This window comes from Physella acuta, unplaced genomic scaffold, assembly GCF_028476545.2.
Source record: "Physella acuta isolate Inbredline_101_S28 unplaced genomic scaffold, ASM2847654v3 ptg000455l, whole genome shotgun sequence".
NCBI lineage: Eukaryota > Metazoa > Mollusca > Gastropoda > Physidae > Physella > Physella acuta.
The window spans coordinates 9,071-153,249 of NW_026731974.1; the positions used below are offsets into that span (position 1 = coordinate 9,071).

At 37.1% G+C, this 144,179-nt stretch overlaps 3 protein-coding genes across 3 annotated transcripts in view; all 3 read left to right on the forward strand.

Annotated features, from left to right (window-relative positions):
• The first annotated feature begins 7,871 nt into the window (after positions 1 to 7,871).
• On the forward strand, positions 7,872 to 107,430 carry LOC131943419 (gliomedin). Its single transcript, XM_059303544.1, has 12 exons — positions 7,872 to 8,042; positions 29,472 to 30,050; positions 90,105 to 90,168; positions 91,024 to 91,068; positions 91,241 to 91,306; positions 92,811 to 92,918; positions 97,372 to 97,398; positions 98,070 to 98,222; positions 98,817 to 98,882; positions 99,334 to 99,363; positions 99,626 to 99,673; positions 106,639 to 107,430. Exons 2-12 carry the CDS (start codon positions 29,481 to 29,483, stop codon positions 107,403 to 107,405), a joined length of 1,944 nt encoding a protein of 647 aa, XP_059159527.1. The 5' UTR covers positions 7,872 to 8,042; positions 29,472 to 29,480; the 3' UTR covers positions 107,406 to 107,430.
• A 12,043-nt stretch (positions 107,431 to 119,473) lies between these two features.
• LOC131943416 (uncharacterized) lies at positions 119,474 to 141,765 on the forward strand. Its single transcript, XM_059303542.1, has 6 exons — positions 119,474 to 120,688; positions 124,116 to 124,552; positions 125,201 to 125,252; positions 126,348 to 126,827; positions 127,021 to 127,197; positions 141,101 to 141,765. The coding sequence occupies exons 1-6, from the start codon at positions 119,785 to 119,787 to the stop codon at positions 141,763 to 141,765; spliced, it is 2,715 nt and encodes a 904-aa protein (XP_059159525.1). The 5' UTR covers positions 119,474 to 119,784.
• Positions 138,172 to 144,179, forward strand: part of LOC131943420 (uncharacterized) — a 14,953-nt gene continuing 8,945 nt past the window's right edge. Inside the window, exons 1-2 of the mRNA XM_059303545.1 lie at positions 138,172 to 138,276; positions 141,073 to 142,352. Of these exons, the coding sequence (XP_059159528.1) occupies positions 141,830 to 142,352 (523 nt within the window). The 5' untranslated portion in view covers positions 138,172 to 138,276; positions 141,073 to 141,829. The remainder of the gene's footprint in view (positions 138,277 to 141,072; positions 142,353 to 144,179) is intronic.

A 144,179-nucleotide genomic window follows, 5' to 3' on the forward strand; every position in this document is an offset into this window, starting at 1 on the left:
GCTTCATTCTGAATGTTTGATCAACGGGGTTTCCCGAAAATGGGGGTGGTGCGCTCTTCGGGAAAACCCGTTCCCTCCTCTCTCTCTCTTTCTTTTCTCCAACCGCCGTCTCATTCTATCGATTTCATTCTGACGAATTTCATTATAGAAAAGGCTTTTAAACGCCCTCTGTGTGACTAGGTTCTTTTGGTGGTTTAAGAACGCAAAGTCCTCCTACTTGAAGTGGGCGATATCGAGTATCAACATTTAGCGGGCGTTAAATCTGTCAGGATGAATACACCAGATGGCTAGGGAATCGGGATGGGGGTGGGGGTGGGGGGGGGGGGAGATAAAGGGGGGAATGGGCGAGACTAAATATAAAAAAAGAATCAAAGTGACTAATTAACTCACTCTCTCGCTCGTGCACAGCGATAAACCGTGCTCACGTTAGCAGATCTGATGTTAAATATTTAAAATTCCTTGCACATAAAAACTGTACCGCTAATGGGTACGTCTGATAGAGTAGCGTTAAGATTACACGTCGCGTTCGTTGCAGGCGAGTTGATTCTAATGTTGTATGTTGCTTATTTTTATATTAAACGTCAAAAGCTTCTAACATAATGGTTAAAATTTTTTTTTATCTTAACTTAAAATAAATGTTTCTGGTTAGTGATCTTTCCCGTTCGTGCCAGAGACCCATATGGTAGATGAAGTAGAGTCCGCGTGTTTGAATGACCTCTACAGAGGGGTAGTGGGGTCAGCGCTATGCAGTGTTTCTTCCAGACTTTTTTCTCCGGGGGGGCACTTGAAATCTTCGGGGGGGCGGTAAACTTTCTTCGGGGGGGCGGACACTGTTAAAAGTATATATTTTCTATATAAATTATATACATTTCATTTCGTTCGGGGGGGCGGTAAAAAATTTTCGGGGGGGCTTCGCCCCCCCGAAGAGATGCCTGGAAGAAACTCTGGCGCTATGCCCAGACGCCTTAGTTTCTCTAACGTGAGCTGGGTGGATCCGAGGACGCCAGACAGACTTATGCCGCGAACCGAACTCGAAACTTCCATGTTAGCAGTCGTCACAGCTCCTGTGTTTCTTCCAAAATTTTATTCTCCGGGGGGGGGGGGGGGGGAGGGGGGGGCACTTGAAATTTTTCGGGGGGGGGTAGACTTTCTTCGAGGGGGGGGGGGCGCACACTGTTAAAAGTATATATTTTCTATATAAATAATATAAATTTCATTTCGTTCGGGGGGGGGGGGGGGGGAGACTTTTTCGGGGGGGGGGGGGGGGGGGGGGCTCCGTCCCTCGAAGAGATGCCTGGAAGAAACTCTGGTCAGCTCTACCATCCGACCACGACGTCCCACGAAGTAGATTAGAGGTCGTTTATAAAGGACGTCAATCGTCGTTCACCGATAAATAATAATCATTAAAAAGTTTTTAAAAACCCACGTTTTCTGATTGAACTAAAAAGTAGAAAATAAATGCTATACATCACAATAATGCAAGCGATCACTCTACTATAAGCGATCAAAAACGTGGGGCGCCGAAGTAAAAGTTATATTACTATTGATTAGATAATACTATTGACTTTTATTAGGAAGCTTGTAGAGAGTCAACAGTATTAGAAACTGTAAGAAAATCACGGCGCCCCACGTTTTTGATCGCTTATAGTAGAGTGATCGCTTGCATTATTGTGATGTATAGCATTTATTTTCTACTTTTTAGTTCAATCAGAAAACGTGGGTTTTTAAAAACTTTTTTAATGATTATTATTTTCTACTTTTTAGTCTTTGTCTGTTTGTTTGCATTAAAATCTTGCTATCGATTTTATCTTTTCACTTTTTTGTTGGGTAAACGAAGACAACTCGTAAAAAGACAACTCGTAAAAAACACGTTGTGTGAATACGTTACTGACTAGAACACATAGATTTGAACCCGTGTCGAGTGGGATAGCAATCGTGTGCCCAACCACTCGACCATATCGTCTCCCCCAACCTGGCCTACCTCCTGTAAGTTTATAGTCGGTTAAAACTAAATTATCCTCCCCTAAGCAGACGTGGGATCGTTCGCTTCACTGCGCGCGGCAAGAGAGAGGCTAGCTACGCGTCGCTGGTTTTTTTTCTAATGGCTCGCAGAGGAGAATTATATATAGATTATATAGCGGTCTAAAATGCTCAATAAAATGTTTCCATTGATCAATTTAGTAATAATAAATTTCAGCGCGCTAGCTAACTGGGAAGTGCCAGAAATTTCGATCGCAAGATTTGATTGGAAAGACAAACACAGAAACACACAGAGAAAGCAAGTTAAAGAAAACGTGGGAAAAAAACAACAACAACAAAACAAACAAAGACCAACCAATGTTACAACGTTCTACACTCACCCCTCATTTCATCGCATATTTACGTTTTAAACCATCTAGCACATAGTCTTTAGTCTTAACCCCCGTCCCCTTTCATCATAGGCATGTGACGTCATCTAAGGACAACCCGCTGTCTATAGAAATAACCCAATGGTGTTAATCGTTGCATTTGAATAATGCATGTAACACGTTTCGACTACCCACAGACGATTACGTTTTAAATATCGCTTTACAGATACTTTCCCAAAACGACTACTAAAATTCGATACTCGGTATCGGCATCAGTTAAAATCTATTTCACCCAACTCTAATCTTGGAGCTATCCTCATTGGTCATTAATAAAAACCATTGTCTTGATAGACTCCCGGTTTAACTAATTAAAGAATTTCTAATTAACTAAAACATCTTAGATATTTAAAAAAACGGAGTTACCGGTGAGTTGTGTTAATTATGATAGATTGACTTAATTAATTAATTACATTGTTAATCAAAGCGACGCTACAACTTCCTTAATTTTTTTCTTCAGTTGTCAGTTTTTTTCAAAAAAATTATCAACATTTGTCACGTGATTTGTGTGTTGAGAATTAAGTTATTACCAACGTCGTAGAAACTGCTAGAAAAGAGAGAACAATGTAGCCAAGTGTTTCACCAAATTTGTTTGGGTACTTTTTAAAGCTAATCAGACTCACTAGAATTATAGATAGTTCATAAATGACAAATATCTATTTTAGACATGTTTACCCCTGCCCCACCCCTATCCTCCCAGCCCCACCCCCACCAGCATAACGTGATAAAATTCCACATCTCCCCCACCCATCTTAAAATGAAAATTAAAATAAATAAATTCCAATGTAATAAATAAATGCTACGTCCTCTTGCCCCCCCCCCCTCCCACCCCAGCCGAGAATTACGAAAGTACGAAAGTGTGAACCCACCCCACCCCCACGGTGCGAGGCGACCTGTATAGACGACCCGTACAGAGCGTTTAGCCATGAAGCTAAATCACCCTTGTGTTACGTTTAGCCTGACGGTCTACTTACCACCATCTAATTAGACGTCCGTAGTGCTTGAAGAGATAATGGACACATGTTAATTAGTGCAAGAACCATTCTCCTCTTATATTTTTTTTATTAATTTTTAATGGTATCATAATGAAGACATGCTCATTAATACTTAATTAAAATCAAAAGTGCAGTTATTGATGTACATAGCGTTATCTAACACTATAAATGTATAGCAGCCTAGCTGGGTGGAGGCGCTTTGTTTTTGTTTTAATGCTGCGGTGATCTGGGGGGGGGGGGGGAAAGGGCCGAAGGCGTCATTCAAAGAAAGCTGCTGTGAGTTGGGGGGGGGGGCGAAGGCGTCATTCAAAGAAAACTGATGTGATCTGGGGGGGGGGGGGAGGGCCGAAGGCGCCATTCAAAGAAAGCTGCTGTGAGTTGGGGGGGGGGGGGGGGGCGAAGGCGTCATTCAAAGAAAACTGATGTGATCTGGGGGGGGGGGGGGTCGAAGGCGCCATTCAAAGAAAACTGATGTGATCGGGGGGGAGGGGGGTCGAAGGCGCCATTCAAAGAAAGCTGCTGTGAGTTGGGGGGGGGGGGGGCGAAGGCGTCATTCAAAGAAAACTGCTGTGTGTTTTGGGGGGGGGGGGCGAGGTCGTCATTCAAAGAAAGCTGCTGTGATCTGGGTGTGTGTGTGGGGGGGGGGGGGGGGCAAGGGCGTCATTTAAAGAAAGCTGCTCTAAGTTTGGGGGGGGGGGGGGTCGAAGGCGTCATTAAAAGAAAGCTGCTGTCAGTTGGCGTGGGGGCGAGGGCGTCATTCAAAGAAAGCTGCTCTGAGTTGGGGGGGGGGGCGAGGGCGTCATTCAAAGAAAGCTGCTGTGAGTTGGGGGTGGGGGGGGGGGGGACGAGGGCGAGGGCGAGGGCGTCATTCAAAGAAAGCTGCTGTGATCTGGGGGGGGGGGAGGGCGTCATTCAAAGCTGCGGTTTCAAAGAAAAAAAATGTATACACAAAGGATGAAGCCATAAACAAGAATTAGCTCAGGGCGTAAGAACATTTTTGTAAAAAAAAAAAAAAAAAAAAAAAAACAACCCTCCCCTGGGAGCCGCCTTATAGATACCCGCTAGCTCTAATTAACAATGCAACAGATATTCCCCCTTTTGTGGCTGGTAGAATCAATATGTTTATAACGACGCGTATTTCCTGATTGATGGTTGATAATGGTTTTATTACCTCCACTGTTTTCTTCCATAACGCTGAAAGGACTCTAGTCGGCGGTATTGACACGCTAACGATTGGGTTTAACCGCGGAGTAGCCGGGGGGAGAAGGGACGCACGAGCCAGGGCGCTCAAATCTGGCAGATGGCTGCGTGACCACGTGATCTAGGCGGCCGGGGAAGACTCTGGGATCCAAGGAATCCCCTCCAGAGTTCCAGCCACTTGCCAGTCCATTACCCCGAAGACTTGGAATTATGGGATATACAAAAGACTTGGGCCGGATCAACGCAAGAGAGTGTAAACTGTACCCTTAGTTCGACTATGACGATGAAATGGACCTATTTTTTTTGTTGACTAGTTTTACCAAAATAAAAAAAGTCCAGATTCAATGATTAAAATCTGCAAAAAAAGTATAGTTAATGTTTAATTTGAAAAAATATTTAGTCTAATAAGTTTTAAAATATGTTCCATCAAATACCCTATCGTCATAATTGCAGGAAGGTCCAAAAAAGAGTCACCGCTACTCCTCATATGATATTTTTTGTTTGTTATTCGAATGGCTGAGATGTCTGAATCTAGTGCTAACCCATAGGTCTCGAATTCGGATCCTTAGAGAAAAGTATCCATGTAAACTATACGGTGTGCACAGGTGTGTCCAAGAGACCTGAGAAATTTTAAAAGGGGGTCCCCAACCCCAGATTAGATTTTTTATTGTGCCTTTTTTTCCTTATCAAAGCCCGAAGATCATCATCATCTTGATGAAAATTCACGCGACAATTTATTATTTTGTTATTATTTTTAAAAAAACTAAAGCACTTATGGGGTTAGTACAAAACCATACTTATGGGCCAAGCAGGACTTTTTTTTTTTTACCTGGGAGCCTACCTGGAGATTTTAACCTGCGGGGCTTACCGGAATTTTTGCCCGGCATACCGGCCGGTCAGTCCACCCCTGAGTGTTTAACAACTGAAGTACGACGGAAAAGTGAAAAATAACTTGTCGAACGTGATATCTTTGTAATACATACAAAATGCAGCATAGACATAGAACAACATGTGCACAATGATAACAAATGATCAGAAGAAGTCTCGTTACTTTTAGTTTGATAGTTTAAGTATATATATATATATATATATATATATATATATATATATATATATATATATATATATATATATATATATATATATATATATATATATATATATATATATATATATATATATTCGCTTTTTTTCGTGCTCATTTAATATTGCATTAGAATATCATCAATCCCAATTTAACAGACAATCCAATTTTAATAATAAAATAATTATATTTCCCCAAATAACGAAATCCGAAAGTCGAGTTTTGCCGGTCATGAATCATCCAACTCTAGCCTAGCGTATCACAGTCCCGCACACATCACGTCATACCACGTGACGCAGGAGATCCTGGCTGAAGCCCGGGCTTTAGGGGGGCTGAGGCTGCTACTGCCACATCCCCCTCCACAGGTTGGCTCCCAGGCACAACCTCAGCTCACCCCAGCCCGGACCACGGTCTTTAGATAATACACAATTTATTATTAAACATGTCTCTTATGTGCCTTTTAGATATTCTTCATGGGGCATTCTTTTTTTCTTGAACCGCGATATTACATGAGTGAGATCATCTTTAAAAACTGGTCATAAATAAATTGTTAGAGTTATTTAGGGAAAAGATCCTTTATACATGTTCACATTATTTGAAATTTTTAATTTTTTAGCCTCAAAATGCGCCAATTTTTAAATTTACAGCGCTTTTTGTATTTTAATTTTTTGTCATAACAATTAAAAAACATTTTAATTTGTATACACAACATGTAAGCCTATACACGTACTCAGGTAAACGTACACGAACACGAACACGTATATATATATATATATATATATATATATATATATATATATATATATATATATATATATATATATATATATATATAATATTTATATATATATAATATTTATATATGGTACTTTGTGTTGTCTTTCCCCATTCAGTATCTAAGTAATGCATTTTAAAAATATATGTGATATTTATCTAACTTAAGATTATAGCTAGCCCAAGCCTCAAAGTATATAGTCATATGTACATGTAGAATTCTACATACATACACATTCATTACAATTTTTATCACAGCGGAGTAGAGTGGTAGACTAGACTCACTCTTCCATCCTTTTTTTAAAGCTCCATCACAACATAACTATGTTTATCATGAGTGAAGGGTAATTTTATTAAATCTATTACATTAATGCTCAGCGGTTAATTAGCCTTCCTTAATTAGCGAAGCCGTCAATGACATAAGTCATCTATCAACAATGACTGATTAAACTAGCGCATTAACACGGAGGCTTGTTTTGTCGTAATTAATCAAAACTATTGGACGATTGTTTAATTTTAAAATGAACACAAATTAAGCTGAACATTGCATGCTGTAGTAATTAAATTTTAAAAAATTAAAAAAAAAATAAAACCAACTCCCAGTCGATTCCCCGTGCCTATCGGTGCTCGCATATCGATTGTTTTTACATGTTTCATAACCTGCTTTAGAGGAACGGAGTTAGCATTTACTTAGATTAGACGAGAATAATTCAACGAGTAGTGGTTGTGTCCCTTGTTTTGTTATTTCTCGCTTGTCGTTCCTGAGAGAGGCGAGTAAAACGTATCCCACGCTTTAAGGAACAACAACCCCCGCGGCCACGTTCCACAACTCCTATTAAATTTCCAACCAACGGTGGCGATTTTTCTAATCGTTTAATGCTTTGCAACAAGGAACCTATTTGCGGGACAAAACTAATTAGTTTATTGGCTGCATTATGATGAGAATTACAATCCTACCCAAGGATGGAATAGTTTCATTATTGATTAACCGATTTCTGTTTATAATTATGGCCTTTTAGAAAATAAATTACTTTTTGTGTAAACGTATGCTAGCATACACTTTAAATTTATTCGTGTAGGTTGTAAAAATATATTAAAGCTTAACTAAACATTTTACTATGCAGGAGTTTCATAGAACACAGTTTATTAATGCGTGGTTACGTTTTATGCAACGTGACTTTTAAAAATTATTAGAAATAATAATTCATCATTTGAATTTGTTTTAAAATTTACTTCAGCATCAAAGTTTTATTTCATGAAAAGGTTTTTTTTTCTCAGACAACGAAAAGAAAAATAATTTTAAAAGCTATTTTGTGAAAACACGAACGAGAGGCGGAGAGGGAGGTAAGCAAGGGAGATAATTTAAAGGGAAGCAACCGCGAAGAATTTATCACACTTTTCTTGTGACGCGAGCGGCACGAGTGACAAGAAGGTGCCAGAGCCGCGGTGATCGGGTTAACACTGAGCGCTAGCGAGGTCGTTAGGAACAAGGGAGACAAGACTCGCCCCTTGTTGGCCATCACTCAGTGCTTGAGGAGCCCCAGATAAGGTGGTCAAGACTTGATGACAGCCCCGCTCTGACAAGTAAGTTTTTTTTCTGGATTGTTTTTCTATTGGCACGGTCGTGTGCTGATGGGGGGGGGGGGGGGGGGGGGTTGTGGTCGTAAGTAAGTCTTGGTGTGGAAGGTAGGTATGTACGTCTTTATCCTTATAAAGTTAGTCTTGGTGACGTAGGTAGGAATTTATGTTATAAAGTAAGTCTTGGTGTGGTAGGTAGGTAGGAATTTATGTTATAAAGTAAGTCTTGGTAGGAGGAAATTTATTGTTATAAAGTAAGTCTTGGTGACGTAGGTAGGTACGGCTTTATCGTTATAAAGTAAGTCTTGGTGACGTAGGTAGGTACGGCTTTATCGTTATAAAGTAAGTCTTGGTGTGGTAGTTAGGTAGGAATTTATTGTTATAAAGTAAGTCTTGGTGACGTAGGTAGCTACGTCTTTATCGTTATAAAGTAAGTCTTGGTGTGGTAGTTAGGTAGGAATTTATAGTTATAAAGTAAGTCGTGGTGTGGTAGGTAGGACTTTATTGTTATAACGTAAGTCTTGATGTAGTAGATGGTAACTTGTTATAAAGTAAGCTTAATGTGGAAGGTAGGAATGTTTTTTATAAAGTAAGCTCAGGTGTGGTAGAAAAAAAAGAAGCTGTTTTAGAGTAAGTTTTTGTGTCGTAGTAGGAAATTGTTATATAGTCTTGGTATGGTAGGTAGAAACATGTTTTAAGTTAGTCTTGGTGTGGTAGATTCAAAAATGTTATAAAGTAAGCCTTGGTGGTGTAGTAGATAGAAACGTATTGTTATAAAGTAAGTCTTGATGTGATAGATGGCAACTTGTTGTTATAAAGTAAGTCTTGGTTTGCTAGATAGGAACTTGTCATAAAGTAAGTCATTAGAGCAGTATTCTGTATTGAAAAGTGTGTGTTGATGTGGTGGTGTGTGAATGTGTTTACTCCCTTGAGAGAAGAGAATATAATGTAAAAAAAAAATCTTAGTCGGTAGAAATATATATGCGGCAATTAAGAAAATATTTCTTTAATAAAGCAAGTTCCAAAACTAGACGGTATATATTGTATTATAAAACAAGGGCTGTTACAATTGAAAAGAATATTTGTTTTACGGCTTGCTAAATACACAAACGAGGTTTTAATAAGTATTTAAATATCTAATTACAAGATAATCGCGTGACTATATTAGATTAAATAGAGTAAGCATTTCATTAAAATCTTGAAGCCTTTGATCATATTTCGTTAGGTAATTACAAGATAATATTAGACGGATCATGTTTATTTTTCAATTTAACTCATAGAGTAAAAATAGTTATTAAAATGATAATCTTTTTATTGGTAACATCTACGTTTATAGCTGGTGAAATTTACTCTGTATCACTAGTGAATAGTACTTTGTGTTACTTGTAAATAGTGCTAAGTTTAAAACAAAGTGAATGGTACTTAGTCTTACTAATAAATAGTACATCGTTTTACTAGTGAATGGTTCTATGTTTCACTGCTGAATAGTGATGTTTAAAAAACTAGTGAATGGTACTTAGTCTTACTGATGAATAGTAAATTGTTTTACTAGTGAAAGGTTCTTTGTTTCACTAAAGAATAATGATAGTTAAAAAAAAATATTAGTGAATGTTACTTTCTCTTAGTGATGAATAGTGCTTTGTTTCACTAGTGAATAATAATTCGTTTTAAAAATTATTGAATGGCACTTTCTCATTCGATGAATACTGCTTTGTTTTCATCACTTGTGGGGGTTTGGTTTTTACTGACCACTGAAAAAAAGTTTATCCGGCTGGTGAAGCGTGCGTTAAGTTCTAATTAAGTTCTAATTAAGTTCTAATTACCTTCATTGTTTGTTTGTTTTACACATGTGCCGGGTAGAGAAAATCAAAAAGTCTTTTAGATTTAGAAGAACAAAATACAAGTTTTTATTACAGTAACATTGAAATCTTAAGTATAGAGAACTAGAAAAAAAACAACAAAGAAGTTTTGACAATGTGCTATCGCCAGGCCGCTCATTTAAAGTGTTTGTAATGCAATACTGAATTAAAACATGCAACATGCTGAATCTTAAACAGGAGATATCCATAATAAAAACACGTAAAACGCAGAGTTTCAAACACGTGAAATGCCGAAACAAGCGCGATGTTGAATTTATAACATGTGAAACGCTGGCTTTTAAAACACGTGAAATGCTGAACAGACCATATATTTAAAAACATGTAATATACAGTTTCTAACATGTGAAATGCTGGATTCAAAACGTGTGAAATGTTAAATTTAAAAAGTGGATAATGCTGAATATAAAACATGTGAAACTCTGAATTCAAAACATGTGAAATGTTACATTTAAAACATGCACAATGCTGAATTTAAACATGTAAAATGTTTTATTTAAAACATGTACAATTCTGAATTTAAAACACGTGAAATGCTGAATTTAAAACTTGCGCTGTACCAGATCGAAGCAACGGATGAGAAACGGGGCCCGCTGTTGAAAGTTAAATGAAGAAAAACTGAATAGAAAAAAAAACCGGTTCTCGTTTACTCGATGATTTCACTTTAGATAGTCCGGCAATCTTGAGACGGTTTTTGTGGGGGGAAAATGCTACAGAAAACTTTATCGAGCCTGTCTCATTATCTCCGTCTGCCCCCCAACAGATATGCGCCGGTGGGCTCATTATCAGCCAACTCGACGGTGGTGTTGTGCAGACTGGTCCCAGAATTATGATATGTTTACGGTACTTCAAGTCGCTTATCCTAAACGTATGACAATAGTGTCTGTCAGTGTTGTAGCAGTTATGGTGTTGTGTTCTTGAGGTTCATTTTGTTGTGATCTTGAAGAATATTTTGTTCTGAACTTGAAGCTCATTTTGTTGTGATCTTGAAGAATAATTTGTTCTGAATCTGAAGTTTATTTTGTAATCTGAAGTTTATTTTGTTCTGAACTTAATTTTAATTTTGTAATGGTCTTAATGAACAATTTTTAAAGACTGACATCCATTATGTTCTGGCTCTATGCTAATTTTGTTCTGATCTTGATGTCCAATTTATTGATCTCCATTGCGTTCTGATTTTTAAGTTGATTTTACAGATAGATATGGCTTTATCAATGTTATTCATACAATTTTTTCTGAATATTATTTTATACTCCGCTTAATTTTTGTTAAGTAATTTTTTGTAGCAGAAGTTAGTGTTTAGATTTCCAGGTCACACACACGCTAGAAAGAGTAAATACAAAAGGGAGCACAGTATATTTATCATTTATTAATATCAGTATATTTTGTCAAAAACGGTTTGTGTATAATGAAATGAACATTGACAATTTCAATGCGGATGAATTCGGGTTTATCTATTTCTGTATTGGTAGACTCCAATTGGTCATTAAAACCTTCCAACCACTTTTAGCAGTGCACTTTTCAACTCTCGAACCCGGGCCTAGAGTGTTTTAGGGACAGGATCAATATTCTATCTATGTAACTAATAAAACGACACGTAAAAAAATCTTGCGTGCACGTAGCAAATTTCGGTGTTAGAAGCGGTCTTAGAAGTTAGCTGGACGTTAGCGTTAACAATGGGTAGGGGAGGTTAGCGTTAACAGTTGGGAGCACGGAAATTATTCCCCCTATCCTTGTAATTAGGTTTTAGGCCCGGTGCCCCCATCACGGGCTGCACACATACATAAATCAGATAATGAATGCTTACACATGAATCATACAATTAATAAAAGCATTGGGGATATTTCCGACAAGAGATATTTTAGAGCATATTTTATTTCCCGATATATATATATATATATATATATATATATATATATATATATATATATATATATATAGAGAGAGAGAGAGAGAGAGAGAGAGAGAGAGAGAGAGAGAGAGAGAAAGAGAGAGAGCAAGAAAAAAATAGAGAGCGAAATACAATATGTATATATATATATATATATATATATATATATATATATATATATATATATATATATATATATATATATATATATATATATATATATATATATATATATATATACATGTATATATACATATAATGTATATATATGTGTATATATGGATATACACTTATGAACCCATATTTTCTTGTCCGCATTTAACTCTATAATATTCTCCATAATTAACTAAGAAGATAAATATTTCATTGTAAAAAATTAAATTTGCGAAAAGTTTTGCATGTGCTCGTGTTAACTATAGGGCTAATAATTATAAATTCGCAATTTATCGTTTGAAAGCCATTCTCTTTGATATTATTTTTTTTTTGGCCGCATTTTCTTTACATATTTTGTGCAAATAAACGGCTGGCTATTAAATTTGTTCCACGATTTAGGATTTCATATTCCCGAGGAGAATTTAGGCGAGAGGTTTGTTTATCGAATGAGATTAGAAACGCGAACATGTTTGATGATACATAGGCCTACTTTACCAATCGAGATGTATTAAAACTGGAAGCTCCTCGGATATATTTGAATGAAAAAAAAGTTCATGTTGGAGTGTTTAGAATATTGTATTCCTAAACAACAATATTCCTTTACCCGCCTAACTTGACTTCTTATGTCTTAAGATGGTTTAATTAATTAACCGTGGATGCGCTAATTGTATTGAGCACAGAGCCATGTTATGAGGTGCAGGTAGATGAGAAAAAATATTAGTTGTAATGCTTGAAGCAACAAAGTTTGTTTTACTTAAGGCCGTAAATGGTCGTGTGGCTCTGGAGTTGGATGTTGTCTACTTAAGGGTTAACTTGTAAAGAAAAGTACGAGATTTAACAGTCGAGTATTTATGTGGCTAGGTTTGAGTAAGTAGGTTCGTGTAGATAGGTTCGTGTTGATAGGTTCGTGTGGCTAGGTTCGTGTTGATAGGTTTGTGTTGATAGGTTTGTGTGGTTAGGTTTGTGTTGATAGGTTCGTGTTGATAGGTTTGTGTGGTTAGGTTCGTGTTGATAGGTTCGTGTTGATAGGTTCGTGTTGATAGGTTCGTGTGGATAGGTTTGTGTGGCTAGGTTCGTGTTGATAGGTTCGTGTGGCTAGGTTCGTGTGGCTTGGTTCGTGTTGATAGGTTCGTGTGGCTAGGTTCGTGTTGATAGGTTCGTGTGGATAGGCTCGTGTGGCTTGGTTCGTGTGGCTAGGTTCGTGTGGCTAGGTTCGTGTTGATAGGTTCGTGTTGATAGGTTCGTGTGGCTAGGTTCGTGTGGCTAGGTTCGTGTGGCTAGGTTCGTGTGGCTAGGTTCGTGTGGATAGGTTCGTGTTGATAGGTTCGTGTGGCTAGGTTCGTGTGGCTAGGTTAGTGTGCCTAATGTGTAGTAATGAATGTGCGTGGCGGTACAACGGCGGTTTTACGGGACGGTATGGTCAAAGGGTAGAGCGTTCGACTGCTAACCCGATAGTCTTGAGGCTCGAGTCCCTGTCCCTGAGTCCACCCAACTCTGATGGGTTCCTGACTCACTTTAGGTAAAGTGAAGGCGGCTGACCATTGTGCTGAACACACTATCCTTTCATATGCTGATTTTACTGAAACAAGTGAACTCTACTTCCCCTGCGCCATTGACCGTAAGGTTCGAAAGGGTGCCTTTAAAAACATTTTTAATAGTATTTTTGCCTGCCGAAAATGACGTACATGATCACAATACATGTACTTAGCATAAGCCCCAAGGTTCTAGTTCAAATAGCCCCACAGACCACAAAAAAAAAAAAAAAAAAAAAAAAAAAAAAAAAAAAAAAAAAAAAAAAACAAGAAAAAATTGTATGTACTCACAACATCTCGTAACAGTGTGGTTGAGGTGTAGAACACACACGTGTTAACCCAAATGTTCCGACTTCCCGGACTTGATTTCACAATTCTGGACACTACTCAAAACACAATTAATTTATGGGTCGATATTAAGAAACAGCTGAACTCTACTTTACCTGACAGAGTGTGGGTGATGGAAATGAGGGTGGGGGAAGGAGGTAGCACACATATAACACTCTTCATCTCGTGATGTGTTCTCTGTGTTACAAAAATTACGTGAACTCGACCATTTACCCGGTGTGTTTCAAGTCTGTGTACTAGACTATTTACTCACAACACTACATTCACACATGGCCTCCCCCCCCCCCCCTTCGCCATCTATTATCATTTTACAAGAACGGCGATTTTTACAACTCTACGTGCTTGTAAGGACTGTCACATGCTACTAAAACAGATAAAGGGCATGTGTCAAAAATACTAGCCTCGAAGGTGTTTGTTTAAAGCGATGATATTGGTTGATAAAGGCGGCATTAAATTTTATATGACGAAATCTGACAAAATTATAGCCCATGAAGTTATCTTCGTTCGCAACTTATCAATTAACTCTTACTGAAAATGTAGTTTTATATTTTCTGGATCTCAAGTACTTACGCAAATGTTGCAATTTGAATTAAATTAAAATCTCGAACGAGTTAATTAAAACCGAAAAGTCTCGAGTTCGAACTTTCGATAGTTGGGGACAGCAACTCTTCTAGGAGAGACAACTCCAAATTCAGCAGTTTGTTCTAGGTTGGACAAAGGCAATGGAAGCAAATCCTACAAGAAAAAAAAGAAAAACATGCTCAAATCGTAGTCTTCGGCCTATATGGCGCATAACACGTTGACACGTAATACTTAATTATATTGAAGGAAATCCCTCCCAAACACTAGAGTTAAGAACGAAGAAGCAAGAATTACAAAGAAATGGGCCATACTCACAAACTAACGTAATATATAATTCAAATATAAATCACCAACTCTATAATTCTAAAAGTCGGATTTTGATTAAGCATGAAGAGCAAAAATATTTTCCCCACACAAAATATACAATTTAGTCTACTTTTTTGTGACATATAAGGACAGTGAGTGTGGCCTAGCGCACACATTTTGTCAGCGATTACACGCGTTTTGGATAAAGGGCTACAACTCCTGATGCTAAAGCCGAGAAAAAAATAGTACCGAGACCCATCTTAAAAATACAAAAGGGAGCGAATTAGACGCGGTTTTGCGTTGTTTCTATCCCCGGGTAAAGTGGCTGAAAATAGATTAGCTTAGACCCTGACGTATTGTTGTTGTTTTTTTTTTACCAGGGAAGGGGCGGGGGGTGAAAGTGGTTGAATCGCGATGAAATGATAAGAGCCAGGTCATCTATTATACTACTAAAAGTCAAGTTTGTTTACATGTTTGAATATTTATTTGTTTGTTTGCCTGATCAAGTATCCTGATATGTTCGGCTCTATCTGGAAAGCTGTAAAATAGTATGTAGGTAGAGAATAATTTTTTAATGCAGACAGACTGTTAATCACACATTTATTTAAAGACGTTAATTAATTTATTGATTTATTCATAGTTAAATTAACCGTATTTTTTTAAAAATGTTAATACTTTGAATAAACTTTGTGGGGATAGTGACGTCCCTTGATAGTGACGTCAGAGTTTTTTGTTGACTCTTTAGTACAATAAAATGGCGGCGCGTCTATCGAAGAAAATTGTGTTCCCATTCCAAAGTTTAACGCGTTCTAAATCTAATTTTCTGTCGGTCATAACTTTAACAATACGTCCGTTTGCTGTATTTATTACGTTCCAACACTTATATCAATTTTCAACTGTCTTTTTCATTTAGTTTTACGATAAATTTCTCTAGATCTAAAGATCAGCTGTCGAGAATCTAGCCTAGGGCCTAGAATCTAGATCTAGGTCACTAGAGTCATAGATCTAGACTTAATGTAAATTCTACATCTAGAATCTATTTCGGGCCTTAATTATTTTATATAAATCTTTGTTTAGCTTCAATGATCATCTAATTCGAGAATACATGGGATTTTTTTGTTATCTAGGTTTTATATCTAGATATAGTAGGATTACTCACTAACTTGGAGGCGTGGTCGGCTGCTAACAACAATATGGCGTACGGACCGGACGAATGACTTCCTAACATTTTTAGGCCATGTTTACCACGAGCAAAATGGCGGGTGTTCACATTATTTAAACATGGTATAGGTGGCCAGGGCTAGATATGCCAGAAAAGCATTTTAAAATTTGCTTTGGAGAATGAAGGCTAAATTTTAAAGCCAGTGTCATAAACATTAATAGAACTTTTTTTTTTTTTTACGTTTTCAATTATTTTTTCTTAAGCCCTATATGTGAATGATAAGGTTGACTATCAGGACCTCGCGGGGCACAGGGCACGTGAAGTAGGGTTCATCTGTTTCTTTGTCCTAAGCAAATGAAGGGATAGTGTGGTCAGAGACATGCTTGGCTGGAATCGTTTTTGTTGTCTGAGACTTGGCGGGACACTGGGCAGGTGAAGTAGAGTTGAGTAGGTCACCTGTGACGTCAATATATGAAGGGATAGTCCGAAATCGTTGTTTTCGGTGTTTTTAAAAGATAAAAAACATATTTTTGAATGTGGGTTCTGTTTTTTGTGACGATAAGTGACACTGCAGTAGCGTAGCGAGGAGGGGGGGGGGGGCGGGAGGGAAGGGGAGGCGGGGGGAGGGGGGGGGGGGTGGGGGGGGACATGTTGGGGCGCCAAAATAATTTGGAAAAATAAATTGAAAGGTTGAGGGGGGTTCAAATGGAAATTTTGAGTGGGGGGGGGGGGGTGCACATCAAAAGTTTGAAGGGGGGGGGGGGGGGGGGTTGAAAATCGAAATCTTGGGGGGGGGGTTCAAATCGAAAAGTTTGTCCCCGGGCGCCGGGAAGGGTCGCTATGCCTCTGAGTGACAGACGTGATGTTTTTTGATGGATGACCCCCGAAACCCACAGTTATCCAACGGATGACGGGTATTCTAGTAAAACTTAATTCTCTCCCCTGTGATTCGATTGGATAATGAAACTAAAAAAAAAGTTTACTTTTTTTTGGAGGGTTAGGGGGTGGGGGTTGGGTTGTGGTGGGAGGGGGTCGGGAGTAGCGTCTGCGTGCCGGCGAGTGGAAGTATAGGTAATTCGATTACTGCCTTCATTTGGCATGGCATTTCCCACACTTGGCCAGAGTTAACCACGGATAATAGAAGCGCCTGGACAGTCTCCCCGCGATGAAAAAGTGCCGGCCGTCCCCAGGAAATGTGCCACGGCGACTCCAGCCCCGCTGACTCTCTGTCCGTGGCTTGACCTCTGTCCGGTGACTCTGTCCACGGCTTGACCTCCCCCCCCCCCCCCCCCACACACACACTGCCCAGTGCTCGTCAGGGCTGTAATTAAAACACGTAATCGCGCTGATATCAGTGGCGACATACCGCTGGGCTCACGGCTGATGTGAGGGTAGAGAGCCGAGGTTTGCTGCTCTATAGAACACACTCAGTGTCTCATTATAACTATAATAAAATTAATACAAGAGAGGTTTTAACAGGAGATCCGGTGACAAAATGTGCAGATGGAGTTCCTCTACATCACAAAATATGTATACTAAAATCAAACAACTCGCGATTTGGTGACCGAATGTGCAGATGGAGTAGAGTCCCTCTTTCAATAACCAAACCAAATACATTTTAGACAAGCACAATAGCCAGCCGAGTTTGAACGTCCCCCATATCATTATACAAGTCATTTAATAGCCACAAAGACACATGTTCTGTGTGTCAATATAATCCAACACCTTGGCATGAACCTGCCTTGTCAAACGTTTAGACCATAAGAAAAAAGACCACCCAATGTACCGTGTACTCAACTAAACCTAAGCTCAACACGATGTCATACGTTGCTTGTATTGTAAAGTGGTATCTTACAAAAAGACAATCCCAGAATTACTATCCCGTATTTATTAGGATCTTAATCTACTTGCATTAACGTTCTGTATGGTTTCAGATAGTAGACAAAGCAGAAAATGAGGCGACTATGCTGTTACCTTTTATAGACGCAACTAAGTCTAAATCTTCTTCTTCTTCTTCGTTCTTAATTATTAGTGTTGAAGGGGATCGAGATTTATCTGCCAGTGCGTTTGAACTCGAGACTTTGTCTAAATAGTTTCACTCATTTTGTATGATTTCAGTCACATGTCTGGAAGTATTCAAATAAAGGTTCAAAACTATCTACATAATTTTCCTTAACAATGCATATTTAAAAAAAAATAGTCTATCTATTGGGATTAGAGATCTTTGTGATCTCAATGTATCTTACAATTCTTTACCTTATCTAGACATTTACCTTTCAAACCTGACGGCATTTGAAATGATAGTGTGTTCAGCGCTATGCCCAGCAGCCTGTACTTTCTTTAACGTGAGTAAAATAACCATAAGAGCTGGGCTGACTCATGGACATTCTACTGACAATAATCCGTGATTCGAACTCGAGATTTTCATGTTAGCTCTTCTATCCGACCACGTCCCTATACTCCATCTGAAAACAATAATCTGTTTTAAAATCCATTTAACGAACTTATTATTTTACGTGTTAATTGTACTCAGTAATAGTTGTAGACAACATAGACTAACATAAACATATAATAGAATGCTGATGGCTTGATTCCGTTAAAACCACCGTATGGTTCAATATCATTTTTTAAAAAATTCGCCATTAACTGACATCAAAATGCAAAATAGTTGATGGTTTAATTTCATGTATTGATATCTCCATAAACTGACATCAAACTACAAAATAGTTGATGATCTGAATCTACTTGACGAAACACTTTCAGAAACACTCTCAACTATCATCAACAAACAGCCGAACGTCGAAATTCTGTTTTGTCTCATGAGAAATGTCTTCCATCAAAATTTGACGAAACTTGATTGAACTGTTCTTGATAAAGATCAGTTTTAATGTAAAGTCTGTCAGCTCTGTCTGCGAGCCTCGCTGTGGCAAAACTTTTTGTCTGTGGGATGAATATTTGAAAGTAAAGCATCCGACCATCCGACAATTTTCTACGTCAACATTTTAGTTAGTTTACTTACAGGTAGTTTACTTGCGCTGATTTTTGCATGTTTATTGTTATAGACATTTTATATGATTTTAAAAGTCAATACGTTATTGATAAATAATAGCAATGGATAAAGGCGTATGTTCATATTTCGTGGGATGGGGTGAGTGGGGAGTAGGTGCGCCTCTGACCACATGTGGTCGACGGGCAGAGTTGATGGCTGGTGAAACCAGTGGCTTGTGTTTGAATCCTTGCTAATTCTTCACTCAGTCATACATTGGCAGGCATCAATGTGAGGAATGGTGTAGGTAACTCATCCCTCTCCTAATTAATTACCATATCTCTGATTACAATGTCTGAGTAGTTGCCATTAATTACATCTTAGGAGTAATTGTTAAATACAACATCTGAGTAGTATTTACAAGGACAGAACATTTACCATCTATTATACTACTAAAAGTCAAGTTTGTTTACATGTTTGAATATTTATTTGTTTGTTTGCCTGATCAAGTATCCTGATATGTTCGGCTCTATCTGGAAAGCTGTAAAATAGTATGTAGGTAGAGAATAATTTTTTAATGCAGACAGACTGTTAATCACACATTTATTTAAAGACGTTAATTAATTTATTGATTTATTCATAGTTAAATTAACCGTATTTTTTTAAAAATGTTAATACTTTGAATAAACTTTGTGGGGATAGTGACGTCCCTTGATAGTGACGTCAGAGTTTTTTGTTGACTCTTTAGTACAATAAAATGGCGGCGCGTCTATCGAAGAAAATTGTGTTCCCATTCCAAAGTTTAACGCGTTCTAAATCTAATTTTCTGTCGGTCATAACTTTAACAATACGTCCGTTTGCTGTATTTATTACGTTCCAACACTTATATCAATTTTCAACTGTCTTTTTCATTTAGTTTTACGATAAATTTCTCTAGATCTAAAGATCAGCTGTCGAGAATCTAGCCTAGGGCCTAGAATCTAGATCTAGGTCACTAGAGTCATAGATCTAGACTTAATGTAAATTCTACATCTAGAATCTATTTCGGGCCTTAATTATTTTATATAAATCTTTGTTTAGCTTCAATGATCATCTAATTCGAGAATACATGGGATTTTTTTGTTATCTAGGTTTTATATCTAGATATAGTAGGATTACTCACTAACTTGGAGGCGTGGTCGGCTGCTAACAACAATATGGCGTACGGACCGGACGAATGACTTCCTAACATTTTTAGGCCATGTTTACCACGAGCAAAATGGCGGGTGTTCACATTATTTAAACATGGTATAGGTGGCCAGGGCTAGATATGCCAGAAAAGCATTTTAAAATTTGCTTTGGAGAATGAAGGCTAAATTTTAAAGCCAGTGTCATAAACATTAATAGAACTTTTTTTTTTTTTACGTTTTCAATTATTTTTTCTTAAGCCCTATATGTGAATGATAAGGTTGACTATCAGGACCTCGCGGGGCACAGGGCACGTGAAGTAGGGTTCATCTGTTTCTTTGTCCTAAGCAAATGAAGGGATAGTGTGGTCAGAGACATGCTTGGCTGGAATCGTTTTTGTTGTCTGAGACTTGGCGGGACACTGGGCAGGTGAAGTAGAGTTGAGTAGGTCACCTGTGACGTCAATATATGAAGGGATAGTCCGAAATCGTTGTTTTCGGTGTTTTTAAAAGATAAAAAACATATTTTTGAATGTGGGTTCTGTTTTTTGTGACGATAAGTGACACTGCAGTAGCGTAGCGAGGAGGGGGGGGGGCGGGAGGGAAGGGGAGGCGGGGGGAGGGGGGGGGGGTGGGGGGGACATGTTGGGGCGCCAAAATAATTTGGAAAAATAAATTGAAAGGTTGAGGGGGGTTCAAATGGAAATTTTGAGTGGGGGGGGGGGGGGTGCACATCAAAAGTTTGAAGGGGGTGGGGGGGGGGTTGAAAATCGAAATCTTGGGGGGGGGGTTCAAATCGAAAAGTTTGTCCCCGGGCGCCGGGAAGGGTCGCTATGCCTCTGAGTGACAGACGTGATGTTTTTTGATGGATGACCCCCGAAACCCACAGTTATCCAACGGATGACGGGTATTCTAGTTAATTACTATATTTTAGTAGTAAACATTTAATTTATTATTCTGACAAATTCTGTGCGTGTATTATTTTAATCAGACAGAACAAAAAAAGATACAAAATTATGTTTAAGCAATTTAAAAAAAAAATTATATACGCTTTAACATAAAATTCTTTCTTTTTTTTTAAATTTTTTCCTATACCGAATTATAATTTTTTTTAAACATATAACAGCCACACTGCTTTCTCTCATTAACATTGCAACAAAGCAGGCCAAAAGCCACACACAACTCAAACTTGCACTAAATAAACCCACCCATTCCTTAATCTTGTCTCTACAAATTACCCCTACGTCACCATCACTAGAATCTATTTTTAATCCAAACGGCAGTGCACCGCCTACTGTACTACTTCGACTATTTTCCGTCCCGTTCTACAGCCACTTCCGTACGTTATTCCGGTGCGTTGAGTCCTGCGATCGGTCTGAAACTGACGTCCGTTATCTGTTTCCAGCAGTTAGTCCGTTGCACGTCACCCTAGCAGGGGGATCTGTTTACCGTAGACGGTCGGTTGGACGTCACCTTCGATATGTTTCGTCATTGGCTCGGTTCTCGAGTGCTCTCCAGTTGTAGTGCAGGCATGTAGTTGATGAGCAGGGGAGGGGGAGGGGGGGGGGGCTGTGTGTGAGGGGGTGGGGAGGCTGTGTGTGTGGGTAGAGGTTGGGTGGGGGGCTGTGTGTGTGGGTAGGGGTTGGGTGGGGGGCTGTGTGTGTGGGTAGGGGTTGGGTGGGGGGCTGTGTGTGTGGGTAGAGGTTGGGTGGGGGGCTGTGTGTGTGGGTAGGGGTTGGGTGGGGGGGCTGTGTGTGTGGGTAGGGGTTGGGTGGGGGGGCTGTGTGTGTGGGTATGGGTTGGGTGGGGGGCTGTGTGTGTGGGTAGGGGTTGGGTGGGGGGCTGTGTGTGTGGGTAAGATTTGGTTGGCGGGGGCTGTGTGTGTGTGGGGTGGGGGGTGGGTGGAGGGAGTAATTATGACGTTGGGGTGATGAAGGGGGAGGGGTGACGGGTTCCTTATTTTACTATTTACTCTGGCATTGTAATGGATGTCTAACTACAATAGTAGCAGTAGCAGTAGTAGTAGAAGTAGTAGAAGTATAGAGCTGGGTCGCTGTATGAAAAGTAAGAGTTACTGTGAGAGGTGGGTCATTGTATAAAAAGTAGCAGTTACGGAACCATAAAAGTTACCTGCAATTCGAAGTGGAAGGGGAGAAACGGTTTGTCAAAACTTAAGTGCATGGACGGGGATGTGTGTGTATGTGGGGGGGGGGGGGTGGACGGGTGGGAGGGGGGAGAAGGAGGAGGAGGATGTCTCATTCTGGAACTTGATGACCCATCCCCTCCCCGCTACTACTGTTTTCACGCGCATTACGTTAACCATTGCACTATATAAAATCACAGTTGAACATTTGGTTGTTAGAGTTTAAATAATCGATTTCCCATAAATTTGTTGATTCCAAATATTTAATGATCGGCTTTAAATTTTTTAAAAGATAAAACAAATTATTGTATGCTCCAAAACAAAATTAACTTCTTTTTTAAACCTTTGAGTTCTACTCCATCCTCTGCCCGTCTTGTTAGAAAGGGCTACTTTACTAAACCTATCATCTCATTGTTGCATGCAAGAATATGCATGAAATCCATATATGACACAGTATGTAACCTGTCAACCCCTGCATCACGTGACCACTGTCTTGGCAGGGCGCCATCTTGAATTGCTGTCCAAACATCTTTAGGTCACAATGGCGGCTTGTGTGCCGTCTTGAAATAGAACGGGCTGGGTTTATTTACCGAGGGGCCGGCGTCTTGAGGGAGATGTGTCTGTAGGTGAGTACCCTCTACACGTGAAGCAGGCATGAGTACTGGGTGCACGTGATTCAGGCATGAGTACTATGTACACGTGATTTAGGCATGAGTACAGTGTACTTCATAATTCAGGCATGAGTAATGTGTACACGTGATTCGGTGCTAGTACTGTGTACACGTGATTCAGTGCTAGTACTGTGTACACGTGATTCAGTGCTAGTACTATGTACACGTGATTCAGTGCTAGTACTGTGTACACGTGATTCAGGCATGAGTAATGTGTACACGTGATTCGGTGCTAGTACTGTGTACACGTGATTCAGTGCTAGTACTGTGTACACGTGATTCAGTGCTAGTACTATGTACACGTGATTCAGTGCTAGTACTGTGTACACGTGATTCAGGCATGAGTAATGTGTACACGTGATTCGGTGCTAGTACTGTGTACACGTGATTCAGTGCTAGTACTGTGTACACGTGATTCAGTGCTAGTACTATGTACACGTGATTCAGTGCTAGTACTGTGTACACGTGATTCAGGCATGAGTAATGTGTACACGTGATTCGGTGCTAGTACTGTGTACACGTGATTCAGTGCTAGTACTGTGTACACGTGATTCAGTGCTAGTACTGTGTACACGTGATTCAGTGCTAGTACTGTGTACACGTGATTCAGGCATGAGTAATGTGTATACGTGTGATTCGGTGCTAGTACTGTGTATACGTGACTTGAGTGTTAATACGTTCTACATTTGATTTTGATGCTAGTATTTGTACACACGATTCACCGTGATTATCTTGTACACGTGATTTTGGGTGTTAACACCTTGTACATGTGATTCAGGTGCTAGTACCGTGTACACGTGATTCAGTGCTAGTACTGTGTACACGTGATTCAGTGCTAGTACTATGTACACGTGATTCAGTGCTAGTACTGTGTACACGTGATTCAGGCATGAGTAATGTGTACACGTGATCGGTGCTAGTACTGTGTACACGTGATTCAGTGCTAGTACTGTGTACACGTGATTCAGTGCTAGTACTATGTACACGTGATTCAGTGCTAGTACTGTGTACACGTGATTCAGGCATGAGTAATGTGTACACGTGATTCGGTGCTAGTACTGTGTACACGTGATTCAGTGCTAGTACTGTGTACACGTGATTCAGTGCTAGTACTATGTACACGTGATTCAGTGCTAGTACTGTGTACACGTGATTCAGGCATGAGTAATGTGTACACGTGATTCGGTGCTAGTACTGTGTACACGTGATTCAGTGCTAGTACTGTGTACACGTGATTCAGTGCTAGTACTGTGTACACGTGATTCAGTGCTAGTACTGTGTACACGTGATTCAGGCATGAGTAATGTGTATACGTGTGATTCGGTGCTAGTACTGTGTATACGTGACTTGAGTGTTAATACGTTGTACATTTGATTTTGATGCTAGTATTTGTACACACGATTCACCGTGATTATCTTGTACACGTGATTTTGGGTGTTAACACCTTGTACATGTGATTCAGGTGCTAGTACCGTGTACACAATAATTCGGAGTGATCATCTTGTACTCGTGTTCTAGGTGTACTAATACCTTGATTCAGGTGCTGGTACCTTGTCTACGTAATGGGCGGTACACATGTATCAGTCATAAGTATCTTGTACATGTGATTCGAGTGTGAGTATTTTGTACACCTGAAGCAGGTGTGAAACTTCTTCATTTTCCTTTTTTCAACGTTACCTCCAGTTGTTTCAGTACACCTAGCGGATAAGAAATAAATACAACATCTTTTTATGACCAGGTTTAAGATAAGAGTTAATCCATGGGTTTGGACATGGGTTAAGTTAAGTGTTGGGGCACCGATTAGGGCCAACGTTGGGGGTTATGATCGAAGTACCAACAAAACAACAGAAGATCGTTTAAATAATACAAACCAAACCCCACGACACTGGTAACATTTGATTTTATTACCTTGACAAGTCAGTTGTTTAAAGGCTTACAACTTGGATTAATTCTAAACACATTTTTTGTTACTAAACAAAGCGCTTAATTAAAGTGGTACTTATAAGTACCGTCAGTAGATAAAGGGTTAAAAGCTTACAACTTGTATTGTTACGAAACATTCACTAACGGGAAAATATACTAGTAATATCTAAAACACTTAAAACGATAGATCGACGCCACACGTAGTGAGTCATGTTTTACTTAACACCAGCTTCAGCCACTCAACGGAAATTTTGTGTCGTTATTTAAAGGCATGTCAGCCGTAGTGTATACGTGCAAAAACGAAAGGGGAGGTAAAAAAAAAAACAAGCGTTAAAAAGTTCCCGGTCCTTAATTTAAATTTTAAAGAAAGAAAAAAAAACCTACGAGCTGGCTAGCACAGATCAATAGCAGGATCTAGGGCCGTTACATCCTTTAACAGTGTCCATATTGTCTTAGGGTGTAATACATTTGTCCACATTGCTTTGTACTGTATTAAATTTGTCTATATTGTCTAAAGCAGTAATGAAGTACATATTGGTTGTTCATTGGAAAAGGAAACTACCCTTCTATATCCGATGGCCCATGGGGCAGATGAAGTAGAGTCCATATAACTGACCACGGCTAATGTAGGGATAGTGTGGTCAGCACAATGCTCAGCTGCCTGTACGTTTCCCGAATCGAGTTGGGTACCAATCAAGGCCGGGTGGACTCATGGATATACTACAGTCAGACGCATCAGAACTGAGTGGACTCAAAGGATGTACTACAGTCAGGTACGCATCGGAGCTGGGTGGACTTAAAGATGTACTACAGTCAGGTACCCATTACAGTTGGATGGCTCATCAAGGTGCTAAGGTCATCTACCTATTAGACAGCGTTTCTTCCAGGCATCTCTTCGGAGCCCCCCCCCCCCCCCACCCTGAAGAAAGTCTACCGCCCCCCCCCCCCCCCGAACAAAATGGAATTTATATAGAAAATAAATACTTTTACCAGTGTCCAGCCCCCCGGTAAATGTTGACCGCACCCCCCTCCCGAAAATATCAAGTGCCCCCCCCCCCCCACCCCGGAGAAAAAAGTCTGGAAGAAACACTGCCATAAGAGCTGGGTGAACTCATGGACCTACTACATATTCGAACCCCCGAAACCAATCACAAGGCTTTGATATTTAGAGAAAAAAAAACTTTACCTAGACGAGCCACTTTAATACACATGTGGTGTATCAGGACAATCAACTTCTCCCATGTCATTCACTTCTTCCCCACTTTTTATTCAGTAAGTTTGAACAAAATATCACGGAGAAAACTTAACATAGCTTTCAAGTGTTTACACATTCTTACATGTAGAATATATAGTTGTTACAAAACTTGCTTAAATTTACCGTAAGGGTACGTATATTCATAATCAGATAAGCATTAACTGACCAAACACAGTAAATTGTATCCCTAGAAAATAAAAATCAAGTGAATCATTTTCTTATCAGATTTTAGGTGCCAATCTATTAAAAAACATCGAGATAAGTTAGAACTTAAATTGTCACCTGCAACTATCTCATAACCAGCCATATAACACGTCTATGAAGAAACCCTTGACAAGCTGGGCGATATGAAATGTATCATGAACCATAATAAGCCAGGGCAATGTGAAAGTTGTAGTTAGCTCTCAAACTGGTGGCTAGCTGTACAATATGAAATAAATATTGAACTCCAGTCCCGGACTGATAGGGCTTGTTAGCTAGGGACACAACCCATCAAAGAAAGAAAACTCCACTCCAAACTCAAACAACTACCATCTTGCAGATAGTTCTTGGGTGGATAAAAGCTTTGGAATCTAATCCAGAAAAAAAAAGCCAGCTATAGGTTAAGTCAACAGACCATATGGCGAATAATATGTTGACAATCTATACTTAGTTGTGTTGGAGAAAATTCCGTTTAATATTACAAATAAGAACGGAAAAAAAAACAGGAAACACACAACTTTCTAGCTAAACCATAGGACAACTACCTCAAACCCTGGCTAGTCATTAGTAAATCTATACGAAACCCTTACCTAGCCATGTAACGGTACAGCACGAACCCTCGGCACGCTTGAACCCTCCCCCCCCCCCCCCCAATCTTCAAAGACGCCGGACGTAATCACAAGTGTTTTAATAACCGGGGAAGGGAAGTCCCCATCAAACCACTATTGATCGGCTTTAATGCAATTACAAGTTCGTCTCCTTAAATTTTTTTTCTTCAATCCTCATTTCAAAAATGGAGATGTCAACCAGATTATCTATAAGATGTTATTTTAATCAACTGTTTATTCGAGGGAGCGTTTGACAATTTTTTTTTTAAACGCTCAAGATGTATTCGTAAACAGCTTTCGGGTGCGTTATAGGGTTATAATGTATTGGCCGAGTTGTTCTAATTTACATCCGTGTGATATTTGATGCTGCGTGTGTGGTAGAGTCTGTAGCGGTGCCGTGGGCATGTGGTTGTGTGTTAGTGTGTATGTGTTTACCTTGTCTGTCCACCGTGTATGTCACACAAAACAATCAAGTCTGTCTTAAATTATTGGAATATTAGTGCCCTATATATATATATATATATATATATATATATATATATATATATATATATATATATATATTTGTCCTATATAGTTGTCCTATATATATTTATATTTATATATTTATATATATGTATATATATATGTATATATATATATATATATAAATATATATATATATATAATTGCACACAGTTCTGATCTTATCATAGTTTTACATTTCATAAATCCAAACAGTTTATCGTCCAAAACGTTGTTCTATGAAATTGTATTATATAGTACTCATCAGCTAGAAGGCTCCCACACTACATTTTAAATACTCTGCTAATTTCTTTAAAGAATAACTTAAGTCTGTGAATGAGCAAGATTGATTTAAATATCAATACCCCATTCGGATCCTTTATTTTTCCAAACTATTTTTTAAAGGAAGTCAGAAAAAAATTTCTTTAAATCCGATCTATGATGGTTAATGCACTGACTCGTGATCGATAATGTACTGACTCCTCATCGATACCGCGCTGATCAGTCATCGCCAGTGCGAGGCTGTATTGTATAATTAAACACAGTCCTAACCGTCGTTAAGTTGTGATTTTAAGTACGCCACCCTATTGGTACATGGCTGGTGATTGATCCATACAAAGACAACAAAAGCACTAGAAGAACCTTGACCCTTGACCTTAACCTCTGCTGTAGTGTCTTCGCCTTTGTGGGAGTATTGATTGCTTGAAATAACATCTTAAATGTTGAAAAAAATACAACGAAGCCAGACATTCTTTGTACCAGGTGAACACTCCAACCGCATTCAATTGTATGTCAAATAAACAGCTGACATATACCTCAAGGTAATACGGTTGGGATCACAACATCCCCCCCCCCCCCCCCCAGCGTCAATAGGGCTGATAAGTAGGTCACCAACCAGTTCTATGGGTCATGCAGGTTTTTATTGAGCCGTATAACTGGTTGGTGACCGACTTACCAGCCGTATTACCATCCCCACGGTCATTTCCTTTAGACACAATACCCCACCCAACAGCTATTTCATACACTCATGCTATACTTACTGTAATAAATACGGTTCCAGCTTACTGTAATGAATACGGTTCTAGTTTACTGTAATGAATACGGTTCTAGTTTACTGTAATAAATACGGTTCCAGCTTACTGTAATGAATACGGTTCTAGTTTACTGTAATGAATACGGTTCTATTACACCCAAACTAAAATGTTACTTCAGCAGATCACTCCTCTTTACACCCTGTCTGTTTTAGCCTACCCAGTCGAATGTGTAGAACGACGAGGTCTGTTGGACGTCCCTGAGTCCACCCAGCATTGATGGGTACCTGGACTCGAGTCTGGGAAAGTAAAACAGTGCGGCCGGAAGTGCTGATCATACTATTTCTTCATTAGCCGAGAAAAGTTAAACAGATAAACTCTACTTCATCTGCCCTCCTGACCTGATTGGTCTGGAGTAATTTGTGTTACAAGCCCAATTTACATATACGTCTAATTACTCTCACTTACCGATGATAGTCCTAGGAACTTACAAAATAATTATTGCAACTCCGATCCGAATTTCTCATACACGCTACCCCTCCCCCCCCCCCCTTACCCCCTTTCTTCAAGATATGTAGACGTAGTGATCAGTTGAGTATAAGAAATCTACTGCTAAATACAAATTTTGCTTTTATAACAACTCTTTAGACCCATGTACAAACTGTATACCGTTAATTTCCGTTTCTAGTATTTTAACACCTGATACAAATTGTATACCGTTAACTTCCTTTTCGAGCTAATTAACCCCCCGTACAAATTGTATACTGCCGCTTCTAACACTACAAATAAAACGGTATCCGATTTATCAAACTTCGCACCTGATATTTTCAATCAGATATTTCTTTGTCTCGAGTTTATTGTTATTTCTGATGATTTTATACAATTCGATTTATTAAAACAACACTAGTTAGATAATGATTGCTTTTGTCCGCGGGTGTTCTCTCAATTGGTCTTTCATGTTTTTGAACAAAGACGACCAAAAAATATCTGTAAATATTTCTCGTACAATATGTTTATAATTTAGATTTTTTTTTGGTTTTGATCTATTTCAATGTGGGTTGTATTTTGATTCCGTTATTTTATTTTTCAATGACAGATTAAAAGAATGGTAGGTGGCGTTAGTATGAACAGAGGACGCATGAAGCCATCTATAGATTCAATGTCCACAAGCCTTTTAGACGACACCCCAGAAAACAACCCGTGCTTAGATACCTACCAGGAAACACGTCTGGACCACACGGCAAAAAATGACCAATCCACATGCCCGGAGAAGGCTCCGGTCTCCTTCCCGGCTAAACCCTGTCCCACAACCAGCTCTCCCAGCGGTTCGCTACAGACCCACATCCGCGCGCTCTACACCGTCGTTTTCTGCCTTAGTGTCGTGCTGATCTCCTCCCTCGTCCTGTGCTACCTGGAGATCACCTCCCTCCACGAGGCCGTCTCAAACCAGATGACCGTGGACGATTTCGTCGACTTCAACTTCCCAGCGGGGGCCACGGACGAGAGCAGCGAGGAGCTGGGGGTGCCTTATTCTAGCGAGCTGGAGGCGGGGCTCGGGGGGTACTTCACCCCGGGCTCGGGCGCTAACCAGAGGAAGAAGAGACACGCCGGCCACGGTGAAGGGTCGGGTTCGGCCCCAGATTGGGTGTGGATGGATTCGTACGCCAGAGTACCGGTAAGCTTTTTATGTACATAAGTCTATTGTTCATGCCATCATTCAATTGTTAGAGATCTGTAGTTTCATCATTCATTCATTCATTGAATTATGAAAATCCTATGTTCATAGTTCACTCGATCTCTTAAAACTTATTTCTCTTTCATTATATATATATATATATATATATATATATATATATATATATATATATATATATATATATATACGTATAAAACATACATACGAATATATATATATATATATATATATATATATATATATATATATAATAGGTAGGGCCTATACGTATACCTATAATGACTTTTGATTAAATTGATTGCTCTGTTTGATCATTGTAAAGACACATTAGACAGCATTGTAATAAAACAACATTTCATATTTTCTATTTATAAACTGATGATGATTTCTGATCCATTATCTTTTTGAACATGATCCTTTTTTTTTCCGAAGGAGAAAATTAACTATTTTTAGTTATCGTTCTTTAAAATAATTTGTTTTTGTGTAAATATCGAACATATTTTATCTCTCAAACAACACACTTACCTACCAACCTTTAAAATAATCTTCCTACAATCATAATGGTCTTCGTAAATTCTCCAACCCACCTCTTCATACTTTAAGATCAGAAACAAATGTCGTAATCTCAAATGTTATAATAAAAAAAATCACGATCCATTCCTACATCCGAATTAAACCTACCACGCTAGCATCCCCTAGTAATTAACTGCAGCAATAATTCTGTTAGTGAATTCTTTACCTCTAGGCGGTCCGCGCGACATATAGTTACCGACGTCACGGAGAATATATTGGTTCAGCTTTCTTTCGTTTCGCATCTTTGTCTTAAGGTTATGTTCAATCATACTTTTTTTTTTCATCGATCCTCATCCCCTCCCCCCAACCGTCAACTCCCCCCCTTCCCCTATACCCAATATCTACCTTAGAAAATGTAACATCTGAGATGCCTTGAAGAAAATCTATAAATCGGAGTTGTGCTGCCACATAATAAGCTTACAGGTAGCTGTGGGTTTATTCCGTCGCTGTCTGCGTGTCCAAGTGTAGAATTGGCTCCACTACCTGTAAACATGGCGTTCACACCTGAACACACACTTCCGGTTTGGGGATTTTGTGTCCTGGGGTGAATGGTTGTGTGTGTGGGATGGGGGGGGGGGGGAGGGATAGGGAAAAGTATGAGGAAATATTGGAGGAGTCTTAAAGATAAAAGGAAGAAATAAAAATTTCACGAGTTTTAGAAGATATGAGTGTTAGGAAGGAAGATTTTTAGTGAAGATTTTAGACAAGAGGAAGATATGAGTGTTAGGGAGGAAGATTTTTAGTGAAGATTTTAGACAAGAGGAAGATATGAGTGTTAGGGAGGAAGATATGAGTGTTAGGGAGGAAGATATTAGTGTACTGTTAGTGTTTCATTTCTTTCATCTCTTTCATTGATTATATTTTATGTCTAATAAAAATTAATTCATGCAATTGACAAAAACAACGTAAGGCTTTGTTTATAGTTTTGCTCTGTTTTCCGACCGGATAAATTATATAATGTTTGTGGAAAATAGTGGTAACTGTATCGAGCTTTTTAAAAAAAAATATCTTTACTCCCCCCCCCCCCCCCACTCCTTTGCCGTAGGCGTCATCTATTAAAACCGTACAAAGTTATTCTCGACCCGCTCAAACATCAGATTTATTTGTAAGAGTTACAACCCCTGCACATGTTACTTCATATTTCTTTAACGCCCTACCCCATCTAGTACGTAGTGTATTGAAGTTCCCCTCCCCCACTCCCAAACCTACCACCACGTAGCATGTCACAACAATCAAACAGCCGCCCCCCCTACCCCACAACCCCTTCCTTCTCATTAGACCGAGCGACGCCCATTATACCTTTATTAAACCACGGTTTTTAAATTTTAGACACAAAATATCCAAACATAGAAAAGATGATGTTTTGCGGGTAGTGGCGTAGCGACGGGGGGGGGTGCATATGTCCCCGAGTGCCGACCCTAGGGGCGGTAATGTTAGCTGCTATTTTGAATTATAAATATAAAAAATATTTGGGGGGGGTGGGCGCCAAATTGAAAGTTTGTCCCCCGGGCGCCGGGAGGGTTCGCTACGCCTCTGGGGTACCGTGTGGGTTTAAACTTTATTAAAATATATGTATTTGTATTGGTGTATTTGTTAGTTTTTTTTTTTCAAAATAAAATAGGGCGCCACCATAGACCATTAAAATTGTGATAGAGTATACAATTTCAGCAATTTCGATGTTCGGCAGTGTGTTGAGAAATGCAGTCAAATGACACTGCATCATTATTTGTGTGCTGATATTTTAAAATTCCGTTGTTCCTTTTTTCTTTAGGAATTTAGCATTCATGATGATTAGGAAATGAGCTTCATTAAGATCTGAAACTGATAAGGAATTTATTTTTTAGACATAAAAATGACAAGACAGACGAAATAGAGAAATAAAGAAAAATTCAGATCAAATTATAAAGTGTGAAAAAAAAGTATGAATTTAAAGTTTCAGCTGATGAAAGCCAAGAAGTATAGACACTGTAAGGATGGGATTCGGCAGGGGAGAACACTCGCATTTACTAGGTTGCTTTGCATAACCTGTGTATAACCAGAGATTCTTCCCCCAAAGAAAGTCTACAGCCCCCCCCCCCCCCCCCCCCCCCACGAACGAGATGGAATTTATATAGTAAACATATACTTTTACTAGTGTCGCCCCCCCCCCCCCCTCCGGAAAATGTAGACCGCCCGCTCGAAAATATCAAGTGCCTCCCCCCGGAGAAAAAAGTCTGGAAGAAACACTGTGTATAACTAACATGCAACTAATTAGTTTTGTAGAACGATCTACCAAAATCGTAGTAAACTGAGTTCAATATAATACAATGCAGGTGTGTCAGTAAGTTTTTAAACCAGAAAGTTATTCCATCCATAACATGTAGTTGAAAAAGGATATGCTGTGTTTTTATTAAGGGTTGTATTTTTTTTTTAAAATTCAGTATTTTATTTCTAGACACGAATAGTTTACTTAAGGAATTCAACGAATTAATAAAAAGAAAAAAAATGTAATTGAATTTCCAGCCAACCTGAAAATTAATTGGACCGGTGGTTGTGGCAGGATCAAAGTTATTTTAGCCGAATTTTAAAAATATGTCACTGGCGGTTCATGTGTTTATAACTGAAATTTTTTCATTCTTTGTTGTATATATATATATATAAAAAAAAAAAAAATATATATATATATATATATATATATATATATATATATATATATATATATATATATATATATATATATATATATATATATATATATATATATATATATAATATATATATATATATATATATATATATATATATATATATATATATATATATATATATATATATATATATATATATATATATATATATATATATATATATATGTAAAATATGTGAGTGTATGTGAGTGTATCCTCCACAACCAATTATTCCAAACCGAGTTTTTAATTTCTACGGAGAAGATAATGTTATATATATATATATATATATATATATATATATATATATATATATATATATATATATATATTCAATGTACCAACTTAGATGACCTAATGTTAAATAGTCTGGAAAACAGACTGTTATAGAATGACCTGGTCTAAGCCTAGACACCAAATAGAGTAGACCTGTATAAATCACGTACATGATGATACAATATCGTATGTAGGTCCACTAATTATTTTTTTCATATCTGGTCACTTATATTGTTACGATAAGGGATATGTTCTCGTATACTTACGGATAGTGACAGGAATAGGATTTGAGTTTGGGATAATGTCAGAGTTAGGATGAAGGTTAGAGTGACTTTAGCAGAATATAAATTCTGCATCGAAAACACCTCGCTGTCTAAATCAAGACACTGGATATAACAATTTTAAAATATGACTTGCCTACACCATTACCTTAAGTCAGTCATACTTTTGTGTTTTGGCCATATGCTGAAAATAACTAAAACAACTTTAAGAAACGTTAAATTTGACGGTTTTTATTGCACCCTAGACTATTAAAAGCAGTGTTTGCTAAACTAGATTAAAAAAATTTCTTAAACGACCGACGCCTCTCTTCACTTCGCCTGTCAAACATTTCTCGCTTGTTATTTTATTGAGTAATTTTTTATTTCAATTTTTTTGGCTAATTTGATATAAAATTGATTAAAAATTAATTAGCATTTCGTGCGCTGATATCGGAAATACACCCATATACAAAATTAAAAAGAAACTGCCCTAATATAAACGGATGAAATAGAGTTACAAAACGTAAACAACAAACACACAGACTTCATGACCTAAAGAAAAGCTCGTCAAAATTCACCTAGTTTGAAGTTATCTCAGTAACATAGACAAACAGTCTGTAAACAGTTTTGTTTTGTTTAGAACCTGGAACTCGCGACCGACCGACGCAGTAGAAAACACACGAAGAACCGATAGTGAAAGCCTACACTAGCTAATCGTGATGGGATTGTTCGCTTGCTTTGTCCTGGTACATTGACTTGGAAATGGGATCACCGCTTATCTCCCTTGCTGTAATGTTCAAACTGACAAGATGACTAAAAAAAATATAGGCGAGCTACAGTATTAGTACTAACTAGGGAAGCAAAAAAATATTAGGCTGAGATTAAAATATATGCATTCTTCTGTAATACCATAATGTGTGTTCTTTCAACAGATGTTTTTTTCTTTCCCAATTACAAAGTCCTAATTCATTATGTGATAAAACCTTAAAGGAGAAGAGAGATTCAGACAGAGGTATAGAAGGAGAAATGAAGAGAAAGAATGAGAGAAAAAGAGAACGAAAGAGGCAACGAGAGAGACACACTGAGAGTGGGAGTGGGTGGATCTATTGCTATTTAAGTGTTTTGATAATACCCCCCCCCCCCCCCCGCCACCGTGATAGATTCCCTATACAGCACGCATTACTAGCATCTTTCTATAAAACGTTAATGATAGTCATTAAATATAATATCACAGGCAAGTAAATCACACAGTATAAAACATCCGCAAGCAATGAAGGCTTGGCACACTTTAACTCGTTTCAAGCGGTTAACTTTGTCTCAGTTCTTTATTTGCTTGTAAATATTAACATAATAAATTAGATTAGCATTTTAAAAATGATTATTAACTCTTTGTGGAAGTTTTGATGTTTGCAGCTAAGTATTAGTCTGACACTGTTGTGCAATGCTTAGCAGTTAATTGTGGTTGTTCCCGTCACGACATAAGTTTGTAATGTGTGTAGCTAAGTGTTTGTATGTCACCATACGTTTGTAATGTTTGTAACTAAGTGTGCGACTGTCACTGTTGGCTTTTAATGTTTGTAGGTAAATGTTTGTATGTCACCATAAGTTTGTAATGTTTATAGCTAAGTATTCGAATGTCACATACTTTTGAACCTAAGTGTTTGTATGTCGCCATACGATTGTAATGTTTGTAGCTAAGTGTTTGTATGTCACCATACGTTTGTAATGTTTGTAGCTAAGTGTTTGTATATCACCATACGTTTGTAATGTTTGTAGCTAAATGTTTGTATATCACCATACGTTTGTAGTGTTTGTATCTAAGTCTTTGTATGTCACCATACGTTTGTAATGTTTGTAGCTTAGTATTTAACTGTCACCATAAGTTTGTAATGTTTGTAGCTAAGTGTTTGTATGTCACCATAAGTTTGTAATGTTTGTAGCTTAATGTTCAACTGCCACCATAAGTTTGTAATGTTTGTATCTAAGTGTTTGTATGTCACCATAAGTTTGTAATGTTTGTATCTAAGTGTTTGTATGTCACCATAAGTTTGTAATGTTTGTAGCTTAATGTTCAACTGCCACCATAAGTTTGTAATGTTTGTATCTAAGTGTTTGTATGTCACCATACGTTTGTAATGTTTGTAGCTAAGTGTTTGTATATCACCATACGTTTGTAATGTTTGTAGCTAAATGTTTGTATATCACCATACGTTTGTAGTGTTTGTATCTAAGTCTTTGTATGTCACCATAAGTTTGTAATGTTTGTAGCTAAGTGTTTGTATGTCACCAGACGTTTGTAATGTTTGTAGCTTAGTATTTAACTGTCACCATAAGTTTGTAATGTTTGTAGCTAAGTGTTTGTATGTCACCATAAGTTTGTAATGTTTGTAGCTTAGTGTTCAACTGCCACCATAAGTTTGTAATGTTTGTAGCTTAATGTTCAACTGCCACCATAAGTTTGTAATGTTTGTATCTAAGTGTTTGTATGTCACCATAAGTTTGTAATGTTTGTATCTAAGTGTTTGTATGTCACCATAAGTTTGTAATGTTTGTAGCTAAGTGTTTGTATGTCACCATAAGTTTGTAATATGTGTATCTAAGTATTCGAATGTCACACACGTTCATAATGTTTGTAGCTAAATGTTTGTATGTCACCATAAGTTTGTAATGATTGTAGCTTAATGTTCAACTGCCACCATAAGTTTGTAATGTTTGTAGCTTAGTGTTTGTATGTCACCGTTTGCTTGTAATGTTTGTAGCTAAATGTTTAACTGTTACCATAAGTTTGTAATGTTTGTAGCTTAGTGTTTGTATGTCACCATACGTTTGTAATGTTGGTGACCTACAGACGTGAATGTTTTATCTGTCTCCGGACCTGACACCAGCTTCGTGTAAAAATCTCCCCCAAAAATAAACTGATGGTGGTTTTTAAGCTGTGTTTATTGATTTTAATAGTCCTTTTAATTCGTTCCTTTAGCTTTCACTTTTTTTTTGGTTTACAAAAACCATTTGTTGCCTAGACGAAGCGGGGGTGGGGTTGTGGGAGTGGGGGGGGGGGGGGGGGGGGGAGGGGTCAAAGTGGTGCTAAAGGGAGAGAAAACGGGGTATCAAAGTATGGCTGTTCAACATCCATTACACGTTGTTTGAATAGAGGTAGACACAGTTTAGACATTAGAATAAAGTAAACGATATCATACGTTTAAAAAAAAAACAATGATGTCATTGGATAAATCCTAACCGGTTCAATAATAAATGTTAGCTTTTGTATTTTAGTATGTCATTGGATGAATTCTAACCGCTTCAATAATAAATGTTAGCTTTTGTATTTTAGTTTAGCATCAAACAATCACCGACTGCATCGGTTTACTACGTACTAAACATGACACTTTACTGTAATCGTTTTCCTACAATAAACCCGTTTATAGTAATATTTCATTACCTTTTCGATCTTTAGTTTGCTACACAATTTGAATATGATCTGATAATTGATACTATAACTTCTTCAGCCGTCCCCTCCTCGATATTATGTCTGTATCTACCCCACCCCGCCTATTTCTCACATCCTTATACTATAGATCACTGATTTTCAAAACCTTTTCGAGTAGCGACCTTTTTATATATATAAAAAAAAACAAGTAACCCGCGACCCCCAATATAAACCTGAGGGTCGCGACGATAGTTTGGGAACCCGTTATGTACAGTGTTTCTTTCAGACTTTTTCTCAGGGGGGGGGGCACTTGATATTTTCGGGGAGAGGGGGGCGAACTAAATTTTCCAAATTTTCCGTTGGGGGGGTGGGTCGACATTCGTAAAAGAATATATTTTTATATAAATTTTATTATGGGGGGGGGGGGGGGGGGTAGGTGGGAGGGGGCCGGTAGACTTTCTTCGGGGGGGGGGGGGGGGGAGAGGGGAGAGGGGCACTTGATTTTTTCCGGGCTAGGGGGCGGACTAAATTTTCGGGGGGAGGGGGGATTGGACATTCGTAAAAGTATATATATTTTTTAATATAAATTCTCTTGGGGGGGGGGGGCGGTAGACTTTATAAGGGGGGGGGGAGGAGGGAAACTCTGGTTCCGTAACACAACCGGTACAATTTTAAAAAGTATTGAGCCACCGCGATCTAGCCGAAATGGACCCTCCCCCCCCCCCCCCCCCCCCAAAAGCAACTCAAATTCGTCAATCGAGAAAGAGACTGTGGCTTTAGACACCGAGCCCGGGCTAAACGCGAACACTCAGCCCCCCAAGCCTTCAGATGTAACAAACGGAACGAGACTCGTTCCCTTTAATTCAATTCTCAAATCCAGAAGGACGGTCTTGCCCGTTCGAACGGTCTGTCAGCGGAAGAGAGGAATAACTCTTCCAGAATAAATCTTGATACAATTCTATTGGAGGTGAACGATGGGGCAAGGGGGAGGGAGGCCCGCTCGGCTCGCGATGTCATGCTAAAAAACACAGCGAAAGCTGTTAATTTTCTGCCCTGGAACAGTTTGATTTGATCAATGTAATATTCTCCATTGCGGTTTGAGCGAGGCTTGCCATCATTTCATCTGAACTTAATGTCTGGTCTTATGTGCTGAGAAAATTGACAAATAAGCTTATTTTCTTCTTTTTTTTCTTTCTCGTCTCAATCAACAGGGTTCTATTTTTTTTTATTCTAGTGCCGTCGGAGTGTTGTTATTATATAAAAAAATGTTTCGTGTTCAACAAGCCTTAGTTAGGTTTATCAAGGCTGTGTTGAAATAATGTACAATTATTTTTGCGTTATTTTAAATACAGCTATACAAACATAAGTAGGCCTACGTCTATAAAAATAATTGTATATTTTAAAGTTTATTATGCTTATATATGTCTCTCTGTGTCTATCATTGCCTTATCGAGATCATCGTTAATTTAACCGAATTGTTCCTCTTGGCTCAGTCGCAAGACCACGAGAGAGTTGGGTCAGCTGCTAGTAGTTGCCTGTCTGATCCTGTTGTGGCTCGCTTAAGTCTCGTGGTTTAGACCACGGATACACCAGTTCCTAGTATCCGTTACCGAGGGGGTGGATATTTTCCGGTGATGTTTTTCAGTTTCCTGGTTCATACCTTCCTAACGTCGAACATTCCATAAGCTTTAACTCATCCACGACTGTACGTATCTGGTGATGATTTAGATAAAGTTTACCTGCAACTTTCAGAGGTTTTTTGTTTGTTAAAGTGGACGTCATCGCCAAATTTAAAGTTAGGTTATGTTTAGCTTTATCTTAATGTTTTGGCCAGATTTTCGTCAATCCAATACTGGCACAGATACCACTTGTACGGGCAAAAATTACTAAAGGACCGAAATTGTAAAGGACAAAAACTGTACAGGACTAAAACAGGACAGGACCAAAAGAGAACAGGACCAAAATAGGCCAGGGCCAAAATAGGACAGGGCCAAAATAGGACAGGGCCAAAATAGGACAGGGCCAAAAAAGGACAGGATGAAAAACTTACCAAGAGAAATATGTTAGCTGATTACATATACGTGGCGTACAAGAAAATTTATCAAACTACGTGCTTCTTTTAATATCAAAATAATTACTTTTACAGTTGAGTAATTTACATGTAAATTTTGGTTTTATAATTTTAGCTTTTTGATTGATTATTCGTATACCTCTATTAAATGAAACAGTAATTCTGGGCGTTAATGCCCTGCGTTGTGTGTTCGGTAACATTGCGGTCTTTCTTCAATCTAAAAAAAAACACTTGGAAATCGAATACAGCACAATTGTGTCAAAGGTTTGTAAAAAGACATCCACATGAGTATACTGCTTTATATTATCATCCATTTCTGCTGTATATCTTCAACTGTATCTGTTATGTATCATCAATCGTGTTTGTTATATATATTCAAATATATTTGTGGTATATCATCAGTTTTATTACCTAAAATCAAAACATATTGTTATATATAATACATATGTGTGTTGTATATCATCAGACTACATGTTTAAACGTCTTGCTTCCTGCTAGAACAATTAATTACTTATCTCATTAGGTTTTTACAAACTTAAACTTAATAGACATTTTAATTTTATTTTCTTTTTTTTTTCAAACGTAAGTTTAATTAGAAATTAAATACGTGCTAACTTGCCGAAATTAATTAATCAAGGTGTTTAGGAAAAAAAAATGTTTAGAATCTCAAGGGAAACAACTTTTTTTTGTTAATTACAGATGGGAGTAATCTCCCGAATCCCTAAACAATCAAGCCGGTGCCTGGCGCACACGTTTTACACGCGCGCTTGAAGGCTGATGGCTGCTCACCTTCAGGTTTAGACGTTAATTGACGTGAGCTAATGTTTCATGTCTGCGCCGGCCCGGTCCCAGGTGTGTGTGCTGCCACTCGACCACGGTACTTGCAGAAGGCAGCATCTGGTTTCTGTACACCCCAGGGGGAGGTTTTCATTTCAACTCAATCATGGGACCAATTACTCACTGACTTTTACTTGTCGTAAAAGAATATATATATATATATATATATATATATATATATATATATATATATATATATATATATATATATATATATGTATATATATATATGTATATATATATATGTATATATATATATATATATATATATATATATATATATATATATATATATATATATATATATATATATATATATATATATATATATATATATATATATATATATATATATATATATATATATATATATATGCACGTTTGCAATTTCAGGCACCACTTCAAGAAACCTCCTCCCTCCTCGAAGGAAATAGAATATTATATATATATATATATATATATTATATACAAATTATATACTATAACCAGTGTCAGCACCCCCACCCCCGGATATTCAAGTGCCCCCCCCCCCCCCCCTTAACCAATGACAAAAACTAAACAGGTTTATGGAAAAAATGTACCCTTAAAATCTTAATTACAATCTGTGTAAAAAAAAACCAAATTATTATAGATTGATAAAGAAAGAGATTTCGGAAATATCGAAATCTTTTTTGATAACATTCACGACTCCAAATGTATATTTCTGCACTCAAACACACACACGCACACACATACACGCGCACACAAAACTAAAAAAAAAAGTCAATGTAAAAAATTCTTGCAAAAGCTTACAAACTTTTTGACATTTACACTTTTAAAGGTATAGCTTTTACACTAATCGTGCCTAAATCGCTTATTAATCATATTATTTTATTTCAAAGAAGATTTACGATTAAAGAAGAAATAACGTATTGCAAATTAAGAAACCATTTTCTCATTAATGTCATTAGGAAACAAGACTACACTTTAAACATCTACCTTCGGCTGATAACGAGACAATGCGTGTTGAAAACCGCCCTCGCGTTTGTCCGATAAAGATCGTTTCTTCTTTTAAAATAAAATAGATTTAATTCTCTTTTAAATGCTTAGCTTTTATCTTCTCACTCCGTCTTAAGAGTTTGTTTTTTCTGTAGTTCAGCTATAAAACACAATTTGCCAGGCTTTCACAACAGACGCTGGTAGATAAAGCTTATTACGTTTGTTCCGTGTTGGTTTACGGGCTATGGGCTGCTGGTAATGATGGCCTCGCTATACGCTTTGTGGTGCAGGCTCTGTCGTAACGTAGGCGGACGGGGAGGGGCCGGCTGTCTTTAAAGTATTGAATATAAGTCTTTTGAACGATGTTTTAATATATATATATACTAGGCATACTGCCTAGCTTCGCTTAGGTTTTCAAAAAAGTTGGGGAATTGAATGATTAATTAATAGGTGATTGGCTGCTATCTTAAATGCTTAGGGCCTAAATTTTTACAGTGGAGTAATTTAATGTCACTCACATAATCAATGGAATACTCGCAAACTTATTACTTGTACGGTTATTAGAACCTCAAGGGTTTTCTTAATATTATCAATCAAATATTATAATAAATTACTTTCGCAATTAATTTATACAATTACAGTTCAATGCAAAACTTAATTCGTAAAAAAATATTTATTTAAAACAATGCTATACTTTATGATTTTTGTTTTTTTCTTAAAAAGAGTATACAAAATATTTAAAAATTATTACATTAAAAAGTTACCTCCCCTGTTCAAAGACCAAATGATCAAATCTTGTATAATGAGAATTTCACTCGCGGTCATTTTTAGCCCTCTAAGAGGGCTATAAGTCTGACCAACAGTTTTCCATACGGCGTAGTCAGCTTTTGAGGTGTATACAAAAAATTAGTCAGATGTAAAGAGGGTAAGTGTCCTAAAATCCGTTTTCAAATTACCCTCTGTTTTTTCCATAAAATACAAAGACAATATAGGGAAATACGACTGGTCAGTATTGACCCATTTAACGAATTTTCCCGGACATGGCGAGTTTTTTGGGACACCCCAAGGCGTTCTCCTACCACCTCACAAAATTTCAAGGGGGGTCGTCGGAGGACATTTTTTTTCGTAATAGAGCTCATATAAAGAGAATTTCACTCGCGGTCACTTTTTAGCCCTCGTCGAAGGCTTTGAGTGAAACCGACAGTTTTACCTAAAGGTCAAGCCATTTACCTAAGATCATGCAAAAAATTAGCCAGATGTATAGACGGTAAATGCCCTAAAATCCGTTTTGAAATCACCCTGTTTTTCCCATAAAATACAAAGATTATATAGTGAAATACGACTGGTCAGTTTTGACCCATTTAACGAATTTTCCCGGACATGGCGAGTTTTTTGGGACACCCCAAGGCGTTCTCCTACCACCTCACAAAATTTCAAGGGGGGTCGTCGGAGGAAATTTTTTTTCGTAATAGAGCTCATATAAAGAGAATTTCACTCGCGGTCACTTTTTAGCCCTCGTCGAGGGCTTTGAGTGAAACCCACAGTTTTCCCTAAAGGTCAAGCCATTTACCTAAAAGCATGCAAAAAATTAGCCAGATGTAAAGACGGTAAGTGCCCTAAAATCCGTTTTGAAATCACCCTCTGTTTTTCCCATAAAATACAAAGATTATATAGGGAAATACGACTGGTCAGTTTTGACCCATTTAACGAATTTTCCCGGACATGGCGAGTTTTTTGGGACACCCCAAGGCGTTCTCCTACCAACTCACAAAATTTCAAGGAGGGTCGTCGGAGGAAATTTTTTTTCGTAATAGAGCTCATATAAAGAGAATTTCACTCGCGGTCACCTTTTAGCCCTCTTCGAGGGCTTTGAGTGAAACCCACAGTTTTCCCGAAAGGTCAAGCCATTTACCTAAGAGCATGCAAAAAATTAGCCAGATGTAAAGACGGTAAGTGCCCTAAAATCCGTTTTGAAATCACCCTCTGTTTTTCGCATAAAATACAAAGATTATATGGTGAAATACGACTGGTCAGTTTTTACCCATTTAACGAATTTTCCCGGACATGGCGAGTTTTTTTGGACATCCCAAGGCGTTCTCCTACCACCTCACAAAATTTCAAGGGGGGTCGTCGGAGGAAAATTTGTTTCGTAATAGAGCTCATATAAAGAGAATTTCACTCGCGGTCACTTTTTAGCCCTCGTCGAGGGCTTTGAGTGAAACCGACAGTTTTCCCTAAAGGTCAAGCCATTTACCTTAGAGCATGCAAAAAATTAGCCAGATGTAAAGACGGTAAGTGCCCTAAAATCCGTTTTGAAATCACCCTCTGTTTTTTCCCATAAAATACAAAGATTATATAGTGAAATACGACTGGTCAGTTTTGACCCATTTAACGAATTTTCCCGGACATGGCGAGTTTTTTGGGACATGCCAAGGCGTTCTCCTACCACCTCACAAAATTTCAAGGGGGGTCGTCGGAGGAAATTTTTTTTCGTAATAGAGCTCATATAAAGAGAATTTCACTCGCGGTCACTTTTTAGCCCTCGTCGAGGGCTTTGAGTGAAACCGACAGTTTTCCCGAAAGGTCAATCCATTTACCTTAGAGCATGCAAAAAATTAGCCAGATGTAAAGACGGTAAGTGCCCTAAAATCCGTTTTGAAATCACCCTCTGTTTTTCCCATAAAATACAAAGATTATATAAGGAAATACGACTGGTCAGTTTTGACCCATTTAGCGAATTTTCCCGGACATGGCGAGTTTTTTGGGACACCCCAAGGCGTTCTCCTACCACCTCACAAAATTTCAAGGGGGGTCGTCGGAGGAAATTTGTTTTCGTAATAGAGCTCATATAAAGAGAATTTCACTCGCGGTCACCTTTTAGCCCTCGTCGAAGGCTTTGAGTGAAACCGACAGTTTTCCCTAAAGGTCAATCCATTTACCTAAGATCATGCAAAAAATTAGCCAGATGTAAAGACGGTAAATGTCCTAAAATCCGTTTTGAAATCACCCTCTGTTTTTCCCATAAAATACAAAGATTATATAAGGAAATACGACTGGTCAGTTTTGACCCGTTTAACGAATTTTCCCGGACATGGCGAGTTTTTTGGGACACCCCAAGGCGTTCTCCTACCACCTCACAAAATTTCAATGGGGGTCGTCGGAGGAAATTTTTTTTCGTAATAGAGCTCATATAGAGAGAATTTCACTCGCGGTCACTTTTTAGCCCTCGTCGAGGGCTTTGAGTGAAACCGACAGTTTTCCCTAAAGGTCAAGCCATTTACCTTAGAGCATGCAAAAAATTAGCCAGATTTAAAGACGGTAAGTGCCCTAAAATCCGTTTTGAAATCACCCTCTGTTTTTCCCATCAAATACAAAGATTATATAGGGAAATACGACTGGTCAGTTTTGACCCATTTAACGAATTTTCCCGGACATGGCGAGTTTTTTGGGACACCCCAAGGCGTTCTCCTACCACCTCACAAAATTTCAAGGGGGGTCGTCGGAGGAAATTTTTTTTCGTAATATAGCCCATATAAGGCGCCGGTCAGTCGAGGTCAGTTTTGACCCCCTCTCCGTAGACTTTTCGGCAAACCGTCACCGGCCCCCGTGTTCTATGGCCCCAAGGCACCACCGTGCCAAATTTGACGCGCCTGCGGCGCCGGGAAGTGCCCTATCGGGCACCTGACCACTTTGCTTTATATATATAGATATATATATACATATATATATATATATATATATATATATATATATATATATATATATATATATATATATATATATATATATATATATATATATATATATATATATATATATATATATATATATATATATACATATATATATATAAATATATATATATATACATATATATAATTCAAGTCTATATATAGACCCCCAATACGCACACGCACGCACACGCGCGCGCACGCACGCACACGCACGCTCATACACACACGCTCACACACACACGCTCACACACACACACACACATATACATATATATATATATATATATATATATATATATATATATATATATATATATATATATATATATATATATATATATATATATATATATATATATATATACTTTTCGAGGTTTACGACCTCCCTGGTCGGACAGGATAGAGTGAAGGCTTGTTAGCTAGGGAGAGCAACCCATCTCGATTATATTGTGTGATATCACTTTCAATATTAAAATTATGTAAAGAAGGCGTTTTAAATCTATTCAGACATTATGGTAAAAAAAACATTCGTGTCTCTTTTTGATTGTTATTAACAACAATAATTTTAAAATTTTTATTTTTGAACATTCATTGTTACAGAAACAAAACATTAAAAACACCTTGTGAACGTTGTTTAAGTCTAGTTTCAATTTATATAAATGAAGATAAGATGCGGCGTGCGTGCTTGTTGATTGAACGTATGTTGTTTGCCTGTACAAACTCGCTTTAATTCGATAATTTGTTGTATGTATGTATGTATTTGAAGAAATTTTCAGCGATAAAACATCCGTTTGATCTCGCTAATGAAATGTAATAGCTATTGATTTTCCGTTTTCTGTTAAAATTTAAGCGCGAACATCAGAAGTTGGGCAGTTTAAGGTTTCCTGGATGAGATGTGTTAAAATGTGAACATAATGAAACCGAATTCTTATTCCCTGCAATTGTTTGTCTGTTATACTAAAACGTGAAAACACTTTTTAGATCGAAATCAACAAATAGTTAAAATGTAAACATAATGAAACCAAATTCTTATTCTCTGTAATCGTTTGTCTGAAGGACTTACACATGAATACACTTTTTAGATCGAAATAAACAAATAGTTCATATGTGAACATAAAAGTTTCCCTTTCAAACCTGACGGTCTATGGGGCAAGTGAAGTAGAGTTCACTTGTTTCTGTGACCTCGGCATATGAAGAGATAGTGTGGTCAGCACTATGCCCAGCCGCCTTTACTTTCCCTAACGTCAGTTAGGTACCCATCAGAGTTGGGTGGACTCAGGGACGGTCTACTGACAAGAACCCGGATTCGAACTCGAGACTAACGGGTTAGCAGTCCAGCTCTCTATCGCTAGACCACTCCGTCCACAAATGTGAACATAATAAAACTGAATTCTTATTCCCTGCAATCGTTTTTCTGAAGGACTGAAACGTGAATACACTTTATAGATCGAAACAAACAGTTCAGCTGCGAACACAATAAAAAGAGCTTCTTATAATTTTCAACCATTCGTATATAACACTGAAACTTGACCACACTCGTGAAATTTAAATGAGCTAATTTGTCGGTAATAACAATGTGGTAGAGAATTTTAATGTATTTATTTAGTTTTTCTGCTTTGTGTGAAGACAAAGATAAAAGCAGTTTGTTAAATAATTGTAGATCTACGTGTGTGTATATATATATATATGTATATATATATATATATATATATATATATATATATATATATATATATATATATATGTATATATATATATATATATATATATATATATATATATATATGTATATGTATATATATGTATATGTATATGTATATGTATATGTATATGTATATATATATATATATATATATATATATATATATATATATATATATATATATATATATATATATATAAAACACACAATATATCTGTTTTTCATGGTTTTTATTTTCTCTTTGATACACCTAGTTACTTGATTAAGTTGAAATTGTTTTAAAAATTGTGTTGTATATCAACAGCAACGTTCGTGTTAAGACACATGTGGCAGATGAAGTAGAGTTGATCTGTTTCAGAGACCTCGGCATATGAAGGGATAGTGTGGTCAGCACGATGTTCAGCCACCTTTTCTTTCAGTAACATGATGTTGGTACCCATTAGAGCTGGGTCGATCTGAACATGGATTCGAACTCGAGACTTTCTAACGCTCTACCTCTAGGCCACACCGCCCCCTTGATGTATATCAACTATGAGATATTTACTTTCGATAGAAGTTTAGAGAAATACAACTTGTGTGTTCAAGACATGGTATTTTTCTTTGAAGTATGTTATGGAAATTTTTTTTAAACATAATCGTCATTTCGTGTGTATTTATTTTACGAGTTGGTTGTAGTTTATACACCTTCCGTTTTTTTTTCGGGTATTTTGAATTGCCAATCAAACCAACAGCTGGAAGCTAGGAAAAGTCAGGTTTTTTTTTCCTTATCTTCTAAACTGCTCTAAGATGCACTCGTTTGAACACAAATTGAACTCGACACACAGTCAAAACACACCACAATTACTCGCCATAAACTCGTTTTTAATTGGCTGTTCCGGATGTGGCTATTTTTAGTTTGATAAACAATCACGTCTTGATTTCCGGTCAGACTGATAAACGGAAACACTTATCAGGTAAAAATTTAAAACTGAGTTCTGTTTGATTCGGGCATGAACTAAGGCAGGTGAGAGAGTAGGCATTGGAGTGGCCTCAGCTGAAACAGGTAGCGAAATCATTCGATACAGTTGTCTGATAGGAAGCGATCGGGTGTTTGCAAACGCGCGTTATGTAAGACGAATTATTGATATGGTAATAGTGGTGAACAAGTATCTTGTTCATCATTCATCTTAATGGTTCCTATCCGACATCATGGCTCCCAGTGAACATTTTGACACCCATCTAACATCATGGCTCTCAGCTAACATGATGGCTTTCAGCCAATATCATGGCTCTCAGCTAACATCATGGCTCTCAGCTAACATCATGGCTCTCAGCTAACATGATGGCTTTCAGCCAATATCATGGCTCTCAGCTAAAATCATGGTTATCATCTAACATCAAGGCTCTCATCTAACATCATGGCTCTCATCTAACATCATGGCTCTCATCTAACATCATGGCTCTCATCTAACATCATGGCTCTCATCTAACACCATGGCTCTCAGCTAACATCATGTCTCCCACCCAACACGATGTAACAAATTTATCGACTCCCATCTAACATATCCGCCACCCAACATCACGACACTTATCTAAACCGACTTGCAGTAGCTCACCTGCACACATATTGATGCCACATCGACACTTTCTAGATGAATGGTCGAGGTTTCGGATCCATTGTACTTGTCTTTTTTACTTTCTCGTATAGAGAAAGTCTTGTAATCGTGCAAAAAAAAAAGAAGAGATTTTCACAAATCTCGACGTTTTACACCTCACTGATATGGAAAAACATAATTTTGCAATCTTATCCGTATGTCTGTGTGTCTGTGTGTCTGTGTGTCTGTCTGTGTGTAAACACGATAACTTGAGTACCGTTACAGCTAGGTTGATGAAATTTCATATATAAGTATTTTATCAAAATCGTAGATCCTGATCAACTTTTGAGCGATTTCCGATAACCGGAAGTGGTACTTTTTCTACTTTGAATTTTTCAAAAGCCTATAACTGGAGTATTGTTTCAGATAGATAAATGAAATTTCACATGTAAGTAAAAGATCTAATTCTCTACCTTCTGTCAAATTTTGAGTAATTTCCGTTTACCGGAAGTACTAATTTACGCTATTTCCGATTTCTCAAAAAACGCATGTAAATTTATAAAGAACTAATAATATTGCGCACTATTATGCACATTCATTTGGCGTTCACTTGGTGTGCAATTCTTTTTTCTACGAGATTTTATTCTATTTTAAAAACTTTAAGTATTTAAAATGGAGTTCCCATCCCCTGTTGTTTTATATAAGAATATTCGAGAAAGTTTAGGGGAGATCACTCCCGGTTTATTTTATACTCACGTCAATATATCTGTCTATAAGAAGTAGTTCTATATCTGGTATCTTCATTACAAAAGTTGTAAGTCGCAGTGATATATAATATTTAACAATCTATGCACGTTTTCGTTGATAAGCTAAAGCTAATATAAGATTGCTGGTAAGTTCCTAGTGGTAAACCGTGTCTATGTCTGTGCTGTGTGTTTGTATCAACGGGATTGTGTGTGTGTGTGTGTGTGTGTTTGTGTGTGTGTGTGTGTGTGTTTGTGTGTGTGAGTGTGAGTAATCTGGTGGATGAATGTTTTTATGTCCATGTAAACAAGAGCCCCTGGGTGGGGATGTGATGTAGTGGACAGCGACGTGTCAAACACTCGACGTTATGGCCGGACAGGCGTGGGGCGGGTCAGTTCGGTTGACTGGTGAACTTAAGACTTGATTCAAGATTCTGTAGCTAAACTTCCGACTTGAATCAAGAATCTTTTGCTAAACTTCCGACTTGAATCAAGATTCTGTAGCTAAACGTCCGGCTTGGATCAAGATTCTGTAGCTAAACTTCCGACTCGAATGAAAATCCTGTAGCTAAATTTCTGACCCCAATAAAGATTATGCAGCTAAATTTCCGCCTCCAATCAAGATTCTTTAACTAACCTACCGACTTGATTCAAGATTCAAGAATCTTTAGCAAAAATCCGACTTGAATCAAGAATTTCTAGCAACATTTCCGACTTAAGTCAAGAATCTTTAGCTAAACTTCCGATTTGAATCAATAATCTCTAACTAAACTTCCGACTTGAATCAAGATTCTTTAACTTAATTTCTTTGACATTTTACCTGCAAAGTTATTCATTTCGGGTATATAATTTTTAGATTGTAGTTTTAATAATAAAATTTAATAAGAAAAAAAAACCGACTTAGTCTACTAAGGCATATTTGTGGCTTAATGCAGTTGGATTGTAACAGTAGCCCGGCATCTATGGTAATATGTGGTTCTACACGCAATTAGAGAAGCCTCATCTATGTCATTGAATACACCTTAGGCGGCCGGAGATGTCCCATTGACTGAAAGTGGCCATAGCCCCATGAAGTAACATGGAACAGGGGCCATAAACAAATGACGTAACATGGAACATAAGGAAATAACAGGCCATAAACACATGACGTAAAATGGAACATGGACCTAGAGCCGATTGGCTATTTCACATCCAACCATTTACAATTTGAATACCCTCTCAACTTTGAAGACAATAACGGAGAGTATAGTCTGTTTAAAAATTCTTAAAACAGACCATTTCCCTCATTTGCGAATGTTAGTTTATATATATATATATATATATATATATATATATATATATATATATATATATATATATATATATATATATATATATATATATATATATATATATATATATTACGTGCCGACCCGCGACGAATCATACGCCGCTATTTAGTTGCTTTATTTTCTACTTTTCTGTCATTCATAATTTGAATGCTGTCACTGAAAATATTTGCTTTAAAACACTAAAACCCTCCTTTCCCCCAACCCCTACCCCCCCTCCCCCGTGAAGGCAGCCTCCTCTTAGTTACCTCCCCTAAGTTTGAAATCGTTTCAAACTAAATTATATGCCCCTAATATCCGTCACTAAACCCGGCTCTACGATTGTAAACATTTAGCGTGAACCACAGCTCACCATGTGGGGGTGGGTGTGGTAGCGATATGCTTAGAGAGGAAGAGAGGGGGCTGCTAGGAGGCGCGCTTACAGCTTGGTGTTTTCTATGGTCTCCAAGAAGAGAAATATATATATATATATAGATATATATATAAATAGGCCTATATATATATATATATATATATATATATATATATATATATATATATATATATATATATATATATATAATCAGCCAGCGTGATCACGAAACAAAAACTTATAGGAACTCATACTTATCGCTAGCTATTAAAGACAATAAGACAATCATCTCGCACATTCGCGATGCATTAATGTGTCATTCCACGCCCTTAACCAGCTCTCTGCGTGCTATTCTGGACCGGCAGCCACTAACTCGAGCCTAATCCCAGCACATTCTCGGCCAACTAAGCAGTATCGTGGCACCATTGACCACCCGGCTAGGTCTTCACGACTGACTTGACATATGACATAGGTCGATGAAAGGGGGAGAACCAACAGTCACTTGCCGGGATTGCTTTCGCATAGATTTGCCAGAGTTATCGGGTGGATCACACAAGCTAATCATGCCGGGTTCTAAATCAAGAAGATAAACGCGGATATGAAGCTGGGTTAAGTGTCGTGGGAAATATCGTAGGCTGAGGAGGGCGGGGCCCTTGGGGGGTGAAGGGGGGAGAAAAATTCTCGTCTGGGGGGAGGACCACAGGTGACCTTTGTAGGGTACGACATGGAAGGGTTCCAGAGAACTGCCTGACAGGGTGGGGGAGGGGGGATATTGGGTACTATAGTCAGGATACCATTGCGTTGGGTGTTGTAAACATAACAGATAAAGAATAGGTGGTCTGAGAAACTGAAAGGAATACAACGTTTAATTGCCGAATTTCCAAGATCTTGTACAGGCCATTTCTTAGTGTCTTATATAAATATGATAAGTGTAATTATAACGGTACTTATGAATTATGCGTAGCCAAAGATAGCAGCAGTCACATAGAACAACTCCTAGATTTATTTATAGACTTGTGCAGTGATTCTTAACCTGATAGATCGAGCCCCAGGGGATCGGTGAGTTAGTCTCGGGAGTTTGGCGGAGGTCAAGATGCACTCCCGATCAGATTTTGTCAGAAGTATTAAGAAGGGTTTGGTGAATGCTCATTTGAAACGGATGGTGTTTGGTGCCTTCACAAAGGTTAAGATAACACTGGGATAGTGCTGGAGATGGCTACGGTTATTTTTACAGCATGTATATAGATATTTATACTACAATGTCTGATTATATATCTACGGCTACTTTTATGGCTCTGATTATTTTTATGGCTATGGCTAATTTTATGGATATGTCTACTTTTATGGCTATGGCTACGTTTATAGCTATGGCTACGTTTATAGCTATGGCTATTTTAATGACTATAGCTACTTTTACGGCTATGGCTACGTTTATGTGTATGGCTAGTTTTATGGCTATGGCTACGTTTATAGCTATGGCTACGTTTATAGCTATGACTACTTTAATGACTATAGCTACTTTTACGGCTATGGCTACGTTTATGTGTATGGCTAGTTTTATGGCTATGGCTACGTTTATAGCTATGGCTACGTTTATAGCTATGGCTACTTTTATGCCCGTGGCTACGTTTATTGCTACATTTCTGATTTCAGCTGTGTTTAAGCTAAAATCCTTCCTGCTCATGTGAACTCAGGTATAATGTTTAGTCCTGATAACAACACGGCATATGGCAAACACGTGTATGATTAAGTAACTAATTAGGCCTCGATGAAAACTTTTCCCCTAATTAAAGCAGTATCACGGTCGTTAATTACAATATGCTATGGAATGAGTTCTAATTGGGTCCAGTCATGCAATCAATTTGTTTAAAATCTTTGGAAAAAAAAGTATATTGTTTTTTCTGACTTCCTGATATCGTTCATCATTTCAATTTTTTAAACCGAATCCTGATAAACGATATAATTCAATCTTTCGGCTGAAACGAGATTTACCGTAAAAACAAACGGAAACGAAACTAAAGTAATTTGTATATCGTTTAAACCATTTAATTTTCTAGTTTTTGGTAATACGATTTAGAGAGCTGGCTTTGCTTACATTACTGTGGTATCAGTCCATTGACGAATGACATAAACATTCTCAAGTAAACAGTACATTTGTTCCACTACCACCTAAAGTACACAGTACATTTGTTCCACTACCACATCAAGTACACAGTACATTTGTTCCACTACCACATCAAGTACACAGTACATTTGTTCCACTACCACCTCAAGTACACAGTACATTTGTTCCACTACCACATCAAGTACACAGTACATTTGTTCCACTACCACCTCAAGTACAAAGTATATTTGTTCCACTACCACCTCAAGTACACAGTACATTTGTTCTACTACCACATCAAGTACACAGTACATTTGTTCCACTACCACATCAAGTACACAGTACATTTGTTCCAATCATCATGTATATTGATGAACTCTACACCTAGGGCAAGGCAAGGTTCTCCCAAAACACACTGTTCATTTATCTCAAAAGACAACGTCTATTTGGCCACAAAATTCCATTAATTTATCACAAAAGATATAGCAATAATTTATTTCACAAGACACTAGACACTTTTTCTTTAAGACTCAAGTTGTCCCGAAAAACACCATTCATTCGTCCCTAAAGACACCATCTAGTGGTCTCAAAAGACACCATCCATTTGTTCCAAAGACACCACCCATTTATCCCAAGACCCAAGACACCATCTATTTATCCCAAGACACCATCCAGTAGTTCCAAAGACACCACTCATTTGTCCCAAAGGACACCATCTAGTAGTCCCAAAAAACACCATCTAGTAGTCCCAAAAAACACCATCTAGTAGTCCCAAAAAACACCATCTAGTAGTCCCAAAAAACACCTTCTAGTTGTCCCCAAAGACACCACCCAGTTGCCCCAAAAACACCACCGTCTTATCCCAAAAACACCATTCGTTTGTCCCAAAAGACACCACCGTCTTATCCCTAAAACACCACCGTCTTATCCCAAAAACACCATTCGTTTGTCCCAAAAGACACCACCGTCTTATCCCAAAAGACTTCAAGGGACGCTACTCAATATAACACAACTCCCCCTGACATCATCATCTATCGGGGAAAAAAAATGTCATTCGCAGCCTCGGAAAAAAAGAATGCTCCGCCAATTAGCAAACGGAAAAATTGCTCACTCTGACATTCCTATAGCTCACAGTCAATAGGGCATCAATCATATGAATAACAGAATAACAGAACATTCTCCTGGAGAAAACAAAAACAGCAGCAAAAGTTATCTGGTACCTCAACGTTTTCATTAAAACAATATAAGTCAAATTAAATGACATCTTAATAATGTCCTGAATACGGTTCTAGGATTGAACAGCCTAGTGCTAAAAGTACTCAAGTCACATTTTTGTGAAAATCAAACCAAGCATTGATCATTATTCTTCTAGTTTAACTTTATCTTATAAACAAATAGTGATACTGAATAATTTATTTTAGTTGCTCCTCCAAACAAACAAATAATATAAAAATGTTATTTATCTCAAAATGTTGTTTTTGTGACTTAAGTACTTTTAGCACTAAGGTCTTCAATTAAGAATGTTTCTTTCACGCTGAGTTAGAGACCTTGACGCCTTTCACAAGACACTAGACACGTCTACTGACTTTACGTAATTAGGCATTCTACGTCCGTTGCATACGCCGTATATGCGAAGCATGTAAACTTCATGTTATTTTTATTCCTACGATATCGTCTTAGAATATGCTCGTGTAGTCTATAGTGCCATCACCGAGTACCACTATTTACAAAACATGTAATTCATGAAGAAACTGTTCAAATAGCCTCCCTTTAACAAATAAACACACCCCATTTTAAGGACAACCCTCTTCTCCATTATAAGGTCATGATGTTGTTCTTTCAATAGCCCATTCTCCGTGCGGTCAATAAAAAGACCGGCCCAGTGTCGTCTGATAACACTGGGGGGGGGGGGGGGGGGGTTTGAACCAAACGGGAAATTATTGTTCAATATTTTCACTTTGAGCCTCCATCGCCGATACATTGATCGGGTTAAGGGGGGGGGGGGGGAAGAAAAATGTTCAATTACTTAATAATATTTTGAATAGCTGTTTAGAAAACACGTTTGATTTATTAAAGAACCGTTTTAATGATTTATTTTGTTTTGATTATAATTGAGACGAGTAAAAATACATTAATGTTAATTGGAAATGTTGTTAGCTTAACAATATTTTGTCACCACACAGCCTTTTACATCTTGATCTAGAGAGATAGCTCTGCTGACGATTATTTGTTAGTTATGGATTGATTGTTAATTTTGCTCAACACACAGGCAAGTTAAATTTAGTTAATTAGTAATTATTTTACAAAATTAATTCGTGTATTACCAAGGAATAATATCCTATTGTGGAGGTAAGATTTAATTACATTGAGAATCATTTCTTGATTAGAATTAGTGTTGACATTAGGGAAGAACAATCTTCACAAACCTGTAAGAGCTAATTGGGAGGTTGAACCCTGTTTATTTCAGAACTATTATGATAAGCGTGTCATCTCCTGTAAACAATAACATTCTGTTGTTGTAATATCAGTGGCGTTAACATTGGTAACTATTCTGAAGTAATATAAGCCATAGTATTCAATGTAACGGTATTCTGACGTAACATAAGCTGTAGCATTCAATGTACCGGGCTTACATGGGCTCAATTAAAGACAGGAGCACCAAACCAACTCCGATGGAGAGGTGTGGCTGCAGCCCTTTGCTCCTCTGTGCCACTAGGAGTAAGTCAAGTAAGTCATGGAATATGCTCTACTGACGTTATTAGTAGTCCCAATGTTTCTAAGTGCTCATCACCGGCACATAACGCCATATTATATCTGCTGATCAGCATGCTGTAACGACGTCACAAGTGAGCGGTCGCTGAGTGTGCGCTAGTTACGTCATAGCCGCCCAGACGTTCAACGTGATCTGGAAAAGCCTGAGGTGTCGATGGTCCTCACATGACGTCATTTTCATCCCCCCCCCCCCAAATCCGCTCGGTGTGCGCTACTGACATCATAGCTGCCCCTGCCGCTCACTGTACTCTAGAAAAGACTGCGAGGTATCGACGCCCGACCAACGACCACCAAGGGGTGTTGTACAATTAAATGAGATAATGACGTGCTGAGCGTTATCCCCGAGCGCCAGGATCCGACGCCCAGCGTTCGCAGCCCTACGTCTCATGGCTCATGTTTGAACTAGCCGGGTACACAAACACAAAATGCCTTCCTGTCTGTTCAAGTGGGAAGAGACAGGGAGGGAGAGAGATAGAAAAAAAGTGGCTTTTTAAAAACCTCCGGATTTTCTTTTTTTTTTTCATCAACTTAGTGATGGCCGCAGGCTCGGCGCCCTCACTCCTTGTTGTAACGGATCTTTTTTTTTTTATCCGGGTGACCTTTTTAATGCATCGATCCGAGTGGGGGGGGGGGGGGGGATCGCCTTCACCAAAGTGGACAAGAGATCAAGGCTTGCACGCGACAGTGTTTTTTATCAATCAAAGAAGCTTGCAGCAAAACGTCGCTATTACCCTCTCGCCTTTTTCTCCCCGCCATCCCTTCTATAAATAGTGCCGGAAGAAAAAAAAATTGTCATTCATTCAATGATTAAGACGTATTCCCTCCAGAAATGACATGCGCATTCATATCCTACACCGACTGACGTATCCCCGTGTGTGATGGTAATTAATTACCCACGAAATGTGTCTGAGCATGCGCAGGTTGTTTTGGTTATGACGTTTTTTTTTAAACATATCCTCGTTCCGTGTGTGCGAATCTTGACTGCCTGCCATACAAACATCGCGCTATTCATTCAAGCATGCACGGGATGTTTTTCTTTTCTAACTCCCTTCCGGGCAAATCATTTCATTTGGCATCGACGCCCGCCGCAGTTGCTTGTTGCTTTATGCGAAATCGTGCCCCCCCCCTCACATACACCCCCCGGGGGTGAAAGTCTGCTGAGCGGAAGACCCAGACGAGAATACAATTACATTAAGGAAACAATAAACACCGCATTCAAGCACTAGGATGAATGGAAAAAAAATCTGATCGCGTCTGAAGAAATTGCTTTTAAAAAAATAATGACGTCAATATTTTTATTAATTTTTTATTCTTTGGGTGTGAATTCATCACTATTAGCGCGAGTCAAACTGAAATTAAAGAGAAAGAAAAAAACGTATCGTGTAAATAGTTTAATAATCGAATAGAAAAAAAAAACAGTTGCAAGGAAAAAATGTATTGATTAGCGATAATTAGATTTTACTCTGAAAAATGCTGGAACAATATCTAATGCATTTTTAGCGCAGCTGAAGTAGAGTTTACGTTGTTTGGCTGAATGGGTTTGATGAGACGCTAAATTCCAAAAATATCTTTCCACTTCCGTGATCTAACTACACAAGCCGATCAGGGTGGTTAGGACTTTTTCCTAGCGACTGATTTAGTTTTTTTTTAGCAAAATAATTGAAAACTAGAAACGTTGAAAAAAAAAAAAAAAAAAAAAAACTTAGATGAAGTAGATTTTAAAAAGTTTGTATGACCACGGCATATAAACTGGCTGTGTGGTCAGCACTAACATACGCTAGATCCAGGTGCCAGCCAAATCTTGACGGACTGTGGGATTAAGCTCAAGGTTCACCAGTTGGCAACGGTTTACTTTACCACTAAACTGGAGTTGCTTTTAGTTATCTCTGAAACGGGGGAGATGTCAACCACCCCCCCAAAGGATTTAAAAAAAATAAAATGTAGATAGAAAATATAAACTTTAACCAATGTCGCTCCCCCTCCCCCTAATAAATTTAAATGCGCCCCCAACCCTGAAATTTTCACGCGATCCGTTTAGAAAAATGTCTGCAACCCGTCTGCTCAAGCAAGCCATAAAACAACAATTAACGTGTGAAATTCTAAATCTAATTCACATGTGAAATTCTAAATCTTTAAATTCAATAACTTTAAAGAATAGTCTTGATTTACAAGTCGAACTGGAGGGGTTACCGATGAATTACGTGTTAAACATACGGGGACGTACGCTAATGGTTGGATTGTACAGACGTAGATCCTACTAAATATAACATGGTTGACTAGTTAGTGGTCTATGAATGATGTCAAACCTGACTAGATAGGGGCCTAATGACACTCTAGATAGGGTCCTAATGATCCCTGACTGGACTAAGTATGGGGTCCACAAATGTTAGCTGGCCTTATCAGATACAAGGGATGGAATGCCCTAGCGGTAGGGAGCTAGACTGGTAATCCGTAAGTGTCGAGTTCGAATCTGGGTTCAAATCAGTAGACCGTCCAAGAGCCATCCAGCTCTGATGGGTACCCAACTCAAGCTAAGGAAAGTAAAGGCGACTGGGCATAGTGCTGTGCTGACCACTCTATCCCTTCATATGCCGAGGTCACAGAAACAGGTGAACTCTACTTCACGTGCCCCATAGACCGTCAGATAGACGGTTAATAGTACATATCCTGACAGTATAGCGGGCCTACCAATGATATCAGACTTGAATAATGAATTAAATAAGCCGACGCTGTGACTCCGATTCCCACCAGTACACACACCCCACACTCTTAGCCTGCATGTGTTAAATCAGTGCGTAATTAATTATTAACCCAGCCCCCTAATTACTGGCCAGAACTATTGCTAACCAATTAGCTTTGATTCCTCAGGTAAATATTGATTCACGTGTTTATTTTTTCTCCTGGTTTCCTGAACTGCATCATTTTTTCCCTAGCATATGACTCCATGAACATTAGGATTATAACGCAGATATAAAGAGTGATGATTTCCTGGTTAAGTAAAGATTACCTGTATGAAATATTAATAGGTAGATAAAAATAGACGTATCTGCATGAAGAAAAAAAGATCAAAGATTTGAATAAACAAAAATATTGGCGCCATTTGGCTTCATGGGAATATCATTTTAAAATAAGAATTAGCAATATATCGTTGTGGTGACATCGTTTACAATCTTTTTTTTACTAATTAATTACTTTCGTTCACTGGGGCCATAGATGAATGTTAAAGCAATATCAAGTTTATTATATCTGGGTTGGTCGTATCATGCCACAGGGCTAATGGTACAATTTTAGTTGTTTGATTAGCGTTAAGGACTGGCGTCAAGTTGTGTGTGAGAAAGATACCACCTTAGGTGTGACATTTTCTTAGGGTTGACACCATCCTAGTGGGTGACACCATCCTAGTGGGTGACACCATCTTATTGGGTGACACCATCCTAATGGGTGACACCATCCTAGTAGGTGACACCATCTTATTGGGTGACACCATCCTAATGGGTGACACAGTCTTAGGGGTGACAACATCCAAAGAGCTGTCATCATTCTATCTGTTTGACACAGTCCTCTGGGGTGACATTGTCCTCTGGGGTGACATTGTCCTCTGGGGTGACATTGTCCTCTGGGGTGACATTGTCCTCTGGGGTGACATTGTCCTCTGGGGTGACATTGTCCTCTGGGGTGACATTGTCCTCTGGGGTGACATTGTCCTCTGGGGTGACACAGTCCTCTGGGGTGACACAGTCCTCTGGGGTGACGCAGTCCTAATGAGGAGACAACATCCAAAGAGCTGACGTCATTCTATCTGTTTGACACAGTCCTTTGGGGTGACACCAGCCTAGTTGGTCACACCCGGTAGTAAAATGCCCATGTAAGTGTTATACATTGTATAGGATGTTACTTTACCTGATCATTGCAGTCAGAGACAACTGCAGAAGGAACAGGTGCTGACCGTTCTAATGAATGATAACACGTTAAAATTGACGATTGACGATAGCTGATCGCCGTTGAAAAAAAAACACACACACACACAAAGAGCTGATGTAAACCCTCTGATGTTGAAATATTTATGCTTGACATAAGATGTTAAAAGGCCATACAGCTCTTGGTTTACATAACGATCGTAGTGGGTGTCGTTAATAATTTTATCAGGTTTTTTTGTTATTGTCTATTTTTGTTGTTGACATTCTACATTTAGAAAACTGAGTATAGCTAAGATTTGTTATCGTCTGCAATTTTTTTTACTTTCTCGTATATACGAAGTATAGAGAAAGTATTGTAATCGTGCAAAAAAAAAAATCGAGATTTTTACAAATCTCGACGTTTTACACCTCACTGATACGGAAAAACATAATTTTGCAATCTTGTCCCTATGTCTCTGTGTGTGTGTGTGTGTGTGTCTGTGTGTAAACACGATTACTTGAGTACCGTTACAGCTAGGTTGATGAAATTTCATATATAAGTATTTTATCAAAATCTTAGATCCGTATCAACTTTTGAGCGATTTCCGATAACCGGAAGTGTTACTTTTTCGTCTTTGATTTTTTTCAAAAGCCTATAATTTGTGTACTATTTCAGATAGATAAATGAAATTTCACATGTAAGTAAAAGATCTAATTCGCTACCTTCTGTCAAATTTTGAGTAATTTCCGTTGACCGGAAGTACTAATTTACGCTATTTCCGATTTCTCATAAACGCACGTAAATTTATAAAGTACTAATTACATCCCGCACTATTATGCACATTTTATTAGGCGTTGACTTAGTGTGCAATTCTTTTTTTTACGAGATTCCATTCTATTATAAAAAGTTTAAGTAATTAAAAATGGATTACAAATATTGTCTATGTCCTGTGTTGACATCCCTCGTAGTTTTATATTAGAATATCCGAGAAAGTTTAGGGGAGATCACTCCCGGTTTATTTAAACAGTAGTATAGCAGTGCAGCGGTCGAACCAACTACCAGACTCTTTACAAACTCCCCCCTCCCCCTCACTTCCCACCAATCCGCCTACCTACATCTTTGGCCATAAAATAGGACTAAAATAATCGCAAGCGACCAGACGTTTATTTCAACGGGAAGATTTTTTTTTTCATTATAAAAATCGAAACAGACTGGGGTTACATAATATATTTCTTCTAAACTAATCTATACAGTCGGACATGAAACAAGCTATACAATAGTGTCAATACGAGTTTTTAAACGCTCAAATGTGTCACGAGTAGACTCGGGTTGATCAAGTCTACAACAGTGGTTCTTAACCAGGTTTCGATCGAACAATTAAGAAGGGTTCGGTGAATGCGCCTATGAAAGTGGCTGGGTTCGGTCCCACCAAAAAGGTTAAGAACCACTGGTCTAGAAGTTTTTAAAGTACAGAAACCTGTCTGCGAGAAGCATAAATAAATCCTCTTACACTAAGTATAAACTCTATTCATATCTAAGGCTCTAGGGCTAACAAGTATTCCATGTTTTAACATTTTTATTTTACTTACAAAATCTGTTTTATAAAGTACTTGATACTTTTTCAACCAAATGTAAATGATTTAAAACGGAGGAAATATGTTTTTTGTCCCCACATACCTGCTACTGTACTGTCTTCCGTGGACTTTAACATGTGTAACACAGAGGCGTAGCGAGGGGGGTACATATGTCCCCGGGCGCTGACCTTAGGGGGCGGAAAAACAAATTAAAATATCATTTTAGCTGCAGTTTTGCATTATAAATATAAAAAATATATCGGGGTAGGGGATGCAAATTGAAAGTTTGAGTGGGAGGGTGTAAATTGAAAGTTTGATGGGGGCGGGTGCAAATCAAAAATTGAAAGGTTGTTCCCGAGGGTGGGGGGAGGGGCGCCAAATTGACAGTTTGTCCCCGGGCGCCGGGAAAGGTCGCTACGCCTCTGGTGTAACAGTGGCAACTAGTTTTATGTTCCTCTAGTTAGAATTGGATGCCGAAGGCGGGCATACAATAAAGTCTACCTTTCAATAAAATGTCTATGGCGTGTTGTTAATTTTCATTGCTATGAAATACGACACGGTATTTACATTGAGTTCTGTTAGGCACAGATCTTTTAATTTCCAGATGTAAGCTATTAATTTACTCACATTAACCACTGCAGTGTTTCTTCCAGACTTTTTTTTCCGGGGGGGGGGGGGGGGAGAGGGGGCCACTTGAAATTTTCGGGGGGGGGGGGGCGGTATGCTTTCTTCGGGGGCGGACACTGTTAAAAGTATATATTTTCTATATAATTTTCATTTCGTACGAGGGGGTGGGGGCGGGCAGTAGACTTTCTTCTGGGGGGGGGGGGGGGGGGGGTCGGCCCCCGAAGAGATGCCTGGAAGAAACTCTGAACCACTGTAGGTTTAACCTTTACTTTATATCCGTCTTTAAATCATACGGCAGACCGGATGATCTATGAACCGAACTGAAGCCCAAGGTAAATCAAAATACATCTTAACACGGCCGTACGTCATTTGTGCTTTAATTTGATCATTTATAGTCGGATATAAATTTGTACATATTTCTTCCCCCTTTTTACCCCCCCCCCCCCCCCTCTTTCCGTTCTATTTCAATTTATCCCCAACAGCTGTTCCTTTAAAAACCTTGTATAAATCTCACAACGTTCAACATGCCTTTTTAATCCCTACCACATGCCTATCTTTAACCCCCACCCCCACCCACCACCCCTCAGTTCGTTCTTGTCTCTTTTATTTCAATTCCACGTTTAAGGCACATCCAGACAACTCTAAAAAAAAAATGGCATCGTAATTTTTGTTCCCCTCCCTCCTTATCTCTCTCTCTCTATCCCTCCCTCCCTCCCTCTCTCTCATCACATGTCCAAGAGAGCGCTCATTTCGTCTAAATCTTGGCAGCCTAACGCGGCGTGATTGTACAAACTTACCCACCTCGGGGACGGGCGACACGGGAGCCGGGGCCTTATATCCCTCTGTAAACAGCGGCACGGTCGGAGCTGCCATCGTCATCTGAGGGCCACCCAATAACCGGGCCACGGGAGGCAATGAGGCGACATATTATATTCTCAGCCTCGTCCTTTTGGCCGGCGCGAGAGGGGGGGGGGGGGGGGGGGGGGAGAACAGGGGCTGCAACTCTTGTGTGGAACATGTGTAGGTCGATTCAAGGGGAGGTAAGATAAATGGAACCGGTGTAAAAAAAAAAGAATTTCAGTTAAAGGGAGTTAATCTCTTTCACACAAAAAAAGAAGTCTGAGAATTTTTGCGTGTTTTTAGTGTTAAGTGATAGGAGGGAGTTGTCGCCCCTTTCATCAAATTTAGCTGTTTGCGTCAAAACACAATTTTTTTTCTCTTGTATGGTTAGGTTACAACTAAGAGAAACAATATTGTGCCAATTAGTGTTTGAATGAAGAAGAATAAAGGAACACATGTCTAAAAGACAAGAAGGAAAGCAGTCAATTAAACTTTCTGTAAAAATGCGATCTGCTAAAGGGAGAGGGGAGGGATGCAATTTACACTCAATGATCGTAAAAACCAGCAGATCGTAAATCAAAATTCTTTAACGATAAATTAACGCTTTTAAAAGCCTACGAATCCTAAAAAAATAGAAAGAGATAAAATACAAATTTAAAAAATTACATTCCGTTGACTTTACATTATTTACATAAACAATCAAAGGAAGATGAATACGTTGTTTTTTTAAATCCCATAATCTAAATATAAGAAATCTGAGTTGAATTAGTGCTCGCAAATTATAGTTAAGATTATGAAACACCTAAAATAAATTTTAAGCTTGAGAAATCCAGACAAACTAAATGTAAAAGGCAGACCAGAGCATCGTACGCCATGTATTCTACTGAACATACTGAACCTTTGGTCCTACACATCACATTAAACATTTGGTCCTACACATCACACTGAACATTTGGTCCTACACATCACATTAAACATTTGGTCCTACACATCACACTGAACATTTGGTCCTACACATCACACTGAACATTTGGTCCTACACATCACACTGAACATTTGGTCCTACACATCACACTGAACATTTGGTCCTACACATCACACTGAACATTTGGTCCTACACATCACACTGAACATTTGTTTATACACATCACACTAAACATTTGGTCCTACACACCACACTGAACATTTGTTTATACACATCACACTAAACATTTGGTCCTACACATCACACTGAAGATTTGGTCCTACACATCACACTGGACATTTGGTCCTACACATCACACTAAACATTTGGTCCTACACATCACGCTGAACATTTGGTCCTACACATCACACTGGACATTTGGTCCTACACATCACACTGGACATTTGGTCCTACACATCACACTGAACATTTGGTCCTACACATCACACTGAACATTTTGGTCCTACACATCACACTGAACATTTTGGTCCTACACATCACACTGACCTACACATCACACTGGACATTTGGTCCTACACATCACACTGGACATTTGGTCCTACACATCACACATTTGGTCCTACACATCACACTGGACATTTGGTCCTACACATCACACTGGACATTTGGTCCTACACATCACACTGGACATTTGGTCCTACACATCACACATTTGGTCCTACACATCACGTACGCCATGTATTATAATTGTACTGAAAATTTGGTCCTACACATCACACTGAACATTTGGTCCACCACATTACTCGTAGAACTCGTCCAATGTGCTCCGTTCACCAAGTAGTTTTATTCATCAAAAAATAGCCGCAACATGGTTAAAATCTTCAGACGCTGGTCGTCTAGTATACAAAATAGTCGCTTTATCGGTAATCAAATTATAACACAAAACAGACCTTTGGCTTAAATAAACTCGTCCAGTCTACGTGTCCCACCCACCTAATGATTGGATACCTCCTCTAATTACGTCACCACCGTATTCTAATTAGAGAATACCACCTGTCTCTTTTCTTCCTGTTTTCTTGTACATGACCCAATCCCTACCCCCTGCCCCCCACTCCATCTCCCCACCACCCTTTCACTTACCCCCACGCCGGTAGACGCAGCTAATTCCTACCTTAACGGTTGATTAGCATCTCAATAAGACAGCGTATTATCATAAACAACCGCCTTAAGTTGTGTTTTTTCTTAAATTTAATTAAACACCAAGGGAGGATAAATAACGTACAGGGAAGTAATCGATGCCATCCTGGAGTCATCCACACCCGCACTGCCTGCCCTGACCTGACGCTGATAGTTGAATAAATGCCTAGGTTTAGCAGTTAAATTGTTAACAATATAATGTTGACCAGTGTCAATTTTTTTACGAGCAATGCCGGACTTTCACAACAATATTTCGGTTTTTCACCTCTCCCTTATACATATATATATATATATATATATATATATATATATATATATATATATATATATAAGCTCAACTTTCCGCAATGCTTTTTTGTCCTGTCCTCTATTTAAAAAAAAAGCCAATGCTGGAACACAAGGAGAAACGCGATCATACATGTCGTTAAAATATTCCACATATTCCACACGGAAGTCGCAATACACATCGTTTTTTTTTTTCATAACAGTTCGTTGTGATTTCCGCTTCTCTTGTCTACGAAAACCCACTCTTAGTTAAATACATGGATCTGTAAATGTATTTACTTTAAACCAAATTATGTTTAACAATGAATAGGGTCGCATGTAAACATCAATGACAAGTGATACGACTTTTATTTTGTAAATAGCTAAGTATGGACTCCCTAAGATATACACATAAAAATTTCGAATGATCGATCGCGCTAACTTAAAATAAATGATTGATTGCGTATCGTTAGTTTAATATGATTAAAACACCCAATACTTTTAAAAACAACCTTACCGCACACTCACTCTAGCTTGTAAATTTTAATGTATTTTATTTCATCAATCAAAATAGTTTTAACAGCTACTTTAGTTTTTATTTCTACATGCTTCCCAAGTCTACACCCCTTTTCCTGAATTCTCTAGAATAAGATTCTATGTTTTCAAAAGAAGCGAATTTTTTTTCGATTTGGTCAAATAAAGAAATAGCTCAATATCTTTAAAAAAAAAAAACAACCTCAAGCTATAGAAACCAGGCACTTTGATATATGCGATGTTATTTATGAAAAGAGGGGGGGGGGGCCTCTTCACTGCCAGTATACGTGTTGGCGCAATATATTTAATTAATTGGGATACGGAGTGGAGAGCCGGGGACAAGGGAAGATAACCCCTGCACGTGATTGTGCATCGCCTCCCTTGACAAACCCTGGACATTGTCTTCGCTGACTCGAGAGCTTTTCCAACCGCCGTTCGGAACCCCGAGTTCTTAATTCAATCGAGTGTAAAGGATAACACGGTGCCAGAACCGAGAGGGGGGGGGGGGAGGGGTAACCCAAATGAGTGGGCCAAGTTTTCGCATAACGGTCTACACCAGCACTTAATACTGTTATGGGTTTGTAGGAAAAACTGAAGAAACGTCTGAGAAAAGGAAAGAAAAAGAGAGGAACTAAAAGGAGTCGATTGGCGACTGGCTATTAGGATTCAAACGTCTACGATCTGTAACTGCTTGTGTTGGGCGGGTGCGGGGTGGAAATGAAGCGGGCAGTCTATGTTATCCCGTCCGGCTTTACGGCGAGGGTAGTTGGCTTTAATCTAATTATATCACCTCGTTACTATGCTAATTAGTGGCGGTGCCGGGTGCCTGGTGAGGGCTGGGATAAAATAACAAAACTTTTTCACAGTCAATTAGCGAGGGTCTGTGTTTTTTTGTGTCTTCCTGGATATACAAGGTCTGTCTGGGGTGGGGAACATCTTGGTCAGTGGGAGACTGTTATTGGTTCATTGATGGGGGGAGGGGGTCATTTAGGTAACGTTTTATGGGAGTGATGGTGGGTGCGTTGACGAGAAGGGGGGGGGGAATCATTGGATAACTGTTATTGTGTGGTGGTGGTGGGGGGGGGGGGGCTATTGTTTTTGGTATGTTAAAGGGGGGTGGGGTTAAGAGTGGCATATTAGCTTGAATACAGTGGTAAGTTCCATCCTAATTTTGACCATCCATTAGATATGACAGTTTCAACCATGAAGCATTTTTATTACCACTCAAACCTGACCTTGTGTTTTGGCCGACACATAACTTATAAGCAAACAAATGAAACTCTACATTCTCTTACTTCCGTTGACATTGAAAAGAAAACAATTTTTCTTTTTTTAATGGAATAAAACAAGTGTGTACCCTTCACCTACATAGAGACATAAAACGACAAATTATTGACAAATTACAAATTACGACCCCGGAAATAGAAATTAAATGATAAACGCTTCCAAAGAGAAAATAAATAAATAATGAAGAACTCGTATTAATATTAACACTGAACCCACCACATGAATTAGTATAAATGTCCTGGTTTGTCAATTAATTACATAGTAACAAATGTAATATGTAAAGGTGGCTGGGCATAGTGCTGACTACACTACCCCATCATATGCCGAGGTCACAGAAACAGATGAGCTCTACTTCCCCCAAGGACAAAGTAAAAATGTGTCAACTGCAATAGTTTCTCACTCCAACAACCAACGACAGAGTAATGCCACATAACAACCAACGACAGAGTAAAGCCACATAACAACCAACGACAGAGTAAAGCCACATAACAACCAACGACAGAGTAAAGCCACATAACAACCAGTACAGAATAAAGCCACATAACAACCAACGACAGAGTAAAGCCACATAACAACCAGTACAGAATAAAGCCACATAACAACCAACGACAGAGTAAAGCCACATAACAACCAGTACAGAATAAAGCCACATAACAACCAACGACAGAGTAAAGCCACATAACAACCAACGAGTAAAGCCACATAACAACCAACGACAGAGTAAAGCCACATAACAACCAACGACAGAGTAAAGCCACATAACAACCAACGACAGAGTAAAGCCACATAACAACCAACGACAGAGTAAAGCCACATAACAACCAACGACAGAGTAAAGCCACATAACAACCAGTACAGAATAAAGCCACATAACAACCAACGACAGAGTAAAGCCACATAACAACCAGTACAGAATAAAGCCACATAACAACCAACGACAGAGTAAAGCCACATAACAACCAGTACAGAATAAAGCCACATAACAACCAACGACAGAGTAAAGCCACATAACAACCAGTACAGAATAAAGCCACATAACAACCAACGACAGAGTAAACCACATAACAACCAACGACAGAGTAAAGCCACATAACAACCAACGAGTAAAGCCACATAACAACCAACGACAGAGTAAAGCCACATAACAACCAACGACAGAGTAAAGCCACATAACAACCAACGAGTAAAGCCACATAACAACCAACGACAGAGTAAAGCTACCAACAACCAACGACAGAGTAAAGCCACATAACAACCAACGACTGAGAAAAGCCACATAATAACCAACGACAGAATAAAGCCACATAACAACCAACGACAGAGTAAAGCCACATAACAACCAACTCTAGAGTAAAACCACATAAGAACCAACGATAGAGTAAAACCACATAACTACCAACTACAGAGTAAAGCCACATAACAACCAACGACAGAGTAAAGCCACATAACAACCAGTACAGAATAAAGCCACATAACAACCAACGACAGAGTAAAGCCACATAACAACCAGTACAGAATAAAGCCACATAACAACCAACGACAGAGTAAACCACATAACAACCAACGACAGAGTAAAGCCACATAACAACCAACGAGTAAAGCCACATAACAACCAACGACAGAGTAAAGCTACCAACAACCAACGACAGAGTAAAGCCACATAACAACCAACGACAGAGTAAAGCCACATAATAACCAACGAGTAAAGCCATATAACAACCAACGACAGAGTAAAGCCACATAACTACCAACGAGTAAAGCCACATAACAACCAACGACAGAGTACAGCTACCAACAACCAACGACAGAGTAAAGCCACATAACAACCAACGACAGAGTAAAGCCACATAATAACCAACGAGTAAAGCCATATAACAACCAACGACAGAGTAAAGCCACATAACAACCAACGAGTAAAGCCACATAACAACCAACGACAGAGTAAAGCTACCAACAACCAACGACAGAGTAAAGCCACATAACAACCAACGAGTAAAGCCACATAACAACCAACGACAGAGTAAAGCCACATAACAACCAACGACTGAGTAAAACCACATAAGAACCAACGATAGAGTAAAACCACATAACTACCAACGACAGAGTAAAGCCACATAACAACCAACGACAGAGTAAAGCCACATAACAAACATGACCGTAGTCTTGCCGTGGGGCGCCTGCTTTAATATACCGCTAGACCGACCAGGGGCGTCAACATCATTTCTAGCCACCCCGTTCTTTCAATATATCTGCTGAGGAAGTGACGCAGATCCTGCATGATTAATTGCCATTAATAACTCATCTCGTTAATGAACAGAGATGTCAAACAAGCTTATTAGACCCAGTGGTAGTAGCTAAATGTGTGGGTGGATTGTGGTGTTTGGCTTTGTGAGTGTGTGTGGCTGAGTGTTAGGATTGTGTGGCTATCTGGGCATGTGGCAGGATGTTTGCTAATTTGTGTGTGTGTGTGTGTATGTGCGTGTGTGTGTGCGTGAGGCTTGGTGTTAGTGGCTGCCTGTGTGGTTTTTATCAGTATTATAGTGTCCGTATTTGCAACTGTATTTGGATATCTGCCTGTTTTTAAAATAAATTACCTATCAGTGTGTGGCTGTACTTGCCTTTCTGTGTACGTATATGTGTTCCTGTGTGTGTGATCAATCCCCCCCCCCCCAGCTTAGTTCTCTAATATTTCTCGAAGTGAACTTTGAACTCTGTTTAAGTCGTAATATGAAATCTATCGACTAGCCTTCAAGAGAGAATCCATCCCCCCATGCACGTGTTAGAAGAGTTCACTTTTTTACCATCGTATTGAAGACGATTCAGGGGTACACAACGAATTCCAGACTGATAGAAAATGTTATCAAGTTATATCCTAAAATAACCTTCAGTCTAACGTCGATACTGTTACAAAATAGCGAATTAATCAGCGGAAAAAAAATTATAACAACGAAGTAGATTTCTATAGAAAAGTAATCAATACTAATGTAATGGTTAACTTATACAGGTTTTACATGAAATCATTGTAAGTGTGTTGAAATTTATATCGATTAGACCCTAAAAGAAATAAAAAAATAAGTAGATCTAGATCTCCAGTTAATACAACATAGCCCTCTCTAATTCAAACTATTAATAAACACGTTACAAACGACACATTTTTTCAAACCAAGAATACAAAAACAATAGCATGGAGCTTCACCCAATTCTAATTACCACTGATTCTGCTATTAAAATATTTCTTGTTTTCAAATATTTTGTTTCGTTGATCCTCATGAAATCATCTTTTGTCTTTTTAAAAATTCATCAGCTACACATAAACATCATATTTGTCATTGTTTAGCTCCGACAACACCTTTTAAAACTAAAGAACAATTTAATTAATCAAATTAACTTTTAAAAAAATTATCTTCTATGTCGAGAGTAACACTTTAAAAGAAGTTAACAACTTGCCGCAGACCACAGAATGCTTGTAGATATCTTAAAACCGATCGACAAATTCCTTTATAAACCGACTTGTTTGGTGAAATAATTAAAATATTGTACTCTTAAAAACAACGAAACAAATACAGTATTAGCCAAGTCAATTTAGGAAATTAAAAACCTCCACCAAAGCTATAAAAACCAGCTTTAACACTTTTATGTTTATTGAATATCCTCACGTAACGAAAAGATTAGCCAATCAATGCTCGTTTAAGAACGAACTGTTTTTTTTTTTTAGAACCTCGATGTATTTTTGGCTTGCTCATTTATCGAGAAAACACGAACAGTGATGTTCCCAATCGCATTGCATTGTAATCTTATTTCAAGCTTATGTCATTTACTTAATTTATTTTTACAAAAAAATTTCCTCGTTTTTTTTTTCCATATAAAAAAGGATAATAGAAAAACGTGAGGTTAAAAATAGGCTATTGTTTTCAAACATCAGAGAAATTTGATTATATCATTCGGCTTGTTAGCGATTTCAATAACCAGATACAAGGGGAGTGTATGGAAGCTGAGGGGGGGGGGGGCTTGTTTGTGGTGAGTGTGTGATTGTGAGTGTGGAAGATGGAGGGGGGGAGGGGGTGGTTGCTTTAATTCGATTACTAATTAGCTATCCTGCTTCACTAATACGATTCATTAAACATATTAACTAAATCGAAACTTCATTACAACTTCGGTTTTCTTCGTGTTTTTGCCTGAAATAATGTTTATGTTTAAACACCATATAGGCATATATATATATATATATATATATATATATATATATATATATATATATATATATATATAAATGTACATATATATATATATATATATATATATATATATATATATATATATGTACATATAGCCTATATATATATATTTATATTTGCGCGTGTGTCTATATGTATATGCATGCGATTTCAACATATATGGGTGGAGAACATATTCTGCAGATTGCTGGTTTAAAGATCATTAATTGGCACGTTGAACCTAAAAGGTCTTGACAAAAGCCTCATTGATATATCGCCTCAGCAGCCCAAATAAAACACCACCCATTAAGAATGTAGCGAACTTGAATGCGAAACTTTACTAGTATACACAACCCGACCGGAACTTATTAAATCAGCTAAAGATACGTCAGTCTAGTGAGTTTACCCGTTGTGGTGCGCTGAAGCAGAAAAAACAGAAAAGTTCACTCTTTTTCTTAAAGCATCTTAGCTTTTCCGGTAAAATTTAAAAAAAAAATGGCGTCCTTAGAAATGTTTACATAGGAGACAACCGTGTTAATATTTTTGAAAAAAAAAAATAACAAACAAGAAAATCAAATTGTTAAACATTTTCTTTTTATAAATGAATTTTTTTTTATTCGCTATTCGCTATGTAACTTTCATTAAGGTCACTGAACCGTGACGAAACAGGAAATCATCTCGTATGTTTTTGCCCGTCTACATATAGCGTTATGTGCATTCAACAGTAAGAGAGATAATCTCGAAACATTAAAAAAAAATTGTATTCCCTGTATATTTATTAAAAACCTTTACGCTAAGCTCAAGTTTTCATTTATTTTTTAAATATTTAAATAAAGTGTCCTAACATATATAAAACTACATGCTTTGATTATGTGTAATTGATAATGTGAGGTGCTTATAAACAAAGATTATTTTAAAATTTAAGAAATTAACTAAAGGCCAGATATTTGGGATATTATATCTCTTTATGATAAATCCATAATTCATTAAAGATAAGTTTGTTTAAAAAAAACAACAAGATAGTTAAAATATGCATACGTTGGGGAGTATGGTAGCTGCCCCAATTAAGGACGTTACTTGTAAAGTGTCGACACTAGTATCTCAGAATATACATAAAACCACATTCTTTGTCAAAACAAAAACCCCAGACTTTTCTCCAATGCTCTATTCACCCTCTACCCACGTAAATTTATATTTTTATTGCATCATAATATCTATTTATTATATCTTGATTATTTGCTGACAGATAATTATTAGTCGTATAACTGCAGATAATTCGCACTAAGAATCGTCTGATTTGATCAGAGGTAGTTTCTGATGTACGATGTATTTTGATATATAGAAAGCAGTTATTTCTTATCGTATTTTCTATAAAAATGTCATTGCTTGGCTTGAAAAAAAATAATCTATAAGCTAAATGTCACGTTGATAAATGTGAAACAACTTTCACAATTATAAATTCTGCTTGGTAATGTGTTTCTTACTTCAACCGTTACATTAATTTAGTTGGATGAGAACAGAGTTACATGTGCAGAGAGAAGTAAAAAGAACACAAACTAGTAGAATATTTAAAAACTTGACGAAACAATAATGACATTCCCATGTTCAAGCGGGAACAATTGTCAAAATATTGAGTTTTGTTCCGTTTAAACATGAGGTTTTTAACTCCATTTTTTGTGTGTCTTGTTTTGAAATACATCAGTCGAAATTGTGACAAGATTCAAGTTTTTAAGTTTTTAATAAAACTAACAAACTTTAAAAGTTGATACTGTTAATATAAGTTGAAATCCGTGACATTGTTTCTGCTAGGGAGGGTTTAGATTCCTGACTATGTATACCCTTGTATTAAATAAGCCAATATATCTATACTATTAAAGTGTGTGTTTGTTTTAGTCACCATTGAACTTAAAGCAAACGTTGATCCCTAGGACTAAGGACAACCGCTACAAAATTTTTTTATAATCACTGACATTGTTGGTAATTCAGTTCAACTGTGTTGTGGACCAAAGCTCTGGTATAAATATGGGGCCAGTGGAGCTTCCCGAACCGTGTGATTTATCACTTGCTCGAATTTGTATAGCGGAGGACGTAATTATTTAACTTTAAGTCGAAGACTAAACAACATGGTTATTTAGCAAGACCAAATGTTTCTACCTTTCCATAAGAGTTGGATCATGAGCTTTTTCTTTCTTCAGTTACAACAATTAATTTTATCTCAATTTATAACAATGTCATTTTGTTTAATTAGGTAAATTACTCAAGAACTCAGAGGAAGAGGTCTCCTGGGTACTTTTGTTAACCCGGCAAATCAGTTGTAATGGTGTACAAGAGAGTCTACCGCCCCCCCCCCCAACGAGATGGAATTTATATAGTAAACATACACTTTTACTAGTGTCTGCTCCCACCCCCCCCCCCCCCCCCCGAAAAATGTAGACCGCCCCCCCCCCCCTCCCAGAAAATATCAAGTGCCCCACCGGAGAAAAAAGTGTGGAAGAAACACTGACCTAAAGTGTACTCTAACATGGATGCATGAATTAACTTCCATCCCATTCAACATTTGTCTAACAAAAGCTCATATAATCTTTAAAAAAATCAACTTCAACATTTTTAGTTATTAAAATCTCAATTAAAACATAAACAATTCCTTTAAATTGAATAAAGTACGTCATATTTTCAATCAACATATTTCCTGACAAAACAGAGTATCGAGAAATCATATCAGTGTGGCAGAATATTCCTTTTTACTCTGAATAAATTATATCTTATCAATACTACGATAAATATTTTGGTTTATTTATTTTTATTGTGTATTCTTGATCGTTCCGCGAATTTATAGCAGACGATATTTGTATTTTTTTCTTTTCCTCCACCGACCGTTAAAAATATTCTCACGCTGAAAGTGAAACTGACCAGCGCATGAGTAGTATAGTAGGTCCCCTTTGGGTATCATTGAGGTGGAGGTGGTGGAGGTGGTGGAGGTGGAGGTGGAGGTGGGACAACTGTTGCATATTGAGGTGGAGGTGGAGTGGACAACTGTTGCATTTTTTGACCGTTATTGATTGATTTTTGCCCATCTGTTGCATATTTTGACCGTTATTGATTTATTTTCGACCACCTGTTGATTTTTCTTCCTGTTTTTTGCCCACCTGTTGATTATTTTTAACCCGTTGTTGATTGTTCATTAACCAACTGTTGATTGTTTTGATTAGTAGGGTATTGTATTGATCGGTATGTTGACCACTTGACCAACTGACCACGTGTTGGTCAGAGGTGGAGGTGGAGGTGGATTCCCCTATTGATTTGTTTGTATTGAGGGTTAGGGTACCTAGTAGTTGACCAATTGACCAGTTCTTTTATTAACGGTTAAAATAAAGTTATACATTTGTTTACCAGTTGACCAACTGACCAGTTGTTGACCAGTTGACCAATTGACCAATTGTCCACTTGTTGACCAGTTATTGGTTGTTTTTATTGACCTGGACGACAGTCCGGCTTTAACAGTATATAGTAAAATAGTATTTCCCCACCCTCCAGTGAGGGTGTGGGTGGGGGTGACGCGGGTGGGGGGAGGTGGTAGCAGGTGGTACCCCTTCCCTTTTGTGTGTTGCAATCTCATTCTCCCTTTGTCTGACGTCTGTGTGAGCATGTCCTTTTGTGTGCCGCTACTCGCGTCATACACAAAGGCAGGTGCCCTACCCCATTGTCTAATCCAACTCACGCGCCTTTACTATCGATTTTTTAAAAGTCATGTTTAAACATGTTGACCGTATAAAAGCTTTGTTGAATAGGCCTGGTGGATGTCGAATTCTACTCGTCTTAATATAAAGAGATACAACACGTGTCAACAGCCGGGGCGGTTATTACCCCCTTCATGGTTTCTACTTGTTTGTTGTGTTTATGGCTGGCGTTTATTTACACACACACACACACACACAACTTACACACAACTTATATCACAACAAAAGACTTCTTATATTTTATGAATTTATTTCAACTTTCTCCAAGTCATCAAACGCTTTTAAGATATCATATCTCAGGGCGAGTAAACGTTCACCTAACCCTAACCCTAACCCTAACCCTAAATACCCTTGATTATGTTTTTGCTTTAGTTTCAAAAGTCGAGTATGTTTCAAAGCTCAAGTTTTGTAAATTTCTTTTGAGACTATGTAGGTAATCACTTCGTTTTCATTGTTTTATTTATTTATTTATTATTATTTTTTTTTTCACCACCTTTTAATTTTAAGGTTCTATAATTCTACCATATTGACTGCCACTGAAAATATATGTTTAAATACATTTTGTTTATATTTTTATAATTTTCTAAAAAATATTAATGTAGAAGCTAAACAAATAAAATTTTGTTTCTGTGACCTCGGCATATGAAGAGATAGTGTGTTCATCACTATACCCACACAAGTTTACTTTCCCTAACGTGAGTTAGGAACCCATCCGTACTCAGAGAACTTATATTGATTTGGATCCGAATTCTACTCTTCCCTGTCTATAGAATTGGACTTCTGTGAGAGTGGGGAGGGAGTGGGGTGGTTCACCCCTAAACTAATCCATGACCACAACGATGCATCTTTCATCTTTTTATAGTTTTTAATTGTCCCCCTTTAAGCATTCTCAAGGACGAGAACGCACTGACATACATTATCATAGCGACAATGGAACGATGTAGCCCCGCGCGTTTATTGTTTACATTTAAAAACGAGTGACGCGTGCGCTGCTCGCGTTTTCCCTAATAGAGCAACGAAGGTAGAATCCGATGTTCTATAATTAGAACAGTCTTGTTTACTTTCAAAAATAGCTTCACATAAATTTAGGATCCCAAGGGTTTAACTGAGGACTGATACGGATTTACAATTGTGATCTTTTTGACTTGAACTTTTTTTTTTAATTTAAGAAGGTTTACTTATACATAATTCAATACGTCTAATTACAATTTTATTTTTTGCAACTTATTTTATTTTGTTTTTCTATATCTTGCATTGTCATCTTAATTTTTTGACCAGCTTAGTAAATTTTTTTGCTTTAGATTATAAATTTAAAGTTTAAAAAACGTTATATTAGTTCGTGTCAAATGAGACACCGTTTAACATGTCTACATTTAAATTTCACCAAAATAACGACGTAAAAACTAAATACGGTATGCCTTTTTATAAATTAAAAGTTTAAAAACGTTATAGTAGTTCGTGTCAAATGAGACAGCGTTTAAAATGCGTACATTTAAATTTTCACCAAAATAACGACGTAAAACCTAAATACGGTATGCCTTTAGCATACATATCCTTCAATCAAATCACTTTTTTTAAGTACAAATCAGTAATTTTGATTGATTAATGATCTTGGCGAGTTATTTTTTATCCGTCATTTACAAACATCAAATAGGGTATTCTCACACAAGACGAGTACTTTGTTGAAATTAATTCAAGGGAGAAAACCCTAAAAATATTTACTAATGTACCGCGGGTGTAATCTTTACAAGCTTGCAAAACATACACGCGTCATTCACTCTAGCATTTTTAAGTCTCACAATCGCGCGCGCCCAAATTCCATTGAATACCGCGAGGACAATACCCATTGTATGGGTAGCTGAGCGCTGGACAATAGGCTTTGAAAAGCCGACCGCGTCTTGGTCCAAAGGGACGACTCGTTTCACTGCGCAAGCGTGAAACAGGTGAAATATAGAAAGTCGCTTTTTGTTTTTTAAGTCTCAATCAGGGTGGTGCGATATTTTTTTCTTTCTCTTTGTATCCGTGTTGTAAACAAAATGAGGAGGAGAAAGGGTAGTGACCTACCCTCCCACCCGTGTGTTCCATGATGGCAAACACAATTTTAAATGTGTATTTGTTAGGTTTTAGTAGCGATACATCTTCTACTTGTTTCTTCCTTGTGACATCATTAGCAGGGGAGACGATTCGTTTCCGCGGAGCGAGTCGTGCGTCATTTAAAGACATCAAATAGGGTAATGTTACTCAAGACAAGCTTTTAGTACTCTGTTGAAATTAATTAAAGGGAGAAATCCCTAAAAATATTTACTAATGTCCCTCTGGTGTAATCTTTACAAGCTTACAAAACATACGCCGTCATTCACTCTACGCCTTTTTTTAAAGTGCTACGAAAGCACGCGGCTACCTTCCATTGTGTACCGTGACCACAATGCCCATTGTATGGGTATCTGCGCATAGGACAATGAATCAAACAGACTGTGTCGGAAAAATACTTCCACACAACACCCTTCTCTCGAAGAAGACAATTTATTTTTAACTTCACGTTGAGTAATTTTTTATTTTTTTTTATTTTTTTAAAAGTGTTTTTGGTACATTTTAGTAGCGAGATATCGTCTACTCGTTTCTTCCTTGCGATCTCATTAGCAGGGGAGATGATTCGTCTTTTACAGTGAGCTAGACCATCTCTTTTCCAAGTGCAACGTACGCGAAATAAAGACACTAGCTTTTGTATTTTATATCGCAAGCAGGTGACGGGATATTTATACATCTGCTTGAGCGTTATCGGCGAAACTTGTTTTAAACATTATTAATACGCTAACATTTTAAAATATTATTGTTTCATACACCGATCTCAAGATAGAGTTTTTAATCAGATCTATTGTTAACAAATATTATCATTTTAACACACTTCGTAACCATCAAGTTGAATCAACCACACCTGATGTTACCACTCGTAAAGTCAAGTCTTCAAGACAAAACACTGATACTAAACAAGACATTAAACTGAATTATATGCCACTATGTGATATAACTAATATTGTCTTTGCAATGTTAAAAGAGGGGGTATAACTTGTATTGAGTATAGATGTATACGTGTTTAATATTTAATGCATAGAACACAGGACAAAAAACAGATTTACATCCCCGCATCATCCGACATAAGGGTTGAGATGGGTACGGGGAGGGCGGAGGAGAAGAAAAAAAAAACACCATAAAATGTTTAACGCTACAAATGTTTGGCTTTATTCAACGACTTAAGAGTAGAAATGTGCTATAATTTTATGTATGTCTTCATTGTAACAGTCACAATATCAAATGATTAAACTTTATGATTTTTTGTGTGTGCGAGAAATGCTACCAGGGTGATTGCACCAAGTCCTGCCACAGACCATTTAATTAATGTTTTAAAAGATGGCCAATCTCTCTGACTTTCAGTGCGGCGTGAATAAAACTCAACCAGACCTTGCTGTAGAAGATAAAAAAGAGAGACTCAATTTCTTAAATTCCCTATCTTGAAGATAGGTAATCAGTACACTTTATAGTCATGTGGAGAGGGGTTAAAACAAGTCAATATACTGATTTAGAATCTTCTTAACAGGTGATATAAATTTGATATTATGATGTATGCATATAGAAACTATTCTTACCCATTTATCATTAGACGTCAACCATTCTTGTAAGTTAGTGTCGATATAGGAGGTAACCCATTCAACAACATTATCCGCCAAATGGCTTTTATTATGTACGAAACAATATACCACAAAGCATCCAGCGAAGCCTAAAAGCGCCACAATCCTGCCCCAGTTAACACCATCAGAGAAGGTTTCATCAACTATTATTTTAAAAGTATCATAAGCGTTGTTATCAGTGATATTAAGCTGTTCAATCAAATCATTGAATCTATTTCTAAATCGTTCCTCAAATTCATCACCAAGACTACGCATTGCCGCTTGGACAACATTTGGAGTAACACTACTTTGTCGCCCATCATTTTCCCACTGATAACCTTCCTTCGCTACTCGATGTTTGATATAATCCACTACTATTGAACGAGTATTAGAAGATTCCATGTTTTCAGACAATTCACTCGAACTTAACACATCTGTTTTAAAAAACCATCTCAAACTTTAAATGAGATTCATTTATATTACACAAAAACAAAAATGCCTAATTCAGCAAAAAAAAAAAAAAAAAAAAAGTGAAGACCTTTTGTTATTCGTACCAACTAAAGCGCCAACCAATCTTACGGCCACCTGCATAATCGATCAAATTATAGAAAGAACGTGGTTTGCATCGCAAATTTAAAAACATGGCGATGTTTACCTATGCTTACAGACCTCAACCAAAAAAGGCAATGAAACTATAAGAAGGAGGAATATATATCTTAGTCATGCAGCAGATTACCTGCCCATGTTTGCTTTAGTATTACAGTTTTCATTTAATTTCTTTTTGACTTGAACTTCTTTAATTTAAGAAGGATTACTTATACATAATACATTACGTCTAATTACAATTTTTTATTTTTACCACTCAATGTATTTTGTTTTTTCTATATCTTGCATTGTCATCTTAATTTTTGATCACCTTAGTAAAAATTTGCTTAAGATTATAAACTTCAAGTTTTAAAAAACATCAACGTTATAGTACGTCTTGTCAAATGACACACCGTTTAAAATATCTACATTTAAAGTTCACCAACATAATGGCGTAAAAACTAAATATGATATGACGTTAGCATACATATCATACAATCTAATCACTCTAAAGTACAAATCAATAATTTTTATTGATTAAGGGGCTGGGTGAGTTATTTTTATCACTATTCGCCCTATCCCTTGGAAAACTTTTGTCCGCAACCCCTTTCCCCTTCTCCCATTCCTAACCTCAATACCAACCGTTAGATACACAGACCGTACCACTACCCATTCTATTCCATTTAAGAGACAAAGGATGTATAACAATCTTACAGACAAATATTTAGTTAACTAATATCACAACTCCTACACACCACTCCAACAGACTGGGATATTTAACTTATAGACACCACTCCTCGTTGAATATCTCTTGCAGCCTAGCCACCTATGTCCGCTGCCCTCGCCCGATCCCTAAACACCCGCTAGATAAACAGACCGTACCTCTACCCACACTATTACTTGGACAGACAAAGGACAAAGTAACAGACAAACTTGTATCTGTATTCAACTAATGTTACAAGTGACATCGTTTCCATCCAACTCCGAAACATTCATGGCCCAATTTCGAAACCAGCCTCGTTTAAAACTCCCCTGACCCTAGTTTAACTTTGCCTCACCGTTTCCAAAACAGTCCTGTACCAAACATCCTTGTACCAACTTTGAAACCTGTCTTGTTGAAAACAAAGACCGTCCCACTCTAGTGTAAACTCTAACCCAACCTATTCCGAAACATGGATGGTCCCAGTTTAAAACCTGTCTAGGTGAAAACAAAATCCATCCCACGGTAGTATAAGCTCTTCCCCGATCACTTCCAAAACATCCATGTACCAAGTTTGAAACACGCCTCTGTGAAACCCAAACTCCCCCGACGCTAGTTTAAACTCTACCCCCATCAATTCCAAATAATACCTGTAACAACTTTGAAACCTACCTAGGTGTTAACAAAACACCTCCGACCTTTGTATAAACTCTGCCCCTCATCTATTCCTAAACATACATGTAACAACTTTGAAACCTACCTCGGTGAAAACTTCACCGACCCTAGTACGGACTCTACACCTACCGATTCCAAAATATGAATGTTCCGAGTTCAAAACCAACCTTCACCGACACTAGTATGAACTCGGCTACCAACAATTCCTAAACATGCATGTACCAACTTTGCAACCTGCCTCGGTGTTAACAAAACTCCCCCGACCCTAGTATGAACTCGACTGACAACAATTCCTAAACATGCCTGTACCAACTTCGAAACCACCCTCGGTGTAACCAAAACACCTCCGTCCGTAGTATAAACTCTACCTCATCCAATTCCAAAACATGGATGTCCCAACATTGAAACACGCTTCAGTGAAACACAAACTCCCACGACTCTCGTATAAACTCTCTACCTATCAATTCTAAAACATGGATGTACCAACCTGCCTAGGTGAAAACTCCCCCGACCCTACTATAAACTCGAACCCTAACAATTCCAAAACATGCATGGTCTAGCTTCGAACCCTGCCTCGGTGAAAACGTCACCGCCTCGTGTATAAAATCTGTCCCAACCAACCCCAAACCTTCCCTGGGCACCCGAATAAAAAAATAACTCACCCAGCCCCTTAATCAATAAAAATTATTGATTTGTACTTTAGAGTGATTAGATTGTATGATATGTATGCTAACGTCATAACATATTTAGTTTTTACACCATTATGTTGGTGAACTTTAAATGTAGATATTTTAAACGGTGTGTCATTTGACAAGACGTACTATAACGTTGATGTTTTTTAAAACTTGAAGTTTATAATCTTAAGCAAATTTTTACTAAGGTGATCAAAAATTAAGATGACAATGCAAGATATAGAAAAAACAAAATACATTGAGTGGTAAAAATAAAAAATTGTAATTAGACGTAATGTATTATGTATAAGTAATCCTTCTTAAATTAAAGAAGTTCAAGTCAAAAAGAAATTAAATGAAAACTGTAATACTAAAGCAAACATGGGCAGGTAATCTGCTGCATGACTAAGATATATATTCCTCCTTCTTATAGTTTCATTGCCTTTTTTGGTTGAGGTCTGTAAGCATAGGTAAACATCGCCATGTTTTTAAATTTGCGATGCAAACCACGTTCTTTCTATAATTTGATCGATTATGCAGGTGGCCGTAAGATTGGTTGGCGCTTTAGTTGGTACGAATAACAAAAGGTCTTCACTTTTTTTTTTTTTTTTTTTTGCTGAATTAGGCATTTTTGTTTTTGTGTAATATAAATGAATCTCATTTAAAGTTTGAGATGGTTTTTTAAAACAGATGTGTTAAGTTCGAGTGAATTGTCTGAAAACATGGAATCTTCTAATACTCGTTCAATAGTAGTGGATTATATCAAACATCGAGTAGCGAAGGAAGGTTATCAGTGGGAAAATGATGGGCGACAAAGTAGTGTTACTCCAAATGTTGTCCAAGCGGCAATGCGTAGTCTTGGTGATGAATTTGAGGAACGATTTAGAAATAGATTCAATGATTTGATTGAACAGCTTAATATCACTGATAACAACGCTTATGATACTTTTAAAATAATAGTTGATGAAACCTTCTCTGATGGTGTTAACTGGGGCAGGATTGTGGCGCTTTTAGGCTTCGCTGGATGCTTTGTGGTATATTGTTTCGTACATAATAAAAGCCATTTGGCGGATAATGTTGTTGAATGGGTTACCTCCTATATCGACACTAACTTACAAGAATGGTTGACGTCTAATGATAAATGGGTAAGAATAGTTTCTATATGCATACATCATAATATCAAATTTATATCACCTGTTAAGAAGATTCTAAATCAGTATATTGACTTGTTTTAACCCCTCTCCACATGACTATAAAGTGTACTGATTACCTATCTTCAAGATAGGGAATTTAAGAAATTGAGTCTCTCTTTTTTATCTTCTACAGCAAGGTCTGGTTGAGTTTTATTCACGCCGCACTGAAAGTCAGAGAGATTGGCCATCTTTTAAAACATTAATTAAATGGTCTGTGGCAGGACTTGGTGCAATCACCCTGGTAGCATTTCTCGCACACACAAAAAATCATAAAGTTTAATCATTTGATATTGTGACTGTTACAATGAAGACATACATAAAATTATAGCACATTTCTACTCTTAAGTCGTTGAATAAAGCCAAACATTTGTAGCGTTAAACATTTTATGGTGTTTTTTTTTTTCTTCTCCTCCGCCCTCCCCGTACCCATCTCAACCCTTATGTCGGATGATGCGGGGATGTAAATCTGTTTTTTGTCCTGTGTTCTATGCATTAAATATTAAACACGTATACATCTATACTCAATACAAGTTATACCCCCTCTTTTAACATTGCAAAGACAATATTAGTTATATCACATAGTGGCATATAATTCAGTTTAATGTCTTGTTTAGTATCAGTGTTTTGTCTTGAAGACTTGACTTTACGAGTGGTAACATCAGGTGTGGTTGATTCAACTTGATGGTTACGAAGTGTGTTAAAATGATAATATTTGTTAACAATAGATCTGATTAAAAACTCTATCTTGAGATCGGTGTATGAAACAATAATATTTTAAAATGTTAGCGTATTAATAATGTTTAAAACAAGTTTCGCCGATAACGCTCAAGCAGATGTATAAATATCCCGTCACCTGCTTGCGATATAAAATACAAAAGCTAGTGTCTTTATTTCGCGTACGTTGCACTTGGAAAAGAGATGGTCTAGCTCACTGTAAAAGACGAATCATCTCCCCTGCTAATGAGATCGCAAGGAAGAAACGAGTAGACGATATCTCGCTACTAAAATGTACCAAAAACACTTTTAAAAAAATAAAAAAAAATAAAAAATTACTCAACGTGAAGTTAAAAATAAATTGTCTTCTTCGAGAGAAGGGTGTTGTGTGGAAGTATTTTTCCGACACAGTCTGTTTGATTCATTGTCCTATGCGCAGATACCCATACAATGGGCATTGTGGTCACGGTACACAATGGAAGGTAGCCGCGTGCTTTCGTAGCACTTTAAAAAAAGGCGTAGAGTGAATGACGGCGTATGTTTTGTAAGCTTGTAAAGATTACACCAGAGGGACATTAGTAAATATTTTTAGGGATTTCTCCCTTTAATTAATTTCAACAGAGTACTAAAAGCTTGTCTTGAGTAACATTACCCTATTTGATGTCTTTAAATGACGCACGACTCGCTCCGCGGAAACGAATCGTCTCCCCTGCTAATGATGTCACAAGGAAGAAACAAGTAGAAGATGTATCGCTACTAAAACCTAACAAATACACATTTAAAATTGTGTTTGCCATCATGGAACACACGGGTGGGAGGGTAGGTCACTACCCTTTCTCCTCCTCATTTTGTTTACAACACGGATACAAAGAGAAAGAAAAAAATATCGCACCACCCTGATTGAGACTTAAAAAACAAAAAGCGACTTTCTATATTTCACCTGTTTCACGCTTGCGCAGTGAAACGAGTCGTCCCTTTGGACCAAGACGCGGTCGGCTTTTCAAAGCCTATTGTCCAGCGCTCAGCTACCCATACAATGGGTATTGTCCTCGCGGTATTCAATGGAATTTGGGCGCGCGCGATTGTGAGACTTAAAAATGCTAGAGTGAATGACGCGTGTATGTTTTGCAAGCTTGTAAAGATTACACCCGCGGTACATTAGTAAATATTTTTAGGGTTTTCTCCCTTGAATTAATTTCAACAAAGTACTCGTCTTGTGTGAGAATACCCTATTTGATGTTTGTAAATGACGGATAAAAAATAACTCGCCAAGATCATTAATCAATCAAAATTACTGATTTGTACTTAAAAAAAGTGATTTGATTGAAGGATATGTATGCTAAAGGCATACCGTATTTAGGTTTTACGTCGTTATTTTGGTGAAAATTTAAATGTACGCATTTTAAACGCTGTCTCATTTGACACGAACTACTATAACGTTTTTAAACTTTTAATTTATAAAAAGGCATACCGTATTTAGTTTTTACGTCGTTATTTTGGTGAAATTTAAATGTAGACATGTTAAACGGTGTCTCATTTGACACGAACTAATATAACGTTTTTTAAACTTTAAATTTATAATCTAAAGCAAAAAAATTTACTAAGCTGGTCAAAAAATTAAGATGACAATGCAAGATATAGAAAAACAAAATAAAATAAGTTGCAAAAAATAAAATTGTAATTAGACGTATTGAATTATGTATAAGTAAACCTTCTTAAATTAAAAAAAAAAGTTCAAGTCAAAAAGATCACAATTGTAAATCCGTATCAGTCCTCAGTTAAACCCTTGGGATCCTAAATTTATGTGAAGCTATTTTTGAAAGTAAACAAGACTGTTCTAATTATAGAACATCGGATTCTACCTTCGTTGCTCTATTAGGGAAAACGCGAGCAGCGCACGCGTCACTCGTTTTTAAATGTAAACAATAAACGCGCGGGGCTACATCGTTCCATTGTCGCTATGATAATGTATGTCAGTGCGTTCTCGTCCTTGAGAATGCTTAAAGGGGGACAATTAAAAACTATAAAAAGATGAAAGATGCATCGTTGTGGTCATGGATTAGTTTAGGGGTGAACCACCCCACTCCCTCCCCACTCTCACAGAAGTCCAATTCTATAGACAGGGAAGAGTAGAATTCGGATCCAAATCAATATAAGTTCTCTGAGTACGGATGGGTTCCTAACTCACGTTAGGGAAAGTAAACTTGTGTGGGTATAGTGATGAACACACTATCTCTTCATATGCCGAGGTCACAGAAACAAAATTTTATTTGTTTAGCTTCTACATTAATATTTTTTAGAAAATTATAAAAATATAAACAAAATGTATTTAAACATATATTTTCAGTGGCAGTCAATATGGTAGAATTATAGAACCTTAAAATTAAAAGGTGGTGAAAAAAAAAATAATAATAAATAAATAAATAAAACAATGAAAACGAAGTGATTACCTACATAGTCTCAAAAGAAATTTACAAAACTTGAGCTTTGAAACATACTCGACTTTTGAAACTAAAGCAAAAACATAATCAAGGGTATTTAGGGTTAGGGTTAGGGTTAGGGTTAGGTGAACGTTTACTCGCCCTGAGATATGATATCTTAAAAGCGTTTGATGACTTGGAGAAAGTTGAAATAAATTCATAAAATATAAGAAGTCTTTTGTTGTGATATAAGTTGTGTGTAAGTTGTGTGTGTGTGTGTGTGTGTAAATAAACGCCAGCCATAAACACAACAAACAAGTAGAAACCATGAAGGGGGTAATAACCGTCCCGGCTGTTGACACGTGTTGTATCTCTTTATATTAAGACGAGTAGAATTCGACATCCACCAGGCCTATTCAACAAAGCTTTTATACGGTCAACATGTTTAAACATGACTTTTAAAAAATCGATAGTAAAGGCGCGTGAGTTGGATTAGACAATGGGGTAGGGCACCTGCCTTTGTGTATGACGCGAGTAGCGGCACACAAAAGGACATGCTCACACAGACGTCAGACAAAGGGAGAATGAGATTGCAACACACAAAAGGGAAGGGGTACCACCTGCTACCACCTCCCCCCACCCGCGTCACCCCCACCCACACCCTCACTGGAGGGTGGGGAAATACTATTTTACTATATACTGTTAAAGCCGGACTGTCGTCCAGGTCAATAAAAACAACCAATAACTGGTCAACAAGTGGACAATTGGTCAATTGGTCAACTGGTCAACAACTGGTCAGTTGGTCAACTGGTAAACAAATGTATAACTTTATTTTAACCGTTAATAAAAGAACTGGTCAATTGGTCAACTACTAGGTACCCTAACCCTCAATACAAACAAATCAATAGGGGAATCCACCTCCACCTCCACCTCTGACCAACACGTGGTCAGTTGGTCAAGTGGTCAACATACCGATCAATACAATACCCTACTAATCAAAACAATCAACAGTTGGTTAATGAACAATCAACAACGGGTTAAAAATAATCAACAGGTGGGCAAAAAACAGGAAGAAAAATCAACAGGTGGTCGAAAATAAATCAATAACGGTCAAAATATGCAACAGATGGGCAAAAATCAATCAATAACGGTCAAAAAATGCAACAGTTGTCCACTCCACCTCCACCTCAATATGCAACAGTTGTCCCACCTCCACCTCCACCTCCACCACCTCCACCACCTCCACCTCAATGATACCCAAAGGGGACCTACTATACTACTCGCATGAGATGTCACGATATCCCCACGAGGGCCGGCAACTCTCAACAAGCTAGTACCAATAGTATTGATAGGAAAATAAGGGAGGTAATACGTCAGTAGGTTCCCTCGCGTTACTTCCCTTGTCGCGTGAGAGCCGGTTTTCCCCGCGATGACGGAGATCGTTGTGGACACCCTATCTGGATCGTGGTAATCTATTGACTTTTTTTTCTCTCACTAGGAGTTATCGGCCCTTTCGTCACGTATTCGGTGTACATTTTATGCCTATTAAAAATAAAAACCTGATACATTTTTCACGTGTTTTTAAAGCATTGTAATAAACAAGATTTAAGAGATGGCGTTATAACCCATCATTTTACATAATTTATCAACACATGTTTAAAGATTTATTGACTCCATTGCAAGCTATCATTCTGTCCATCCAATTTTATATCTATTAGTCAGTCATAAATCCATCCTCGTTCCATTTATTCCTTTTTTATAAGCCCGTTCGTCTAATTGTTCGTCCGTTAATTAGTTCGTTCGTCCATCCGTTTGTCTACCCATCTGTTTGTCCATCATTTCCTTCCATCATAAAACCTAATACCATCGTCCTTTTGTAAGTTTTTTTTTGTCCACTCTTAAGATATTTTGTCTGTGCCTCCCAAAGTGTTATTTTGTGTTGATAAAAATATGAGTCTTAGCAACACAAAACACCACATTTTTTAAAATTAAAATATGAGGGCAAATATTTTATTTTAAATACGTTGAAACAGATCAATGATCCACGAAAAGAAAATGCAAATGTGATGACAGATAATATACAGTTATTATAAATTTAAGATTTACTTTTTGTTAAAATTTGTTGCATTTAGAAAATGGAGACATTATAAAAGTATTTAGAAGATGAGAAGAGATTAAAAAAACTCCGTCACATGGGTGCCACATGTCAAACATTTTTTACCCAAGGATACCTAACAAACACAGAAGACACTGAATGATAACTTATTTTAGCTTGCCGTCTATGGTCATCTTAACTCTATCTTAAGCGGTAGACAATATCAACACAAATGAACATTGCCTAGAAAAGATGTTATAATTTTACCCTACTTTAATGAGTGTCGTATGTATAAGAAAAACTTAGTTCACCTTTCAGACCTAGCGATCCATAAGGAAGATGAAGTAGATTTCATATGTTACTTGACATCGGTTTGTGAAGAGATGGTAGGGTTAGCACCATGCCCAGCCGCCTTTACTCTCCCTAACCTGAGTCAGGTACCCAACCGAGCTGGGTGGACTTTGGGGCGTCCCACAGTCACTAGACCAAACCGAGATCCGAACTCGAGATCTTCAGGCAAACAGTCAAGCGCTCTAACACTCGACCACCCCGTCCCAGTATCATTTGTATATTTTAAATATTTTTTAAATTACTACTCCACCCCTTTATGTATATTAAAGCTATCACAACCTTAAGTGTACGATTAACAATTGAGACAAGTTTTTTTTGTAAAAATGTCCCACTACATAACGAGACGATTAAAGCTGAAGGGGAAATAAACCATGAACAGCGGCCTTAACAATGTGTAACGGAACTCATTCATATTGTGGTACCATGTTTCTCTCTGTGCACATTTATTGTTGACATTTGTGTTTCTGCATGCAGCGATCTAAGGACGTAGTGGTAAGATACTTGATATTGCTCAACTGCAAACAGTGAGGGAAATATTTTTAGTAAACGGGAAATTCCGATTTTTAAAACGTAGACGATCTTAAGCATCATTAATGAAATTAAAATTTACATAAGCGCATTATATATATAAAATATTACATATAATACGTTACATATATATATATATATATATATATATATATATATATATATATATATATATATATTTATATATATATATATATAACGTATTATATGTAATAATGATTTTATTTTTTTTTTGTATTAGAAGAGGTTTTTTTACCATTAAATAAGTTAAATAAACTCTAAATACGTTATGACAAATCACCCAGTTTAAATGTCATAACATAATAAAATAAATAAAGCATTTTTATTTAATTTTCTCTTCTAAATTTGACTTAGAAAAATAAATGTCATTTAAATAAATCACGAATCGAAAGATCTAACACACAAAAAATGGTAAAGAGCTTCCCTTGCTGTTTGCCCTCCGCTGATAAATGTGTAAATGGTTGCTGTGTAGAAGAATTTTAAAGACATAAAAACAGATCGAAGGATGTTTTCTTGGAGGTTTGGCAAAAAAACACGGACAGGATGGCGGCAGTGGCGTCACATTTTCTCAGAACATTATACGCTATGTTTGTAAACATTCATTCGCTTTGTGTTAAGTCATTCACTTCATGAGTAAAACTAGCTGTGACGTTATTTACATAAATATTCCTTGTTGTCTGATGTCATGTGATGTCATACTATGTTAACCATCCACATACTGTTATGTATATGTGTTATGTCTTCACGCTTAACAGAAGAAACTGTGTGTGCATGTTTTAGCATGTAATTATTTTCCAATCATGCTTTTTCACAGCAATACACTTTAATGAAAATATTATATTATGTATCCAGGTAATGTGGGAAAATGGAGTACAACTGCAATTCTAAAATCAAGTAGCAACACATCACAGTTTACTGTAAACAAAATGTCATAACAACGAAAAACTATACTTTTGTTAAATTGAAAAATGCATGCCTATGTCTTTTCAAAATCGACGTTGTTTCTGCATAAACATGTCAAATCAAAACTAATGGGTAATTTTTTTCTGAACGGTCTCTTGAAATATCGCTTCCTTGCTATTCATTTTTATTCTTGATTTCTTTTCATTACAATTTACTTCTTTAATTGTAGTTATGGCTTTATAATTCAATAGATCAGCCATTGTCATGTAATCGTATTTATAATTATAATCATACATGCATAATGTATCGTCGTGTTGTATAAAATCATTTATACATATTTCTGCTTTGTGTTTCATATATACGTATATATATATATATATATACATATATATATATATATATATATATATATATATATATATATATATATATATATATATATATATATGCTGTAAACTTGGCCATTGACTTCCAATATATTTATATGTTATCGTCTTTCGGTTTCTGTTGTAAATTATTGTATTTTTTATGGTTTCTACAAAATCAGTCGTATGAAAATTGTAATATTCGACATATTAACGTTTCACATCTTCTTATAGGATATTATTTTAAGGCTATAACTATGTATATGCGAACCTCTCTACCGCATGACTTCATAACAATAAAGACGTAGAGCTTGCATTATTCTATCTTGTGGTTTGTGAATTTAATAATATGTTCTACATCAACCGCACATCATATTTATGATGAAGTTCACGGCCTGTACATTATTACATGGGAAATGTAAATTACTTTCTATCACCCATTGAACAATAGAAAGTCAATATAAATGCCCTAAAGAGATCTGCAAAAAATATCTACACATGTACCAACATTCACTGAATTATGTTCGGACTCAGACTATATGTAGTAAATGTTTATGCTATATATGTGTGCTATTATATCTCTATATGTGTTAATGTATGTTAATGCGTGCATGGATACACATATGTGCTATAATGATATGAATGTTTTCTCAGCTGAGTTCCTTAGAGAAGTTTTGTCGGAACGCTGAAAACCATTGTAACAAAGTTGGGCCCACAGGTAAATCTTGTGCACTGACCAGTAATTTACATGCACTGACCAGTAACTTACATTCACTGACCAGTAACTGACATTCACTGACCAGTAACTTACATTCACTGACCAGTAACTGACATTCACTGACCAGTAATTTACATTCACTGACCAGTAACTTACATTCACTGACCAGTAACTTACATTCACTGACCAGTAACTGACATTCACTGACCAGTAATTTACATTCACTGACCAGTAACTTACATTCACTAACCAGTAACTTACATTCACTGAACAGTAACTTACATTCACTGAACAGTAACTTACATTCACTGACCAGTAAGTGACACTCACTGACCAGTTACTTACATTCACTGACCAGTAAGTGACACTCACTGACCAGTAACTGACATTCACTGACCAGTAACTTACATTCACTGACCAGTAACCGACATTCACTGGCCAGTAACTTACATTCACTGACCAGTAACCGACATCCACTGACCAGTAACTTACTTTCACTGACCAGTAACTTACATTCACTGACCAGTAACCGACATCCACTGACCAGTAACTTACTTTCATAGACACTTAGCTTAAAATACTGTCCGCTATTTTTTTCTGTTAAACACACTGTATCCACAAATCCCTAGTTTTTATCGGATCTCTTAAGAGCATCAATTATGAAGTGTGTTGAATAAAAAAAAAAGCTTATCATCAAAGATTTATGGCCAAGATAGATTAAACAATCCCTGGGCAACTGTAAATTAAATGCACGTAACTATTTTAGCCGAGATTTCTTTAACAGAAGAAAACATATTTTAGGAATTAACCGTGGCGTGTAAGATCACCTGTTTACGTTGTTATGACTTTTTACAGGACCCCCAGGAGCACGAGGACCTAAAGGTGACACAGGAACTAAAGGTACACAATTTTACTTAACGTAGCTGTACACACACGTACACACGCACACACACACACACACATACACGTGTGTGCATACACATTTATTCAAGCTTATTTATTTTACCATACGTAGGTATTTGAACTATGACGGAGAAATAAAGTACACCATATTTTTTTTCTTTATCTCCAGGAGATAAGGGCGACTGCTCCGAGGCGACTGTGGCGTGGAACATGGCGAATTGGGAGAATCAGAGAAGTAAGAGGGCAACATACAACTTTTAATGACGCTAAATAAAGGCATACTTGATTAGAAACTTAGATTTGAAAAATAGCAACATTAAAAAAATGGTTTTAAAATTTTTGATTAAGATTGCTACATTTTTGAGGGACGCTTTTCTTAATTTTTTTCCATTAATATATATATATATATATATATATATATATATATATATATATATATATATATATATATATATATATATATATATATATTTGTTTATAATTTTATTTATTGTATTATTTATTGTGTGTTTGCATTTTAGAGAAAATTTAAATGACCAGTTTTACAACTTTAGACTGATATGCTTAATTTTAAGATAATTTAGACGGCCTTTAATTAAACGAAAATCAAACAATTTAGTGTTTAGAGAAAAATCACACGTTTATTTTTTATTTCTTTGTTGCCTCACATGTATAATAACTACTTTATAACACGTCATCGCAGTCACTGCGAGCGTTAAATAAATAAAACCACTGTAACTTCTGAACCAATTATGATGATTAATTAACTTCTCGAAAAATATATAAAAACATTAAGGGGATATAACCCAATTATGTCAAGAAAGGTAATCGTGTAATAAGTGTAATTAAATTAGTGCAGTTGTCTTGATTCTAATGCAACAAGCAGCTGTTGAACTCATATAGAATTGAATTAGCTACGTTTTTGGAACGAAACAAAAACTATAGATATATTTCGTAGTTTAACAGATCTCCAGGATTAATTAAAAATTTCTTGCACTTCATTTTTTCTCCTTTTCAGTTAGCAAATATATGACAATGTAATGTAATGCTATTAAAACAAAACGTAGCATACAATCGAGAAGTCGTCTTTAAAAATTCTCTGAAATCTTGATTTACCTGTGGATATTAATCGATGTAAGGTGTGAACAAATGAAGCTAATTTAATATCTTTAAGAAATAAAATGCACTCTATCAAGAATAGCAGTGTTGTAATATGATCGTTTTGTGTAGGCAAAGCGTGAAAGAAATGCTGTTTGTTAGAGCACTGATTAGAGTTGTGATAGTATAGGTACATTTGTCAAGCTATTGTAGAGTTGATAGGTTAAAAGAGAACAAGTATATGTACAGTTGTTAAGATCTGGTAGTGTTGATAGATTTAAGGAGAAAAGACACTCCTGTGATGGCATTCTTTCTAAAGAAGAAACGCCTAGTGGGGTTTAAGAAATAAATTAAAGATTACATGATCTTGAACGTGTCAAGAATAGGGCTTGTAAGTCTACGGTCTCGAAATCTACTAGCTGCATAGTACGAGAACGAGAAGTTGTGACCTACTTACAAGCCCTATTATGGGTCGAGATAAGACACACACTATTTTGTCATGTTAGTCTATAAAACGTTTTACAAACATATAGGAAAAGCACAAATTGGAAGAGTAGCACTTTGCTCTTTGTAGGGGCAATGCAAAACCAAATGTTCTACCGGTAAATACTACCTGAAATATCATGATCTATCTGTTTCAGGTAACAGCGGGGTGCCTGGTCCTATGGGACAACCAGGACCACCCGGCCCAGCAGGTCCTCCCGGTCCAGCAGGACCACCAGGACCCGAAGGTCCGGCAGGACCACAAGGTAATCACATTTTATACATCAGTGTTTACATCAGACTTCATCAAGCAGCATCAGTAAACACAGCCCTCTTCGTAATTATAGTCTAATCTATACAGGGTATTAAACGAATTTTTACGCTATCGATTGAAAACAAATATTCAAGCAGAATTATTTGAACATGATATTTTACAAGAATTATTCAACGGCAAACCAGAATAAGTTGGCAGAGAGTGTTTATGTTTTAACATTTGCCAGAGTAATTTGGTAGAGAGTGTGGATGTTTTAACATTTGCCAGAGGGAGTTGGTAGAGAGTGTTGATGTTTTAACATTTGCCAGAGGGAGTTGGTAGAGAGTGTTGATGTTTTAACATTTGCCAGAGGGAGTTGGTAGAGAGTGTTGATGTTTTAACATTTGCATTGTCCATCTGCTGCTGCTCTATGGAACAGGACCTCGAGGAGCCACGGGGGAAAAAGGAAAAATTGGTCTTTTAGGATTTCCTGGGCTTAAAGGCGCACCAGGTTTTCACGTGCATGTGTTTTATCTTCGTGTTTTTTTTACTTCTGTGTTCTAGCAACTCTGTTCTAGCCCTTTATTCTAACCCCATGTTCTAAGTCCCATGTTCTAACCCGGTGTTCAAAGTTACGTGTTCTAAGTCTCATGTTCAAAGTCCATTCATCTAACCCCATGTTCTAAGTCCCATGTTCTAACCCGGTGTTCAAAGTTACGTGTTCGAAGTCTCATGTTCAAAGTCCAATCATCTAACCCCATGTTCTAAGTCCCATGTTCTAACCCGGTGTTCAAAGTTACGTGTTCGAAGTCTCATGTTCAAAGTCCAATCATCTAACCCCATGTTCTAAGTCCCATGTTCTAACCCGGTGTTCAAAGTTACGTGTTCGAAGTCTCATGTTCAAAGTCCAATCATCTAACCCCATGTTCTAAGTCCCATGTTCTAACCCGGTGTTCAAAGTTACATGTTCGAAGTCTCATGTCCAATTTTCTAACCATATGTTCTGTCTCATGTTCTAACCCGGTGTTCAAAGTCCCATGTTCTAACCCGGTGTTCAAAGTTACGTGTTCTAAGTCTCATGTTCAATTTTCTAACCACATGTTCTGTCTCCTGTTTTAACCCGGTGTTCAAAGTCTCATGTTCAAAGTCCAATTTTCTAACCTCATGTTCTAAGTCTCATGTTCTAACCCCTATGTTTTAAATTGTTCTTTCGCCCCATGTTCTAAGTCCCGTGTTCTATCTGTTTAAGGTCCTGTGTTATAATCTCCATGTGTTAACTAACACGTTTGGCAAGATATTTGCATGTTGTGTGTGTGTGGTGGGGGACGTGGGGGGGGGGGCGTGTGTGGGGAGGCCGTTTTTTTTAAAATATTTCTTTTTTTTATAAAGTAGATAGCCTATCTTTCTCATACCGTTTTCACTACCCGCTCACCCACCCGCGTGCTTTAATCAAGCTACCCCCCCCCCCCATTGTATCTGAAAGATATTACACCAGGAGACAAAAGAGATAACAGTTCATCAAGATAAAATTTCTTAATTTCTTTACATGCAGACCGTAGGTGCAGGTTCACGTACTGTTTACAAGCTTTTATTTAATTGATTTCTTTATCGTCGTGGATCAAAACTGACTATCAAAATTTTACCTAATTTTACCGAACCGATTTTTTTCATTTTTTTATGAATACTCATTCAAAATTTTTTGGTGAACATTTTTGTAAGAAAGGAATATAGGGTTTGTATTTGCATACGAGTTGACCTTTTTTGCGTAATTTTGCTAAACTATGAGAAGTGTATGGGGGAGATTTGTCTCACAAAAGTTTTAACATTAGATTCAACCGAAACCTTAAAGATAAAGGTCAAAATATCAGGTCCAATATGTATTAAAAATCAGACACACACACGATAATGGTCAAAATATCATGTCCAATATGTATTAAAAATCAGACACACACACGATTATCAAGAAGAAAAAAAAAACCCAATCACATCCAATCAACGCCTTATCGCGAGCTATCGATCCACAAACACCGATCACAACATTTGACCAGCTTTGTTTCTGTAAGACGGGGAGGGTGGGGGGGGGGGGCGGCAATCGTGAGTTGTTCAACAACAGTTCAAGCAAATACCATCACGTGACAACCGTGTATTACAATCCTGTTTGTCTAGTGGGAGACGTACGGTCGTGTAGAACGATTAAGTGCCACGGAGTGTTGTCTTTTGTCGATAATTAACTTAAGCATGTTTGCCTATTGAAACCTGTCTCGATTTATGCATCGCTCTTTCTTCTTGGATTGTTTGTAAAAATGCATGGCGCACCTGAGGTTAAAAAAATAAGGGTGTGGGGTGGGGAAAGGCGGTGTGTGGGGTGGGGGGGGGAGGGGGAGAACTTCATTAATTTGGACAAATTATGACAAGGTGATGAAAAGTGTTTTATCGAGGCATATCTTCGTCCCCCGCCCCTCCGAATAACGTCTACCCCCCCCCCTCTAAAGAAATATAATTTATATAGAAATGTATACTATTACCAGTGTCCCCCACCCCGGAAAATGTAGTCTCCTCTCCCCCCCCCCCCAAAGTTTCAAGTGCCCCCCCCCCCCCCACCCCGAGAAAAATTCTAAAAGAAACACTGGTGATATTATGAACAGTAGCGTATTACACACATTATAAATTACCAACTTATTTACGCGATCTTTTTTTTCTTTATTTGTCATTGTACGCGAACTGATTAATACAGTGATTATCCATCCACTTTGTTCCAGTTCCAACACCCTAAGCCCATTAAATCAGTTTAAATAGCTTCAGAAGGGTTTGTATGTATGTGGTTTAAGGTATTATATAATTTTATCGAAAGAAGAAATGGAGAGCCCCACCCCCCTCCCTCCCCCAAATAACATCAAACATGACAAAAAAATGTGTTTCTCACATTTTGAACTACGTTGTATAGCATGAGCCGTTTTTTATTTTAAAAACTCATTTTTTTAAAAACGTTATATTAATTTAAATATTGCTCAGTAAAACGCATGATTTTATTATATTGTTTACCTAGTCAGATGAAGCATGCGATGCCCTTTGCATGTTGTTTCATCAAATCGTGCATGTTTGGGTGTGAATTCGTGTCTTTGATTTAATTTAAAAAACACCACCTAATAAATAAAGAGACATTTTTGTGTTGTATAAAACGGGTGACAGAAGAAATACAATAATTCAACAATTTTTTCCCTCTCGATTCCTGTTGTTAACCCTAACTAAAGCTTTTAATTCCCAACTAACCCACACTATACACTTCTCTTGTACGCATGCTTCGCTTGCCCCTTGTTTGTTAACTCCATTGTCGTCACACAGAGAAGAGTTATCTTTGGCTGCTCTCCCTTTGATCGGCTTCTGTTGCTGTTTGTAAAGTAATGTTGTGATCTCTTCCGTAACGTGAGTTTGTAATTTATACCCCGAGTACTCACCAACATTAACAGCTTTAATCTATTCGATATTGAATCCATGCATCCATGCTTTTATTCAACAGCAGTTCTTTCATAAATCCGATTTTTTTTTCTATTTTATATGTTGTTTACCATTCATTCTAACTGGGATTTTTTTTCTACTTATTGTTTTGGCATACATCCTCTCTTTTTTATTCAACTCTTTGTGATGAAATCAATGACATATTGAATAATAAGTACATTCACTTATTATTTGTTCACTATGCCATAACTCTATTTTACTATTTGTCTATCATTCCATCCATCCATTTGACTGTATGTAATATCTGTCCAGCACACAATCATTTCATTTCATCAATTATTCTATCATTCAACAAAACAGTCCAATTAACCATCAATTTAGCTAACCATTAAAACATTTTAAAAAATCCACGTGTCATTTGGCTACTAAATGTGTGCGCAGATATTTGAAATTGTGTGCACAGATATTTGAAATTGTGTGCACAGATATTTGAAATTGTGTGCACAGATATTTGAAATTGTCTGCACAGATATTGGAAATTGTGTGCACAGATTTTGAAATTGTGTGCACAGATATTTGAAATTGTGTGCACAGATATTTGAAATTGTGTGCACAGATATTGGAAATTGTGTGCACAGATTTTGAAATTGTGTGCACAGATATTTGAAATTGTGTGCACAGATATTTGAAATTGTGTGCACAGATATTTGAAACTGTGCGTGTAACCCTTTTGGTCCTGAAAGTGTTAATAAGTCAAACCACTATTTTATTTACCCTTCATTTATTCATTCATCTCTAAAACCAGCAATCATTACAACCTACTTCCTGTCAGACTAACCATCCGAATATACTTTCAATACTTAAAACTGCTGATAAAAAAAAGATCATTTTGTGTATAACAACTGCAGCAGCGGAATTGAAATTTGCCATCTCTAGATAAGAGTTTTAATAAAGATCTTGCACGTTTTAAACTTCAACTGTTTTTTTACCTTTATTTTTTTCATGAACAGGTGCCATAGGAGAACGTGGACCAAAAGGTGAGATTTTTGTTTTCACATCTTTCTTATTTAATTAGTAGATCTTACAGCTTCCAAACTGTTAGATCTTACAGCTTCCAAACTGTGAGACCTTACAGCTACCAAACTATGAGACCTTATAGCTACCAAACTGTGAGACCTTACAGCTTCCAAACTGTGAGACCTTATAGCTACCAAACTGTGAGACCTTACAGCTTCCATTACAAACTGTGAAACTTAACACTGCAGAACTGTAACAAACTATTTTGATCTAAGATTTATTTAACTAATTTTTCCATTCTTGACCGCAGAAAATTATCTCTAGACCTTGTCTCGGTAAAGAAGGAATCTCATTTTTAGACACACGACAAGCAAAACGTAACAATAAATAAATGAAATAAATATTTCAAGTATTTGAGAAATCCATACACAGTTTGTGACTGATACTTAACATACTACATAACACACGGACACCGGCTCAGTAGTGCAGTAGATTCAAATCTTAGATAAAACGGATACACAATCAGTTTTATTTTTGCGAAAGATCAAAGAAAAAAATAACATGTCAAAGCACTGAGCGTGTTTTGATCATGGTTATTAAATAATCCACGGGTTTAGATAACATGTTATATCAGTAAAAGATTACTTCTTGAATCAATGAGTGTTAAGATCATCGATTGTTTGATTGACAGGTGAACCAGGTGACCCAGGGAGAGATGGGAAGGTGGGGCCTGTGGGGCCGGCAGGTGAAAAAGGCAGTCAAGGTGTGAAAGGTGACCGAGGTACCTCAGGCACACCTGGGGTGCCAGGTTTCCCGGGGCTCGTGGGAGATAAGGGACCTCCAGGTAAGTGGTGGCAGTAGTAGGGTCACATGTGTTTGTGTGTGTGTGGGTGGGGGGGGGATGGGGCGCACCAGGTAAGTGGTGTCATTAGTAGGGTTAATTGTATTTCTGTGTGTGTGTGGGGGGGGGGCGACTTACCTCCAGGTAAGTAGTTTCATTGCCAGGGTCACATGCGTTTGTTGTGTGGGGTGCACCGGGAACGTTGTATCATAATCAGTATCACGTGAATGTTCAAGTGTATGGGTGGGGGGTGGAGGAGGAGGCACGATGTAAGTTGTTTCGTCACCACGGTCACATGAGTTCATTTAGTGCTCTTTAGTCAAGGCCAACATTAGCCTAAAAACTAAACAAATCGTTAGCATAAGGCTATATACAGCCATTCCACAGCAATCATGAGTTTTTTTAATCTGGTGATATTTATTCCAGCTATAAATATCCTTAACTTTTAATGCCAAATCAAATTGCACTTAAATTCCAATTTTTGCAGCTTATCGTTCAAAATTTCATTGCTAATCCAGGTTTGTATTAAATTATTTCATGCATGTATGTGTGTTACCATCTCATGATGTGAGCCTAACACTTCTCACCCTCTGACAGGTCCCATGGGTCCACGGGGCAACCATGGCCCAGCTGGTCCCCAGGGTGAGCCAGGATTCTGTCCAGGTACGTCTACGTTTGGTTAACCTTTGAAGTAAATGTTGAGGGAAGGCGTGTTTAAATAGTAGAGCTTACGACTACTAAGATTTTTATGCTGATATGTGTTGAAGTGGGAAGATATTAGTTGGGAGTGTAGGACAAAAGGCCGACATCCAAATGGCCGACAAGACAAAAGGCCGACATGGACAAAAGGCCGACAGCCAAAAGGCCGACAGGACATAAGGGCCGACAGCCATAAGGCAGACAGCCAAAAGGCCGACAAGTTTCTTTTAAACAAAAAACAAAACAAAAACATCGGCGGTTGTGCTGAAGTATACAAGGCCCAGATTATTTTTTTCAATGTCATTACAATGCACTGATTGAACTAACGAAATGTCAATGACACCATATATCGGGTGAAAGTATTAACATTCTAATTTAGACATAAATCTTTAACTTATTATGTCTTATATTCCAGCCGATTGTATGTCAGGACAAACCAAAGCATGTAAGTAAGCCTACGTCATAGCATATATATATATATATATATATATATATATATATATATATATATATATATATAATATGTACACAAAAAAATAAAAAAATAAAATTATATAAATATTATCTAACAATAATTTTTGCTCACGGCACAAGGGACATAACCATGAAAATACTTTGCCTCTTATTCTGTACTGCATTATTTCCCTTCTATTTTCATTTCTGAGATTTTAAATATAATTTCTCTTGTGGCCTCTTCTGTTTATCAGTTACTGAACCAACGACACCGCCGCCAACATTCCCACCTCGAGTCTCAGGTAGTGTGTACAAAACATGTGTACTAACCAGGCCTGCGGCTTGTGTACTAAACTAGCATGAGGTTGAACCAATGTGATAATTATATTGAACACAAATTGTCCAGCAATGATTAGTCCTACTAATGTTGCATAACAGTTTAGTTAGCTGTCGCAAAGATTAACTATACATTGAAATCACCGAGTTATAGTTATAATAATACACACTGGAATGAAACTTGCATGATTTGGATAAACTTCTTATCTGCTTCCTTGAATGTTCCACTAATGTATGATATGCGAACACAAGATTATACTTTACTCGAAATGTAATCATCAAAATTTAAGTTTCTCTTGTCTATGAAAAAAATCTAAACCGCATTTATTTAAGGACAGCTCTAGATGTAAGAACGCTGCTTAAAACTAAACGGCAAAAAAAAAAAATGTATGCTACCCACTGATACTATATCCACGTGAAATCTTAGGAATACGATATTTGACCATATCTCGATACATCTAATCCAGCATTGTCAACGTCATGTAAACATCTAACTCCCTTTCAGACAACCCTAGCTTTAAGTTTAAGGGGAGTAACTTAACTGACCAGCTTTGGGTACTTAAATGACTGATTGGTTGGCTTTTAAGAAAAAGTGTAGTTTAAATATTACCGTAATGCGCTGGTGACAGCATTTCGAATGAGAGTCGTTAAGTTTTGCATGAAATTCTGCTCGCCTTTGCATCTGCCACTACCCTTGACCCCCCCCCCCCCCCCCCACCCACCCCTTGCCTCCCCTACCCGTTGCCTCCCCTACCCTGTGACGCCTCTCTTTGTCTTTCTCTTTCAGACCAAACACGCTCCAGCCAATCACGTAACGCGACACATCGTGTGCTGCCGTGGACTAGCTTTTCTTACCAAGTTCTTTTCCTCATACTCATCACCATGTAACTAATCATAACTTTATTTAAAACTTACTTTTTTTTTAAATTTTTACCTTAAAAACTGCAACAACACTAAATAAAAATACTCAACATTGTAACATGTTATTATTTAAAAAAAAACAACAACATCATTATTAGAGTACCTACTAACAGTAATGCTATACCTCTCTCAATCGTTTGCACGGCTTTGCCACCATCCCTGACTTAGCTAGGCAGAACTAAGCAGAACACACTTAGAACGTAGTTAGAAGATTGCAGAGCAACATTTTACAGATACCATTTACACATACTAGCTACATATTCATGTATTTTTAGCAAGTAAAAGTTACCCCTAGAACGAGAAAAACAAAAAATTGTAGACATATTTTATGTCAAAGCTCACAGTAGTATTATGTACGAGTAGTATTATGTACAAACCCCAGACTCGATTCTACCTTGGAGAAAAATGAAACGATCGTGTCCTTTTCTTATATCTGTGGTTACACGATGATATTTTAAAATGTAAACCACTTAATGAGTTATATAATATTTAATTAGGGAGATTTTAATTGATGAGTTATATAATATTTAATTATGGAGATTTTAAGAGGAAAAAAATACGCACTATCTTACATACAATACAACGTGCATATAATTATAGTAAACTTACACCAATATTGATTTATCAAGTGTAACATAATATGTATAGAGGAGCCTACATTAAATTGCATCCATTCATCCTTTCAAACAAAGTGAATAAGATAATTAAAGTGTGATTTGTATTATTTCATTAAACATCACCAATTGCTTTCACCTTCTTGTCTCAAATAATTGAATCAACAAATAATTATTTTTTTATCTGCACACAACGTATGCCCCTTCCCCTATGCCGCATGTGTCCCACGTTCTTTGACTCCTCCCCTTTTCTACCCAGAGTGCACCATTGAAATAATCGGCAAGCCAATATCCGTGGGCGAGTCGTGGTGGGAGCAGGGCGTCTGGATGCGGGACGTGAGCACCCCCGACAAGATCTGGGCCACCTACGGCCTGGAGGGCGCGGCCCTCGTGGAGTACGACTCGTGGCAGGACTTCCAGAACGACAGCGTAGGGCGGGAGCTCCCCCTGGGTGAGGCGTCCTTTTTCGGGACAGGTCACCTGGTCCATGACGGTTTCTTCTTCTACCACTGGGCCAACCATCCTGTCATTGTGAAATACGACATCGCCGCTAGTAAGATCGCCGCGACTTTGACCATCCCTGATGTTATTTTTGAACTCAATGAGACCTTACCCAGGAAGGGTTACCTGTATCGTTCGCAGTCCGCTTTCATCGATTTCAACGTCGACGAGAACGGCTTGTGGATTATTTACGGGAACCGGAAGACGGAAAAACTGGTGGTGGCCATGTTGAACTCGGCTGACCTGGCCATCGTTGGATCTGTGGATGTAAACATCCGGCCGGGCACGTCGGGAAACGCGGTCATCGTCTGCGGGAAGTTGTACACGCTGCGTCACTTCAACCGCCGGAAGTCGTACCTGGACAAGGAGTTTGACCTCTGGCACAACCGGACGAGGGAGCTGCGGATGTTCGTGACGAGCCTCGCCGACATCGAGTCGCTGCACTACAACCACGTCGATCTGCACTTGCTGATCTGGGGGTCGGGGCAGCAGCTGCTGGCCACGTTGTTGCTGACAAACCTTGATTAGAAGGGGGTGGGGGAGTGTTACACACACTTTTTATACATAAGGGAGTGGTAAAAAATGGTTAGATGGGGGTGTTTGTGCTACTCTTAATTTAAGAGGTGGGGGGGAGGGGGGGTTGACACATCTTGGCTAAAGGGATCGGGGGAGAGTTTAATACAATATGGTTCGATGGGGATGTAAGTGTTGTGTCATACCTTGGATAAATGGTGGTGTATGTGTTACAAAGATGGTTTGAGGAGGGTGTAACTCAACTTGATTTGATGGGGTGTCTGTGGTATAACTAGGTTTTGTTGGGGTGTATGTATGACACCTTGGCTAAATGGGGGTGTAAGTAGTATAACTAGGTTAGATGGGGTGTATATGATACAGGGATGGATTGAGGGGGGTGTAACTCACCTTGATTTGATGGGGTGTATGTGGTATAACTGAGTTCCATTGGAGTGTATGTGATGCAACTTGGCTAGAGGGGAGGAGGGAGTGACACGACTTGTTAAGATAAGGGGCGTGGTCAACAGCTGTTGGTGACCTAGTTGTTGACACTTCAACGGTTTTTGTGACAATCAATTCTTCAGCATGCTTCGTACATTTTAACTTGTAAACATGTGACTAAACTTAATTAATGAGTGAAACAAAAACTACTTATTATTATGATACGTTGTTTATGTTTATACTGAATACTTTTCATAGCTGCTTTGTATTTCTCGTAGGCGAAAAACTGTGCTATGAATCTTTAGAAGAGCGTCTAGAGTGTGCATTACTTGTTTATATTAAACCACATATTTGGTAGCCTATGGTTGGAGGCCTTTGCTCTTGGTTATAGGTGACGCTGATTTTAAAATGATGTTGCTTGTTTAGTACTAGCAGCTCTAGATTATAGATTTAGAACGTGTTTTCAATTATTAACAAAATTTTAATCTCAACTTGACCTTAAAAAATCGATTTTGCAGTTATTAATAAAGAAAATATTTTTTAAAGTTAACAATAATGAAATAAACCGGCTTTACTTTTAAAATTTGTTTGGAAAAAAAATCTTAGCGTAAGAAAAAGAATTCTCTGCATGACACAATGACTTCTATTTTGTGTGGATTTATGGAGTTTTCACGAGCGACAACAAATAGAAAGATTATACACTAACTTTTGAAAATTGTCTCCAATTGTAAATCCTCACCAATATGATAGAAAAGATGCCTAGATGTCTTTAAGCACATTTAAATTGAAATATTAAAGAGTTTTTTTTTAAATATAGAAATTAAAAACCAGCAAGAAAATGTTTGCAATTGTTATCAAAATTAAAAAACCCATTATTGTATTTTCAATTTTTCTTAGTCGAAACCGCAAGATTTCTTAAAATGTTTTTATAAAGTTTATTAAAATCTAAATAAAAATTCTAGTATTTTAGCAAAGTATTTATATCAACTAAGTCAATATATCTAGCTAGTGTTGTCTATGGTTTACACTTGTTCCTTTAGACTCTTTGATTGATCTGTGATTAAGTTGCAAGCCTGTTTGAACCTTGTACACTTTACTGTGATTGATGTATCAGGACTCAATCGTCTGATTTGAACCTCTAACTATATCTACTGGTGTAAAATCAATACCACTTTATTGTTGCGATTTATAACAATATTTGTTAAGGTACCACACTGTATAATGAGTGAGATGTGCTCTATATTTAAGTCACCGTGTTGTTAGTCAGATATTTAACAACTTCTCTCTTTCCTTTTTGAAAGTGTCTGTAATATGTTTATTTAAAAGTATGGGATGAGCTATGTATAGATCATAATCTCATTGAATTTTTAAAAATAGCCTAACAAACTATTTTAATTTAAGGAATTCGGCTAAGGAAAACTAGTATAACCATGAAACAATATATGTATATTGATATGTATAATATGTGCTACTTCCTGTTTACTATAAACTTCTTGAGGTAATAACAAATTCTATATATACATATACATATATATATATATATATATATATATATATATATATATATATATATATATATATATATATTTGTATGTATGATGCATGATCTCTATTGAAGTCGTTGCCCTGTATAGGCCCTACTGCAGCGAATAACAAATAAATGACATTGTTATTTGGCAATTTCTAATTTAAACTCAATTTACTATTTCATTAATTTGTAAAATGTTAGTGTATAGCATATGAAAGCCAATTGCTACGCATCATTTAGTCCATATTTATTACATATAGAATTTTAAGCCTTATTGTGTATATTTGTATCTCGTCGATTTGACCTCAACTATTTATGTTGTAAATACGAATGTGTATGCGTGTGGATGTATTAGTAACATTCTTTAACAAGAAATTAGATTCAGATGTATTTTAAAGATTAGCTCTGTAGAATATTTAGAATTCTGAGAGGATTACACCGTCAGCTGGTATACTATATTGATCTTTACATGTTTTTTTCTTCCCTCTAATAAACTTTATTTTTTACGACAGGATATTGTATTATAATTCACCGCCATCTTTTCATTTACAAATAGGCTTCAGCTTAACCAAAAAAAATTGAAATAAAAAACGTTTAATATAATATTAATTATAAATTTGTATTTAATAAATTTATTAGTGTGTTAATGATGTACATTGTTTATTGTGGTTTTATATTTTTTTAAGTAAAGAAATTTCACATCACCAGTTAATTAAAAGTAAAAACTCTTAAAACATTAAATAAACTTAAAACGATATTTAAAAATAAAACTCCGCATTGTTATTTCAAAATACAGACTATTAAACAAAGAACAAAAAATTAAACATACAATTTTACCAAAGTGTAAGTTTGCTTTTATTTTTACAGCTAGCTTTACATTACAAATTTAAATAGTTTCTATTGGGTTATATTTTGAAGTTTGCCATTCACACCGTTAGCTCTACATCCAGTTTTGGCAACTTGCTACACTAGCTTTAGACCTACAGGTAGTTAGCTATAACCCAGTTTTGGCAACTTGCTACACTAGCTTTACACCTACAGGTAGTTAGCTATAACCCAGTTTTGGCAACTTGCTACACTAGCTTTACACCTACAGGTAGTTAGCTATTTGGTAACTTGCTACACTAGCTTTACACCTACAGGTAGTTAGCTATAACCCAGTTTTGGTAACTTGCTACACTAGCTTTACACCTACAGGTAGTTAGCTATAACCCAGTTTTGGTAACTTGCTAAACTAGCTTTACACCCACAGGTAGTTTGTACGCTGCATGCATTTTCCTGCAATCCAGTATGCACCTTGAAACCAGATCATTGCCCACTTAGTATAATAATCCCCATATTGCATTACAACTATTGTAATATGTATACAACCTCCCTTCCCTTTCCCGATTATGATATTTTAATAATGAATATTTTAATAGTGATAGTACTTTAATATTAAATTTAGACTTCAAAAATATTTAATAGATAAATAGAATTATTGTTTATTATTGTCTTGGCCGTGTATTAAAAATACCATCTGAAATCCATTACACATTTTAAAAATATAAATTAGATATAGGCTTATATAATCAGGCTAACGAAGTTTAGTGGCTATACTTCATAGATTGATAAGGCGACTAAGTCTTTAAATTAACACTATCTGTTTGTAACGTTACATCTAGATGTGTTGTTTACTTATAATATATCAATTAAACGACGGAAAGCTTACCATTAACTCTGTAACGTTACATCTAGATGTATTGTTTACTTATAATATCTCAATTAGACGACGGAAAGCTTAAAGCTTACCATTAACTCTGTAACGTTACATCTAGATGTATTGTTTACTTATAATATCTCAATTAGACGACGGAAAGCTTGTCATTAACTCTGTAACGTTACATCTAGATGTGTTGTTTACTTATAATATCTCAATTAGACGACGGAAAGCTTACCATTAACTCTGTAACGTTACATCTAGATGTATTGTTTACTTATAATATCTCAATTAGACGACGGAAAGCTTACCATTAACTATGTAACGTTACATCTAGATGTGTTGTTTACTTATAATATCTCAATTAGACGACAGAAAGCTTACCATTAACTATGTAACGTTACATCTAGATGTATTGTTTACTTATAATATCTCACTTGATTAGACGACAGAAAGCTTGCCATTAACTATGTAACGTTACATCTAGATGTGTTGTTTACTTATGATATCTCAATTAGACGACAGAAAGCTTACCATTAACTATGTAACGTTACATCTAGATGTGTTGTTTACTTATAATATCTCAATTAGACGACAGAAAGCTTACCATTAACTCTGTAACGTTACATCTAGATGTGTAGTTTACTTATAATATCTAAATTAGACGACAGAAATCCTACCATTAACTCCCTCTGTTTGTAACGTTACATCCAGAATGCAGCATTGAAAACCTCGGCAAGCCAGTCGGAGCTGACGACGGGAACAATCCCGCCATCGGGTCATGGATGACCGACTCCAAGTCCGGCTCCCCGAGGAAAGTCTGGGTCACCAAAGGTCTGGAAGGCAACAAGGTGTACGAGTTCGCCTCCTACAACAGTTTGAAGTCCGGCAAATATCAGCGAGAAATTGACCTGGGCGGCACGCCCTATTTCGGTACTGGTCATGTTGTCCACGCAGGGCATTTATACTACCATTGGTCAAACCAGCCTAAGATCGTCCGGTATAATCTAGCCCTAGGTGAAGCGACAACAGTGAGGAATTTAACGAACTTTGTGTTCAAACCAAGCAGCAATAAAACAAGTTATTTATACACAACCGAGACGACGTTCGTCGATTTCAACTTCGACGAGAACGGTCTTTGGGCCATCTACGGCAACGACCGCGGGAAGATGGTGGTGTCGCTGCTCAACCACGAGACCCTCGACGTCATCAAGTCTGTGGAGCTCACCACGGGCGTCGGGACCAGAGGCGAGGCCTTCGTCGCCTGCGGCAGGCTGTACACCATCCGGCACCACAGTCGCCTGAAGACGATGCTGGAGGAGGAGCTGGACCTGTGGCACAACACCACCGGCAGGTGGAGCCACACGTTCGTCAACCCCAACGCCGCCACCGTCATGCTCAGCTACGACTACAACAACCGGCACATCCTCCAGTGGGACGCCGGCCACATGCTTCGATCACCGTTTTTGTTTAAAAGTTAAGGACAGAGAAAAAACTGGACCTAATACGTACTATATATATATATATATATATATATTATATATATATATATATATATATATATATATATATATATATATATATATATATATATATATATATATATATATATATATATATATATATATATATATATATATATATATATATATATATATATATATATATATATATATATATATATATATATATATATATATATATATATATATATATATATATATATATATATATATATATATATATATATATATATATATATATATATATATATATATATATATATATATATATATATATATATATATATATATATATATATATATATATATATATATATATATATATATATATATATATATATATATATATATATATATATATATATATATATATATATATATATATATATATATATATATATATATATATATATATTAAAAATATTATTAATGAAATATATCAAATTAAAAATAAATGTGGCCTTGACTCATGGTATATTCAATGATATCTCGCGAGAAGACCACTTGAGTCTATACACCTGCTTAAAAGTAGACCAATTTCTGCACAATCTACTTGTACAGTATAGTTCAGATCCAAATTTCGTGTGGGAAAAATTAAATGGAAGAAACATTTAAAGACATTGTAAGTTTATACTTTTAAATATAGCAGAAATTACTTTTTAATATCCCTCAACCTTATCTTTAAATCCGATGTGGTAATTATCTCAGCCGTTAATCACATTTATACAATCTGAATATATACGTAGACTTACGAACTTTTTATTTTATTTTCCCAATAACATGAGCTTGGCTAACTCAAATATTTTAATCCCTGCTTATCAGCCAAGGAAAAAGAAAATAATTTAGTTGAGGGATAGACCTAACAAATTTTGTCCCTTAATAATAAAAATAATGTACAATAACATTTCTTTAGCAGACTCAAACAAACCAGAGTCAAAAGTGTTACGGGTCAGTTGTAGGTTAGATAGAAATAGGTTAGAATAATCTAGAATTAGGGGAGAGTGCGTATGTGAGTTGGGTTTACCTTAGAGTATTGTTAACCCCGGTGTGTTTATGTATTGTTATCCCAAGGTCGAATGCGGTATAAAAGTTGGAGTGAATGGTTGTCAAGGTTAGTTGGTAGTGGTTAGGGCGAGGGCTACTCTGTTATGTGAAGAATTGAGTCCAAAAAAATTATACTATACGAGCCGACCCGCGGCGTATCACACGCCGCTATTTAGTTTTATTTTCTACTTTTCAGTAATTCATAATTTGTGAATTCGACAGTACCATTGCTGTCACTGAAAAGATTTCCTTTAAAACACTAAAACCCTCCTTTCCCCCAACCCCACCCCCCACCCCGTGAAAGCAGCCTCCTCTTAGTTTCACCCCCCCCCCCCCCCGCCCCTAAGTTTACAATAGTTTCAAACTACATTATCTGCCCCTAATAGGCGTCACTAAACCCGGCTCTACGATAGTAAACATTTAGCGTGAACCACAGCTCACCAGACCATGTGGGGTGAGGGTGGTTGCGATACGCATAGTGAGGAAGAGATGGGACTGCTAAGCGCGCTTACAGCTTGTTTTCTAACGTCTCCAAGTAGAGAATTATATATATAGACTAGCGTACCCGTCCCCCGCGCGTTGCCGCGGGGATAGAAGAAAGTTTGACGAAATATATTAGAAGGATTACATCAACGCGTTACCAATCATATGTTCTTAGACGCGTGACCGTCTTTTCTAAAAGTGAGTTATTTAAATGTAAACAATGCCTGCGCTTGGATCATAAATAGCGGGACACGGGTTTACCTACACTACCGCATGAAAACATTGAGTGCACATTAATCACTCACCGAAATAATATGGTAGAACACACTTCGGTGACCGCCCATGTGTCAGAGACGTAGAGGGGCGCCCTCATGGCCCCCACCCCCCGATTACGCTACCGCAACGGCGCGGCGTACGACCCCTGGCCCCTTAAAACTAACAGGCGCCATCGTGCCAAATAGTATCCTGTTAATACTGATGCCGATTTCGTCATTCGCTAAAGTGACACAAATGAACAGGATTTTTTCTTTAACACGTAAAAAAGTATTTGACGTGTTTTAAACATCAATGTGACTGATGCAATACGCTAGCGTTACTAATGGTCTATTATTAGATGCTCAATCTCAATTTCTGACTGGATTTTCTAATAAAAGATGCTTATTGCATCATTCGCAAAGTGACGAAACTCTACAGTAGGCTCCTCATATTCAAAAAGTTTTTTTTTCATCTTTTGCAAGATGACGAAACTGTACAGAAGGATTTCCTCGCGTTACAAAGTTATTTTTAGAAGCATGTTGTAGTTTTACCGCTGAATATAGTAGTACCCCTTACTCGCTATGCAGGACGCTCGATTAACGGATGCCAAGTGCCAACACAGTCGCTCTAAAACTCTGGGCGCCAAACCGTGTATTGACGAAAGTTGTACCTTATATGGCGCCGCCCATAAGAAACTTTAGTTTTCTTTTTCGCAGAAATATTCTCGGGGGTATTCTCATCTACTCTCTAAAGTTTCATGGCACTCGGATGAACCGCATCCGAGTTTTATTTTTTATATACCGTGTATAGAGAAAAATATCGCTCTCCCCCCCCCCCCCCCCCCCCCGGGGAGCCGCCCTTGCAATAATAAAAAAAATATAGTTTTTTGCGAATTTAAAAAAGAATTTTTTTTTTTACTTTTATTTTATATACCGTATATAGAAAAAAACAAATCGCGTGAATTTGAAATATTTTTTTTCATAGAAACCTCCCCAGGAATATTCTTAACAACTTCCCAAAGTTTGATGGCGATCGTGTGAACGATGTCACTGTAATTCACTTTTATTATTTTTTTATACCGTATATAGAGAAAAATTGCACCATCCCGTGGTGCCGCCCTTGCTAAATTAATTTTTTTTTTGCAGAACCCTTCATTAGAGTGTTCTAATGAACTCACCAAAGTTTCATGCTTATTGGATTAACGGTGTCAGACCAAAATCGAGTTGTATTTTTATATACCGTACATAGAGAAAAATCGCACCCTCCCGTGGCGCCGCCCTTGCGATATAAAAAATGATTTTTTTACAGAACCCTTCCCTGAATTGTTCTAATCAACTCCCCCAAAGTCTCATGGCTATCGGATACCGGTGTCACACCAAAATCGACTTATTTTTATAAACCGTATATAGAGAAAAATCGCACCCTCCCGTGGCGCCGCCCTTGCGAAATTAAAAATGATTGTTTACAGAACCCTTCCCTAGAGTTTTATAATGAACTCCGCAAAGTCTCATGCCTATCGGATAAACGGTGTCACTGCAATTCACTTTTATTATTTTTTCACATACCGTAAATAGAGAAAAATCGCACCCTCCCGTGGCGCCGCCCTTGCGAAATTAAAAATTATTTTTTTACAGAACCCTTCCCTAGAGTGGTATAATGAACTCCCCAAAGTCTCATGGCTATCGGCTGAACAGTGTGAAATCAAAATAGACTTTTATTTTTATATACCGTATATAGAGAAAAACAAATCGCCCCCAGCACCATTCGCAAAGTGACGAAACTCTACAGTAGGCTCCTCATATTTGAAATTTTTTTTTCGCAGAAACCTCCCAAGGAATATTCTCAACAACTTCCCAAAGTTTGACGGCGATGTGATAAGAGGTGTGGTAATGCATAAAAGACACACAGACACACACACACACACATACATTGCTTTTTATATATATATATATATAGATAGATAGATGTGTCACGAATCGTTGTTGAGTTGAATCGAACCCGGACGTAACAAAAAGTACTTACATAAATTAATTCAAAACCCATCGTTATAAATGTTCTTATATATGGCGCTGTGTGCCGTAAATTTATAATTGTAGCCAATGGCTGGATGAACTAGAAAAAGTTCGAAAAGTCCCATTCTTAAAATTATAATTATAAAGTAAGTATAAAATTACTTGGGCCCATATACATATGTACATGCAGGGGCGTAGCGAGGGGGGGGCGGGGGGTGCGGACCGCACCGGGTGACACCATTTAGGGGGGTGACACCAAGGCAAAAAATAGCAAAATATATAGAGAAAAACTCGAGGGGGGGGGGTGCAAATCGAAAGTTTGAGGGGGTGGTGCAAATCGAAAACTCGAGGGGGGGGGGGGGGGGGGGGTGCAAATCGAAAACTCGAGGGGGGGGGGGTGCAAATCGAAAATTTGAAAGTTTGTCCCTGGGAAGGGTCTCTATGCCTCTGGGGGGGTGACACCATTAAGTGCCGCACCGGGTGACACCCGACCTCGCTACGCCACTGTGTACATGTGTGAGTGTTAATATATATATATATATATATATATATATATATATATATATATATATATATATATATATATGTGTGTGTGTGTGTGTGTGTGTGTGTTTGCGTCAATGTGTCTGTGTGAGTGTATACGTGTGAGTGATACAAAAAATCAATCTACCTTGATTTGAAATTAGCTGAATCTGTAATACATTTCTAGTTAATCTACTATATAAAAATGAAGCCACAACAAATCGTAGTAATCTGAGGGCCAGAGGCGTATCCAGGTTTTCGGTGTAGGGGGAGCGAAAATAGCAAAAAAAGGCGCCGAATTAATAATATCTTCTATATAAGTATATATATATATATATATATATATATATATATATATATATATATATATATATATATATATATATATATATATAACAACTAACAACAAACCCAACCACAACCACAAACACCAATACAAACACAAAGAAAAAACAAACAAAAAAGCAAACGAAAACAAAAAACTAACAACAAACCCAACCACAAACCCCAATACCAACAAAAAAAAAAAAAAAACAACGAAAAAGCAAACGAAAACAAACCAAATCCAAACCAAAAACACAAATACAAACCCAAACAAAAAAACACAAACAAAAACGAAAAAAGAAAGAACAAAAACGAACCAAATCAAAACGCAACCACTAACGCAAACCCACCTAAACACAAAGAAAACACTAACGCGAACATAAACGCCCGGGGCAGAATCGCCTGTTTTAGCTTAATAAACGACTATAGTACCCCAACTTATTCATAGTTTTTGCACTCACTTAAACGAACGCGCCTGTTTCAATTTAATGAACAATTATAATACTCCAAGCTTATCCGTAAAATACCTACAACATTTGCACTTGATCAATCCCCGCTAATTATGTAATTATTTTTTTCCCAACACCAAAACAAAGTAATTAAAAAGTAAATGCTTTTCAACTAATGCAATGGTTTTATAAAGGGAAGTAATTGTGTTTTGCCTAATTTATCAAAGGGAAGTAAGCGCTATAGGACAAAATAAAGACATAATTAGAATTTTTGTAAAAGATGATATTTTTTTAAAACTTGTGTTTAATGAACATGCCGACAATTATTACTATAATTTGAAAAATGAAAATGATTTCCCAACACTTTTAATAGTAATTTTTTAACTCATAAATTTAGACAAATGCGCACGTCAATTTTCTAACACTTAAATCCATCGATAACCAGCGACAAACAAACATATGCGTTACAGAATTGAGCTTTATATATTAGATAAGCTGTATGTTATCGCTTCGCAATGATGTAAAATCAATTTAAAGTAGCACTCTGAAGAAATAAAAAAAAACACACAATGTAGGCCGACGAAACAAAAAAAAATTGTATCGCTCTAAACAAAAACAAATATATATATATATATATATACTACAACCAAAAACAATGAACGCAGCATAATCTGTTTCGTAATCCTTGTAAAAAATTACATAATAATTCCTGGGACATCTATTAAGACAAGCGAAAAGGGGAAATAATCAATATCTTAATATAAATATGTCTAAATATTTTATTATAAATATCAAAAGAAATCAATAATTACTTTAGAATCTACTAAAGTAGCTTATCGCTATTCGTTTTTACAAAAATATTTTGTCTACAATCAGAATTAAATATATTGTCATCATAAATGCTAAAGTATTACAGCATAATAGAAGTTTTTAAAATCAGAGTTGGTATAAAAGCCAGCTTTTCAGTGTAACAGTATAGCACACGGAATAATAACCTACATATAACAAAAATATCGGTCTTACATTCAGGTCATGCTCTTTTTTAATTAGCTACTGACTTTTTGTGTTCTTCAAAGATAATTTTTTAACATAATTAGAAGGTATGAAGGTATGGGTTAGATCAGGGGTCGGCAACCTTTTGGGACGTAAGAGCAAAAAGTTGTAAATTACCAAATATCCCGGTTTTTAAAGAGCCACTAACATTTTCATTCCAATATTATGATATTTGATTAGGATTATATATATATATATATATATATATATATATATATATATATATATATATATATATATATATATATATATATATATATATATATATATATATATTTAAATATGAAATAATTTTATATTCAAATAAATACATACACATGTTTCGCAGAAAAAAGTATTAAAGTATTTTATCTAGCTCTGCTAGAATAATAAAATCAGTAATCAAAGTATAAAATTTTAATTATTGTATACTATTTACAACAGTTTCGTCTTGCATGCTTTTTGAAAGTTTGTTTTAACCTGGCTCATAACCCGTTTTCAGTTTCAAGCACGCCTCTAGATTTTTATTTGTTAGTTGGTTTCTATACTTTTATTCTATTCATGCAAGAAAACGCTTGCTCGCATGAATATGTTGACCCGAAGATCGTCAGCACTAAAAATGCCAATTCTACTCCTTACTATAGCATCCTGCAAGACTATTCCATGCGATACATAGTAGGGCCTCAACTCGCGGCATTTATTTTAGAGCTGTCCAGTTGTACAGTGAAACGTGCATGTTTTACTGTCCCTCCAAATCTTCTAACTTGCTCATGAGGGCTGTGAACTTAACGCTCCACAAATGTTTGGTTTTCAAATCTAGCAATTGAAGTTGAAGCGAACCAGCATCAATTTCAAAGAGCTCAAAGATAATCTCATTTGTTTTTGGTTTTTTTTTTTTAGAGAATCTACTATGAACGTCAGAGTGCTTGCATTTCTTTTGAATTGCTTAAATCTCTCAGTGAACCCATCCTTCATTTTGTTTATAGTAATGCTGAAGTGATTCATGTTAACAGTAGCGTTGGTTTTATCATATTTTTTTTTAAGATTTTTCGAAATAAAATAATTTACCGCTCTCCGTGTCTTCAACAAAATGAATTTTTTTTTTTCGAAACAACCATCTTCTTCAAGCAAGGCATAGGCTGGGTTTTCATTTCCATGCAGTTTTACATTTAGCTCGTTTAGTTTCTTTGTGATCTTCACCATGAAGTTGAATTTTTCAATTTGGGATAGACAAGCTTATTAGAAGTACATTGAAATAGGGCGTAACTAAATATTTTAATAGAATAGCGAGTGTTTATTGTTTATGTTTATTATATTTTATTGTTCATTACCGAGTGTCGCAGAACAATATTTTTATGAGTTTTGAAAACAAAATAAAATAATTATTAATATTTGTGCATGGAGCTGAAGAGCCGCATCTCAACATCAAAAGAGCCGCATGCGGCTCGCGAGCCGCAGGTTGCCGACCCCTGGGTTAGATCACTGTATTTGCTCACACCTTTCACTGGTAGTTGCAAAAACAATACTCACAGACATTTACGTTTCAAAAGCTATGATTCTGGCGGCATGGTACTTTGGTACATCATTAGGCGTTTTCCCAAATGTCCTTAACAGACGTCGGGGTTGGTTGAGGGGGGGGGAGGGGGTTCAACTTCATTCACCATTGTCCGGTCACTTTAGGTCAATTATCCAACCCAGCATATATCTAGGTGTGACATTAATGTCGCTCTACACAATTGTGGTGGTGAGGTGGGGGTGATAACCAACTCGGAGTGAACATAGCGCCAGTTTTTAGATGACTTTTCTAAACAAAGGGGTAATCCATAAATGACGACACGCTTCTTTTGACGATTTTTACCTCCCCCCACCCCTCCTCACACATCGTCACAAAAAGCCAGACACCCCCCCCCCTAAAATGACGTCACACCTCAGCCTGCAACCCCCCTCAAAATTACAGTTGAATTTTTTTTGAACAGCTATATTTTTCCAAAATCTTGTCTGAACTCTGTCAAAATAGAGTATTTTAATAAACTGTTATTACAATTTATTAAAACAGTTTTCTAAAACACAAAATAACGTCTATAATTCGTTTTCTAACATTGCTTTTTTTATAATGCAAAAGTGTGACGTCGCACCATCTGAACACCCCCCCCCCCCCCTCCCCCTCATCACACACGGTCACAAAATTACGGACCCTTCCCCTCCCCCCTACGAGTGTGACGTCATTTATGCGTAATTGAATATGTATACATATTCAATTACGCATGTATACTGATTCAAAAATAGATTTAAATAAGTAGCGGATAATTAACTGTGCGATCAGTGTTAGTTTAAATTGAGTTGTTGTTTTTTTAATACAAAATATAGCATTTTTCAAATATAATATAGATCTAGATCTAGTAAACTAAAATAATAACTAATAGAAAGTTAATACTGTTTCATATAATTTGTAATCGTAATCAAACTGTCATAATACTACTACTTCATCGTGATGACGTTGTTGACCTTGTCAAAATTTCCCCACCGCTACGCAGTTCGCCCATAAGTTAATTTATATAGAGGTGCCACATTAGTTGTATTTGTTTCTGTATTGTAATTTAAAAAATATACGATTTAAACTGTATATATAAAGTAATTATGTTTGAAGTTTTATATGTAACATTTTCTAATTCAATTATTCGTAAGCAAATACATTATACAGTTGCCTTAAACTTAACAACCCTCTTGCCAAGTGGTACTACCCGTAGAGGTTTTTTAAACATTGCAACGCATCGTAATGGTTATTTTTAGAATGACAAACTGATGCAGCTGTTAATACGTGATGTAAACGTTGACACTACTAGTCTATTAATTGCTGCATGAAATAAATCTTGTGATTTGCATAGATGTGCCGACCAAAGATAATTTTTTAACAAATATCAATGTTTAAAACTTTGAGTTTAAAAAGTTTCCAAAAAGGCGCTACTTTGCTAAAAATGGCCAGAGGGGGAGCGGCCGCTCCCCTGCTCCCCCTCCCCCCCCCCCCTGCGTACGCTACTGCTGAGGGCTTTTGATAAAGGAGCACATTAATAAAGCTCTCTGTTACATGGCTCCCATCAATATAACCCGCGACAATGGCTTCAGAGTCAGTTTTATTTTCAACGTCAGACTACCCTTATGTGAGTTCCGACAAAATATTGAAATATTTCTCTTCATTAAAGCACAAGACAAAATGGCCACGTATGCATTTGTCTTATTTAAGAGTTACATTTTTCATGTCTAAAATTACCGCAATTCAATGCTAAACCTTTGGTTCACGGTCTTTGTTCAAGTACAGTCAAAATTAGAGATGATTTTAACACTACACAACTTTAAAAATACAAAACAAGTAAAAACTGATAACAGTAAAAACTGATAACAGTAAAAACTGATAACAGTATCAGAGCTAGATGGACTCAGGAAGGCCCATCGTCGCGAACCAAGGCCAATCGTTACTGGGTAAATATGTGATGCCCAACCAAAACACATCAGGGCTTGTTGGCCAAAGTTTTCTAATTGTGTAAAGCCAACATGCAAATAACTAGATGGACTCAGGGGCCCCGCCGTTAGTGTTTCTTCCAGACATTTTATTCTCCCGGGGGGGGGGGGGCACTTGATATTTTCGTTCAACATTTTCCGAGGGGGGGGGGGGGGGGCGGACACTGGTAAAAGTATATGTTTTCTATATAAATTCCATTTCGTTCGGGGGGGGGGGGGGAGGGGGCGGTAGAATTTCTTCGCCCCCCCCCTTCAAAAGAGATGTCTGGACGAAACTCTGCCCACCTTCTCTACACAAAACACACCAGAACTTGATTTATAAAGCACCTTTGGACGCAACAGGGTTTGAAAAACATATTTTGAACATTGAAACCAAATAAATGTGGGAAGTGGAGGAATTCATCTATTTGGGAACTGGAGTCACAGATGATGGAGACCTAGCTTCAAAGAGGTATAAGAAATAGAAAACAGGAAAGATAAGCCTAAGAACCATATTTCGAATATTTGAAAGTAATGTACTTAGTGTCATCACCGAAGGGGTGTGCTGGGGGGGGGGGGGGGTGGACTCAAAACTTCTGGAGAGGAGCAGACACGGATACAAAATATATTTTCTATATAAATCATACATCACACACTATAGAATAACATAGACAAAAAGAATTTCAAAAACAATATCTGCACATTATGTCATAAACCAAACAGAAATTAAACACTTTTTATGAATACTTACGTTTTAACAACCTAGACTACACTTACTAAACCTTCCTCCAACATTCTCCTAATTGGCCCTGCTCACAAATGTGACAAACACTCTCACTTCTAAACAAAAAAAAAACAAAACAAAAAACTTAAATTATGTATTTTTTTACAACATAGGCATGTTATATTTTCAGTAAGAATCTGTCCTTTCAACTGAGCTATCATCACAATTTTTGTCTGTGATTTCCTCGTCAAACTTAGGGCCTCTGTCTAAGCTGATCATTCTCCAGTACACTTGCCAGTCATTTTGTTTTTCCCAACTCCTTCCATTACCATATTTATGATTTGTATTTCTAACGCTCTCTATCTTCCGAGTAGCCCACAGTATTGAGTTTACTACTTTTGCATGTCAGTAAAAAATTTTAATACGATTCTTAGCAATCTGCTGATAAAATTCTGGATTCTGTTTTTGTATTTTTACTTTCTCGTATACAGAGTATAGAGGAAGTATTGTAATCGTGCACAAAAATCACATGAAATTTTGACAGTTTTCACCGTTTTACACCTCAGTACTTCATCATATACGGAGTAGGCATATAGGGGACTTATTTTAATCGGGCAAAAATAATAAATCCAGATTAATAAAATTTAGGCGTTTTATGCGTAATCGGGTCGGAAAAAAACTGATTTCTGCAATTCTGTCCGTATGTCTGTGTGTGTGTGTGTATGTATGTGTGTCTGTGAACACGATAACTTGAGTACTGTTACAGCTAGGTTGATGAAATTTCATATATAAGTACTATATCAAATTTGTAGTTCTGTATCAACTTTTCAGCGATTTCCGGTAACCGAAAGAGGCACTTATTCTACTTTTGATTTTTCAAACGCCAATAGCTTGAGTACTAATTCAGATAGATAAATGAAATTTCACAAATAAGTAAAATATCTAATTTTCTGCCTTCTAATTTTGAGTAATTTTCTTTGACCGGAAGTAGTAATTTACGCTATTTGCGATTTCTCAAAAAAAGCATCTGATTTATAAAGTACTTATAATATTCCGCACTATTATACACAGATTGTTTGGCGTTCACCTGGTGCGCAATTTTTTTCTACGAGATTTTATTATATTTTTTTTTAATTAAAAAATTGATTAAAAATCATGTCTATATCCCGATTTGCCATCTCCCTTAGTGTTATGTAAAAATATTCGAAAAAGTTTAGGGGAGATCACTATCGGTTTATTTATTTCTTGTTTTGGATCCATTTTAAAGTAGGACTTTAATTTGAAAATACAGCTTTTGATTTTGTTATATATATGTGCAGATTTCCAGACTGGTCCAAGATGTGCAATTGCTTATTGAGCTATGTTTATGTGTCATCATATAGGGGCCTATTGCTTAGAATTATTTTGCTTATACATATTCAAATGTGTTAACAAAATTAAATACATTGCTGATATTATCTTTGATATTTCAGTCCAAGATGTGTTTTAAGTTTAATTCATCTGCAGTTCTGACACAACCTAAATCTAATACTTATGACTGATTTGAGAAACATCACCATAGTAGTTCTATACCTTAATCATCTATCTTTCTTCGCATCATGTATATGTTAATATGACAATTATTTATTTACTTTTTCTTATTTCTACATTTTTAGATTGAGAAGTTTCAAATTGTATTAAGAGAAGAGATCAAGTTTGATGAAAATTACAAACATCAAGTTTGAGATCTAAATTTCCAGTGTGATGATAAAAACCCTAAAGTAATAGAAAGTGTTAACTTTCCAATGCAAGAAAATTTCCAATTATTGGCCAATATTTTGACAAAAGCTTATCACAAAAATATCAATATAAAACCTTAAAAAAATGGAAAGAATTCTAATTTTAATGGTTCCTTTCCAGTTAAAACCACATTTCAAAACAATACAAAAGACAAGAAGCAAGTACTTGGAACCAATAGCGAATCAGGGGATGAGGACGATGAAATTACTGTCTTTAAAATGAAGCAACTGGATTTTGAAGCTGCTGAAGTTTACTTTTATGAAACAGAGTACTCTTCTTTTTTTTATGATGTTGAAGATTATGAATTTCTGATTGGAACAGGGGATGTGAAGGGAGAAAAATTACTTGTGAAAATCAAGGATTTAAAGATAGTACCAATAAAGCAAGAAATTAGTGATACTATTTCTGTTTTACTCTCAGAAGATACAAAAATCATCAGAATAAAAGAGAGAATGGTGTTGGTAGGACCCAATGCTAAGATCAAGGCTATTCAGAGAAAATTACATACGAAAATAGGAAATGAAGAGATGAATACCCCATGGCAAGATGACAAAGACACTGAAGATCATTCCTCCACTCTTGGGGCTCCATCTTATGGAGGGGCAAGAGCCAAAGATTTGACAAAACAAACAACTGGGAATACTAGACAGAAAAATCCATTTCCTGTCAAAGGCACAACTAATGAAATAATAATAGGAAAAAGAAATATATATTCTTTAAATGATACTACTTTATATATTGGCTGCACTGGATTCGAAATCTCTGTACACAAAGCAGACATCACTAAACTTAGAGTTGACTGTATTGTAAATGATGCAAACAGATATTTAAGACATGGAGGTGGGGTGGCCATTGTCATTTCAAAAGCTGCAGGTTCCCGGCTGCAAGATGAATGTGATAGGTATATAGAAGAATATAAGTCTGTTCAAGTCACTGGAGTGTTTGTATCAACTGGTGGAGACCTGCCAGCCAAACATGTCATACATGCTGTTGGTCCAAAGTGGGATGATTATGTGGATAAGAACAAGTGCACAGATGATCTGAGAAGAACAGTTCTCACTTGCCTACTGGAGGCCACAAACAGGGAAATGTCAACTATAGCTTTACCACCTATAAGTGCAGGTGACTATTTTATTTTATAACACCCAGTTTCTGTTTTGTTTACTATAAAGTCCTTAGATACTATAAATTGATTGCTACTGTCAAATAATGATTGAAATAAGCTGTACAACATAATCTACCTGCCTACTGGAGGCCACAAACAGGGAAATGTCAACTATAGCTTTACCACCTATTGGTGCAGGTGACTATTATATATATATATATATATATATATATATATATATATATATATATATATATATATATATATATATATATATATATATATATATATATATATATATATATATATATATATATATATGGTAATCTATCGTTTTGGGTACGTAAAATCGCCCGCGACTAGTAATGTGAAAAACAGGTGACTCCTTACATTTTAATAATTATTTCACATTTTGAGGAGGATTTATGTTTTAAAAATACAAAAATGGTTCCTTGTTTCATTTATGTACCTGTTTTTAAACAATTGAATTAAAACTTTTCAGTAATAAATGAAGACTAGCGATGTTTCCAACAGATGCAACCCTGCTCATTTACTATAGCAGCCATCTTGTAAAAGTTTTATTTTTATAGACTTAAAGCGCAAGATTCAGGCGGAAGTCACTCTATTTTACAAATGGCTGCTGTTTATATAGCAAATCTTGCTTGCAGACACTGCTGTTTAAAGTTAATTTCTGGCCTATATTGATATATTTAGCCATTGATTTAGGTTTATTATCCATTTATCTATAATATTTGACATAAACATATCACAATATACTTCTATTACAGCCTTGACAATGAGGTAACGTTTTCGTACATTAATAGCCGCGGGCGATTTTACGTACCCAAAACGATGGATTACCATATATATATACATATATATATATATATATATATATATATATATATATATATATATATATATATATATATATGTGAGTGTGGGTGTGTGTTTGTGTGTGTGCGTGTGTCTGTTTGTCTGTGTTTTATGCATTATTACACCTCTCATCACATCACCGTGAAACTTTGGGAAGGTGTTGAGAATATTCCTGGGGAGGTTTCTGCGAAAAAAAAATTTCAAATTCGCAAGGGTGGCGCCCCCGTAGGGCGCGATTTGTTTTTTCTCTATATACGTTATATAAAAATAAAAATCGATTGCGGTTTCACACCTATTAAAAAAATCCTTTTTAATTTCACAAGGGCGGCGCCCCGGAAGGTGCGATTTTTTTCTACATTAAGTCGATTGCCGTTTGACACCGTTTATCCGCTCGCCATGAAACTTTGGGGTGTTAATTAGAACACTCCAGGTGAGGTTTCTGTAAAATATCTTTTTTTTTAATTTCGCCAGGGCGGCGCAACGGGAGGGTGCGTTTTTTTCTCTATACACGGTATACAAAGAATAAAAGTCAGATGCGGTTCGACACCATTCATCCGATCGCCATCAAACTTTGGGGAGTAAATTAAGATACCCCAAGAGAGGTTTCTTCGAGAAAATAACATTAATTTCGCAGGGGTGGCGCCCCGTCAGGGCGCGATTTGTTTTTCTCAATATACTGTATATAAAAAAATGATTGCGGTTTGCACACCGTTCATCCGATCGCCATTAAACTTTGGGGAACTGATTAGAACACTATAGGGGAGGTTTCTGTAAAAAAAATAATTAATTTCGAAAGGGCGCGCAACGGAAGAATGCTATTCTTCTCTATATAAGATATATTTTAACAAATGAATGTCGGATGCGGTTCGACACCGTTTATTTGAGTGCCATAAAACTTTAGGGAGTTGATGAATACTTCCGATGTTTCTGGGGGTGAAATTAATTTCGCACGGGCGGCCCCCGGCAGGATGCGATTTGGCGCCCTGGTCTTTCCCGTGAGCGCTATGGCGACTACGTTGGGTCTAAACAGTGTGATAGAAAATGGATAAATAGAGCGTTACAGTGGCTCACTAAATTGAATCAGGCATGTTCGCCGGCGCCCTGGTAGGGTGTGATTTGGCTGCGAAAAAAAATTTCAGTTTCGGCGAACAAAGGCTCACGTGGGCCGCTGATGGCCAAGTATACGTTTTTTTTTAATAATCAGAAAAATTTACCAAGGTTAGATTTTTAACTGGAATGCTTCTTTTTGTCTGTAAAAAAAACCAAACAGTTTCGTCACTTTGCGAATGATGCAATTAGCATCTATTTTTAGAAGATCCAATCAGAAATTGAGATCGAGCATCTAATAATACACCATTAGTAACGCTAACAAATTGCATCAGTCACACGTATGTTTATAACACGTCAAATATTTTTTTTTATGTGTTAAAAAAATCCTGTTGATTTGTGTCACTTTAGCGAACGACACAATCTGCATCATTGTTAACAGGATGCTATTTGGCACTCTGAGTTATCCTACGAGCAATATGACGACTATGTTAGTATTAAGTAGTCAGGGGCCGTACGCGGCGCTTCAGCGGTAGTGTAATTGGCGGCTTTCGAGAGCGCCCCTTTACGTCCCTGACATATGGACGGTCACCGAAGTGTGTTCTATCTCATTATTTCGCTGAGTGATTAACGTACATTCGAGGTTTTCGTGCAGTAGTGTAGATAAACCCGTGTCCCGATAATTATAATCCAAGCGCTGGCATTGTTTACATTCAAATAACTTAGTTTTAGAAAACAAGGCCACGCCTCTAAAAACATATGATTGTTAACGCATAGATGAAACCCTTCTTATATATTTCGTTAGACTTTCTTCTATTCCCGCAGAGACGGTTGTCTGTTATGCATTATTACACCTTTCATCCGATCGCCATGAAACTTTGGGAAGTTGTTGAGAATATGAGGAGGTTTCTGCAACAACAACAAATTTGAATTTCGCATGGGCGGCCCGCCGACAGAGTCCTATTAGGTGCCTCCTGTTTTTCCGTGAGCGCTATGGAACCTACGTTCGTTTTAAACAGTGCGATAGACTATGGAGAAAAATGATAATTAAGTGATTAATTCGAGTGTTAAATAGTCTTTTAAGAGGTGCAAATCGAAAGTTTGAGGGTGGGGGGGGGGTGCAAAGCGAAAGTTTGAGGATAGGGGGGGGGGTGCAAATCGAAAATTGAAAGTTTGTCCCCGGGAAGGGGCTGACACCACACCATTAATTGCCGCTCCGTTGACACCCGACCTCGCTACGCCACTGAGCTGACTCTATTGGTGTTAGTACAGGAAATGATTATAGAAGCGTTATATATGCTACGTTATGAAATTTTAGAACTCCACAAAAGATCGTTTTTTCCAAGTTGGCTGCCGTTGCCATGGCAACCATATTTTCAGAAGAGTTCCTGATGTATGCAAAAATGTTCCCTTAAGTACCCTAACTTAGATATACACAAATAAATAAGAAAGGCTTTTTTAAAAAAAAATGTCCACTTTTTTTTCAGGCGCCTACCCTCTTAATCTTTTTTGCACCCACAGCTATATTTAGAGTCCCACAAGATCTATGTGCTGAAGCTTATATGCATGCTGTTAAAAATTATGATGCCCTCGTACAACATATGAACTTGACAGCTTTGAAAGAAATTCATTTTGTTGATATAAATGATGCCATGATTGATTCTATTAAAAAATGTTTCACAAAACAATGGCATACGGAGAAAAAATGTAAGTTCTTTGAAGGAGATTTAAATTTTGCTGTTGCTTACATGAAAAAGCAAAGTCAAGCTTCACAAGTTTCAAGAGAAAACTTGCCCAAGCAAGATAAAAGAGGAAAGCAGAATGGTGATATTTTTAGCTCACATACTGATAAAATTGGCAAGGCAGCACATAAAGCAGAAGAAGACAAAAGTGTCCTATCAAAAAAACATCCAAACAGTGAAAGAGTTTCATCATCACCCAATTCTCAGTCTTATATGGTAAGATGTGGTTCTGGTATTAAAAAGAATAAAGGTAGTTTCTTTATGACGGAAGTGCAGTTTCCTAGATGTATTTCTGTTTTGCGCATATACTATAGGTTAAAGTAACTAGAACAAGCCGTAAGGAATTGTATTATCTATAAGGCGTCAACGATTCATGACGTCACGCTTTTTTGAGGATTGTTACCCCCCCCCCCCTCCACTCCGTCACACATCGTCACAAAAAGCCAGATCCCCCCCCCCCCCCCCCCCTAAAATGACGTCACACCTCAGCCTACAAAATTGCAGTTGAATTTTTTTTATAAAACATCGATATTTTTCCAAAATCATGTCTGAACTCTGTCAAAATAGAGTATTTTAATCAATTCCTATTGCAATTTATTAAAATAGTTTTCTAAAACCCAAAATTACGTCTAAAATTCGTTTTCTAACATTGCTTTTTTATAATGCAAAGGGCTGACCTCGCACCATCTGAACCCCCCCCCCCCCCTTCCCTCATCACACACCGTCACAAAATTACGGACCCCCTCCCTCCCCCCTACGAGTGTGACGTCATTTATGGACGACCCCCTAACAGGCTATTACTAATATACTTAACTCCAGTGTTATGCCATTTTTAAAATTAAATAACATTTATTCATTTTATAGGTTCACTCAAAACCCCACAGGTTCGGGAGTTGGTATCACTGGTTCGGCGGAGGTAAAGACACATCCAACTTTTATTATTCACTATCAGATTGTGTCAGTGCGGATGATCAGTGTTTCTTCCAGACTTTTTTCTCCGGGGGGGGGGGGAGGGGCACTTGAAATTTTCGGGGGGGGGGGGGGTGGTAGACTTTCTTCGGGGGGGGGGGGGAGGGCGGACACTGTTAAAAGTATATATTTTCTATATAAATTATATAAATTTCATTTCGTCCGGGGGTGGGCGGTAGAATTTTTTCGGGGGGGGGGGGGGGCTTTGCCCCTCGAAGAGATGCCTGGAAGAAACTCTGCGGATGATGGAACTACTAAGAAATGTTCAGTAAATGCGCATATGAAACTGACGGGTCTCAATACCTTTACAAAGGTTAAGATCCGCTGCTCTATAATCATGTAAGAAAATGGGTGAATCGGCACAATAGTTTGTTTTACCTTGGGCTCTGTAAAATCAATCTACACAATTAATTATTGGCCTTATTGTTTCATACTACATATAATGTCTGCATGGACTGGAGTATGTGGGGAGGGGTCCAACATTAGTTAGCTTTTGTAGGGGCGTATTATAGGGGAAGGGTAGGGCTAAGCTCAGTGTGGAAGTCCACATTCTAAATTTTACATAGATGTGCTTATAGATTACAAAAACACAAAACAAAATTTATTTGATGGATAGAGTAATGCTCTCCCTTATAGTGCTTGTGTTGTGTCAGTACCCAGTCCAGCTGTCTTGATCTTCCAAGATTATTATCAGATACTAATCATTGCTAGTTTGATTTAAGAATATCCTATGTACTCTTAGGATACTAAACATTAAACCAAAGACTTTTGAACAATAAATATGTAGCATACTCAAACACACCATCCCAAATAAAAATGTAAATATATTTCTAAAGTTAATGAAATATAAAGTTTTGAAAAATATGTTAATTCTGTTTGTTGCTTTAAAATTTGACTAACTTCAGTTGTTACAAAAATTATTTTTTCATTTGAAATTTTTATTTTCACCTTAACACTTTAAATTCTATTTGATTTTCAGTTTCAATTTTAGGCTTATGATGTCATTCATCTTTATGTTAATACTTTTCATACTTATTCACAGCAAGAAAGTCTGAAGCTGGAAGTGATGTGCAGTTACCAATAACAGTTACAAATGAAAAGATTTGTTCATGCCAGAATAAAGGATTAGACAATTCAAAATATTCATTGTACACAAAGCAAGATAAAGATGAATTAGAGTATTCATTTAAGATACTGAATGTAAATCTGGGTGTTAGCTATAAACATGCATTTGATTTTAAACCAGATTTGATCATAACATTGGGTGATCCTCATGTTTTATTTAGTGAACACAGCGACTACCACTCAGCAAATCTATTTATACTTGACATGGGTGAAAAGATAAAAAATGTACAATCCCTAAAATTAAAGAGATCAAGTTTTGTGTTTCGGCTAGTAGTTGATGATGTAAATCAGATTTCCTTAACAGAAGCCTTTAAAAACCTGACTCAAGCAGTGAATATAATAAAGGAAAAAGTAAAATCTATAGTTTTCACCAGCAACTTCCATTCTAACCCTACAGGTAAAATTGTAACTCACAATAGTTAAAGATTTCTTCTTAAAGCAATAAGTCATCCCTAATTAATACTTAATCCTTTATAAAATTATTTAACTAACAACAATACTATTATAGTTAACATAAGATATTTACTTCTTTGAAATACGAAATTCTTTAAAGTTTCATTTATTAGCTATTTATTTTACACAAATTTCAGAAACCCATAACAAAAGTGTGCTTGACCCAACAGTTGCTAGCTTATTTGCTCAACATGTCTGTGAATTTGCCAGTGATGCTGCTAAAAAAACGAGTCCTTTAAGAGCAATCACTCTTACCACAAATAAGCTTGCAATTCCATTCATTACAGACGTGTTTCAAGCAACAAACTTTAGAGGTAAAATAGTGTTTAAATAATTATTAAATTTCTGACGATCCCTAATTTTTAAATAAAACTATGTTATGCATTTTATCAATGATAAATAGCTCTAAATTTGTATTTGATTTATAAATGATTTTTTAGTTTCCAGTTTCCTACCAAAACCTTGATATCGGCAATTAAAAAGCAGTAAAAAGGAATGACCTAACCAGGAGCAAGATGAAAGGAAAATAACTGAACATTTTTCCAATTCAAAAAAAGTATCGTGTTTTTTTAAAGGGGATATAACCACACTAGGCTCATTGTGTTGAAAATGTTTATGAGTTGTTTCCCTTGACTAGGCGAAACATCGCCCTATTACACTACACATTTTTCGCAAATCCTGGTTTATGGAATTCGTTGATGAGTTTTAACTTTAAATCTATGCTCACTGATGAATTTAATAGATGAACATTGTATTTTTTGTATTAGCTGCATTTGTTATGGTTGTAATCTTTTTTGTAACCTTAATTGTAAGCAAAGTTTTAGTTTTTGTAGCTGATAATAAGATAGTTCTTATAGATATTACCAGCTGGGGAGGGGAGAGGGATATGTTGTGATTTGTATTTTAGTGCACCGCGTGGGTACGAGAGTATGCGTGTCGTGGAATGATTTATATTAATAAAAGATTGTGAAAATGTGACAAAATACGTAAGGATGTGACGTTTGAGAGAGATGATCTTGTTGCGTGGAAATAGTTTTAGATCAGTCTTCGTCATGTTGTGAACTGTAGAACTATTCGTCTGTCTTCGTGAACATAGTCATGGTAGCCTATACGTTGTGAAAGTGGCCGCCCGTGAATATTTAGCCGTGCAATAAACCAAAAATTGAACCAATGCGGTCCTTTTCAGTGATTCATATCAGAATCTGTTTGTAATAGATTGAGATAATTGTGAGGTCAAGGGAACTCACTCTTCTGTATTAGTATTATATTTATATTGTTATCTTGAGTGATGTCCCTTACATGTTATGTATATAGAGTCCTTGCAAACACGTGACCTGAATCACGTGATACCTGCGTCCGCCGCCACAGTGGTGTACACCAGACGTAAACACAATCAGCTGTTCGCCCGCGCTGGACGTGTTCACCAGCGCTGGACGTGTTCACCGTATGTAAAGAATCGCGCCGCGGAAAAGGAAAAATACGTTAAAAAACTTGAACTCTTAGGAATTGAAGATCCTTATACAGTTATTGACAGTTTCGTGGATAATATAAATATGTGGCCGAAATTTCTAAATAAAAATACTGTTAGTAATACCGTTTGCGTTTAGAGTTTAAGTAGTTTCGTCATATGAAAGGACTCTATAAGTGTCTCGTCACTTCCGCCCTCTCTCTCTTTCCTCATGGTGTGAATAAACTACTGTTAACAACCAATGTGGCTTCTCGTCAGTGATTCTAATCTATCACATTGGCGACGAAGGATAAATAATCTACTAGAAAGAGCACCTACTTACGCAAAAAAGAGGTTTGCTAGAGCTTATTGGCTAAGTATTTCTAGAATAATGGCGCTGTATGGCCAAATAAAAGAATTTGATTCGAATGATGAAATCATTCAGGATTACCTAGATAGGTTAAGCTTTTACCTTGAAGCAAACAACGTGACGATAGAAGCCAAAAAGAGAGCTGTTTTGTTAACAGTCATAGGGCCTCAACAATTTAGGCTACTAAAGGACTTATGCGCACCAGCTAGTCTAACTACCAAGAGCTTTAACGAGCTGAGCAAATTGCTAACAGACCACCATGCGCCTACCCCATCAAAGTTTCTATGTCGAGCTAGATTTGACGGTAGGACTCGTCAACCAAACGAGTCAATATCAGAATATGTTGCTGCTTTACGTCATCTAAGTGAATTTTGTGAATTCGGCGATACGCTGTCTGACAGACTATGTGAAAAGTTTGTGACAGGTGTAAACAGCCATGATATTCAAAGAAAATTGCTGCTCGAGTCAGATCTAACATTAGAAAAAGCAATACAACCAGTGGCGGAACTAGAAAAAAAAGGCCCCCCCCCCGCAGAATTTTTTTTGGGCCCCTATATATATATATATATATATATATATATATATATATATATATATATATATATATATATATATATATATATATATGGAAAACAAGGGTCGCTCTATTTTTTTTTTTAAATTTCCATCTGGTACACGAATAAATCAGAGGTTTTCCAACACACGAGCTGGCCCCTTTCAGTTTACCAAGTGAGAAGCACGGACTCTCTAAATCTAGTCCAACACACCAAACTGACGCCGATTTTTGAGGCTTTCATCAAAACGTTATCAACCGTGTGCCCTGTTTTCCAGAAGTTGAATTAAATGTTAACAATGTCGGCAGTTCATTTCTTGGATCTTAGGGCGCGGGTTTGTCCACACTACCAACTAGACACGCCAAGGCATGCTGTAAGTCCCTCGGCGACGGCCCAGGTGTAAGGGGAGTCACGGGGCTCTTGGAGCTACCGGTTACATTACTGCCCGGGTGATGGGTGCAACACATTGTTTCTTCCGGCAGAGCTCCCCCCCCCCTCCCCTCCCCCGAAAACAGTCTATCCTGGAAGAAACATTGGTGCGACACCTAATTAAATTTAGTCATCGAGTGTTGTAGCGAGACTTATTCCTAGTGTTGTGGGAACTTTTAAACGACTGTTTGTGGGGGCCAACCTGCTCATATGTGATGCGCTCTGGATGACACTGACGCCGGTTGTATTCAAGTAGTAACCACATCCGCTTATGCAGGATCACGGGGCGCTAAATCACATATTTCCGTTAGGAGTCCCCACTCCAATATGTACAAATGTTAGGTTTATGACAGAAACCTTTGCGGGGCTGTACTCAACAGCTTCCCAAGTTTTCATGGCGATTGGTTGAATGATGCAGTAATGCATAATAGACAGAAAAATGTTTTTCACATGTACAACTGAATGTGGCCAGGTCACGCGTTGGATAACCTTCTGATTTAGGGGAGGGGGGGGGGGGACTAACAAAAAGCCAGACCCTCACACACCCCCACCTCAATGACGTCATTTACAAATAGTAATTGACTATTAATAATGTTCAATTAATTCTAAACGTTCTAATTAATTTCTAAATTATATAAAAAATAATCTTACCTGCCCTGTTTTGTGAATTAGATGTGCCTAATACTATGAAAGTAAATTAATATCTGTTGACTAGATCTAGTGCTGTCTAGTGTCTGACAAAATGTGCTGAAGTGGTGAATCGTACGGTTAGGAAGTAGTTCATAAACGATACATTTATCTCCTCGATACTTGTGAGGTTGAGAAAGAGGGATGGGATAGGGGTCGGCTCGGGAAAAAAACTTGAAAGAGACAACAAAACGCCTTGATCTATGTACGTCAGCATCGCCCATTGGAAAACTTACTCAGGGGAGATAATTCCAAGTATAGGCCTTAAAAGTTTACTATGATATTTCTTGTAAAAGCAAAAACAAGTAAACGTATATAAAACTGAAGTTTCTAGTATTATATTATTTTTTTATTATTTGTAGGATACAAGATAGTACAGGATACAAATTCAACCACTATCACAAACACATATTAACATTGAAAAATGTACAATGGATTTCGGGTCCCTTATCAATGCCGCAAAGAAGAACCGCGCATCATGAAAGCCCACTTCATATGTAGCGGCTTTTCGTGCTATGAACTTTGTTTTTTTAAAAAGAACTTTGCCGGCGACAGCGTGTGTTTGATTGTAGGGAAATAGAACTCGGCCTTGACGATGGTTTAAAAATACAACTATAAATAACTGTTTTAAATATGTAAAAAAAATTGTCGACAATTTTTGAACCCCCTTTTTGGTCCCCATCCCCTGCCCCATCCGCCACAGTACACTTTGGAGGATCGGTCAAACAGTTACGTGTCCTCTATTTAGCTATCAAAGGGGGAGGGGGGGGGCAACGAGTCAAATAAGTCATTCAAATTTGAAGAGCTGCCTATATTTTACACTGTAGTTTGTGTAATGGATTTTATCTTTTGCGGAAGAGCGTGGTATAGTGACTGTAAAATAAAGATAATCGTACCGCAGCTACAGTGTTTTTCTTTTACAAACCAAATATTAAGGCAAAAATGCACGAAAATTAAATTCAAAATTTTAAAAAATATTAATTTTGGTCAGCCGTGGGCCCCTAAACGGCCTGCCCCCCCCCCCCCCTCCTGCGCATTGCGGGGTCTGGCCGGACTGTAATTCCGCCCCTGTTCATCAGGTAAATGAACAACTACTGACTAGTGTCTTTAACAAAATGTGCAGAAGTGGTCAGTTTACAGTTCAGTAGTTCGTTAATCTATGCATTACATCTTATTGTAAGAGTAAGGGTGTGGTGAGGGGTAGAGGTGAGGGGTAGGGGTGAGAGGGGGGAGGGGAGAGAGTTGGGAAGGTTCATTGGAAGGGGACAAGAAAGCGCCGATAAACATCTACATCAATAGTGTCGACTGTTTCCGGTCGTCTAGAAGACCAGGATAGTCGCCGCAACATTTCCCCAGCCCGATTTCAAAGCGTGTCGGCACAGTCAAATTTCAGATGCTTTGCTGAAGGGAGATAACTTAAACTTTTACAAGTTTATTGATACAGTTGTTAAAGTAAAAATTAACGCAATTATAAATGTATGGGATCGAAATAAATAATTATATTTTTTGTAGAATTCAGGCCAGTAGTTTAAACACACAATCATAGATTTGTATTTTAATAATGTAAACAATATAACAATGCTTTTTTGTTCTCCTAATCGACGCCACAAAAAAGAACGGTAGGCTACGTCTAAGAAGTTGTCTATATGTCTGGCGGTCTCTCGAGCTATAGTCTGTGCATTTTTCTCAAAGACGTTTGACGACTATCGTGTTTGTTTGTAACTGTAGAAGAAAGATAACTTGACCTCCACCTAATTTATTTAAAAAAATTTTTTTTTTTAAATAATTTAGCCAGGATTTTTGGGCCCCCAATCAGTCTGGGCCCCCCCGCATTGCGGGGTCTGGCGGCACTGTAGTTCCGCCCCTGAATACAACTTGCAACTTCATTCCAGCAGTCATCTGATGCGGCGAGATCTTTAGCACCTTCAGAGATCCATGCAGTAAACAGCAGGTTAGTCAATAAACATCAACCCCATCAGAGCATTCCAACTTATGCTAAACAGCCTGCTCATTCAAATCCTAGATCTAAATCTAGTAATAATTATCAAAAATGTCATCGATGCAAAGGTCCCCATGCATCTCATCGATGCAAGTTCAAGTCTGCAACTTGTTATAAGTGCAGTAAGCAAGGTCACATTGCCAAGGCCTGCTTTGCAAAGTCTTCGTCTGTTGCTAAATCTAGCCAGTCAAGACAGTACCGCAACCAAAGGCAGCACTATGTTAACTCTCACCAAGACTACCTAACCCAACCAATGAACCACTCTACCTGTGAAAATGCTCAAACTGATTCGCAGCCGGATTTCAACCTGTTCTCTGTGAAATCAATAAGTCATGCTCCCATCAATGTACTAGTTAATATCAACGGTAAGAGCATCAGCTTCCAACTTGACACTGGAGCATCTCTAACAGTCATAACAAAGAAAGATTTTGACGCTGTCACAGGAGGATCAGTGCCTCTACAGCCATGTCACAAGTGTCTAACAACATACACTGGTGACAATGTTCCGGTAATAGGAGAGTGTATGGTTCATGTAAGTTATAATGGTCAAAGTGTTAAACTTCCTCTTCTTGTGGTTGAAGGAAATGGACCACCATTACTAGGTAGGAACTGGTTAAGTGATCTTAAGTTAAATTGGGAGAGTATGTGTTCATTGAAGAATGTAAGAGAATCTAGTCTTACTTCAATAGATAAAGTAATATCTGAAAATAAAAGTGTTTTTGGCAATTCAGGTTTACTAAATGATAGAACAGTGAAGATAAGCATTAAAGACACAAATCCAAGATACTGCAAAGCTAGAGTTCCACCTTATGCAATGAGGAATAAAATTGAAAATGAGCTAAGTAGATTGGAATCTAATGGCATCATAAAGAAGGTAGACTATTCCGATTGGGCAACGCCCATTGTGCCAGTGTTAAAGAAGGATGGTTCTATAAGAATTTGTGGAGACTATAAAACTACACTGAATAAGCAAATAGAGCTAAATAGGTACCCTATACCTAACATTGAGGAAATTTCTTTGAATTTGGCAGGAGGAGACAAATTCACTGAATTAGACTTTAGTCATGCTTACACTCAACTAGAACTGCATCCAGATTCAAAAGTCTATACGACAATAAACACACATAAAGGACTCTACCAATATGAAAGACTATGTTTTGGTATATCATCCAGCCCTGGAATTTTCCAAGCTGTCATGGACAGTATTTTTAAGGATATTCCAAATGTTTGTGTTTACTTTGACAATGTGTACATAACTGGTAAGAATGACACTGAACATCTTAAAACACTTGATAAAGTCTTAAAAGTAGTTGGTGAAAAAGGTTTAAAGATAAACAAAGATAAATGTCAATTCATGCTGACAGAAATTAGTTTTCTTGGTTACATATTGAGCAAACAAGGCATCAGACCTCAACCTGAGAAAACAAAAGCCATTAAAGAAGCACCCAAACCTGAAAATACCCAACAACTAAGAGCTTTTTTGGGCTTAATAAATTACTATGCAAAGTTCATAGGGAATCTGTCTGGTAAACTATCACCACTGTACAAGCTGCTACAGAAAAATGCAACTTGGCACTGGGGTAAACAACAAGAAGCTGCTTTTAATACAGCAAAAGAAGCTTTGTCTTCTGACACCTTACTAACTCACTATGACCCAGGGAAAAGACTTATATTAACATGTGATGCTTCACCAGATGGTGTAGGAGCAGTCTTGTCCCACATGGATGAGAAGGGTGACAGACCCATTGCTTTTGCCAGTAGATCTTTGAACCAGGCTGAGAAAAATTATTCTCAGTTAGATAGGGAAGGCTTAGGCATCATTTTTGGTGTTAAGAAATTTAATAAGTTTCTGTTTGGTAGGAAGTTCACCATCTTTACAGATCATAAACCATTGCTAGGTTTATTTGGAGAAAACAAAACCCTACCTGAGCATGCCTCACCAAGAATTCAAAGATGGGCTATCACACTAACTGCATACAATTATGAATTGAAATACAAACCTGGATCTGAGAATAGTGCAGATAGTCTTAGTAGATTACCTTTAAAAAACCAAAGCCTTAGCTATATACCAGAAGATGTATTTGTTCTCTTCACTATCATGGATAACTCAAATATAAATGTGAATGATATTAAAAGAGAAACACAAAAAGATGAGTGCTTAATAAAAGTATATGAGTACTGTAAGAATGGTTGGCCTGAAGAGTCTGTGAATGATGACTTAAGGCCATATAAAATAAGAAATAAAACCCTTTGTGAAGATAATATAAAAGATGGAGAAGATGCAGTCCATTATCAGTCAGAGTTGCCTAAACAAAGTATTTGTAACTTAATAAATGATTATGGTGATATGGCAAATTCAAATGCTTTTAAAGAGAATACATTAGTAAGAAGGAATGTGATCATCAAACAACTTTGCTAACATCATTAGCACTTACAGAAACTAAAAGGGTAACATCAAAAGAAAAGAAAAAAAGATTTTTGCCATTTAATACACCCACTTCAAATACTGGATCACAGTTGCAAATTGATATGGTCCAGGATATTACTTGTAAACAGTATTTTTAGTTACAAAAAAAAGCACTATCAGATTACCTGAGAAAATTGATCAATCAAAGAAATCTATGTCAGTCAAGGATCTGAATAACAGCATAATACTTCCAGATGCCAATTCAAAAATAGTTCCATTAAATCATGACAAAACATGCATTGAAAGAGAATTTGGTGTTAATGAGAATGTGTATCTAAGAAATTATGGGAGAAAGGAAAAATGGATACCAGGTCAAATTGTTCAATGTACAGGACCTGTGCCTTATAAAGTTAAAAATAACTTGTGCAGATAATAAGTGTGAATCTGTCAATCCCACCAAATCTGAACAGTTCACACCAACTCAGTTTGTTCCACAACCAAGTTCTGTTGATATGAGTGAACCAAGTTGTCTAGAGTCAGAAAATGTAAATTCTGGAGTTAATGATTTAAATCCTAGACCTCCTGAGATAGAGAATCCAAATGGTCAGAATATTGAGTCACCAAATCAAAAGCCACTGAGAAGGTCAAACAGGACAATCAAAGTCCCAAATAAGTTAGACCTATGATTTTAAAGGTCAAAAGGACTTTGACATCATTGTTTGTATTTTAATTATGTTGTAACATATGGTGCATTGTTTGTAAGGATGTAATCTACCATAGTGTTCATGTTACAATATAATTGGTGATTTTAGGATACTGTAAATTGTTCTATTGAGAGATGTGTTATTGTGTTCTAAGGGTAAAGGGATGTAATAGATTGAGATAATTGTGAGGTCAAGGGAACTCACTCTTCTGTATTAGTATTATATTTATATTGTTATCTTGAGTGATGTCCCTTACATGTTATGTATATAAGTGTCTCGTCACTTCCGCCCTCTCTCTCTTTCCTCATGGTGTGAATAAACTACTGTTAACAACCAATGTGGCTTCTCGTCAGTGATTCTAATCTATCACACTGTTGGTCATTGTCTTTAGATCCACGTGATCCTACAAGGTCGACCCCGTCCCAGACCCGCATCACAACATCTTTGTGGGTCAAAATAACGTGAGTTGGGTACCCATCAGAGCTGGGTGAACTCACTGACGCTCTACTGACTTGAACTTGGATTCGAACTCGAGACTTTCGGGTTAGCAGTCTAGCTGTCAACATTTAGTAGACACGTTATATTTAAATCATTTTTTATGTTTCGCTATATTAAACCACTATAACTGTAACAACATTATGTTATAAACATTGAATAATACTATCATGAACTCAAGTTATTTAGCGCCCTAGGCAAAACTTATTAAAAGCGCCCCCCCCCCCCCCGCAATTTTTTTCGTGCCCCGTATTATCAGAGGCTTAGCGACCCTTCCCGGCGCCCGGGAACAAACTTTCGATATGCACCCCCCACCCCCTCAAACTTTCAATTTGGTTTTCCAACCCATTTTGTCGCCCCCTACGGACAGCGCCCTAGGCGACCGCCTAGTTCGCCTTATAGGTAGCGCTGGCCCTGGATAAGTCTTTCTTCAGAAGGGAAAATAACATATAGGTCTAGTATTGTGCAGTGGCTCTTTTGTCACCGAAAAAAAGATTGATTGCGTCTGGAAAAGACGGGTTCTAAGCCTGGACAGCAAGTTGACACGATTATCAGGCCTCCTTTTTCACAAGAGGCGTCCCCTATAGAAATTCGTATAAGCTGTGCAGCAAGGGCTGGCTGCCGAAGGTCTCTACTATGGTTTGTTTTCGGAATTGCTGCCCCCAAGCCTCATCTTCCCGGTGGTTCGAACTCTGGACTAAACTGGTTAGCAGCCATGAGCTTTCCCCTTCCGATGATGATGAGAGTTGAATACACAAGGGGTATCAACGTGTCCCAGTAACTCTTGAGTTTCCTCAAACCATTTTACAGGATTACTTGTAGACAGATGCATTCCATCAGGTTTATGTCCTAACTAGCAGGAAGTTGACATGTTAAACAATATCTACATAAATGAATGTACAGAAAAAAAAAACACATAACATTCTCACAATACTTATGTTCGGCACGTGCGGAAGTTTTACTTAAGTTTTCCGCGTTTTGTTTGACATACAGCAGTTGTATTTAAATACTGGGTAATGAGACGAGAACAAATACAGGTCTATTTTAATACATCAGGTACATTTAGTTAAAATAGAAATATCGAGAGGAAAATCATAAAGGTGATCAACGTTTTTTCCTACTTTATCAAACTTTCAAATTTTCGATTTGCACCCCCCGCCCCCCCCCCCCCCCTCAAACTTTCGATTTGCACCCCTTACAGACATCTTGGAAAAGTTTAGCTCCCAAGTAATTTTTAGAATAGATAGATGTAACCGAAAATATCAAATCCCTATATCTGTTTAGACCATACTGCATGTAAAGGAATTAGTAATTTTGCTGCATGTTGTGAGAGGTCTACTAACAAATCTTGTGAACGTCCACAATGGGGGGGGGGGGGGGGGGGGGGGGGTCTAAAATTCCAAATGTTTGTAGACGTCATAAATGGATGACCCCTAAGTAGCGAGTAGTGTTTAAAAACAAAAATCGGGGTTTTCCTAAATGGGCAAAATACGAAAATAGGATCATAACCATTAATTCACTTTCGAAATGCTCATTGTAATCTAAAATAAATATAGATCTAGCTAGATCTATTACAGATACAATTTTGTGTTGTTTTAAGTCTAGAATCTAGATCTAGATTCTGCTATTCAATAGCCTATTGGACTAGAACTAGACATCTAGAATCTATAGTCCAGATCTTTCAAAGGGGCATTCATTCACGCATTAAATTTTTTTAAAGTATATTAAGTTAATATAAAATATAAACTATAAACACTAGAGAGTTAGTCACATGATAATAAAATCCCCCAAATCTTTAAATAGAAACTGGATTTAGAGCTGGTTTCTGAGAAAAAAGGAAGTTTCACTATTACATTTTTTTACTTTTCCCATACGTGTAGGTCTTCTTAGATCTAGATCTAGATCTAGACCTAGATCTACATAATTTCTACAAGTGTCTAGTATATTATTATTAATACTCTTAGCTCTTTTATTAAATTTTAATCTTTGTTTATATTTTTTAGTCTAGTAGTAGATTCTAGATCTAGAAAATCTAGTTCTAGTAGCTAGCTAAAGTAGCTATGATATCTAGATACTAGATAATCTACTAGATTAAATCTAGTGGTAGATCTACAGTCTACACTTACCTGTAGTAGCAGTTTATTTGAGTTTATTATTTATTTTAGTAAATTTCCATTTGAAATAATCATTAATAATCAAACAAACATTAATTAATAATAAAAAAAATAACCACCTCTTTCAAGATTTAGTCTACAAACAAAAAGCAATATGACGTCACAAGATTTATGTCACCACGGCATTGTATGTATAATTAATTAATTATTATTACATATAGGCCTATTATAATCTTGATCGTAATTATTAAATTAACTAGGCCTATAGTAATTAATTAAATTAATTATTTTATTATATATTTATATAGGCCTATCCTATAAATAATAGCCATAGCCATTCTATAGACCTATGGCCTACTCTATATTTATTATTTAGTTAATAATAATATTATGAGTAGTTTAGTAGGCCTAACCAGAGGCGTAGTGAGGGCAGTGCTGGGGTGCGGACCACACCGGGTGACACCATTTAGGGGGGTGACGCCAATGCACAAAATTGCAAAATGTATTGGAGATAATGCTCTTTTGCCAGTACCATTAATGATTAATTAAAGTTAAATAGACTTTTAAGTACAAATCGACAATTATTACAAGAGGGTAGGGTGACACCATCACGTAAACTTGCTAACGAAAAAGAAAACATACTAGATACAACTGTATTATTAACAGAATATATACAGACATCGTTACTATATATATATATATATATATATATATATATACATATATATATATATATATATTATTAAAGTATATATATATATATATATATATATATATATATATATAATATATATATATATATATATATGTTTTTTGTGGGGGGGGGGGGGGGGTGACACCACTGAGTGCTGACACCCGGCCTAGCTACGCCACTGGGCCTAACTAAGGCTTATATATTACTATTTATAGTTAATATAGTTAATAGCCATCATAGGCTATGGATTGGATATGAATATGACATGCTTTACTTTGCCATAAATCAAATAAATACAGGAGATCGATGTGGTCTGGTCGGTAAAGCTCATGCTTGCTAAACCGAAAAGTGTCAAGTTCAAACCCTTGGGCAGATATGGCTTGTTAGCTGGGGACAGCCACTCTTCTAGGAGAGACAACTCCAAAATCAAACAACTGCTGCCTTGTAGTTTATTCTTGGTTGGACAAAGGCTATGGTAGCAAATCCAAAAAGAAAAGCCGGCTAAAATCCGAGTTAATGGCCTAAAAGGCGCATAACCAGTTGACACGGAAACTTAATTTTGATGGAGGCGTGGTCCAGTCAGCAAAGCTAATAATAGTTATTAAATTCGAAAAAGTCTCGAGTTCAAACCCTCTGGCAGATAAGGCTTGATCCCTGAAAGACCCATTAAATATTTAAAAATCGTGTATGGTGTTATTAAAATCGATATGGTAATAAAAATCTAACTGTTCGGTTCTTTGTTTCTTTGTTTTACTAAAGATTGGATATATTTTAACTAAACAAAAAGCCAAAAACAGTTCAGTTGTTTACATTTTGTCACTGAAAATGTACATAAACATGACATAACTAGGTCATGTGGTTTAAAAATTTTCTATTTTATTAAAAATTATATCTGCCAAGTTTTTAGTATAAATTATTAGAAAGTGGTGTTTTCAAAAGATTGTTCATTGAGTTTTTTGTTCAGCCATTTAATGCTTGTCTTACAAAAGTGTAACTTCAGGTTATAATTTAAGCTTGGTGAAAATAAATAGAAATTAGAGCCTTAAACAAAACAAAATATTATCAAGTTCTCAGCATTCACAACTTTTCTCTATATCATCATCATTTTTTCTTCACTCCTTGCTGAACATAGGGCTTCTTTCAAAGCTTCCTCTTTGACCTGCCACTCTTTTAAGCTGTTTCTATTTTCTTCCTATCCTTTTTGCCTCCACCATCGAGCTATGTTGCCATGTCTCACTTGCCCTGGGGGGGGGGGGGGGGGGGGGTCCACTCTTAGGCCTGTCTGGCTCTAATGCCATCATTCTTTCTAAGTGTATGCTATTTCCTCTCCATGATTTTCCTTTCTATTGTTTCCTGTCCACATATCTCCCAAAGTTTCACATTTTCTACCTTGTCTTGCCATTTTATTTTTTAATATTCTCCTTAGGCACCTATTACTATAAGTGTGGGTTCTTTTGTTGTGCCCTCTGATGTTTTTCATGTCTTGGATTCATGTAGCAGGACTGCTTTTATGCCTGAATTTAAAAGGTGTATTTAGCTGTGTTTTGGGATGTCTGATGACAAATGTCTATTGAATCAGGCCTATCTGTGTTTGTTATATTCGTCTGTTCTTCCTGACACATCGACCACACTTTTGAGATAAATAAAGCTTGTTTTTTGTTTTATATCTGTATTTTTTTATGATTAATTTTTAGTTTTTGTCATTTGGTGGTTTATTCTAAGTCCTACTCATTTTCTAGTATCATTCAAAACTTTGACTTTCTGTTATAACTGATTCTTAAAATATTACATTTCTGATATATTTTTTTTTTACAGTCGCAATTAAGGCTAAATTGACAAAACTTGATTTTTATTCATGTCAACAATAATGATGAAATGATTCTCATTACTTATTGAAAGTTATTTATACATTTTAATACATGGTTATTTTTGTATCTTTTTATTTAAGTCCCTTTCTTAGTCCTATATAACAAATACAGACATTATAATTGATTGTTATTATCAAAATATGTAAAACAAAATTCCAGCAGTCATTTGACTATTTATTTTATGGAAGTAAAAATATAAACTCATCTAAAGTACGTTTTTGCTTTTTTATAGAAATAATGATCAATGAAGTTAAATCCAGCCCTAGTGGTGGCACGTCTTACATACTAGCTTTACAATGTTATTGATAAACATTACCGGTCATAACATATTTTGTTTCTCTAACTTTGAGCCAATCATCATCAACTTTGTATCTAATAAACATTAAACCACTTATTACTTCTTCTCTATGTTTTCTTTTAGATTAAAACATTTAAAATCATTTTACAAGAAAAGATCAAGTTTGAAAAAGATGAATTAAAGGATATTTTAGATCTAAATTTCAAGTATAATGCTGAAACACCTGAAGTAATAGAAAGTAAAGTTTTCCCAACAGAACATAATTTTCAAAGACTTTGCACAATCTTGATGAAAGCCTATGGAAAAAAACACCAATACAATAATGCATCAGCAAATTCCTCAAGAAACTTTCAGGAAAATGATTCAATCTCATACTTAAATGATTCTTTGCAAGTAAAAATGGATAGCAATATTACAGGAAATAAAGCCTTTCAGAACTACACAGCTGTAGAAAATGAAAGAAATGAACAACATCATGAATTTGAAGATGGAGATGAAGATGTGATGACTTACTATCCAATGCAAAAAAATATTTTTGATGCAGCCCGAAGCTACTTCAGTGAAACAGAGTACTCTTATTTTTTCAAAGATGCCATTGATCATGAATTAAAGTTTACACCTAAGGATGTGAAAGGAAAAGAACTACTTGTAAAACTTAAAAATTTAAAGGTAGTACCAATTGAAGATGAAAATGTTGATGTAGTAACTAGTTTGGTGTCAAATTATACAAAAATTATCAGACACAAAGAAAAGCTGCTGTTGGTAGGACCCACTGATGAAGTGATGTCCATTCAAAAAAAAGGTAAAGAGCAATAAAGAGGAAGCTGTGCCCTTTTCAGATCATAAAATCAATCAAGTCTTTTCTACAACCAAGGGAAAAATGTTAGGTGGAGTAGCTACAGCTAAAGAACCAAATGTAAACAGGGTAATGGAAGGTTCTTATCAGCAAGATGAAAATTATGAACGAAGGTTAGGGAGCAGGTATATAAGGAATTTAGATGAATATTCTCCTATATATATTGGCTGCACTGGAGTCGAAATCAGCGTATTCAATGCAGACATCACTAGACGTGAAGTTGACTGTATTGTAAGTGCTGCTAACAAACATTTAAGACATGGAGGTGGTGTTGCTAGAGTCATTTCAAAAGCTGCAGGTTATCGGCTGCAAGATGAATGTGAGAGGTATATAGAAGAAAATAAGTCTGTTCAAGTCACTGGAGTGTTTGTATCCACTGGTGGAGACCTGCCAGCTAAACATGTCATACATGCTGTTGGTCCAAAGTGGGATGATTATGTGGATAAGAACAAGTGCACAGATGATCTGAGAAGAACAGTTCTCACTTGCCTTCTGGAGGCCACAAAAAGGGAAATGTCAACTATAGCTTTACCACCTATTAGTGCAGGTGACTATTATTTATATATATATATATATATATATATATATATATATATATATATATATATATATATATATATATATATATATATATATATATATATATATAAAGCAATTTATATCTGTGAGTGTGTGTTTGTGTGTGTGTGTCTGTTTGTCTTTTATGCATTACTACACCTCTCATCACATCGCCGTGAAACTTTGGGAAGGTGTTGAGAATATTCCTGGGGAGGTTTCTGCGAATTTGTTTTTTCTCTATATACGGTATATAAAAATCGATTGCGGTTTCACACCTATAAAAAAATCCTTTTAAATTTCACAATGGCGGCGCCCCGGAAAGGTGCGATTTTTCTCTACATTAAGTCGATTGCCGTTTGACACCGTTTATCCGCTCGCCATGAAACTTCGGGGAGTTAATTAGAACACTCCAGGTGAGGTTTCTGTAAAAATTCTTTTTTTTTTTAAATTTCACCAGGGAGGCGCAACGGGAGGTTGCGGTTTTTTCTATGCACGGTATACAAAGAATAAAAGTCAGATGCGGTTCGACACCATTCATCCGATCGCCATTAAACTTTGGGGAGTAAATTAAGATACCCCTGGAGAGGTTTCTTCGAGAAAATGCGTCAGGGCGCCATTTGTTTTTTCTCAATATACTGTATATTTAAAAAAAATGATTGCGGTTTGCAGACCGTTCATCTGATCACAATTAAACTTTGGGGAGCTGATTAGTACACTATAGGGAAGGTTTCTGTAAAAAATAATTTTTAATTTCTAAAGGGCGGTGCCACGGAAGAATGCTATTCTTCTCTATATAAGATATATTTTAACAAGTGAAAGTCGGATGCGGTTCGACACCGTTTATTCGAGTGCCATAAAACTTTAGGGAGTTGATGAATACTTCCGATGTTTCTGGGAGGGGGGGGGTAATTTCGCACGGGCGGCCCCCGGCAGGATGCGATTTGGCGCGTGAGCGCTATGGCGACTACGTTCGGTCTAAACAGTGTGATAGAAAATGGATAAAATGGGGCGTTACAGTGGCTCACTAAATTGAATCAGGCAAGTCCGCCGGCTCCCTGGTAGGGTGTAATTTGGCTGCGAACAAAAATTTCAGTTTCGGCGAACAAAGGCTCACATGGGCCGCTGAGGGCAATGTAATAAGTTTTTTTTAATAATCAGAAAAATTTACCAAGGTTAGATTTTTAATTGGAATGCTTCTTTTTGTCCGTAAAAAACCCCAATAATAACCAAGTGACGAAACTGTTTGGTTTTTTTTTAAAAAAAAACGTATGCTGTAAAAACATTTCTGTAAAAAATAATTTTTAATTTCGAAAGGGCGGCGCCACGGAAGAATGTTATTCTTCTCTATTGAAGATATATTTTAACAAATGAAAGTCGGATACGGTTCGACACCGTTTATTCGAGTGCCATAAAACTTTAGGGAGTTGATGAATACTTCCGATGTTTCTGGGGGGGGGGGGATTAATTTCGCACGCGGCAACGGTTGCTATTTTATGCATTATTACACCTGTCATCCGATCGCCTTGAAACTTTGGGAAGTTGTTAAGAATATTAGGAGGTTTCTGCAACAACACAAAAATTGAATCTCGCATGGGCGGCCCCGCGACAGGGTTCTATTAGGCGCCTCCGGTTTTGCCGTGAGCGCAATGGCACCTACGTTCGTTTTAAACAGCGCAATAGACTATGGAAATAGAATATAGAAATATTCTTTTGGAATTTTCAAAATTTGGTATGGCGAAATTCTATTGAAATTGATGCTAAATTTAATGGTATTTCACCATAAAAAAAGTTTGAAAAAAAAATATTTCTAGCGGTT

Excerpts from the sequence above, each read along its gene's own strand:
- LOC131943419 (XM_059303544.1), top strand. The coding sequence starts at position 29,481 with ATGGTAGGTGGCGTTAGTATGAACAGAGGACGCATGAAGCCATCTATA. Across the intron at positions 90,169-91,023 it reads TAACAAAGTTGGGCCCACAG|GACCCCCAGGAGCACGAGGA; the intron begins GTAAATCTTGTG and ends GACTTTTTACAG. Across the intron at positions 98,883-99,333 it reads TGAGCCAGGATTCTGTCCAG|CCGATTGTATGTCAGGACAA; the intron begins GTACGTCTACGT and ends CTTATATTCCAG.
- LOC131943416 (XM_059303542.1), top strand. The coding sequence starts at position 119,785 with ATGAAGCAACTGGATTTTGAAGCTGCTGAAGTTTACTTTTATGAAACA. Across the intron at positions 124,553-125,200 it reads CCAATTCTCAGTCTTATATG|GTTCACTCAAAACCCCACAG; the intron begins GTAAGATGTGGT and ends TTCATTTTATAG. Across the intron at positions 125,253-126,347 it reads GTATCACTGGTTCGGCGGAG|CAAGAAAGTCTGAAGCTGGA; the intron begins GTAAAGACACAT and ends ACTTATTCACAG.